This window comes from Camelus bactrianus, unplaced genomic scaffold (genome assembly GCF_048773025.1).
Source record: "Camelus bactrianus isolate YW-2024 breed Bactrian camel unplaced genomic scaffold, ASM4877302v1 HiC_scaffold_152, whole genome shotgun sequence".
Taxonomy (NCBI): Eukaryota; Metazoa; Chordata; class Mammalia; order Artiodactyla; family Camelidae; genus Camelus; species Camelus bactrianus.
Genome location: NW_027413922.1, coordinates 42,216 through 186,394, shown reverse-complemented (window position 1 = coordinate 186,394; position 144,179 = coordinate 42,216).

The following is a 144,179-nucleotide window of genomic DNA, read 5'->3' as shown; positions in this document are numbered from 1 at the left end:
GAAAAACCAAAGAAACAAAAAAAAAAAAAAAAGAAAAAAAAAATTAACAGGGAAGGTAGACAGGCCGTGCAAACGAGAGCTCAATCACAGAAGAGCTGTCTCCAGGAGACCAAAGTCATGCTCTTTCACATTCTAAGTGATTGGTTTGTGCAGTGAACCAAATCTGAGCAGTTCCAATGTTTGAAAATGTAATGACTTAAGAAGAAATACTAATATACCCTTCAAGGTCATGAAACAGTTCCTTGGCCTTAGGAAACGTGTAACTTCTGTGAGCTCATGTAGGTCAATTTGATGGGCCTCTTATAACCTTAAGATTCATCTTGCTCCTTATCTTTCCTCTGCATTAAAATACGTTAATACCAGCTTTGGAATCAAATCAATTCTTTTCTTTTTAAATCTACCTTTTTAAAACTTCCTTTTTATTTGCAGAATTACCAAGGAGTTGTTAAAAATTACCATGTTTTCTAGCTCTGAATGAAATTAAGCAAAGACCGAAGTACGAAAAGGTCATGAAAACAAGAGACTATAAAAGAAATGTGAGAATAGCGGTACATTGCTAATGATAGCCTAAAATTTAATTTAAAGTCAGTCCTGAAAATGTGTAATGGTTAAGGATTGAGTTTCTATCCTCATCCACATGTTTAAAGAATCGTCTGTATTGGCTATCTCTAAGCAAATTAGTGGGAATGGGAGAGGGCGGGGAACAACTCACTAAGAATCTACCCATCTATAGTCCTTTTATCTTTTCATTTACAAGGGTAAGCTACTGAATATCATATGTATAATGCGGTACATAAAATGTGATAAATGCTGCACCTAACACACAAAGTCTACAATAGAACATAGATCTACAAAGGACTGTGATCTATGGATCAGAACTAGCAGAGTTAACATCAACCCAGTTCCTAGCAAACGTTGCTAACTTATGGCCATAGCTATCATTTCAGACCCAATACCCCCTTTATAAAAGCAAATATTGTGTAGACCCCCTTCCCTTCCAAACGAGGCACTCTATCTTCAACTATAATTTTTAAGTACATTTAAATCAATTTAGAATAATGGAATATATGTTATTGTACATTCATAACTATACTATATTCCTATTCCTACACCCCGCTTAATTATAATAAGTAAGTTAGGATCAGGGAAAGCAATATGAGAAATTATCCCACACGGGAAGTTCAGGAAAAATGAAAGAGCAAAGGCAGAGATGGACTCTAAGCTAATAGCAGACCAGTGTTATCTGTAGACGATCACAGACAAAGGGGGAAAAATACTTAACTGGAGTATGTATAACATGCTAAGATAAATGACAATCTGTCAATGTTGACCAAGAATGAGGAAGTTTGATATTCTTGTGAATAAGCTATTTCTAAACGTACTTATAAAACAATTCAGTGTGTTATGGCACGAGTTAAGAGTGCCAATGAAGTGCCCTGGAAACATTTCATCCCAGAGCCAGCCACATGTCCAAAGATGCATTCGGTCTGTGGTGGGAAAGATAAGCGGGCCGGGGGCTCCAGATGAGGGGAGCCGTGTAGCAAGTTGGGGCAAGGACGCAGATGCCAAAGCTGGGCCTGTCCCACAGGGAGCTCAGGAGGGACTCAGCTGCTGCTTTGGGAGGTGGCAGGAGGTGGGGGGAGGGGATAGCCCGACCCTGGCTCCTGAAGCACCCCTCCCCTCCCTTCCTACTTGGGTCCCACACAGCGCCCCTCACTCCATCCTGCCTTGGCCTACCTGTGCCCCACATACACCCCGGTGCTTCCCTCCCCGTTGCCTGACCCCGAGCCTCCCTGCCTGCCTTCGACCATCCCCAGTACCCCCATCCTGCCGTGACCTACCTGCACCTGGGGCTCCATCCTGCTTCCCTGCTGGGGACTGGCCTTCTTGGACATGTGCGTCTCCTGGCAAGCTCTGGAGCCCTGAAGTACCTGAAATAACCGTAAGTTCAGGAAAAGAATAAAGCTCAATGATAAAGAAAATCTCTATCATTTTATTCATTGAATCATGTTTTTTATGTTTACATATAAAATATGCATATCTGTGTGCATATGCATGACTAAATTTTGGGTTTTTATGTAATAAAATTACATATTAACATTTTATTTCTTCAAAACATTGAAGCATTGTGGCAAAATGTTAGCATTTAAAAATCTTTCTTTTAAGAAATCAAATCATATACAAATGCTTGAAGTTTCTTTTTCTCCTTTCCTTTATCCCATTCCCTTCTTTCCATCCAAAGACGTAACCGTTATCCTGAAGTCAGTGTTGTTTTAATTTCCCAGCTGGGTTTGTTTTTTTTTTTTTTTTTTGGCAGTCCCGCGGCCTGGGGAGGGTGGGGCTCCGGCGAAAGGATGAGAGGCGGGTTCCCCTCCCGATCTCAGAGAAGCTCCCAAAAGGGCAGCGGCGTGCCCACCTGCCGCCACCTCAGGCGGCCGCGAACCATTCAAATCGCCCGCGCCAAGAGGTACCCGGCGCTCGCGATTGGCTGAGCCGGACCAGTGCCCCTGGGCGGGGCCGGCCCCCACGAAGCGGCCGCGGGTCCCGCCCCCACGCAGCGGCCGCGGGTCCCGCCCCGCTGGTGCGCATGCGCGCAGTCCCCAGAGGACAGAGTCTGCGCACACCCCCGCCCGGCCTCCGACTCGCGCCGTGGCTCTCTCCCCTGTCCGCGGAGGCTTGTCGGCTCGGCGAGACAGCAAGAGCTGCGGCCGGCAGGGGGCTGTGCGGACCCAAGGCGGCTGCGGTGGCGCCGGCCTTTGGAAAATGCCACCAGGCGGCGCTTCGGTTCGTTGCTCGTGTGACGGCCGTTCCCCGCCCCCCCACCCCTGAACCCCCTGCGGCCGCCGGGGAAGAACCGGCCCGCGCAGGGAGTACCGCTCCGAGACGCTTCGGCGGGAACGAGGCCGACGGCCGGCTGTGCCGGTTGCGCCCCTGAGGTGAGTGGGGGCGGCGGCGGCGGCGGCGGCGGCGGCAGGGCGCGGGGCGCGGGAAGGACGGGGGTTGTGGCGGCTGCCACCCCGGGTCCCCTCGGCGGAGGAAGGCGGCGCGGGCGTCTGCGGGGCTGGGAGGGCCGGCGCCGTCAGTGTTTAGTCTCAGCTATTCTGATGTCTAGTTTTGTGCCCTTTGCTATGTCAAATCCTATATGAATTTCTGTTTTTATCTGATCGAATGGGACTAGCCCAGTGGTTCTCCAATTGGCTGGACATTCAAATTGCTTGGAAAACGTTTTAAAAACATAGGGGCCTGCAGCCTTCCCCAGACAAGTTAATTCAGAATTTCTGAAGGTGGGGCTGAGGCATTAGTATTTTCTTAAGCTCCCTGTGTGATTTTAATGAGTCCAACAATCACTCCCAACTCTAAAACGTTCTGACATTTTATAAAACTTGCCGATTGAGAACCTCAGCATGTGTTTCAAATGAGTCCAGAGGAGAGAATTTCCAGTGTTAGGTGTTGGTGTTTGTTCTATCAGTTGCATTCACAATGTAGGCTGACAAGGGGAAAAACCAAAGAAACAAAAAAAAAAAAAAAAAGAAAAAAAAAATTAACAGGGAAGGTAGACAGGCCGTGCAAACGAGAGCTCAATCACAGAAGAGCTGTCTCCAGGAGACCAAAGTCATGCTCTTTCACATTCTAAGTGATTGGTTTGTGCAGTGAACCAAATCTGAGCAGTTCCAATGTTTGAAAATGTAATGACTTAAGAAGAAATACTAATATACCCTTCAAGGTCATGAAACAGTTCCTTGGCCTTAGGAAACGTGTAACTTCTGTGAGCTCATGTAGGTCAATTTGATGGGCCTCTTATAACCTTAAGATTCATCTTGCTCCTTATCTTTCCTCTGCATTAAAATACGTTAATACCAGCTTTGGAATCAAATCAATTCTTTTCTTTTTAAATCTACCTTTTTAAAACTTCCTTTTTATTTGCAGAATTACCAAGGAGTTGTTAAAAATTACCATGTTTTCTAGCTCTGAATGAAATTAAGCAAAGACCGAAGTACGAAAAGGTCATGAAAACAAGAGACTATAAAAGAAATGTGAGAATAGCGGTACATTGCTAATGATAGCCTAAAATTTAATTTAAAGTCAGTCCTGAAAATGTGTAATGGTTAAGGATTGAGTTTCTATCCTCATCCACATGTTTAAAGAATCGTCTGTATTGGCTATCTCTAAGCAAATTAGTGGGAATGGGAGAGGGCGGGGAACAACTCACTAAGAATCTACCCATCTATAGTCCTTTTATCTTTTCATTTACAAGGGTAAGCTACTGAATATCATATGTATAATGCGGTACATAAAATGTGATAAATGCTGCACCTAACACACAAAGTCTACAATAGAACATAGATCTACAAAGGACTGTGATCTATGGATCAGAACTAGCAGAGTTAACATCAACCCAGTTCCTAGCAAACGTTGCTAACTTATGGCCATAGCTATCATTTCAGACCCAATACCCCCTTTATAAAAGCAAATATTGTGTAGACCCCCTTCCCTTCCAAACGAGGCACTCTATCTTCAACTATAATTTTTAAGTACATTTAAATCAATTTAGAATAATGGAATATATGTTATTGTACATTCATAACTATACTATATTCCTATTCCTACACCCCGCTTAATTATAACAAGTAAGTTAGGATCAGGGAAAGCAATATGAGAAATTATCCCACACGGGAAGTTCAGGAAAAATGAAAGAGCAAAGGCAGAGATGGACTCTAAGCTAATAGCAGACCAGTGTTATCTGTAGACGATCACAGACAAAGGGGGAAAAATACTTAACTGGAGTATGTATAACATGCTAAGATAAATGACAATCTGTCAATGTTGACCAAGAATGAGGAAGTTTGATATTCTTGTGAATAAGCTATTTCTAAACGTACTTATAAAACAATTCAGTGTGTTATGGCACGAGTTAAGAGTGCCAATGAAGTGCCCTGGAAACATTTCATCCCAGAGCCAGCCACATGTCCAAAGATGCATTCGGTCTGTGGTGGGAAAGATAAGCGGGCCGGGGGCTCCAGATGAGGGGAGCCGTGTAGCAAGTTGGGGCAAGGACGCAGATGCCAAAGCTGGGCCTGTCCCACAGGGAGCTCAGGAGGGACTCAGCTGCTGCTTTGGGAGGTGGCAGGAGGTGGGGGGAGGGGATAGCCCGACCCTGGCTCCTGAAGCACCCCTCCCCTCCCTTCCTACTTGGGTCCCACACAGCGCCCCTCACTCCATCCTGCCTTGGCCTACCTGTGCCCCACATACACCCCGGTGCTTCCCTCCCCGTTGCCTGACCCCGAGCCTCCCTGCCTGCCTTCGACCATCCCCAGTACCCCCATCCTGCCGTGACCTACCTGCACCTGGGGCTCCATCCTGCTTCCCTGCTGGGGACTGGCCTTCTTGGACATGTGCGTCTCCTGGCAAGCTCTGGAGCCCTGAAGTACCTGAAATAACCGTAAGTTCAGGAAAAGAATAAAGCTCAATGATAAAGAAAATCTCTATCATTTTATTCATTGAATCATGTTTTTTATGTTTACATATAAAATATGCATATCTGTGTGCATATGCATGACTAAATTTTGGGTTTTTATGTAATAAAATTACATATTAACATTTTATTTCTTCAAAACATTGAAGCATTGTGGCAAAATGTTAGCATTTAAAAATCTTTCTTTTAAGAAATCAAATCATATACAAATGCTTGAAGTTTCTTTTTCTCCTTTCCTTTATCCCATTCCCTTCTTTCCATCCAAAGACGTAACCGTTATCCTGAAGTCAGTGTTGTTTTAATTTCCCAGCTGGGTTTGTTTTTTTTTTTTTTTTTTTGGCAGTCCCGCGGCCTGGGGAGGGTGGGGCTCCGGCGAAAGGATGAGAGGCGGGTTCCCCTCCCGATCTCAGAGAAGCTCCCAAAAGGGCAGCGGCGTGCCCACCTGCCGCCACCTCAGGCGGCCGCGAACCATTCAAATCGCCCGCGCCAAGAGGTACCCGGCGCTCGCGATTGGCTGAGCCGGACCAGTGCCCCTGGGCGGGGCCGGCCCCCACGAAGCGGCCGCGGGTCCCGCCCCCACGCAGCGGCCGCGGGTCCCGCCCCGCTGGTGCGCATGCGCGCAGTCCCCAGAGGACAGAGTCTGCGCACACCCCCGCCCGGCCTCCGACTCGCGCCGTGGCTCTCTCCCCTGTCCGCGGGGGCTTGTCGGCTCGGCGAGACAGCAAGAGCTGCGGCCGGCAGGGGGCTGTGCGGACCCAAGGCGGCTGCGGTGGCGCCGGCCTTTGGAAAATGCCACCAGGCGGCGCTTCGGTTCGTTGCTCGTGTGACGGCCGTTCCCCGCCCCCCCACCCCTGAACCCCCTGCGGCCGCCGGGGAAGAACCGGCCCGCGCAGGGAGTACCGCTCCGAGACGCTTCGGCGGGAACGAGGCCGACGGCCGGCTGTGCCGGTTGCGCCCCTGAGGTGAGTGGGGGCGGCGGCGGCGGCGGCGGCGAGGCGCGGGGCGCAGGAAGGACGGGGGTTGCGGCGGCTGCCACCCCGGGTCCCCGCGGCGGAGGGAGGCCGCGCGGGCGTCTGCGGGGCGGGGAGGGCCGGCGCCGTAAGTGTTTAGTCTCAGCTATTCTGATGTCTAGTTTTGTGCCCTTTGCTATGTCCAATCCTATATGAATTTCTGTTTTTATCTGATCGAATGGGAATAGCCCAGTGGTTCTCCAATTGGCTGGACATTCAAATTGCTTGGAAAACTTTTTAAAAACATAGGGGCCTGCAGTCTTCCCCAGACAAGTTAATTCAGAATTTCTGAAGGTGGGGCTGAGGCATTAGTATTTTCTTAAGCTCCCTGTGTGATTATAATGAGTCCAACAATCACTCCCAACTCTAAAACGTTGTGACATTTTATAAAACTTGCCGAGTGAGAACCTCAGCATGTGTTTCAAATGAGTCCAGAGGAGAGAATTTCCAGTGTCAGGTGTTGGTGTTTGTTCTATCAGTTGCATTCACAATGTAGGCTGACAAGGGAAAAAAAAAAAAAAACAAGAAAAAAATTTAACAAGGAAGGTAGAGAGGCCGTGCAAACGAGAGCTCAATCACAGAAGAGCTGTCTCCAGGAGACCAAAGTCATGCTCTTTCACATTCTAAGTGATTGGTTTGTGCAGTGAACCAAATCTGAGCAGTTCCAATGTTTGAAAATGTAATGACTTGAATAGAAATACTAATATACCCTTCAAGGTCATGAAACAGTTCCTTGGCCCTAGGAAACGTGTAACTTCTGTGAGCTCATGTAGGTCAATTTGATGGGCCTCTTATAACCTTAAGATTCATCTTGCTCCTTATCTTTCCTCTGCATTAAAATATGTTAATACCAGCTTTGGAATCAAATCAATTCTTTTCTTTTTAAATCTGCCTTTTAAAAACTTCCTTTGTATTTGCAGAATTACCAAGGGGTTGTTAAAAATTACCATATTTTCTACCTCTGCATGAAATTAAGCAAAGACCGAAGTACGAAAAGGTCATCGAAACAAGAGACTATAAAAGAAATGTGAGAATAGCGGTACATTGCTAATGATAGCCTAAAATTTAATTTAAAGTCAGTCCTGAAAATGTGTAATGGTTAAGGATTGAGTTTCTATCCTCATCCACATGTTTAAAGAATCGTCTGTATTGGCTATCTCTAAGCAAATTAGTGGGAATGGGAGAGGGCGGGGAACAACTCACTAAGAATCTACCCATCTATAGTCCTTTTATCTTTTCATTTACAAGGGTAAGCTACTGAATATCATATGTATAATGCGGTACATAAAATGTGATAAATGCTGCACCTAACACACAAAGTCTACAATAGAACATAGATCTACAAAGGACTGTGATCTATGGATCAGAACTAGCAGAGTTAACATCAACCCAGTTCCTAGCAAACGTTGCTAACTTATGGCCATAGCTATCATTTCAGACCCAATACCCCCTTTATAAAAGCAAATATTGTGTAGACCCCCTTCCCTTCCAAACGAGGCACTCTATCTTCAACTATAATTTTTAAGTACATTTAAATCAATTTAGAATAATGGAATATATGTTATTGTACATTCATAACTATACTATATTCCTATTCCTACACCCCGCTTAATTATAATAAGTAAGTTAGGATCAGGGAAAGCAATATGAGAAATTATCCCACACGGGAAGTTCAGGAAAAATGAAAGAGCAAAGGCAGAGATGGACTCTAAGCTAATAGCAGACCAGTGTTATCTGTAGACGATCACAGACAAAGGGGGAAAAATACTTAACTGGAGTATGTATAACATGCTAAGATAAATGACAATCTGTCAATGTTGACCAAGAATGAGGAAGTTTGATATTCTTGTGAATAAGCTATTTCTAAACGTACTTATAAAACAATTCAGTGTGTTATGGCACGAGTTAAGAGTGCCAATGAAGTGCCCTGGAAACATTTCATCCCAGAGCCAGCCACATGTCCAAAGATGCATTCGGTCTGTGGTGGGAAAGATAAGCGGGCCGGGGGCTCCAGATGAGGGGAGCCGTGTAGCAAGTTGGGGCAAGGACGCAGATGCCAAAGCTGGGCCTGTCCCACAGGGAGCTCAGGAGGGACTCAGCTGCTGCTTTGGGAGGTGGCAGGAGGTGGGGGGAGGGGATAGCCCGACCCTGGCTCCTGAAGCACCCCTCCCCTCCCTTCCTACTTGGGTCCCACACAGCGCCCCTCACTCCATCCTGCCTTGGCCTACCTGTGCCCCACATACACCCCGGTGCTTCCCTCCCCGTTGCCTGACCCCGAGCCTCCCTGCCTGCCTTCGACCATCCCCAGTACCCCCATCCTGCCGTGACCTACCTGCACCTGGGGCTCCATCCTGCTTCCCTGCTGGGGACTGGCCTTCTTGGACATGTGCGTCTCCTGGCAAGCTCTGGAGCCCTGAAGTACCTGAAATAACCGTAAGTTCAGGAAAAGAATAAAGCTCAATGATAAAGAAAATCTCTATCATTTTATTCATTGAATCATGTTTTTTATGTTTACATATAAAATATGCATATCTGTGTGCATATGCATGACTAAATTTTGGGTTTTTATGTAATAAAATTACATATTAACATTTTATTTCTTCAAAACATTGAAGCATTGTGGCAAAATGTTAGCATTTAAAAATCTTTCTTTTAAGAAATCAAATCATATACAAATGCTTGAAGTTTCTTTTTCTCCTTTCCTTTATCCCATTCCCTTCTTTCCATCCAAAGACGTAACCGTTATCCTGAAGTCAGTGTTGTTTTAATTTCCCAGCTGGGTTTGTTTTTTTTTTTTTTTTTGGCAGTCCCGCGGCCTGGGGAGGGTGGGGCTCCGGCGAAAGGATGAGAGGCGGGTTCCCCTCCCGATCTCAGAGAAGCTCCCAAAAGGGCAGCGGCGTGCCCACCTGCCGCCACCTCAGGCGGCCGCGAACCATTCAAATCGCCCGCGCCAAGAGGTACCCGGCGCTCGCGATTGGCTGAGCCGGACCAGTGCCCCTGGGCGGGGCCGGCCCCCACGAAGCGGCCGCGGGTCCCGCCCCCACGCAGCGGCCGCGGGTCCCGCCCCGCTGGTGCGCATGCGCGCAGTCCCCAGAGGACAGAGTCTGCGCACACCCCCGCCCGGCCTCCGACTCGCGCCGTGGCTCTCTCCCCTGTCCGCGGGGGCTTGTCGGCTCGGCGAGACAGCAAGAGCTGCGGCCGGCAGGGGGCTGTGCGGACCCAAGGCGGCTGCGGTGGCGCCGGCCTTTGGAAAATGCCACCAGGCGGCGCTTCGGTTCGTTGCTCGTGTGACGGCCGTTCCCCGCCCCCCCACCCCTGAACCCCCTGCGGCCGCCGGGGAAGAACCGGCCCGCGCAGGGAGTACCGCTCCGAGACGCTTCGGCGGGAACGAGGCCGACGGCCGGCTGTGCCGGTTGCGCCCCTGAGGTGAGTGGGGGCGGCGGCGGCGGCGGCGGCGGCGGCGGCGGCGGCGGCAGGGCGCGGGGCGCGGGAAGGACGGGGGTTGTGGCGGCTGCCACCCCGGGTCCCCTCGGCGGAGGGAGGCGGCGCGGGCGTCTGCGGGGCTGGGAGGGCCGGCGCCGTCAGTGTTTAGTCTCAGCTATTCTGATGTCTAGTTTTGTGCCCTTTGCTATGTCAAATCCTATATGAATTTCTGTTTTTATCTGATCGAATGGGACTAGCCCAGTGGTTCTCCAATTGGCTGGACATTCAAATTGCTTGGAAAACGTTTTAAAAACATAGGGGCCTGCAGCCTTCCCCAGACAAGTTAATTCAGAATTTCTGAAGGTGGGGCTGAGGCATTAGTATTTTCTTAAGCTCCCTGTGTGATTATAATGAGTCCAACAATCACTCCCAACTCTAAAACGTTCTGACATTTTATAAAACTTGCCGATTGAGAACCTCAGCATGTGTTTCAAATGAGTCCAGAGGAGAGAATTTCCAGTGTTAGGTGTTGGTGTTTGTTCTATCAGTTGCATTCACAATGTAGGCTGACAAGGGTAAAAAACAAACAAACAAAAAAAAAAAAAAGAAAAAAAAAATTCACAGGGAAGGTAGACAGGCCGTGCAAACGAGAGCTCAATCACAGAAGAGCTGTCTCCAGGAGACCAAAGTCATGCTCTTTAACATTCTAAGTGATTGGTTTGTGCAGTGAACCAAATCTGAGCAGTTCCAATGTTTGAAAATGTAATGACTTAAGAAGAAATACTAATATACCCTTCAAGGTCATGAAACAGTTCCTTGGCCTTAGGAAACGTGTAACTTCTGTGAGCTCATGTAGGTCAATTTGATGGGCCTCTTATAACCTTAAAATTCATCTTGCTCCTTATCTTTCCTCTGCATTAAAATACGTTAATACCAGCTTTGGAATCAAATCAATTCTTTTCTTTTTAAATCTACCTTTTTAAAACTTCCTTTTTATTTGCAGAATTACCAAGGAGTTGTTAAAAATTACCATGTTTTCTAGCTCTGAATGAAATTAAGCAAAGACCGAAGTACGAAAAGGTCATCAAAACAAGAGACTATAAAAGAAATGTGAGAATAGCGGTACATTGCTAATGATAGCCTAAAATTTAATTTAAAGTCAGTCCTGAAAATGTGTAATGGTTAAGGATTGAGTTTCTATCCTCATCCACATGTTTAAAGAATCGTCTGTATTGGCTATCTCTAAGCAAATTAGTGGGAATGGGAGAGGGCGGGGAACAACTCACTAAGAATCTACCCATCTATAGTCCTTTTATCTTTTCATTTACAAGGGTAAGCTACTGAATATCATATGTATAATGCGGTACATAAAATGTGATAAATGCTGCACCTAACACACAAAGTCTACAATAGAACATAGATCTACAAAGGACTGTGATCTATGGATCAGAACTAGCAGAGTTAACATCAACCCAGTTCCTAGCAAACGTTGCTAACTTATGGCCATAGCTATCATTTCAGACCCAATACCCCCTTTATAAAAGCAAATATTCTGTAGACCCCCTTCCCTTCTAAATGATGCACTCTATCTTCAAGTATAATTTTTAACCTAATTTAAGTCAATTTAGAATAATGGAATATATGTTATTGTACCTTCATAACTATACTATATTCCTATTCCTACAACCCACTTAATTATAATAAGTAAGTTAGGATCAGGGAAAGCAATATGAGAAATTATCCCACACGGGAAGTTCAGGAAAAATGAAAGAGCAAAGGCAGAGATGGACTCTCAGCTACTAGCAGACCAGTGTTATCTGTAGACGATCACAGACAAAGGGGGAAAAATACTTAACTGGAGTATGTATAACATGCTAAGGTAAATGACAATCTGTCAATGTTGACCAAGAATGAGGAAGTTTGATATTCTTGTGAATAAGCTATTTCTAAACGTACTTATAAAACAATTCAGTGTGTTATGACACGAGTTAAGAGTGCCAATGAAGTGCCCTGGAAACATTTCATCCCAGAGCCAGCCACATGTCCAAAGATGCATTCGGTCTGTGGTGGGAAAGATAAGCGGGCCGGGGGCTCCAGATGAGGGGAGCCGTGTAGCAAGTTGGGGCAAGGACGCAGATGCCAAAGCTGGGCCTGTCCCACAGGGAGCTCAGGAGGGACTCAGCTGCTGCTTTGGGAGGTGGCAGGAGGTGGGGGGAGGGGATAGCCCGACCCTGGCTCCTGAAGCACCCCTCCCCTCCCTTCCTACTTGGGTCCCACACAGCGCCCCTCACTCCATCCTGCCTTGGCCTACCTGTGCCCCACATACACCCCGGTGCTTCCCTCCCCGTTGCCTGACCCCGAGCCTCCCTGCCTGCCTTCGACCATCCCCAGTACCCCCATCCTGCCGTGACCTACCTGCACCTGGGGCTCCATCCTGCTTCCCTGCTGGGGACTGGCCTTCTTGGACATGTGCATCTCCTGGCAAGCTCTGGAGCCCTGAAGTACCTGAAATAACCGTAAGTTCAGGAAAAGAATAAAGCTCAATGATAAAGAAAATCTCTATCATTTTATTCATTGAATCATGTTTTTTATGTTTACATATAAAATATGCATATCTGTGTGCATATGCATGACTAAATTTTGGGTTTTTATGTAATAAAATTACATATTAACATTTTATTTCTTCAAAACATTGAAGCATTGTGGCAAAATGTTAGCATTTAAAAATCTTTCTTTTAAGAAATCAAATCATATACAAATGCTTGAAGTTTCTTTTTCTCCTTTCCTTTATCCCATTCCCTTCTTTCCATCCAAAGACGTAACCGTTATCCTGAAGTCAGTGTTGTTTTAATTTCCCAGCTGGGTTTGTTTTTTTTTTTTTTGGCAGTCCCGCGGCCTGGGGAGGGTGGGGCTCCGGCGAAAGGATGAGAGGCGGGTTCCCCCACCCCCGATCTCAGAGAAGCTCCCAAAAGGGCAGCGGCGTGCCCACCTGCCGCCACCTCAGGCGGCCGCGAACCATTCAAATCGCCCGCGCCAAGAGGTACCCGGCGCTTGCGATTGGCTGAGCCGGACCAGTGCCCCTGGGCGGGGCCGGCCCCCACGAAGCGGCCGCGGGTCCCGCCCCCACGCAGCGGCCGCGGGTCCCGCCCCGCTGGTGCGCATGCGCGCAGTCCCCAGAGGACAGAGTCTGCGCACACCCCCGCCCGGCCTCCGACTCGCGCCGTGGCTTCTTCCCCTGTCCGCGGAGGCTTGTCAGCTCGGCGAGACAGCAAGAGCTGCGGCCGGCAGGGGGCTGTGCGGACCCAAGGCGGCTGCGGTGGCGCCGGCCTTTGGAAAATGCCACCAGGCGGCGCTTCGGTTCGTTGCTCGTGTGACGGCCGTTCCCCGCCCCCCCACCCCTGAACCCCCTGCGACCGCCAGGGAAGAACCCGCCCGCGCAGGGAGTACCGCACCGAGACGCTTCGGCGGGAACGAGGCCGACGGTCGGCTGTGCCGCTTGCGCCCCTGAGGTGAGTGCGGGCTGCGGCGGCGGCGGCGGGGCGCGGGGCGCGGGAAGGACGTGGGTTGCGGCGGCTGCCACCCCGGGTCCCCGCGGCGGATGGAGTCCGCGCGGGCCTCTGCGGGGCTGGGAGGGCCGGCGCCGTCAGTGTTTAGTCTCAGCTATTCTGATGTCTAGTTTTGTGCCCTTTGCTATGTCCAATCCTATATGAATTTCTGTTTTTATCTGATCGCATGGGACTAGCCCAGTGGTTCTCCAATTGGCTGGACATTCAAATTGCTTGGAAAACTTTTTAAAAACATAGGGGCCTGCAGTCTTCCCCAGACAAGTTAATTCAGAATTTCTGAAGGTGGGGCTGAGGCATTAGTATTTTCTTAAGCTCCCTGTGTGATTATTATGAGTCCAACAATCACTCCCAACTCTAATAAAACGTTCTGACATTTTATAAAACTTGCCGATTGAGAACCTCAGCATGTGTTTCAAATGAGTTCAGAGGAGAGAGTTTCCAGTGTTAGGTGTTGGTGTTTGTTCTATCAGTTGCATTCACAATGTAGGCTGACAAGGGAAAAAAAAAAAAACCAACAAACAAAAAAAAAAAAACAAGAAAAAAAAATTCACAGGGAAGGTAGACAGGCCGTGCAAAGGAGAGCTCAGTCACAGAAGAGCTGTCTCCAGGAGACCAAAGTCATGCTCTTTCACATTCTAAGTGATTGGTTTGTGCAGTGAACCAAATCTGAGCAGTTCCAATGTTTGAAAATGTAATGACTTAAGTAGAAATACTAATATACCCTTCAAGGCCATGAAACAGTTCCTTGGCCCTAGGAAACGTGTAACTTCTGTGAGCTCATGTAGGTCAATTTGATGGGCCTCTTATAACCTTAAGATTCATCTTGCTCCTTATCTTTCCTCTGCATTAAAATATGTTAATACCAGCTTTGGAATCAAATCAATTCTTTTCTTTTTAAATCTGCCTATTTAAAACTTCCTTTGTATTTGCAGAATTACCAAGGAGTTGTTAAAAATTACCATGTTTTCTAGCTCTGAATGAAATTAAGCAAAGACCGAAGTACGAAAAGGTCATCAAAACAAGAGACTATAAAAGAAATGTGAGAATAGCGGTACATTGCTAATGATAGCCTAAAATTTAATTTAAAGTCGGTCCTGAAAATGTGTAATGGTTAAGGATTGAGTTTCTATCCTCATCCACATGTTTAAAGAATCGTCTGTATTGGCTATCTCTAAGCAAATTAGTGGGAATGGGAGAGGGCGGGGAACAACTCACTAAGAATCTACCCATCTATAGTCCTTTTATCTTTTCATTTACAAGGGTAAGCTACTGAATATCATATGTATAATGCGGTACATAAAATGTGATAAATGCTGCACCTAACACACAAAGTCTACAATAGAACATAGATCTACAAAGGACTGTGATCTATGGATCAGAACTAGCAGAGTTAACATCAACCCAGTTCCTAGCAAACGTTGCTAACTTATGGCCATAGCTATCATTTCAGACCCAATACCCCCTTTATAAAAGCAAATATTCTGTAGACCCCCTTCCCTTCTAAATGATGCACTCTATCTTCAAGTATAATTTTTAACCTAATTTAAGTCAATTTAGAATAATGGAATATATGTTATTGTACCTTCATAACTATACTATATTCCTATTCCTACAACCCACTTAATTATAATAAGTAAGTTAGGATCAGGGAAAGCAATATGAGAAATTATCCCACACGAGAAGTTCAGGAAAAATGAAAGAGCAAAGGCAGAGATGGACTCTAAGCTAATAGCAGACCACTGTTATCTGTAGACGATCACAGACAAAGGGGGAAAAATACTTAACTGGAGTATGTATAACATGCTAAGGTAAATGACAATCTGTCAATGTTGACCAAGAATGAGGAAGTTTGATATTCTTGTGAATAAGCTATTTCTAAACGTACTTATAAAACAATTCAGTGTGTTATGACACGAGTTAAGAGTGCCAATGAAGTGCCCTGGAAACATTTCATCCCAGAGCCAGCCACATGTCCAAAGATGCATTCGGTCTGTGGTGGGAAAGATAAGCGGGCCGGGGGCTCCAGATGAGGGGAGCCGTGTAGCAAGTTGGGGCAAGGACGCAGATGCCAAAGCTGGGCCTGTCCCACAGGGAGCTCAGGAGGGACTCAGCTGCTGCTTTGGGAGGTGGCAGGAGGTGGGGGGAGGGGATAGCCCGACCCTGGCTCCTGAAGCACCCCTCCCCTCCCTTCCTACTTGGGTCCCACACAGCGCCCCTCACTCCATCCTGCCTTGGCCTACCTGTGCCCCACATACACCCCGGTGCTTCCCTCCCCGTTGCCTGACCCCGAGCCTCCCTGCCTGCCTTCGACCATCCCCAGTACCCCCATCCTGCCGTGACCTACCTGCACCTGGGGCTCCATCCTGCTTCCCTGCTGGGGACTGGCCTTCTTGGACATGTGCATCTCCTGGCAAGCTCTGGAGCCCTGAAGTACCTGAAATAACCGTAAGTTCAGGAAAAGAATAAAGCTCAATGATAAAGAAAATCTCTATCATTTTATTCATTGAATCATGTTTTTTATGTTTACATATAAAATATGCATATCTGTGTGCATATGCATGACTAAATTTTGGGTTTTTATGTAATAAAATTACATATTAACATTTTATTTCTTCAAAACATTGAAGCATTGTGGCAAAATGTTAGCATTTAAAAATCTTTCTTTTAAGAAATCAAATCATATACAAATGCTTGAAGTTTCTTTTTCTCCTTTCCTTTATCCCATTCCCTTCTTTCCATCCAAAGACGTAACCGTTATCCTGAAGTCAGTGTTGTTTTAATTTCCCAGCTGGGTTTGTTTTTTTTTTTTTTTGGCAGTCCCGCGGCCTGGGGAGGGTGGGGCTCCGGCGAAAGGATGAGAGGCGGGTTCCCCCACCCCCGATCTCAGAGAAGCTCCCAAAAGGGCAGCGGCGTGCCCACCTGCCGCCACCTCAGGCGGCCGCGAACCATTCAAATCGCCCGCGCCAAGAGGTACCCGGCGCTTGCGATTGGCTGAGCCGGACCAGTGCCCCTGGGCGGGGCCGGCCCCCACGAAGCGGCCGCGGGTCCCGCCCCCACGCAGCGGCCGCGGGTCCCGCCCCGCTGGTGCGCATGCGCGCAGTCCCCAGAGGACAGAGTCTGCGCACACCCCCGCCCGGCCTCCGACTCGCGCCGTGGCTTCTTCCCCTGTCCGCGGAGGCTTGTCAGCTCGGCGAGACAGCAAGAGCTGCGGCCGGCAGGGGGCTGTGCGGACCCAAGGCGGCTGCGGTGGCGCCGGCCTTTGGAAAATGCCACCAGGCGGCGCTTCGGTTCGTTGCTCGTGTGACGGCCGTTCCCCGCCCCCCCACCCCTGAACCCCCTGCGACCGCCAGGGAAGAACCCGCCCGCGCAGGGAGTACCGCACCGAGACGCTTCGGCGGGAACGAGGCCGACGGTCGGCTGTGCCGCTTGCGCCCCTGAGGTGAGTGCGGGCTGCGGCGGCGGCGGCGGGGCGCGGGGCGCGGGAAGGACGTGGGTTGCGGCGGCTGCCACCCCGGGTCCCCGCGGCGGATGGAGTCCGCGCGGGCCTCTGCGGGGCTGGGAGGGCCGGCGCCGTCAGTGTTTAGTCTCAGCTATTCTGATGTCTAGTTTTGTGCCCTTTGCTATGTCCAATCCTATATGAATTTCTGTTTTTATCTGATCGCATGGGACTAGCCCAGTGGTTCTCCAATTGGCTGGACATTCAAATTGCTTGGAAAACTTTTTAAAAACATAGGGGCCTGCAGTCTTCCCCAGACAAGTTAATTCAGAATTTCTGAAGGTGGGGCTGAGGCATTAGTATTTTCTTAAGCTCCCTGTGTGATTATTATGAGTCCAACAATCACTCCCAACTCTAATAAAACGTTCTGACATTTTATAAAACTTGCCGATTGAGAACCTCAGCATGTGTTTCAAATGAGTTCAGAGGAGAGAGTTTCCAGTGTTAGGTGTTGGTGTTTGTTCTATCAGTTGCATTCACAATGTAGGCTGACAAGGGAAAAAAAAAAAAACCAACAAACAAAAAAAAAAAAACAAGAAAAAAAAATTCACAGGGAAGGTAGACAGGCCGTGCAAAGGAGAGCTCAGTCACAGAAGAGCTGTCTCCAGGAGACCAAAGTCATGCTCTTTCACATTCTAAGTGATTGGTTTGTGCAGTGAACCAAATCTGAGCAGTTCCAATGTTTGAAAATGTAATGACTTAAGTAGAAATACTAATATACCCTTCAAGGCCATGAAACAGTTCCTTGGCCCTAGGAAACGTGTAACTTCTGTGAGCTCATGTAGGTCAATTTGATGGGCCTCTTATAACCTTAAGATTCATCTTGCTCCTTATCTTTCCTCTGCATTAAAATATGTTAATACCAGCTTTGGAATCAAATCAATTCTTTTCTTTTTAAATCTGCCTATTTAAAACTTCCTTTGTATTTGCAGAATTACCAAGGAGTTGTTAAAAATTACCATGTTTTCTAGCTCTGAATGAAATTAAGCAAAGACCGAAGTACGAAAAGGTCATCAAAACAAGAGACTATAAAAGAAATGTGAGAATAGCGGTACATTGCTAATGATAGCCTAAAATTTAATTTAAAGTCGGTCCTGAAAATGTGTAATGGTTAAGGATTGAGTTTCTATCCTCATCCACATGTTTAAAGAATCGTCTGTATTGGCTATCTCTAAGCAAATTAGTGGGAATGGGAGAGGGCGGGGAACAACTCACTAAGAATCTACCCATCTATAGTCCTTTTATCTTTTCATTTACAAGGGTAAGCTACTGAATATCATATGTATAATGCGGTACATAAAATGTGATAAATGCTGCACCTAACACACAAAGTCTACAATAGAACATAGATCTACAAAGGACTGTGATCTATGGATCAGAACTAGCAGAGTTAACATCAACCCAGTTCCTAGCAAACGTTGCTAACTTATGGCCATAGCTATCATTTCAGACCCAATACCCCCTTTATAAAAGCAAATATTCTGTAGACCCCCTTCCCTTCTAAATGATGCACTCTATCTTCAAGTATAATTTTTAACCTAATTTAAGTCAATTTAGAATAATGGAATATATGTTATTGTACCTTCATAACTATACTATATTCCTATTCCTACAACCCACTTAATTATAATAAGTAAGTTAGGATCAGGGAAAGCAATATGAGAAATTATCCCACACGAGAAGTTCAGGAAAAATGAAAGAGCAAAGGCAGAGATGGACTCTAAGCTAATAGCAGACCACTGTTATCTGTAGACGATCACAGACAAAGGGGGAAAAATACTTAACTGGAGTATGTATAACATGCTAAGGTAAATGACAATCTGTCAATGTTGACCAAGAATGAGGAAGTTTGATATTCTTGTGAATAAGCTATTTCTAAACGTACTTATAAAACAATTCAGTGTGTTATGACACGAGTTAAGAGTGCCAATGAAGTGCCCTGGAAACATTTCATCCCAGAGCCAGCCACATGTCCAAAGATGCATTCGGTCTGTGGTGGGAAAGATAAGCGGGCCGGGGGCTCCAGATGAGGGGAGCCGTGTAGCAAGTTGGGGCAAGGACGCAGATGCCAAAGCTGGGCCTGTCCCACAGGGAGCTCAGGAGGGACTCAGCTGCTGCTTTGGGAGGTGGCAGGAGGTGGGGGGAGGGGATAGCCCGACCCTGGCTCCTGAAGCACCCCTCCCCTCCCTTCCTACTTGGGTCCCACACAGCGCCCCTCACTCCATCCTGCCTTGGCCTACCTGTGCCCCACATACACCCCGGTGCTTCCCTCCCCGTTGCCTGACCCCGAGCCTCCCTGCCTGCCTTCGACCATCCCCAGTATCCCCATCCTGCCGTGACCTACCTGCACCTGGGGCTCCATCCTGCTTCCCTGCTGGGGACTGGCCTTCTTGGACATGTGCGTCTCCTGGCAAGCTCTGGAGCCCTGAAGTACCTGAAATAACCGTAGGTTCAGGAAAAGAATAAAGCTCAATGATAAAGAAAATCTCTATCATTTTATTCATTGAATCATGTTTTTTATGTTTACATATAAAATATGCATATCTGTGTGCATATGCATGACTAAATTTTGGGTTTTTATGTAATAAAATTACATATTAACATTTTATTTCTTCAAAACATTGAAGCATTGTGGCAAAATGTTAGCATTTAAAAATCTTTCTTTAAGAAATCAAATCATATACAAATGCTTGAAGTTTCTTTTTCTCCTTTCCTTTATCCCATTCCCTTCTTTCCATCCAAAGACGTAACCGTTATCCTGAAGTCAGTGTTGTTTTAATTTCCCAGCTGGGTTTTTTTTTTTTTTTTTTGCCAGTCCCGCGGCCTGGGGAGGGTGGGGCTCCGGCGAAAGGATGAGAGGCGGGTTCCCCTCCCGATCTCAGAGAAGCTCCCAAAAGGGCAGCGGCGTGCCCACCTGCCGCCACCTCAGGCGGCCGGGAACCATTCAAATCGCCCGCGCCAAGAGGTACCCGGCGCTCGCGATTGGCTGAGCCGGACCAGTGCCCCTGGGCGGGGCCGGCCCCCACGAAGCGGCCGCGGGTCCCGCCCCCACGCAGCGGCCGCGGGTCCCGCCCCGCTGGTGCGCATGCGCGCAGTCCCCAGAGGACAGAGTCTGCGCACACCCCCGCCCGGCCTCCGACTCGCGCCGTGGCTCTCTCCCCTGTCCGCGGGGGCTTGTCGGCTCGGCGAGACAGCAAGAGCTGCGGCCGGCAGGGGGCTGTGCGGACCCAAGGCGGCTGCGGTGGCGCCGGCCTTTGGAAAATGCCACCAGGCGGCGCTTCGGTTCGTTGCTCGTGTGACGGCTGTTCCCCGCCCCCCCACCCCTGAACCCCCTGCGGCCGCCGGGGAAGAACCGGCCCGCGCAGGGAGTACCGCTCCGAGACGCTTCGGCGGGAACGAGGCCGACGGCCGGCTGTGCCGGTTGCGCCCCTGAGGTGAGTGGGGGCGGCGGCGGCGGCGGCGGCGAGGCGCGGGGCGCAGGAAGGACGGGGGTTGCGGCGGCTGCCACCCCGGGTCCCCGCGGCGGAGGGAGGCCGCGCGGGCCTCTGCGGGGCGGGGAGGGCCGGCGCCGTAAGTGTTTAGTCTCAGCTATTCTGATGTCTAGTTTTGTGCCCTTTGCTATGTCCAATCCTATATGAATTTCTGTTTTTATCTGATCGAATGGGAATAGCCCAGTGGTTCTCCAATTGGCTGGACATTCAAATTGCTTGGAAAACTTTTTAAAAACATAGGGGCCTGCAGTCTTCCCCAGACAAGTTAATTCAGAATTTCTGAAGGTGGGGCTGAGGCATTAGTATTTTCTTAAGCTCCCTGTGTGATTATAATGAGTCCAACAATCACTCCCAACTCTAAAACGTTGTGACATTTTATAAAACTTGCCGAGTGAGAACCTCAGCATGTGTTTCAAATGAGTCCAGAGGAGAGAATTTCCAGTGTCAGGTGTTGGTGTTTGTTCTATCAGTTGCATTCACAATGTAGGCTGACAAGGGAAAAAAAAAAAAAAACAAGAAAAAAATTTAACAAGGAAGGTAGAGAGGCCGTGCAAACGAGAGCTCAATCACAGAAGAGCTGTCTCCAGGAGACCAAAGTCATGCTCTTTCACATTCTAAGTGATTGGTTTGTGCAGTGAACCAAATCTGAGCAGTTCCAATGTTTGAAAATGTAATGACTTGAATAGAAATACTAATATACCCTTCAAGGTCATGAAACAGTTCCTTGGCCCTAGGAAACGTGTAACTTCTGTGAGCTCATGTAGGTCAATTTGATGGGCCTCTTATAACCTTAAGATTCATCTTGCTCCTTATCTTTCCTCTGCATTAAAATATGTTAATACCAGCTTTGGAATCAAATCAATTCTTTTCTTTTTAAATCTGCCTTTTAAAAACTTCCTTTGTATTTGCAGAATTACCAAGGGGTTGTTAAAAATTACCATATTTTCTACCTCTGCATGAAATTAAGCAAAGACCGAAGTACGAAAAGGTCATCGAAACAAGAGACTATAAAAGAAATGTGAGAATAGCGGTACATTGCTAATGATAGCCTAAAATTTAATTTAAAGTCAGTCCTGAAAATGTGTAATGGTTAAGGATTGAGTTTCTATCCTCATCCACATGTTTAAAGAATCGTCTGTATTGGCTATCTCTAAGCAAATTAGTGGGAATGGGAGAGGGCGGGGAACAACTCACTAAGAATCTACCCATCTATAGTCCTTTTATCTTTTCATTTACAAGGGTAAGCTACTGAATATCATATGTATAATGCGGTACATAAAATGTGATAAATGCTGCACCTAACACACAAAGTCTACAATAGAACATAGATCTACAAAGGACTGTGATCTATGGATCAGAACTAGCAGAGTTAACATCAACCCAGTTCCTAGCAAACGTTGCTAACTTATGGCCATAGCTATCATTTCAGACCCAATACCCCCTTTATAAAAGCAAATATTGTGTAGACCCCCTTCCCTTCCAAACGAGGCACTCTATCTTCAACTATAATTTTTAAGTACATTTAAATCAATTTAGAATAATGGAATATATGTTATTGTACATTCATAACTATACTATATTCCTATTCCTACACCCCGCTTAATTATAATAAGTAAGTTAGGATCAGGGAAAGCAATATGAGAAATTATCCCACACGGGAAGTTCAGGAAAAATGAAAGAGCAAAGGCAGAGATGGACTCTAAGCTAATAGCAGACCAGTGTTATCTGTAGACGATCACAGACAAAGGGGGAAAAATACTTAACTGGAGTATGTATAACATGCTAAGATAAATGACAATCTGTCAATGTTGACCAAGAATGAGGAAGTTTGATATTCTTGTGAATAAGCTATTTCTAAACGTACTTATAAAACAATTCAGTGTGTTATGGCACGAGTTAAGAGTGCCAATGAAGTGCCCTGGAAACATTTCATCCCAGAGCCAGCCACATGTCCAAAGATGCATTCGGTCTGTGGTGGGAAAGATAAGCGGGCCGGGGGCTCCAGATGAGGGGAGCCGTGTAGCAAGTTGGGGCAAGGACGCAGATGCCAAAGCTGGGCCTGTCCCACAGGGAGCTCAGGAGGGACTCAGCTGCTGCTTTGGGAGGTGGCAGGAGGTGGGGGGAGGGGATAGCCCGACCCTGGCTCCTGAAGCACCCCTCCCCTCCCTTCCTACTTGGGTCCCACACAGCGCCCCTCACTCCATCCTGCCTTGGCCTACCTGTGCCCCACATACACCCCGGTGCTTCCCTCCCCGTTGCCTGACCCCGAGCCTCCCTGCCTGCCTTCGACCATCCCCAGTACCCCCATCCTGCCGTGACCTACCTGCACCTGGGGCTCCATCCTGCTTCCCTGCTGGGGACTGGCCTTCTTGGACATGTGCGTCTCCTGGCAAGCTCTGGAGCCCTGAAGTACCTGAAATAACCGTAAGTTCAGGAAAAGAATAAAGCTCAATGATAAAGAAAATCTCTATCATTTTATTCATTGAATCATGTTTTTTATGTTTACATATAAAATATGCATATCTGTGTGCATATGCATGACTAAATTTTGGGTTTTTATGTAATAAAATTACATATTAACATTTTATTTCTTCAAAACATTGAAGCATTGTGGCAAAATGTTAGCATTTAAAAATCTTTCTTTTAAGAAATCAAATCATATACAAATGCTTGAAGTTTCTTTTTCTCCTTTCCTTTATCCCATTCCCTTCTTTCCATCCAAAGACGTAACCGTTATCCTGAAGTCAGTGTTGTTTTAATTTCCCAGCTGGGTTTGTTTTTTTTTTTTTTTTTGGCAGTCCCGCGGCCTGGGGAGGGTGGGGCTCCGGCGAAAGGATGAGAGGCGGGTTCCCCTCCCGATCTCAGAGAAGCTCCCAAAAGGGCAGCGGCGTGCCCACCTGCCGCCACCTCAGGCGGCCGCGAACCATTCAAATCGCCCGCGCCAAGAGGTACCCGGCGCTCGCGATTGGCTGAGCCGGACCAGTGCCCCTGGGCGGGGCCGGCCCCCACGAAGCGGCCGCGGGTCCCGCCCCCACGCAGCGGCCGCGGGTCCCGCCCCGCTGGTGCGCATGCGCGCAGTCCCCAGAGGACAGAGTCTGCGCACACCCCCGCCCGGCCTCCGACTCGCGCCGTGGCTCTCTCCCCTGTCCGCGGGGGCTTGTCGGCTCGGCGAGACAGCAAGAGCTGCGGCCGGCAGGGGGCTGTGCGGACCCAAGGCGGCTGCGGTGGCGCCGGCCTTTGGAAAATGCCACCAGGCGGCGCTTCGGTTCGTTGCTCGTGTGACGGCCGTTCCCCGCCCCCCCACCCCTGAACCCCCTGCGGCCGCCGGGGAAGAACCGGCCCGCGCAGGGAGTACCGCTCCGAGACGCTTCGGCGGGAACGAGGCCGACGGCCGGCTGTGCCGGTTGCGCCCCTGAGGTGAGTGGGGGCGGCGGCGGCGGCGGCGGCGGCGGCGGCGGCGGCGGCAGGGCGCGGGGCGCGGGAAGGACGGGGGTTGTGGCGGCTGCCACCCCGGGTCCCCTCGGCGGAGGGAGGCGGCGCGGGCGTCTGCGGGGCTGGGAGGGCCGGCGCCGTCAGTGTTTAGTCTCAGCTATTCTGATGTCTAGTTTTGTGCCCTTTGCTATGTCAAATCCTATATGAATTTCTGTTTTTATCTGATCGAATGGGACTAGCCCAGTGGTTCTCCAATTGGCTGGACATTCAAATTGCTTGGAAAACGTTTTAAAAACATAGGGGCCTGCAGCCTTCCCCAGACAAGTTAATTCAGAATTTCTGAAGGTGGGGCTGAGGCATTAGTATTTTCTTAAGCTCCCTGTGTGATTATAATGAGTCCAACAATCACTCCCAACTCTAAAACGTTCTGACATTTTATAAAACTTGCCGATTGAGAACCTCAGCATGTGTTTCAAATGAGTCCAGAGGAGAGAATTTCCAGTGTTAGGTGTTGGTGTTTGTTCTATCAGTTGCATTCACAATGTAGGCTGACAAGGGTAAAAAACAAACAAACAAAAAAAAAAAAAAGAAAAAAAAATTAACAGGGAAGGTAGACAGGCCGTGCAAACGAGAGCTCAATCACAGAAGAGCTGTCTCCAGGAGACCAAAGTCATGCTCTTTAACATTCTAAGTGATTGGTTTGTGCAGTGAACCAAATCTGAGCAGTTCCAATGTTTGAAAATGTAATGACTTAAGAAGAAATACTAATATACCCTTCAAGGTCATGAAACAGTTCCTTGGCCTTAGGAAACGTGTAACTTCTGTGAGCTCATGTAGGTCAATTTGATGGGCCTCTTATAACCTTAAAATTCATCTTGCTCCTTATCTTTCCTCTGCATTAAAATACGTTAATACCAGCTTTGGAATCAAATCAATTCTTTTCTTTTTAAATCTACCTTTTTAAAACTTCCTTTTTATTTGCAGAATTACCAAGGAGTTGTTAAAAATTACCATGTTTTCTAGCTCTGAATGAAATTAAGCAAAGACCGAAGTACGAAAAGGTCATCAAAACAAGAGACTATAAAAGAAATGTGAGAATAGCGGTACATTGCTAATGATAGCCTAAAATTTAATTTAAAGTCAGTCCTGAAAATGTGTAATGGTTAAGGATTGAGTTTCTATCCTCATCCACATGTTTAAAGAATCGTCTGTATTGGCTATCTCTAAGCAAATTAGTGGGAATGGGAGAGGGCGGGGAACAACTCACTAAGAATCTACCCATCTATAGTCCTTTTATCTTTTCATTTACAAGGGTAAGCTACTGAATATCATATGTATAATGCGGTACATAAAATGTGATAAATGCTGCACCTAACACACAAAGTCTACAATAGAACATAGATCTACAAAGGACTGTGATCTATGGATCAGAACTAGCAGAGTTAACATCAACCCAGTTCCTAGCAAACGTTGCTAACTTATGGCCATAGCTATCATTTCAGACCCAATACCCCCTTTATAAAAGCAAATATTCTGTAGACCCCCTTCCCTTCTAAATGATGCACTCTATCTTCAAGTATAATTTTTAACCTAATTTAAGTCAATTTAGAATAATGGAATATATGTTATTGTACCTTCATAACTATACTATATTCCTATTCCTACAACCCACTTAATTATAATAAGTAAGTTAGGATCAGGGAAAGCAATATGAGAAATTATCCCACACGGGAAGTTCAGGAAAAATGAAAGAGCAAAGGCAGAGATGGACTCTCAGCTACTAGCAGACCAGTGTTATCTGTAGACGATCACAGACAAAGGGGGAAAAATACTTAACTGGAGTATGTATAACATGCTAAGGTAAATGACAATCTGTCAATGTTGACCAAGAATGAGGAAGTTTGATATTCTTGTGAATAAGCTATTTCTAAACGTACTTATAAAACAATTCAGTGTGTTATGACACGAGTTAAGAGTGCCAATGAAGTGCCCTGGAAACATTTCATCCCAGAGCCAGCCACATGTCCAAAGATGCATTCGGTCTGTGGTGGGAAAGATAAGCGGGCCGGGGGCTCCAGATGAGGGGAGCCGTGTAGCAAGTTGGGGCAAGGACGCAGATGCCAAAGCTGGGCCTGTCCCACAGGGAGCTCAGGAGGGACTCAGCTGCTGCTTTGGGAGGTGGCAGGAGGTGGGGGGAGGGGATAGCCCGACCCTGGCTCCTGAAGCACCCCTCCCCTCCCTTCCTACTTGGGTCCCACACAGCGCCCCTCACTCCATCCTGCCTTGGCCTACCTGTGCCCCACATACACCCCGGTGCTTCCCTCCCCGTTGCCTGACCCCGAGCCTCCCTGCCTGCCTTCGACCATCCCCAGTACCCCCATCCTGCCGTGACCTACCTGCACCTGGGGCTCCATCCTGCTTCCCTGCTGGGGACTGGCCTTCTTGGACATGTGCATCTCCTGGCAAGCTCTGGAGCCCTGAAGTACCTGAAATAACCGTAAGTTCAGGAAAAGAATAAAGCTCAATGATAAAGAAAATCTCTATCATTTTATTCATTGAATCATGTTTTTTATGTTTACATATAAAATATGCATATCTGTGTGCATATGCATGACTAAATTTTGGGTTTTTATGTAATAAAATTACATATTAACATTTTATTTCTTCAAAACATTGAAGCATTGTGGCAAAATGTTAGCATTTAAAAATCTTTCTTTTAAGAAATCAAATCATATACAAATGCTTGAAGTTTCTTTTTCTCCTTTCCTTTATCCCATTCCCTTCTTTCCATCCAAAGACGTAACCGTTATCCTGAAGTCAGTGTTGTTTTAATTTCCCAGCTGGGTTTGTTTTTTTTTTTTTTTTGGCAGTCCCGCGGCCTGGGGAGGGTGGGGCTCCGGCGAAAGGATGAGAGGCGGGTTCCCCCACCCCCGATCTCAGAGAAGCTCCCAAAAGGGCAGCGGCGTGCCCACCTGCCGCCACCTCAGGCGGCCGCGAACCATTCAAATCGCCCGCGCCAAGAGGTACCCGGCGCTTGCGATTGGCTGAGCCGGACCAGTGCCCCTGGGCGGGGCCGGCCCCCACGAAGCGGCCGCGGGTCCCGCCCCCACGCAGCGGCCGCGGGTCCCGCCCCGCTGGTGCGCATGCGCGCAGTCCCCAGAGGACAGAGTCTGCGCACACCCCCGCCCGGCCTCCGACTCGCGCCGTGGCTTCTTCCCCTGTCCGCGGAGGCTTGTCAGCTCGGCGAGACAGCAAGAGCTGCGGCCGGCAGGGGGCTGTGCGGACCCAAGGCGGCTGCGGTGGCGCCGGCCTTTGGAAAATGCCACCAGGCGGCGCTTCGGTTCGTTGCTCGTGTGACGGCCGTTCCCCGCCCCCCCACCCCTGAACCCCCTGCGACCGCCAGGGAAGAACCCGCCCGCGCAGGGAGTACCGCACCGAGACGCTTCGGCGGGAACGAGGCCGACGGTCGGCTGTGCCGCTTGCGCCCCTGAGGTGAGTGCGGGCTGCGGCGGCGGCGGCGGGGCGCGGGGCGCGGGAAGGACGTGGGTTGCGGCGGCTGCCACCCCGGGTCCCCGCGGCGGATGGAGTCCGCGCGGGCCTCTGCGGGGCTGGGAGGGCCGGCGCCGTCAGTGTTTAGTCTCAGCTATTCTGATGTCTAGTTTTGTGCCCTTTGCTATGTCCAATCCTATATGAATTTCTGTTTTTATCTGATCGCATGGGACTAGCCCAGTGGTTCTCCAATTGGCTGGACATTCAAATTGCTTGGAAAACTTTTTAAAAACATAGGGGCCTGCAGTCTTCCCCAGACAAGTTAATTCAGAATTTCTGAAGGTGGGGCTGAGGCATTAGTATTTTCTTAAGCTCCCTGTGTGATTATTATGAGTCCAACAATCACTCCCAACTCTAATAAAACGTTCTGACATTTTATAAAACTTGCCGATTGAGAACCTCAGCATGTGTTTCAAATGAGTTCAGAGGAGAGAGTTTCCAGTGTTAGGTGTTGGTGTTTGTTCTATCAGTTGCATTCACAATGTAGGCTGACAAGGGAAAAAAAAAAAAACCAACAAACAAAAAAAAAAAACAAGAAAAAAAAATTCACAGGGAAGGTAGACAGGCCGTGCAAAGGAGAGCTCAGTCACAGAAGAGCTGTCTCCAGGAGACCAAAGTCATGCTCTTTCACATTCTAAGTGATTGGTTTGTGCAGTGAACCAAATCTGAGCAGTTCCAATGTTTGAAAATGTAATGACTTAAGTAGAAATACTAATATACCCTTCAAGGCCATGAAACAGTTCCTTGGCCCTAGGAAACGTGTAACTTCTGTGAGCTCATGTAGGTCAATTTGATGGGCCTCTTATAACCTTAAGATTCATCTTGCTCCTTATCTTTCCTCTGCATTAAAATATGTTAATACCAGCTTTGGAATCAAATCAATTCTTTTCTTTTTAAATCTGCCTATTTAAAACTTCCTTTGTATTTGCAGAATTACCAAGGAGTTGTTAAAAATTACCATATTTTCTACCTCTGCATGAAATTAAGCAAAGACCGAAGTACGAAAAGGTCATCAAAACAAGAGACTATGAAAGAAATCTGAGAATAGCGGTACATTGCTATTGATAGCCTAAAATTTAATTTAAAGTCAGTCCTGAAAATGTGTAATGGTTAAGGATTGAGTTTCTATCCTCATCCACATGTTTAAAAAATCGTCTGTATTGGCTATCTCTAAGCAAATTAGTGGGAATGGGAGAGGGCGGGGAACAACACACTAAGAATCTACTCATCTGTAGTCCTTTTATCTTTTCATTTAGAAGGGTAAGCTACTGAATATCATATATATAATGCGGTACCTAAAATGTGATAAATGCTGCACCTAACACACAAAGTCTACAATAGACCATAGATCTGCAAAGGATTATGATCTATGGATCAGAACTAGCAGAGTTAACATCAACCCAGTTCCTAGCAAACGTTGCTAACTTATGGCCATAGCTATCATTTCAGACGCAATACCCCCTTTATAAAAGCAAATATTCTGTAGACCCCCTTCCCTTCTAAATGAGGCACTCTATCTTCAAGTATAATTTTTAACCTAATTTAAGTCAATTTAGAATAATGGAATATATGTTATTGTACCTTCATAACTATACTATATTCCTATTCCTACACCCCGCTTAATTATAGTAAGTAAGTTAGGATCAGGGAAAGCAATATGAGAAATTATCCCACACGGGAAGTTCAGGAAAAATGAAAGAGCAAAGGCAGAGATGGACTCTAAGCTAATAGCAGACCAGTGTTATCTGTAGACGATCACAGACAAAGGGGGAAAAATACTTAACTGGAGTATGTATAACATGCTAAGATAAATGACAATCTGTCAATGTTGACCAAGAATGAGGAAGTTTGATATTCTTGTGAATAAGCTATTTCTAAACGTACTTATAAAACAATTCAGTGTGTTATGACACGAGTTAAGAGTGCCAATGAAGTGCCCTGGAAACATTTCATCCCAGAGCCAGCCACATGTCCAAAGATGCATTCGGTCTGTGGTGGGAAAGATAAGCGGGCCGGGGGCTCCAGATGAGGGGAGCCGTGTAGCAAGTTGGGGCAAGGACGCAGATGCCAAAGCTGGGCCTGTCCCACAGGGAGCTCAGGAGGGACTCAGCTGCTGCTTTGGGAGGTGGCAGGAGGTGGGGGGAGGGGATAGCCCGACCCTGGCTCCTGAAGCACCCCTCCCCTCCCTTCCTACTTGGGTCCCACACAGCGCCCCTCACTCCATCCTGCCTTGGCCTACCTGTGCCCCACATACACCCCGGTGCTTCCCTCCCCGTTGCCTGACCCCGAGCCTCCCTGCCTGCCTTCGACCATCCCCAGTACCCCCATCCTGCCGTGACCTACCTGCACCTGGGGCTCCATCCTGCTTCCCTGCTGGGGACTGGCCTTCTTGGACATGTGCGTCTCCTGGCAAGCTCTGGAGCCCTGAAGTACCTGAAATAACCGTAAGTTCAGGAAAAGAATAAAGCTCAATGATAAAGAAAATCTCTATCATTTTATTCATTGAATCATGTTTTTTATGTTTACATATAAAATATGCATATCTGTGTGCATATGCATGACTAAATTTTGGGTTTTTATGTAATAAAATTACATATTAACATTTTATTTCTTCAAAACATTGAAGCATTGTGGCAAAATGTTAGCATTTAAAAATCTTTCTTTTAAGAAATCAAATCATATACAAATGCTTGAAGTTTCTTTTTCTCCTTTCCTTTATCCCATTCCCTTCTTTCCATCCAAAGACGTAACCGTTATCCTGAAGTCAGTGTTGTTTTAATTTCCCAGCTGGGTTTGTTTTTTTTTTTTTTGCCAGTCCCGCGGCCTGGGGAGGGTGGGGCTCCGGCGAAAGGATGAGAGGCGGGTTCCCCCACCCCCGATCTCAGAGAAGCTCCCAAAAGGGCAGCGGCGTGCCCACCTGCCGCCACCTCAGGCGGCCGCGAACCATTCAAATCGCCCGCGCCAAGAGGTACCCGGCGCTCGCGATTGGCTGAGCCGGACCAGTGCCCCTGGGCGGGGCCGGCCCCCACGAAGCGGCCGCGGGTCCCGCCCCCACGCAGCGGCCGCGGGTCCCGCCCCGCTGGTGCGCATGCGCGCAGTCCCCAGAGGACAGAGTCTGCGCACACCCCCGCCCGGCCTCCGACTCGCGCCGCGGCCCCCTCCCCTGTCCGCGGAGGCTTGTAGGCTCGGCGAGACAGCAAGAGCTGCGGCCGGCACGGGGCTGTGCGGACCCAATGCGGCTGCGGTGGCGCCGGCCTGTGGAAAATGCCACCAGGCGGCGCTTCGGTTCGTTGCTCGTGTGACGGCCGTTCCCCGCCCCCCCACCCCTGAACCCCCTGCGACCGCCAGGGAAGAACCCGCCCGCGCAGGGAGTACCGCACCGAGACGCTTCGGCGGGAACGAGGCCGACGGCCGGCTGTGCCGGTTGTGCCCCTGAGGTGAGTGGGGCCGACGGCGGCAGCGGCGGCGGCGGCGGCAGCGGCGGCAGGGCGCGGGGCGCGGGAAGGACGGGGGTTGTGGCGGCTGCCACCCCGGGTCCCCTCGGCGGAGGGAGGCGGCGCGGGCGTCTGCGGGGCTGGGAGGGCCGGCGCCGTCAGTGTTTAGTCTCAGCTATTCTGATGTCTAGTTTTGTGCCCTTTGCTATGTCCAATCCTATATGAATTTCTGTTTTTATCTGATCGAATGGGACTAGCCCAGTGGTTCTCCAATTGGCTGGACATTCAAATTGCTTGGAAAACGTTTTAAAAACATAGGGGCCTGCAGCCTTCCCCAGACAAGTTAATTCAGAATTTCTGAAGGTGGGGCTGAGGCATTAGTATTTTCTTAAGCTCCCTGTGTGATTTTAATGAGTCCAACAATCACTCCCAACTCTAAAACGTTCTGACATTTTATAAAACTTGCCGATTGAGAACCTCAGCATGTGTTTCAAATGAGTCCAGAGGAGAGAATTTCCAGTGTTAGGTGTTGGTGTTTGTTCTATCAGTTGCATTCACAATGTAGGCTGACAAGGGTAAAAAACAAACAAACAAAAAAAAAAAAAAAAGAAAAAAAAAATTAACAGGGAAGGTAGACAGGCCGTGCAAACGAGAGCTCAATCACAGAAGAGCTGTCTCCAGGAGACCAAAGTCATGCTCTTTCACATTCTAAGTGATTGGTTTGTGCAGTGAACCAAATCTGAGCAGTTCCAATGTTTGAAAATGTAATGACTTAAGAAGAAATACTAATATACCCTTCAAGGTCATGAAACAGTTCCTTGGCCTTAGGAAACGTGTAACTTCTGTGAGCTCATGTAGGTCAATTTGATGGGCCTCTTATAACCTTAAGATTCATCTTGCTCCTTATCTTTCCTCTGCATTAAAATACGTTAATACCAGCTTTGGAATCAAATCAATTCTTTTCTTTTTAAATCTGCCTTTTTAAAACTTCCTTTTTATTTGCAGAATTACCAAGGAGTTGTTAAAAATTACCATGTTTTCTAGCTCTGAATGAAATTAAGCAAAGACCGAAGTACGAAAAGGTCATCAAAACAAGAGACTATAAAAGAAATGTGAGAATAGCGGTACATTGCTAATGATAGCCTAAAATTTAATTTAAAGTCAGTCCTGAAAATGTGTAATGGTTAAGGATTGAGTTTCTATCCTCATCCACATGTTTAAAGAATCGTCTGTATTGGCTATCTCTAAGCAAATTAGTGGGAATGGGAGAGGGCGGGGAACAACTCACTAAGAATCTACCCATCTATAGTCCTTTTATCTTTTCATTTACAAGGGTAAGCTACTGAATATCATATGTATAATGCGGTACATAAAATGTGATAAATGCTGCACCTAACACACAAAGTCTACAATAGAACATAGATCTACAAAGGACTGTGATCTATGGATCAGAACTAGCAGAGTTAACATCAACCCAGTTCCTAGCAAACGTTGCTAACTTATGGCCATAGCTATCATTTCAGACCCAATACCCCCTTTATAAAAGCAAATATTCTGTAGACCCCCTTCCCTTCTAAATGATGCACTCTATCTTCAAGTATAATTTTTAACCTAATTTAAGTCAATTTAGAATAATGGAATATATGTTATTGTACCTTCATAACTATACTATATTCCTATTCCTACAACCCACTTAATTATAATAAGTAAGTTAGGATCAGGGAAAGCAATATGAGAAATTATCCCACACGAGAAGTTCAGGAAAAATGAAAGAGCAAAGGCAGAGATGGACTCTAAGCTAATAGCAGACCAGTGTTATCTGTAGACGATCACAGACAAAGGGGGAAAAATACTTAACTGGAGTATGTATAACATGCTAAGGTAAATGACAATCTGTCAATGTTGACCAAGAATGAGGAAGTTTGATATTCTTGTGAATAAGCTATTTCTAAACGTACTTATAAAACAATTCAGTGTGTTATGACACGAGTTAAGAGTGCCAATGAAGTGCCCTGGAAACATTTCATCCCAGAGCCAGCCACATGTCCAAAGATGCATTCGGTCTGTGGTGGGAAAGATAAGCGGGCCGGGGGCTCCAGATGAGGGGAGCCGTGTAGCAAGTTGGGGCAAGGACGCAGATGCCAAAGCTGGGCCTGTCCCACAGGGAGCTCAGGAGGGACTCAGCTGCTGCTTTGGGAGGTGGCAGGAGGTGGGGGGAGGGGATAGCCCGACCCTGGCTCCTGAAGCACCCCTCCCCTCCCTTCCTACTTGGGTCCCACACAGCGCCCCTCACTCCATCCTGCCTTGGCCTACCTGTGCCCCACATACACCCCGGTGCTTCCCTCCCCGTTGCCTGACCCCGAGCCTCCCTGCCTGCCTTCGACCATCCCCAGTATCCCCATCCTGCCGTGACCTACCTGCACCTGGGGCTCCATCCTGCTTCCCTGCTGGGGACTGGCCTTCTTGGACATGTGCGTCTCCTGGCAAGCTCTGGAGCCCTGAAGTACCTGAAATAACCGTAGGTTCAGGAAAAGAATAAAGCTCAATGATAAAGAAAATCTCTATCATTTTATTCATTGAATCATGTTTTTTATGTTTACATATAAAATATGCATATCTGTGTGCATATGCATGACTAAATTTTGGGTTTTTATGTAATAAAATTACATATTAACATTTTATTTCTTCAAAACATTGAAGCATTGTGGCAAAATGTTAGCATTTAAAAATCTTTCTTTAAGAAATCAAATCATATACAAATGCTTGAAGTTTCTTTTTCTCCTTTCCTTTATCCCATTCCCTTCTTTCCATCCAAAGACGTAACCGTTATCCTGAAGTCAGTGTTGTTTTAATTTCCCAGCTGGGTTTTTTTTTTTTTTTTTTTGCCAGTCCCGCGGCCTGGGGAGGGTGGGGCTCCGGCGAAAGGATGAGAGGCGGGTTCCCCTCCCGATCTCAGAGAAGCTCCCAAAAGGGCAGCGGCGTGCCCACCTGCCGCCACCTCAGGCGGCCGGGAACCATTCAAATCGCCCGCGCCAAGAGGTACCCGGCGCTCGCGATTGGCTGAGCCGGACCAGTGCCCCTGGGCGGGGCCGGCCCCCACGAAGCGGCCGCGGGTCCCGCCCCCACGCAGCGGCCGCGGGTCCCGCCCCGCTGGTGCGCATGCGCGCAGTCCCCAGAGGACACAGTCTGCGCACACCCCCGCCCGGCCCCCGACTCGCTCCGTGGCTCCCTCCCCTGTCCACAGAGGCTTGTCGGCTCCGCGAGACAGCAAGAGCTGCGGCCGGCAGGGGGCTGTGCGGACCCAAGGCGGCTGCGGTGGCGCCGGCCTTTGGAAAATGCCACCAGGCGGCGCTTCGGTTCGTTGCTCAAGTGACGGCCGTTCCCCGCCCCCCCACCCCTGAACCCCCTGCGGCCGCCGGGGAAGAACCGGCCCGCGCAGGGAGTACCGCTCCGAGACGCTTCGGCGGGAACGAGGCCGACGGCCGGCTGTGCCGGTTGCGCCCCTGAGGTGAGTGGGGGCGGAGGCGACAGCGGCGGCGGCGGCGGGGGCGGCGGCAGGGCGCGGGGCGCGGGAAGGACGGGGGTTGTGGCGGCTGCCACCCCGGGTCCCCTCGGCGGAGGGAGGCGGCGCGGGCGTCTGCGGGGTTGGGAGGGCCGGCGCCGTCAGTGTTTAGTCTCAGCTATTCTGATGTCTAGTTTTGTGCCCTTTGCTATGTCAAATCCTATATGAATTTCTGTTTTTATCTGATCGAATGGGACTAGCCCAGTGGTTCTCCAATTGGCTGGACATTCAAATTGCTTGGAAAAAGTTTTAAAAACATAGGGGCCTGCAGCCTTCCCCAGACAAGTTAATTCAGAATTTCTGAAGGTGGGGCTGAGGCATTAGTATTTTCTTAAGCTCCCTGTGTGATTTTAATGAGTCCAACAATCACTCCCAACTCTAAAACGTTCTGACATTTTATAAAACTTGCCGATTGAGAACCTCAGCATGTGTTTCAAATGAGTCCAGAGGAGAGAATTTCCAGTGTTAGGTGTTGGTGTTTGTTCTATCAGTTGCATTCACAATGTAGGCTGACAAGGGTAAAAAACAAACAAACAAAAAAAAAAAAAAGAAAAAAAAATTAACAGGGAAGGTAGACAGGCCGTGCAAACGAGAGCTCAATCACAGAAGAGCTGTCTCCAGGAGACCAAAGTCATGCTCTTTAACATTCTAAGTGATTGGTTTGTGCAGTGAACCAAATCTGAGCAGTTCCAATGTTTGAAAATGTAATGACTTAAGAAGAAATACTAATATACCCTTCAAGGTCATGAAACAGTTCCTTGGCCTTAGGAAACGTGTAACTTCTGTGAGCTCATGTAGGTCAATTTGATGGGCCTCTTATAACCTTAAGATTCATCTTGCTCCTTATCTTTCCTCTGCATTAAAATACATTAATACCAGCTTTGGAATCAAATCAATTCTTTTCTTTTTAAATCTACCTTTTTAAAACTTCCTTTTTATTTGCAGAATTACCAAGGAGTTGTTAAAAATTACCATGTTTTCTAGCTCTGAATGAAATTAAGCAAAGACCGAAGTACGAAAAGGTCATCAAAACAAGAGACTATAAAAGAAATGTGAGAATAGCGGTACATTGCTATTGATAGCCTAAAATTTAATTTAAAGTCAGTCCTGAAAATGTGTAATGGTTAAGGATTGAGTTTCTATCCTCATCCACATGTTTAAAGAATCGTCTGTATTGGCAATCTCTAAGCAAATTAGTGGGAATGGGAGAGGGCGGGGAACAACTCACTAAGAATCTACCCATCTATAGTCCTTTTATCTTTTCATTTACAAGGGTAAGCTACTGAATATCATATGTATAATGCGGTACATAAAATGTGATAAATGCTGCACCTAACACACAAAGTCTACAATAGAACATAGATCTACAAAGGACTGTGATCTATGGATCAGAACTAGCAGAGTTAACATCAACCCAGTTCCTAGCAAACGTTGCTAACTTATGGCCATAGCTATCATTTCAGACCCAATACCCCCTTTATAAAAGCAAATATTGTGTAGACCCCCTTCCCTTCTAAATGATGCACTCTATCTTCAAGTATAATTTTTAACCTAATTTAAGTCAATTTAGAATAATGGAATATATGTTATTGTACCTTCATAACTATACTATATTCCTATTCCTACAACCCACTTAATTATAATAAGTAAGTTAGGATCAGGGAAAGCAATATGAGAAATTATCCCACACGAGAAGTTCAGGAAAAATGAAAGAGCAAAGGCAGAGATGGACTCTAAGCTAATAGCAGACCAGTGTTATCTGTAGACGATCACAGACAAAGGGGGAAAAATACTTAACTGGAGTATGTATAACATGCTAAGGTAAATGACAATCTGTCAATGTTGACCAAGAATGAGGAAGTTTGATATTCTTGTGAATAAGCTATTTCTAAACGTACTTATAAAACAATTCAGTGTGTTATGACACGAGTTAAGAGTGCCAATGAAGTGCCCTGGAAACATTTCATCCCAGAGCCAGCCACATGTCCAAAGATGCATTCGGTCTGTGGTGGGAAAGATAAGCGGGCCGGGGGCTCCAGATGAGGGGAGCCGTGTAGCAAGTTGGGGCAAGGACGCAGATGCCAAAGCTGGGCCTGTCCCACAGGGAGCTCAGGAGGGACTCAGCTGCTGCTTTGGGAGGTGGCAGGAGGTGGGGGGAGGGGATAGCCCGACCCTGGCTCCTGAAGCACCCCTCCCCTCCCTTCCTACTTGGGTCCCACACAGCGCCCCTCACTCCATCCTGCCTTGGCCTACCTGTGCCCCACATACACCCCGGTGCTTCCCTCCCCGTTGCCTGACCCCGAGCCTCCCTGCCTGCCTTCGACCATCCCCAGTACCCCCATCCTGCCGTGACCTACCTGCACCTGGGGCTCCATCCTGCTTCCCTGCTGGGGACTGGCCTTCTTGGACATGTGCGTCTCCTGGCAAGCTCTGGAGCCCTGAAGTACCTGAAATAACCGTAAGTTCAGGAAAAGAATAAAGCTCAATGATAAAGAAAATCTCTATCATTTTATTCATTGAATCATGTTTTTTATGTTTACATATAAAATATGCATATCTGTGTGCATATGCATGACTAAATTTTGGGTTTTTATGTAATAAAATTACATATTAACATTTTATTTCTTCAAAACATTGAAGCATTGTGGCAAAATGTTAGCATTTAAAAATCTTTCTTTTAAGAAATCAAATCATATACAAATGCTTGAAGTTTCTTTTTCTCCTTTCCTTTATCCCATTCCCTTCTTTCCATCCAAAGACGTAACCGTTATCCTGAAGTCAGTGTTGTTTTAATTTCCCAGCTGGGTTTGTTTTTTTTTTTTTTTGCCAGTCCCGCGGCCTGGGGAGGGTGGGGCTCCGGCGAAAGGATGAGAGGCGGGTTCCCCCACCCCCGATCTCAGAGAAGCTCCCAAAAGGGCAGCGGCGTGCCCACCTGCCGCCACCTCAGGCGGCAGCGAACCATTCAAATCGCCCGCGCCAAGAGGTACCAGGCGCTCGCGATTGGCTGAGCCGGACCAGTGCCCCTGGGCGGGGCCGGCCCCCACGAAGCGGCCGCGGGTCCCGCCCCCACGCAGCGGCCGCGGGTCCCGCCCCGCTGGTGCGCATGCGCGCAGTCCCCAGAGGACAGAGTCTGCGCACACCCCCGCCCGGCCTCCGACTCGCGCCGTGGCTTCCTCCCCTGTCCGCGGAGGCTTGTCGGCTCGGCGAGACAGCAAGAGCTGCGGCCGGCAGGGGGCTGTGCGGACCCAAGGCGGCTGCGGTGGCGCCGGCCTGTGGAAAATGCCACCAGGCGGCGCTTCGGTTCGTTGCTCGTGTGACGGCCGTTCCCCGCCCCCCCACCCCTGAACCCCCTGCGACCGCCAGGGAAGAACCCGCCCGCGCAGGGAGTACCGCACCGAGACGCTTCGGCGGGAACGAGGCCGACGGTCGGCTGTGCCGCTTGCGCCCCTGAGGTGAGTGCGGGCTGCGGCGGCGGCGGCGGGGCGCGGGGCGCGGGAAGGACGTGGGTTGCGGCGGCTGCCACCCCGGGTCCCCGCGGCGGATGGAGTCCGCGCGGGCCTCTGCGGGGCGGGGAGGGCCGGCGCCGTCAGTGTTTAGTCTCAGCTATTCTGATGTCTAGTTTTGTGCCCTTTGCTATGTCCAATCCTATATGAATTTCTGTTTTTATCTGATCGCATGGGACTAGCCCAGTGGTTCTCCAATTGGCTGGACATTCAAATTGCTTGGAAAACGTTTTAAAAACATAGGGGCCTGCAGTCTTCCCCAGACAAGTTAATTCAGAATTTCTGAAGGTGGGGCTGAGGCATTAGTATTTTCTTAAGCTCCCTGTGTGATTATTATGAGTCCAACAATCACTCCCAACTCTAATAAAACGTTCTGACATTTTATAAAACTTGCCGATTGAGAACCTAAGCATGTTTTTCAAATGAGTTCAGAGGAGAGAGTTTCCAGTGTTAGGTGTTGGTGTTTGTTCTATCAGTTGCATTCACAATGTAGGCTGACAAGGGAAAAAAAAAAACCAACAAACAAACAAAAAAAAACAAGAAAAAAAATTCACAGGGAAGGTAGACAGGCCGTGCAAACGAGAGCTCAGTCACAGAAGAGCTGTCTCCAGGAGACCAAAGTCATGCTCTTTCACATTCTAAGTGATTGGTTTGTGCAGTGAACCAAATCTGAGCAGTTCCAATGTTTGAAAATGTAATGACTTAAGTAGAAATACTAATATACCCTTCAAGGCCATGAAACAGTTCCTTGGCCCTAGGAAACGTGTAACTTCTGTGAGCTCATGTAGGTCAATTTGATGGGCCTCTTATAACCTTAAGATTCATCTTGCTCCTTATCTTTCCTCTGCATTAAAATACGTTAATACCAGCTTTGGAATCAAATCAATTCTTTTCTTTTTAAATCTACCTTTTTAAAACTTCCTTTTTATTTGCAGAATTACCAAGGAGTTGTTGAAAATTACCATGTTTTCTAGCTCTGAATGAAATTAAGCAAAGACCGAAGTACGAAAAGGTCATCAAAACAAGAGACTATAAAAGAAATGTGAGAATAGCGGTACATTGCTATTGATAGCCTAAAATTTAATTTAAAGTCAGTCCTGAAAATGTGTAATGGTTAAGGATTGAGTTTCTATCCTCATCCACATGTTTAAAGAATCGTCTGTATTGGCTATCTCTAAGCAAATTAGTGGGAATGGGAGAGGGCGGGGAACAACTCACTAAGAATCTACCCATCTATAGTCCTTTTATCTTTTCATTTACAAGGGTAAGCTACTGAATATCATATGTATAATGCGGTACATAAAATGTGATAAATGCTGCACCTAACACACAAAGTCTACAATAGAACATAGATCTACAAAGGACTGTGATCTATGGATCAGAACTAGCAGAGTTAACATCAACCCAGTTCCTAGCAAACGTTGCTAACTTATGGCCATAGCTATCATTTCAGACCCAATACCCCCTTTATAAAAGCAAATATTCTGTAGACCCCCTTCCCTTCTAAATGATGCACTCTATCTTCAAGTATAATTTTTAACCTAATTTTAGTCAATTTAGAATAATGGAATATATGTTATTGTACCTTCATAACTATACTATATTCCTATTCCTACAACCCACTTAATTATAATAAGTAAGTTAGGATCAGGGAAAGCAATATGAGAAATTATCCCACACGAGAAGTTCAGGAAAAATGAAAGAGCAAAGGCAGAGATGGACTCTAAGCTAATAGCAGACCAGTGTTATCTGTAGACGATCACAGACAAAGGGGGAAAAATACTTAACTGGAGTATGTATAACATGCTAAGGTAAATGACAATCTGTCAATGTTGACCAAGAATGAGGAAGTTTGATATTCTTGTGAATAAGCTATTTCTAAACGTACTTATAAAACAATTCAGTGTGTTATGACACGAGTTAAGAGTGCCAATGAAGTGCCCTGGAAACATTTCATCCCAGAGCCAGCCACATGTCCAAAGATGCATTCGGTCTGTGGTGGGAAAGATAAGCGGGCCGGGGGCTCCAGATGAGGGGAGCCGTGTAGCAAGTTGGGGCAAGGACGCAGATGCCAAAGCTGGGCCTGTCCGACAGGGAGCTCAGGAGGGACTCAGCTGCTGCTTTGGGAGGTGGCAGGAGGTGGGGGGAGGGGATAGCCTGACCCTGGCTCCTGAAGCACCCCTCCCCTCCCTTCCTACTTGGGTCCCACACAGCGCCCCTCACTCCATCCTGCCTTGGCCTACCTGTGCCCCACATACACCCCGGTGCTTCCCTCCCCGTTGCCTGACCCCGAGCCTCCCTGCCTGCCTTCGACCATCCCCAGTACCCCCATCCTGCCGTGACCTACCTGCACCTGGGGCTCCATCCTGCTTCCCTGCTGGGGACTGGCCTTCTTGGACATGTGCGTCTCCTGGCAAGCTCTGGAGCCCTGAAGTACCTGAAATAACCGTAAGTTCAGGAAAAGAATAAAGCTCAATGATAAAGAAAATCTCTATCATTTTATTCATTGAATCATGTTTTTTATGTTTACATATAAAATATGCATATCTGTGTGCATATGCATGACTAAATTTTGGGTTTTTATGTAATAAAATTACATATTAACATTTTATTTCTTCAAAACATTGAAGCATTGTGGCAAAATGTTAGCATTTAAAAATCTTTCTTTTAAGAAATCAAATCATATACAAATGCTTGAAGTTTCTTTTTCTCCTTTCCTTTATCCCATTCCCTTCTTTCCATCCAAAGACGTAACCGTTATCCTGAAGTCAGTGTTGTTTTAATTTCCCAGCTGGGTTTGTTTTTTTTTTTTTGCCAGTCCCGCGGCCTGGGTAGGGTGGGGCTCCGGCGAAAGGATGAGAGGCGGGTTCCCCCACCCCCGATCTCAGAGAAGCTCCCAAAAGGGCAGCGGCGTGCCCACCTGCCGCCACCTCAGGCGGCAGCGAACCATTCAAATCGCCCGCGCCAAGAGGTACCAGGCGCTCGTGATTGGCTGAGCCGGACCAGTGCCCCTGGGCGGGGCCGGCCCCCACGAAGCGGCCGCGGGTCCCGCCCCCACGCAGCGGCCGCGGGTCCCGCCCCGCTGGTGCGCATGCGCGCAGTCCCCAGAGGACAGAGTCTGCGCACACCCCCGCCCGGCCTCCGACTCGCGCCGTGGCTTCCTCCCCTGTCCGCGGAGGCTTGTCGGCTCGGCGAGACAGCAAGAGCTGCGGCCGGCAGGGGGCTGTGCGGACCCAAGGCGGCTGCGGTGGCGCCGGCCTGTGGAAAATGCCACCAGGCGGCGCTTCGGTTCGTTGCTCGTGTGACGGCCGTTCCCCGCCCCCCCACCCCTGAACCCCCTGCGACCGCCAGGGAAGAACCCGCCCGCGCAGGGAGTACCGCACCGAGACGCTTCGGCGGGAACGAGGCCGACGGTCGGCTGTGCCGCTTGCGCCCCTGAGGTGAGTGCGGGCTGCGGCGGCGGCGGCGGGGCGCGGGGCGCGGGAAGGACGTGGGTTGCGGCGGCTGCCACCCCGGGTCCCCGCGGCGGATGGAGTCCGCGCGGGCCTCTGCGGGGCGGGGAGGGCCGGCGCCGTCAGTGTTTAGTCTCAGCTATTCTGATGTCTAGTTTTGTGCCCTTTGCTATGTCCAATCCTATATGAATTTCTGTTTTTATCTGATCGCATGGGACTAGCCCAGTGGTTCTCCAATTGGCTGGACATTCAAATTGCTTGGAAAACGTTTTAAAAACATAGGGGCCTGCAGTCTTCCCCAGACAAGTTAATTCAGAATTTCTGAAGGTGGGGCTGAGGCATTAGTATTTTCTTAAGCTCCCTGTGTGATTATTATGAGTCCAACAATCACTCCCAACTCTAATAAAACGTTCTGACATTTTATAAAACTTGCCGATTGAGAACCTCAGCATGTGTTTCAAATGAGTTCAGAGGAGAGAGTTTCCAGTGTTAGGTGTTGGTGTTTGTTCTATCAGTTGCATTCACAATGTAGGCTGACAAGGGAAAAAAAAAAAAAAAACAAACAAACAAAAAAAAACAAGAAAAAAAAATTCACAGGGAAGGTAGACAGGCCGTGCAAACGAGAGCTCAGTCACAGAAGAGCTGTCTCCAGGAGACCAAAGTCATGCTCTTTCACATTCTAAGTGATTGGTTTGTGCAGTGAACCAAATCTGAGCAGTTCCAATGTTTGAAAATGTAATGACTTAAGTAGAAATACTAATATACCCTTCAAGGCCATGAAACAGTTCCTTGGCCCTAGGAAACGTGTAACTTCTGTGAGCTCATGTAGGTCAATTTGATGGGCCTCTTATAACCTTAAGATTCATCTTGCTCCTTATCCTTCCTCTGCATTAAAATATGTTAATACCAGCTTTGGAATCAAATCAATTCTTTTCTTTTTAAATCTGCCTTTTTAAAACTTCCTTTGTATTTGCAGAATTACCAAGGAGTTGTTAAAAATTACCATATTTTCTACCTCTGCATGAAATTAAGCAAAGACCGAAGTACGAAAAGGTCATCAAAACAAGAGACTATGAAAGAAATCTGAGAATAGCGGTACATTGCTATTGATAGCCTAAAATTTAATTTAAAGTCAGTCCTGAAAATGTGTAATGGTTAAGGATTGAGTTTCTATCCTCATCCACATGTTTAAAAAATCGTCTGTATTGGCTATCTCTAAGCAAATTAGTGGGAATGGGAGAGGGCGGGGAACAACACACTAAGAATCTACTCATCTGTAGTCCTTTTATCTTTTCATTTAGAAGGGTAAGCTACTGAATATCATATATATAATGCGGTACCTAAAATGTGATAAATGCTGCACCTAACACACAAAGTCTACAATAGACCATAGATCTGCAAAGGATTATGATCTATGGATCAGAACTAGCAGAGTTAACATCAACCCAGTTCCTAGCAAACGTTGCTAACTTATGGCCATAGCTATCATTTCAGACGCAATACCCCCTTTATAAAAGCAAATATTCTGTAGACCCCCTTCCCTTCTAAATGAGGCACTCTATCTTCAAGTATAATTTTTAACCTAATTTAAGTCAATTTAGAATAATGGAATATATGTTATTGTACCTTCATAACTATACTATATTCCTATTCCTACACCCCGCTTAATTATAGTAAGTAAGTTAGGATCAGGGAAAGCAATATGAGAAATTATCCCACACGGGAAGTTCAGGAAAAATGAAAGAGCAAAGGCAGAGATGGACTCTAAGCTAATAGCAGACCAGTGTTATCTGTAGACGATCACAGACAAAGGGGGAAAAATACTTAACTGGAGTATGTATAACATGCTAAGATAAATGACAATCTGTCAATGTTGACCAAGAATGAGGAAGTTTGATATTCTTGTGAATAAGCTATTTCTAAACGTACTTATAAAACAATTCAGTGTGTTATGACACGAGTTAAGAGTGCCAATGAAGTGCCCTGGAAACATTTCATCCCAGAGCCAGCCACATGTCCAAAGATGCATTCGGTCTGTGGTGGGAAAGATAAGCGGGCCGGGGGCTCCAGATGAGGGGAGCCGTGTAGCAAGTTGGGGCAAGGACGCAGATGCCAAAGCTGGGCCTGTCCCACAGGGAGCTCAGGAGGGACTCAGCTGCTGCTTTGGGAGGTGGCAGGAGGTGGGGGGAGGGGATAGCCCGACCCTGGCTCCTGAAGCACCCCTCCCCTCCCTTCCTACTTGGGTCCCACACAGCGCCCCTCACTCCATCCTGCCTTGGCCTACCTGTGCCCCACATACACCCCGGTGCTTCCCTCCCCGTTGCCTGACCCCGAGCCTCCCTGCCTGCCTTCGACCATCCCCAGTACCCCCATCCTGCCGTGACCTACCTGCACCTGGGGCTCCATCCTGCTTCCCTGCTGGGGACTGGCCTTCTTGGACATGTGCGTCTCCTGGCAAGCTCTGGAGCCCTGAAGTACCTGAAATAACCGTAAGTTCAGGAAAAGAATAAAGCTCAATGATAAAGAAAATCTCTATCATTTTATTCATTGAATCATGTTTTTTATGTTTACATATAAAATATGCATATCTGTGTGCATATGCATGACTAAATTTTGGGTTTTTATGTAATAAAATTACATATTAACATTTTATTTCTTCAAAACATTGAAGCATTGTGGCAAAATGTTAGCATTTAAAAATCTTTCTTTTAAGAAATCAAATCATATACAAATGCTTGAAGTTTCTTTTTCTCCTTTCCTTTATCCCATTCCCTTCTTTCCATCCAAAGACGTAACCGTTATCCTGAAGTCAGTGTTGTTTTAATTTCCCAGCTGGGTTTGTTTTTTTTTTTTTTGCCAGTCCCGCGGCCTGGGGAGGGTGGGGCTCCGGCGAAAGGATGAGAGGCGGGTTCCCCCACCCCCGATCTCAGAGAAGCTCCCAAAAGGGCAGCGGCGTGCCCACCTGCCGCCACCTCAGGCGGCCGCGAACCATTCAAATCGCCCGCGCCAAGAGGTACCCGGCGCTCGCGATTGGCTGAGCCGGACCAGTGCCCCTGGGCGGGGCCGGCCCCCACGAAGCGGCCGCGGGTCCCGCCCCCACGCAGCGGCCGCGGGTCCCGCCCCGCTGGTGCGCATGCGCGCAGTCCCCAGAGGACAGAGTCTGCGCACACCCCCGCCCGGCCTCCGACTCGCGCCGCGGCCCCCTCCCCTGTCCGCGGAGGCTTGTAGGCTCGGCGAGACAGCAAGAGCTGCGGCCGGCACGGGGCTGTGCGGACCCAATGCGGCTGCGGTGGCGCCGGCCTGTGGAAAATGCCACCAGGCGGCGCTTCGGTTCGTTGCTCGTGTGACGGCCGTTCCCCGCCCCCCCACCCCTGAACCCCCTGCGACCGCCAGGGAAGAACCCGCCCGCGCAGGGAGTACCGCACCGAGACGCTTCGGCGGGAACGAGGCCGACGGCCGGCTGTGCCGGTTGTGCCCCTGAGGTGAGTGGGGCCGACGGCGGCAGCGGCGGCGGCGGCGGCAGCGGCGGCAGGGCGCGGGGCGCGGGAAGGACGGGGGTTGTGGCGGCTGCCACCCCGGGTCCCCTCGGCGGAGGGAGGCGGCGCGGGCGTCTGCGGGGCTGGGAGGGCCGGCGCCGTCAGTGTTTAGTCTCAGCTATTCTGATGTCTAGTTTTGTGCCCTTTGCTATGTCCAATCCTATATGAATTTCTGTTTTTATCTGATCGAATGGGACTAGCCCAGTGGTTCTCCAATTGGCTGGACATTCAAATTGCTTGGAAAACGTTTTAAAAACATAGGGGCCTGCAGCCTTCCCCAGACAAGTTAATTCAGAATTTCTGAAGGTGGGGCTGAGGCATTAGTATTTTCTTAAGCTCCCTGTGTGATTTTAATGAGTCCAACAATCACTCCCAACTCTAAAACGTTCTGACATTTTATAAAACTTGCCGATTGAGAACCTCAGCATGTGTTTCAAATGAGTCCAGAGGAGAGAATTTCCAGTGTTAGGTGTTGGTGTTTGTTCTATCAGTTGCATTCACAATGTAGGCTGACAAGGGTAAAAAACAAACAAACAAAAAAAAAAAAAAAAGAAAAAAAAAATTAACAGGGAAGGTAGACAGGCCGTGCAAACGAGAGCTCAATCACAGAAGAGCTGTCTCCAGGAGACCAAAGTCATGCTCTTTCACATTCTAAGTGATTGGTTTGTGCAGTGAACCAAATCTGAGCAGTTCCAATGTTTGAAAATGTAATGACTTAAGAAGAAATACTAATATACCCTTCAAGGTCATGAAACAGTTCCTTGGCCTTAGGAAACGTGTAACTTCTGTGAGCTCATGTAGGTCAATTTGATGGGCCTCTTATAACCTTAAGATTCATCTTGCTCCTTATCTTTCCTCTGCATTAAAATACGTTAATACCAGCTTTGGAATCAAATCAATTCTTTTCTTTTTAAATCTGCCTTTTTAAAACTTCCTTTTTATTTGCAGAATTACCAAGGAGTTGTTAAAAATTACCATGTTTTCTAGCTCTGAATGAAATTAAGCAAAGACCGAAGTACGAAAATGTCATCAAAACAAGAGACTATAAAAGAAATGTGAGAATAGCGGTACATTGCTAATGATAGCCTAAAATTTAATTTAAAGTCAGTCCTGAAAATGTGTAATGGTTAAGGATTGAGTTTCTATCCTCATCCACATGTTTAAAGAATCGTCTGTATTGGCTATCTCTAAGCAAATTAGTGGGAATGGGAGAGGGCGGGGAACAACTCACTAAGAATCTACCCATCTATAGTCCTTTTATCTTTTCATTTACAAGGGTAAGCTACTGAATATCATATGTATAATGCGGTACATAAAATGTGATAAATGCTGCACCTAACACACAAAGTCTACAATAGAACATAGATCTACAAAGGACTGTGATCTATGGATCAGAACTAGCAGAGTTAACATCAACCCAGTTCCTAGCAAACGTTGCTAACTTATGGCCATAGCTATCATTTCAGACCCAATACCCCCTTTATAAAAGCAAATATTGTGTAGACCCCCTTCCCTTCCAAACGAGGCACTCTATCTTCAACTATAATTTTTAAGTACATTTAAATCAATTTAGAATAATGGAATATATGTTATTGTACATTCATAACTATACTATATTCCTATTCCTACACCCCGCTTAATTATAACAAGTAAGTTAGGATCAGGGAAAGCAATATGAGAAATTATCCCACACGGGAAGTTCAGGAAAAATGAAAGAGCAAAGGCAGAGATGGACTCTAAGCTAATAGCAGACCAGTGTTATCTGTAGACGATCACAGACAAAGGGGGAAAAATACTTAACTGGAGTATGTATAACATGCTAAGATAAATGACAATCTGTCAATGTTGACCAAGAATGAGGAAGTTTGATATTCTTGTGAATAAGCTATTTCTAAACGTACTTATAAAACAATTCAGTGTGTTATGGCACGAGTTAAGAGTGCCAATGAAGTGCCCTGGAAACATTTCATCCCAGAGCCAGCCACATGTCCAAAGATGCATTCGGTCTGTGGTGGGAAAGATAAGCGGGCCGGGGGCTCCAGATGAGGGGAGCCGTGTAGCAAGTTGGGGCAAGGACGCAGATGCCAAAGCTGGGCCTGTCCCACAGGGAGCTCAGGAGGGACTCAGCTGCTGCTTTGGGAGGTGGCAGGAGGTGGGGGGAGGGGATAGCCCGACCCTGGCTCCTGAAGCACCCCTCCCCTCCCTTCCTACTTGGGTCCCACACAGCGCCCCTCACTCCATCCTGCCTTGGCCTACCTGTGCCCCACATACACCCCGGTGCTTCCCTCCCCGTTGCCTGACCCCGAGCCTCCCTGCCTGCCTTCGACCATCCCCAGTACCCCCATCCTGCCGTGACCTACCTGCACCTGGGGCTCCATCCTGCTTCCCTGCTGGGGACTGGCCTTCTTGGACATGTGCGTCTCCTGGCAAGCTCTGGAGCCCTGAAGTACCTGAAATAACCGTAAGTTCAGGAAAAGAATAAAGCTCAATGATAAAGAAAATCTCTATCATTTTATTCATTGAATCATGTTTTTTATGTTTACATATAAAATATGCATATCTGTGTGCATATGCATGACTAAATTTTGGGTTTTTATGTAATAAAATTACATATTAACATTTTATTTCTTCAAAACATTGAAGCATTGTGGCAAAATGTTAGCATTTAAAAATCTTTCTTTTAAGAAATCAAATCATATACAAATGCTTGAAGTTTCTTTTTCTCCTTTCCTTTATCCCATTCCCTTCTTTCCATCCAAAGACGTAACCGTTATCCTGAAGTCAGTGTTGTTTTAATTTCCCAGCTGGGTTTGTTTTTTTTTTTTTGCCAGTCCCGCGGCCTGGGTAGGGTGGGGCTCCGGCGAAAGGATGAGAGGCGGGTTCCCCCACCCCCGATCTCAGAGAAGCTCCCAAAAGGGCAGCGGCGTGCCCACCTGCCGCCACCTCAGGCGGCAGCGAACCATTCAAATCGCCCGCGCCAAGAGGTACCAGGCGCTCGTGATTGGCTGAGCCGGACCAGTGCCCCTGGGCGGGGCCGGCCCCCACGAAGCGGCCGCGGGTCCCGCCCCCACGCAGCGGCCGCGGGTCCCGCCCCGCTGGTGCGCATGCGCGCAGTCCCCAGAGGACAGAGTCTGCGCACACCCCCGCCCGGCCTCCGACTCGCGCCGTGGCTTCCTCCCCTGTCCGCGGAGGCTTGTCGGCTCGGCGAGACAGCAAGAGCTGCGGCCGGCAGGGGGCTGTGCGGACCCAAGGCGGCTGCGGTGGCGCCGGCCTGTGGAAAATGCCACCAGGCGGCGCTTCGGTTCGTTGCTCGTGTGACGGCCGTTCCCCGCCCCCCCACCCCTGAACCCCCTGCGACCGCCAGGGAAGAACCCGCCCGCGCAGGGAGTACCGCACCGAGACGCTTCGGCGGGAACGAGGCCGACGGTCGGCTGTGCCGCTTGCGCCCCTGAGGTGAGTGCGGGCTGCGGCGGCGGCGGCGGGGCGCGGGGCGCGGGAAGGACGTGGGTTGCGGCGGCTGCCACCCCGGGTCCCCGCGGCGGATGGAGTCCGCGCGGGCCTCTGCGGGGCGGGGAGGGCCGGCGCCGTCAGTGTTTAGTCTCAGCTATTCTGATGTCTAGTTTTGTGCCCTTTGCTATGTCCAATCCTATATGAATTTCTGTTTTTATCTGATCGCATGGGACTAGCCCAGTGGTTCTCCAATTGGCTGGACATTCAAATTGCTTGGAAAACGTTTTAAAAACATAGGGGCCTGCAGTCTTCCCCAGACAAGTTAATTCAGAATTTCTGAAGGTGGGGCTGAGGCATTAGTATTTTCTTAAGCTCCCTGTGTGATTATTATGAGTCCAACAATCACTCCCAACTCTAATAAAACGTTCTGACATTTTATAAAACTTGCCGATTGAGAACCTCAGCATGTGTTTCAAATGAGTTCAGAGGAGAGAGTTTCCAGTGTTAGGTGTTGGTGTTTGTTCTATCAGTTGCATTCACAATGTAGGCTGACAAGGGAAAAAAAAAAAAAAAACAAACAAACAAAAAAAAACAAGAAAAAAAAATTCACAGGGAAGGTAGACAGGCCGTGCAAACGAGAGCTCAGTCACAGAAGAGCTGTCTCCAGGAGACCAAAGTCATGCTCTTTCACATTCTAAGTGATTGGTTTGTGCAGTGAACCAAATCTGAGCAGTTCCAATGTTTGAAAATGTAATGACTTAAGTAGAAATACTAATATACCCTTCAAGGCCATGAAACAGTTCCTTGGCCCTAGGAAACGTGTAACTTCTGTGAGCTCATGTAGGTCAATTTGATGGGCCTCTTATAACCTTAAGATTCATCTTGCTCCTTATCCTTCCTCTGCATTAAAATATGTTAATACCAGCTTTGGAATCAAATCAATTCTTTTCTTTTTAAATCTGCCTTTTTAAAACTTCCTTTGTATTTGCAGAATTACCAAGGAGTTGTTAAAAATTACCATATTTTCTACCTCTGCATGAAATTAAGCAAAGACCGAAGTACGAAAAGGTCATCAAAACAAGAGACTATGAAAGAAATCTGAGAATAGCGGTACATTGCTATTGATAGCCTAAAATTTAATTTAAAGTCAGTCCTGAAAATGTGTAATGGTTAAGGATTGAGTTTCTATCCTCATCCACATGTTTAAAAAATCGTCTGTATTGGCTATCTCTAAGCAAATTAGTGGGAATGGGAGAGGGCGGGGAACAACACACTAAGAATCTACTCATCTGTAGTCCTTTTATCTTTTCATTTAGAAGGGTAAGCTACTGAATATCATATATATAATGCGGTACCTAAAATGTGATAAATGCTGCACCTAACACACAAAGTCTACAATAGACCATAGATCTGCAAAGGATTATGATCTATGGATCAGAACTAGCAGAGTTAACATCAACCCAGTTCCTAGCAAACGTTGCTAACTTATGGCCATAGCTATCATTTCAGACGCAATACCCCCTTTATAAAAGCAAATATTCTGTAGACCCCCTTCCCTTCTAAATGAGGCACTCTATCTTCAAGTATAATTTTTAACCTAATTTAAGTCAATTTAGAATAATGGAATATATGTTATTGTACCTTCATAACTATACTATATTCCTATTCCTACACCCCGCTTAATTATAGTAAGTAAGTTAGGATCAGGGAAAGCAATATGAGAAATTATCCCACACGGGAAGTTCAGGAAAAATGAAAGAGCAAAGGCAGAGATGGACTCTAAGCTAATAGCAGACCAGTGTTATCTGTAGACGATCACAGACAAAGGGGGAAAAATACTTAACTGGAGTATGTATAACATGCTAAGATAAATGACAATCTGTCAATGTTGACCAAGAATGAGGAAGTTTGATATTCTTGTGAATAAGCTATTTCTAAACGTACTTATAAAACAATTCAGTGTGTTATGACACGAGTTAAGAGTGCCAATGAAGTGCCCTGGAAACATTTCATCCCAGAGCCAGCCACATGTCCAAAGATGCATTCGGTCTGTGGTGGGAAAGATAAGCGGGCCGGGGGCTCCAGATGAGGGGAGCCGTGTAGCAAGTTGGGGCAAGGACGCAGATGCCAAAGCTGGGCCTGTCCCACAGGGAGCTCAGGAGGGACTCAGCTGCTGCTTTGGGAGGTGGCAGGAGGTGGGGGGAGGGGATAGCCCGACCCTGGCTCCTGAAGCACCCCTCCCCTCCCTTCCTACTTGGGTCCCACACAGCGCCCCTCACTCCATCCTGCCTTGGCCTACCTGTGCCCCACATACACCCCGGTGCTTCCCTCCCCGTTGCCTGACCCCGAGCCTCCCTGCCTGCCTTCGACCATCCCCAGTACCCCCATCCTGCCGTGACCTACCTGCACCTGGGGCTCCATCCTGCTTCCCTGCTGGGGACTGGCCTTCTTGGACATGTGCGTCTCCTGGCAAGCTCTGGAGCCCTGAAGTACCTGAAATAACCGTAAGTTCAGGAAAAGAATAAAGCTCAATGATAAAGAAAATCTCTATCATTTTATTCATTGAATCATGTTTTTTATGTTTACATATAAAATATGCATATCTGTGTGCATATGCATGACTAAATTTTGGGTTTTTATGTAATAAAATTACATATTAACATTTTATTTCTTCAAAACATTGAAGCATTGTGGCAAAATGTTAGCATTTAAAAATCTTTCTTTTAAGAAATCAAATCATATACAAATGCTTGAAGTTTCTTTTTCTCCTTTCCTTTATCCCATTCCCTTCTTTCCATCCAAAGACGTAACCGTTATCCTGAAGTCAGTGTTGTTTTAATTTCCCAGCTGGGTTTGTTTTTTTTTTTTTTGCCAGTCCCGCGGCCTGGGGAGGGTGGGGCTCCGGCGAAAGGATGAGAGGCGGGTTCCCCCACCCCCGATCTCAGAGAAGCTCCCAAAAGGGCAGCGGCGTGCCCACCTGCCGCCACCTCAGGCGGCCGCGAACCATTCAAATCGCCCGCGCCAAGAGGTACCCGGCGCTCGCGATTGGCTGAGCCGGACCAGTGCCCCTGGGCGGGGCCGGCCCCCACGAAGCGGCCGCGGGTCCCGCCCCCACGCAGCGGCCGCGGGTCCCGCCCCGCTGGTGCGCATGCGCGCAGTCCCCAGAGGACAGAGTCTGCGCACACCCCCGCCCGGCCTCCGACTCGCGCCGCGGCCCCCTCCCCTGTCCGCGGAGGCTTGTAGGCTCGGCGAGACAGCAAGAGCTGCGGCCGGCACGGGGCTGTGCGGACCCAATGCGGCTGCGGTGGCGCCGGCCTGTGGAAAATGCCACCAGGCGGCGCTTCGGTTCGTTGCTCGTGTGACGGCCGTTCCCCGCCCCCCCACCCCTGAACCCCCTGCGACCGCCAGGGAAGAACCCGCCCGCGCAGGGAGTACCGCACCGAGACGCTTCGGCGGGAACGAGGCCGACGGCCGGCTGTGCCGGTTGTGCCCCTGAGGTGAGTGGGGCCGACGGCGGCAGCGGCGGCGGCGGCGGCAGCGGCGGCAGGGCGCGGGGCGCGGGAAGGACGGGGGTTGTGGCGGCTGCCACCCCGGGTCCCCTCGGCGGAGGGAGGCGGCGCGGGCGTCTGCGGGGCTGGGAGGGCCGGCGCCGTCAGTGTTTAGTCTCAGCTATTCTGATGTCTAGTTTTGTGCCCTTTGCTATGTCCAATCCTATATGAATTTCTGTTTTTATCTGATCGAATGGGACTAGCCCAGTGGTTCTCCAATTGGCTGGACATTCAAATTGCTTGGAAAACGTTTTAAAAACATAGGGGCCTGCAGCCTTCCCCAGACAAGTTAATTCAGAATTTCTGAAGGTGGGGCTGAGGCATTAGTATTTTCTTAAGCTCCCTGTGTGATTTTAATGAGTCCAACAATCACTCCCAACTCTAAAACGTTCTGACATTTTATAAAACTTGCCGATTGAGAACCTCAGCATGTGTTTCAAATGAGTCCAGAGGAGAGAATTTCCAGTGTTAGGTGTTGGTGTTTGTTCTATCAGTTGCATTCACAATGTAGGCTGACAAGGGTAAAAAACAAACAAACAAAAAAAAAAAAAAAAGAAAAAAAAAATTAACAGGGAAGGTAGACAGGCCGTGCAAACGAGAGCTCAATCACAGAAGAGCTGTCTCCAGGAGACCAAAGTCATGCTCTTTCACATTCTAAGTGATTGGTTTGTGCAGTGAACCAAATCTGAGCAGTTCCAATGTTTGAAAATGTAATGACTTAAGAAGAAATACTAATATACCCTTCAAGGTCATGAAACAGTTCCTTGGCCTTAGGAAACGTGTAACTTCTGTGAGCTCATGTAGGTCAATTTGATGGGCCTCTTATAACCTTAAGATTCATCTTGCTCCTTATCTTTCCTCTGCATTAAAATACGTTAATACCAGCTTTGGAATCAAATCAATTCTTTTCTTTTTAAATCTGCCTTTTTAAAACTTCCTTTTTATTTGCAGAATTACCAAGGAGTTGTTAAAAATTACCATGTTTTCTAGCTCTGAATGAAATTAAGCAAAGACCGAAGTACGAAAATGTCATCAAAACAAGAGACTATAAAAGAAATGTGAGAATAGCGGTACATTGCTAATGATAGCCTAAAATTTAATTTAAAGTCAGTCCTGAAAATGTGTAATGGTTAAGGATTGAGTTTCTATCCTCATCCACATGTTTAAAGAATCGTCTGTATTGGCTATCTCTAAGCAAATTAGTGGGAATGGGAGAGGGCGGGGAACAACTCACTAAGAATCTACCCATCTATAGTCCTTTTATCTTTTCATTTACAAGGGTAAGCTACTGAATATCATATGTATAATGCGGTACATAAAATGTGATAAATGCTGCACCTAACACACAAAGTCTACAATAGAACATAGATCTACAAAGGACTGTGATCTATGGATCAGAACTAGCAGAGTTAACATCAACCCAGTTCCTAGCAAACGTTGCTAACTTATGGCCATAGCTATCATTTCAGACCCAATACCCCCTTTATAAAAGCAAATATTGTGTAGACCCCCTTCCCTTCCAAACGAGGCACTCTATCTTCAACTATAATTTTTAAGTACATTTAAATCAATTTAGAATAATGGAATATATGTTATTGTACATTCATAACTATACTATATTCCTATTCCTACACCCCGCTTAATTATAACAAGTAAGTTAGGATCAGGGAAAGCAATATGAGAAATTATCCCACACGGGAAGTTCAGGAAAAATGAAAGAGCAAAGGCAGAGATGGACTCTAAGCTAATAGCAGACCAGTGTTATCTGTAGACGATCACAGACAAAGGGGGAAAAATACTTAACTGGAGTATGTATAACATGCTAAGATAAATGACAATCTGTCAATGTTGACCAAGAATGAGGAAGTTTGATATTCTTGTGAATAAGCTATTTCTAAACGTACTTATAAAACAATTCAGTGTGTTATGGCACGAGTTAAGAGTGCCAATGAAGTGCCCTGGAAACATTTCATCCCAGAGCCAGCCACATGTCCAAAGATGCATTCGGTCTGTGGTGGGAAAGATAAGCGGGCCGGGGGCTCCAGATGAGGGGAGCCGTGTAGCAAGTTGGGGCAAGGACGCAGATGCCAAAGCTGGGCCTGTCCCACAGGGAGCTCAGGAGGGACTCAGCTGCTGCTTTGGGAGGTGGCAGGAGGTGGGGGGAGGGGATAGCCCGACCCTGGCTCCTGAAGCACCCCTCCCCTCCCTTCCTACTTGGGTCCCACACAGCGCCCCTCACTCCATCCTGCCTTGGCCTACCTGTGCCCCACATACACCCCGGTGCTTCCCTCCCCGTTGCCTGACCCCGAGCCTCCCTGCCTGCCTTCGACCATCCCCAGTACCCCCATCCTGCCGTGACCTACCTGCACCTGGGGCTCCATCCTGCTTCCCTGCTGGGGACTGGCCTTCTTGGACATGTGCGTCTCCTGGCAAGCTCTGGAGCCCTGAAGTACCTGAAATAACCGTAAGTTCAGGAAAAGAATAAAGCTCAATGATAAAGAAAATCTCTATCATTTTATTCATTGAATCATGTTTTTTATGTTTACATATAAAATATGCATATCTGTGTGCATATGCATGACTAAATTTTGGGTTTTTATGTAATAAAATTACATATTAACATTTTATTTCTTCAAAACATTGAAGCATTGTGGCAAAATGTTAGCATTTAAAAATCTTTCTTTTAAGAAATCAAATCATATACAAATGCTTGAAGTTTCTTTTTCTCCTTTCCTTTATCCCATTCCCTTCTTTCCATCCAAAGACGTAACCGTTATCCTGAAGTCAGTGTTGTTTTAATTTCCCAGCTGGGTTTGTTTTTTTTTTTTTGCCAGTCCCGCGGCCTGGGTAGGGTGGGGCTCCGGCGAAAGGATGAGAGGCGGGTTCCCCCACCCCCGATCTCAGAGAAGCTCCCAAAAGGGCAGCGGCGTGCCCACCTGCCGCCACCTCAGGCGGCAGCGAACCATTCAAATCGCCCGCGCCAAGAGGTACCAGGCGCTCGTGATTGGCTGAGCCGGACCAGTGCCCCTGGGCGGGGCCGGCCCCCACGAAGCGGCCGCGGGTCCCGCCCCCACGCAGCGGCCGCGGGTCCCGCCCCGCTGGTGCGCATGCGCGCAGTCCCCAGAGGACAGAGTCTGCGCACACCCCCGCCCGGCCTCCGACTCGCGCCGTGGCTTCCTCCCCTGTCCGCGGAGGCTTGTCGGCTCGGCGAGACAGCAAGAGCTGCGGCCGGCAGGGGGCTGTGCGGACCCAAGGCGGCTGCGGTGGCGCCGGCCTGTGGAAAATGCCACCAGGCGGCGCTTCGGTTCGTTGCTCGTGTGACGGCCGTTCCCCGCCCCCCCACCCCTGAACCCCCTGCGACCGCCAGGGAAGAACCCGCCCGCGCAGGGAGTACCGCACCGAGACGCTTCGGCGGGAACGAGGCCGACGGTCGGCTGTGCCGCTTGCGCCCCTGAGGTGAGTGCGGGCTGCGGCGGCGGCGGCGGGGCGCGGGGCGCGGGAAGGACGTGGGTTGCGGCGGCTGCCACCCCGGGTCCCCGCGGCGGATGGAGTCCGCGCGGGCCTCTGCGGGGCGGGGAGGGCCGGCGCCGTCAGTGTTTAGTCTCAGCTATTCTGATGTCTAGTTTTGTGCCCTTTGCTATGTCCAATCCTATATGAATTTCTGTTTTTATCTGATCGCATGGGACTAGCCCAGTGGTTCTCCAATTGGCTGGACATTCAAATTGCTTGGAAAACGTTTTAAAAACATAGGGGCCTGCAGTCTTCCCCAGAGAAGTTAATTCAGAATTTCTGAAGGTGGGGCTGAATCATTAGTATTTTCTTAAGCTCCCTGTGTGATTATTATGAGTCCAACAATCACTCCCAACTCTAATAAAACGTTCTGACATTTTATAAAACTTGCCGATTGAGAACCTCAGCATGTGTTTCAAATGAGTTCAGAGGAGAGAGTTTCCAGTGTTAGGTGTTGGTGTTTGTTCTATCAGTTGCATTCACAATGTAGGCTGACAAGGGAAAAAAAAAAAAAAACAAACAAACAAAAAAAAACAAGAAAAAAAAATTCACAGGGAAGGTAGACAGGCCGTGCAAACGAGAGCTCAGTCACAGAAGAGCTGTCTCCAGGAGACCAAAGTCATGCTCTTTCACATTCTAAGTGATTGGTTTGTGCAGTGAACCAAATCTGAGCAGTTCCAATGTTTGAAAATGTAATGACTTAAGTAGAAATACTAATATACCCTTCAAGGCCATGAAACAGTTCCTTGGCCCTAGGAAACGTGTAACTTCTGTGAGCTCATGTAGGTCAATTTGATGGGCCTCTTATAACCTTAAGATTCATCTTGCTCCTTATCCTTCCTCTGCATTAAAATATGTTAATACCAGCTTTGGAATCAAATCAATTCTTTTCTTTTTAAATCTGCCTTTTTAAAACTTCCTTTGTATTTGCAGAATTACCAAGGAGTTGTTAAAAATTACCATATTTTCTACCTCTGCATGAAATTAAGCAAAGACCGAAGTACGAAAAGGTCATCAAAACAAGAGACTATGAAAGAAATCTGAGAATAGCGGTACATTGCTATTGATAGCCTAAAATTTAATTTAAAGTCAGTCCTGAAAATGTGTAATGGTTAAGGATTGAGTTTCTATCCTCATCCACATGTTTAAAAAATCGTCTGTATTGGCTATCTCTAAGCAAATTAGTGGGAATGGGAGAGGGCGGGGAACAACACACTAAGAATCTACTCATCTGTAGTCCTTTTATCTTTTCATTTAGAAGGGTAAGCTACTGAATATCATATATATAATGCGGTACCTAAAATGTGATAAATGCTGCACCTAACACACAAAGTCTACAATAGACCATAGATCTGCAAAGGATTATGATCTATGGATCAGAACTAGCAGAGTTAACATCAACCCAGTTCCTAGCAAACGTTGCTAACTTATGGCCATAGCTATCATTTCAGACCCAATACCCCCTTTATAAAAGCAAATATTGTGTAGACCCCCTTCCCTTCTAAATGATGCACTCTATCTTCAAGTATAATTTTTAACCTAATTTAAGTCAATTTAGAATAATGGAATATATGTTATTGTACCTTCATAACTATACTATATTCCTATTCCTACAACCCACTTAATTATAATAAGTAAGTTAGGATCAGGGAAAGCAATATGAGAAATTATCCCACACGAGAAGTTCAGGAAAAATGAAAGAGCAAAGGCAGAGATGGACTCTAAGCTAATAGCAGACCAGTGTTATCTGTAGACGATCACAGACAAAGGGGGAAAAATACTTAACTGGAGTATGTATAACATGCTAAGGTAAATGACAATCTGTCAATGTTGACCAAGAATGAGGAAGTTTGATATTCTTGTGAATAAGCTATTTCTAAACGTACTTATAAAACAATTCAGTGTGTTATGACACGAGTTAAGAGTGCCAATGAAGTGCCCTGGAAACATTTCATCCCAGAGCCAGCCACATGTCCAAAGATGCATTCGGTCTGTGGTGGGAAAGATAAGCGGGCCGGGGGCTCCAGATGAGGGGAGCCGTGTAGCAAGTTGGGGCAAGGACGCAGATGCCAAAGCTGGGCCTGTCCCACAGGGAGCTCAGGAGGGACTCAGCTGCTGCTTTGGGAGGTGGCAGGAGGTGGGGGGAGGGGATAGCCCGACCCTGGCTCCTGAAGCACCCCTCCCCTCCCTTCCTACTTGGGTCCCACACAGCGCCCCTCACTCCATCCTGCCTTGGCCTACCTGTGCCCCACATACACCCCGGTGCTTCCCTCCCCGTTGCCTGACCCCGAGCCTCCCTGCCTGCCTTCGACCATCCCCAGTACCCCCATCCTGCCGTGACCTACCTGCACCTGGGGCTCCATCCTGCTTCCCTGCTGGGGACTGGCCTTCTTGGACATGTGCGTCTCCTGGCAAGCTCTGGAGCCCTGAAGTACCTGAAATAACCGTAAGTTCAGGAAAAGAATAAAGCTCAATGATAAAGAAAATCTCTATCATTTTATTCATTGAATCATGTTTTTTATGTTTACATATAAAATATGCATATCTGTGTGCATATGCATGACTAAATTTTGGGTTTTTATGTAATAAAATTACATATTAACATTTTATTTCTTCAAAACATTGAAGCATTGTGGCAAAATGTTAGCATTTAAAAATCTTTCTTTTAAGAAATCAAATCATATACAAATGCTTGAAGTTTCTTTTTCTCCTTTCCTTTATCCCATTCCCTTCTTTCCATCCAAAGACGTAACCGTTATCCTGAAGTCAGTGTTGTTTTAATTTCCCAGCTGGGTTTGTTTTTTTTTTTTTTGCCAGTCCCGCGGCCTGGGGAGGGTGGGGCTCCGGCGAAAGGATGAGAGGCGGGTTCCCCCACCCCCGATCTCAGAGAAGCTCCCAAAAGGGCAGCGGCGTGCCCACCTGCCGCCACCTCAGGCGGCCGCGAACCATTCAAATCGCCCGCGCCAAGAGGTACCCGGCGCTCGCGATTGGCTGAGCCGGACCAGTGCCCCTGGGCGGGGCCGGCCCCCACGAAGCGGCCGCGGGTCCCGCCCCCACGCAGCGGCCGCGGGTCCCGCCCCGCTGGTGCGCATGCGCGCAGTCCCCAGAGGACAGAGTCTGCGCACACCCCCGCCCGGCCTCCGACTCGCGCCGCGGCCCCCTCCCCTGTCCGCGGAGGCTTGTAGGCTCGGCGAGACAGCAAGAGCTGCGGCCGGCACGGGGCTGTGCGGACCCAATGCGGCTGCGGTGGCGCCGGCCTGTGGAAAATGCCACCAGGCGGCGCTTCGGTTCGTTGCTCGTGTGACGGCCGTTCCCCGCCCCCCCACCCCTGAACCCCCTGCGACCGCCAGGGAAGAACCCGCCCGCGCAGGGAGTACCGCACCGAGACGCTTCGGCGGGAACGAGGCCGACGGCCGGCTGTGCCGGTTGTGCCCCTGAGGTGAGTGGGGCCGACGGCGGCAGCGGCGGCGGCGGCGGCAGCGGCGGCAGGGCGCGGGGCGCGGGAAGGACGGGGGTTGTGGCGGCTGCCACCCCGGGTCCCCTCGGCGGAGGGAGGCGGCGCGGGCGTCTGCGGGGCTGGGAGGGCCGGCGCCGTCAGTGTTTAGTCTCAGCTATTCTGATGTCTAGTTTTGTGCCCTTTGCTATGTCCAATCCTATATGAATTTCTGTTTTTATCTGATCGAATGGGACTAGCCCAGTGGTTCTCCAATTGGCTGGACATTCAAATTGCTTGGAAAACGTTTTAAAAACATAGGGGCCTGCAGCCTTCCCCAGACAAGTTAATTCAGAATTTCTGAAGGTGGGGCTGAGGCATTAGTATTTTCTTAAGCTCCCTGTGTGATTTTAATGAGTCCAACAATCACTCCCAACTCTAAAACGTTCTGACATTTTATAAAACTTGCCGATTGAGAACCTCAGCATGTGTTTCAAATGAGTCCAGAGGAGAGAATTTCCAGTGTTAGGTGTTGGTGTTTGTTTTATCAGTTGCATTCACAATGTAGGCTGACAAGGGTAAAAAACAAACAAACAAAAAAAAAAAAAAAAGAAAAAAAAAATTAACAGGGAAGGTAGACAGGCCGTGCAAACGAGAGCTCAATCACAGAAGAGCTGTCTCCAGGAGACCAAAGTCATGCTCTTTCACATTCTAAGTGATTGGTTTGTGCAGTGAACCAAATCTGAGCAGTTCCAATGTTTGAAAATGTAATGACTTAAGAAGAAATACTAATATACCCTTCAAGGTCATGAAACAGTTCCTTGGCCTTAGGAAACGTGTAACTTCTGTGAGCTCATGTAGGTCAATTTGATGGGCCTCTTATAACCTTAAGATTCATCTTGCTCCTTATCTTTCCTCTGCATTAAAATACGTTAATACCAGCTTTGGAATCAAATCAATTCTTTTCTTTTTAAATCTGCCTTTTTAAAACTTCCTTTTTATTTGCAGAATTACCAAGGAGTTGTTAAAAATTACCATGTTTTCTAGCTCTGAATGAAATTAAGCAAAGACCGAAGTACGAAAAGGTCATCAAAACAAGAGACTATAAAAGAAATGTGAGAATAGCGGTACATTGCTAATGATAGCCTAAAATTTAATTTAAAGTCAGTCCTGAAAATGTGTAATGGTTAAGGATTGAGTTTCTATCCTCATCCACATGTTTAAAGAATCGTCTGTATTGGCTATCTCTAAGCAAATTAGTGGGAATGGGAGAGGGCGGGGAACAACTCACTAAGAATCTACCCATCTATAGTCCTTTTATCTTTTCATTTACAAGGGTAAGCTACTGAATATCATATGTATAATGCGGTACATAAAATGTGATAAATGCTGCACCTAACACACAAAGTCTACAATAGAACATAGATCTACAAAGGACTGTGATCTATGGATCAGAACTAGCAGAGTTAACATCAACCCAGTTCCTAGCAAACGTTGCTAACTTATGGCCATAGCTATCATTTCAGACCCAATACCCCCTTTATAAAAGCAAATATTCTGTAGACCCCCTTCCCTTCTAAATGATGCACTCTATCTTCAAGTATAATTTTTAACCTAATTTAAGTCAATTTAGAATAATGGAATATATGTTATTGTACCTTCATAACTATACTATATTCCTATTCCTACAACCCACTTAATTATAATAAGTAAGTTAGGATCAGGGAAAGCAATATGAGAAATTATCCCACACGAGAAGTTCAGGAAAAATGAAAGAGCAAAGGCAGAGATGGACTCTAAGCTAATAGCAGACCACTGTTATCTGTAGACGATCACAGACAAAGGGGGAAAAATACTTAACTGGAGTATGTATAACATGCTAAGGTAAATGACAATCTGTCAATGTTGACCAAGAATGAGGAAGTTTGATATTCTTGTGAATAAGCTATTTCTAAACGTACTTATAAAACAATTCAGTGTGTTATGACACGAGTTAAGAGTGCCAATGAAGTGCCCTGGAAACATTTCATCCCAGAGCCAGCCACATGTCCAAAGATGCATTCGGTCTGTGGTGGGAAAGATAAGCGGGCCGGGGGCTCCAGATGAGGGGAGCCGTGTAGCAAGTTGGGGCAAGGACGCAGATGCCAAAGCTGGGCCTGTCCCACAGGGAGCTCAGGAGGGACTCAGCTGCTGCTTTGGGAGGTGGCAGGAGGTGGGGGGAGGGGATAGCCCGACCCTGGCTCCTGAAGCACCCCTCCCCTCCCTTCCTACTTGGGTCCCACACAGCGCCCCTCACTCCATCCTGCCTTGGCCTACCTGTGCCCCACATACACCCCGGTGCTTCCCTCCCCGTTGCCTGACCCCGAGCCTCCCTGCCTGCCTTCGACCATCCCCAGTATCCCCATCCTGCCGTGACCTACCTGCACCTGGGGCTCCATCCTGCTTCCCTGCTGGGGACTGGCCTTCTTGGACATGTGCGTCTCCTGGCAAGCTCTGGAGCCCTGAAGTACCTGAAATAACCGTAGGTTCAGGAAAAGAATAAAGCTCAATGATAAAGAAAATCTCTATCATTTTATTCATTGAATCATGTTTTTTATGTTTACATATAAAATATGCATATCTGTGTGCATATGCATGACTAAATTTTGGGTTTTTATGTAATAAAATTACATATTAACATTTTATTTCTTCAAAACATTGAAGCATTGTGGCAAAATGTTAGCATTTAAAAATCTTTCTTTAAGAAATCAAATCATATACAAATGCTTGAAGTTTCTTTTTCTCCTTTCCTTTATCCCATTCCCTTCTTTCCATCCAAAGACGTAACCGTTATCCTGAAGTCAGTGTTGTTTTAATTTCCCAGCTGGGTTTTTTTTTTTTTTTTTTTGCCAGTCCCGCGGCCTGGGGAGGGTGGGGCTCCGGCGAAAGGATGAGAGGCGGGTTCCCCTCCCGATCTCAGAGAAGCTCCCAAAAGGGCAGCGGCGTGCCCACCTGCCGCCACCTCAGGCGGCCGGGAACCATTCAAATCGCCCGCGCCAAGAGGTACCCGGCGCTCGCGATTGGCTGAGCCGGACCAGTGCCCCTGGGCGGGGCCGGCCCCCACGAAGCGGCCGCGGGTCCCGCCCCCACGCAGCGGCCGCGGGTCCCGCCCCGCTGGTGCGCATGCGCGCAGTCCCCAGAGGACACAGTCTGCGCACACCCCCGCCCGGCCCCCGACTCGCTCCGTGGCTCCCTCCCCTGTCCACAGAGGCTTGTCGGCTCCGCGAGACAGCAAGAGCTGCGGCCGGCAGGGGGCTGTGCGGACCCAAGGCGGCTGCGGTGGCGCCGGCCTTTGGAAAATGCCACCAGGCGGCGCTTCGGTTCGTTGCTCAAGTGACGGCCGTTCCCCGCCCCCCCACCCCTGAACCCCCTGCGGCCGCCGAGGAAGAACCGGCCCGCGCAGGGAGTACCGCTCCGAGACGCTTCGGCGGGAACGAGGCCGACGGCCGGCTGTGCCGGTTGCGCCCCTGAGGTGAGTGGGGGCGGAGGCGACAGCGGCGGCGGCGGCGGGGGCGGCGGCAGGGCGCGGGGCGCGGGAAGGACGGGGGTTGTGGCGGCTGCCACCCCGGGTCCCCTCGGCGGAGGGAGGCGGCGCGGGCGTCTGCGGGGTTGGGAGGGCCGGCGCCGTCAGTGTTTAGTCTCAGCTATTCTGATGTCTAGTTTTGTGCCCTTTGCTATGTCAAATCCTATATGAATTTCTGTTTTTATCTGATCGAATGGGACTAGCCCAGTGGTTCTCCAATTGGCTGGACATTCAAATTGCTTGGAAAACGTTTTAAAAACATAGGGGCCTGCAGCCTTCCCCAGACAAGTTAATTCAGAATTTCTGAAGGTGGGGCTGAGGCATTAGTATTTTCTTAAGCTCCCTGTGTGATTTTAATGAGTCCAACAATCACTCCCAACTCTAAAACGTTCTGACATTTTATAAAACTTGCCGATTGAGAACCTCAGCATGTGTTTTAAATGAGTCCAGAGGAGAGAATTTCCAGTGTTAGGTGTTGGTGTTTGTTCTATCAGTTGCATTCACAATGTAGGCTGACAAGGGTAAAAAACAAACAAACAAAAAAAAAAAAAAGAAAAAAAATTAACAGGGAAGGTAGACAGGCCGTGCAAACGAGAGCTCAATCACAGAAGAGCTGTCTCCAGGAGACCAAAGTCATGCTCTTTAACATTCTAAGTGATTGGTTTGTGCAGTGAACCAAATCTGAGCAGTTCCAATGTTTGAAAATGTAATGACTTAAGAAGAAATACTAATATACCCTTCAAGGTCATGAAACAGTTCCTTGGCCTTAGGAAACGTGTAACTTCTGTGAGCTCATGTAGGTCAATTTGATGGGCCTCTTATAACCTTAAGATTCATCTTGCTCCTTATCTTTCCTCTGCATTAAAATACATTAATACCAGCTTTGGAATCAAATCAATTCTTTTCTTTTTAAATCTACCTTTTTAAAACTTCCTTTTTATTTGCAGAATTACCAAGGAGTTGTTAAAAATTACCATGTTTTCTAGCTCTGAATGAAATTAAGCAAAGACCGAAGTACGAAAAGGTCATCAAAACAAGAGACTATAAAAGAAATGTGAGAATAGCGGTACATTGCTATTGATAGCCTAAAATTTAATTTAAAGTCAGTCCTGAAAATGTGTAATGGTTAAGGATTGAGTTTCTATCCTCATCCACATGTTTAAAGAATCGTCTGTATTGGCAATCTCTAAGCAAATTAGTGGGAATGGGAGAGGGCGGGGAACAACTCACTAAGAATCTACCCATCTATAGTCCTTTTATCTTTTCATTTACAAGGGTAAGCTACTGAATATCATATGTATAATGCGGTACATAAAATGTGATAAATGCTGCACCTAACACACAAAGTCTACAATAGAACATAGATCTACAAAGGACTGTGATCTATGGATCAGAACTAGCAGAGTTAACATCAACCCAGTTCCTAGCAAACGTTGCTAACTTATGGCCATAGCTATCATTTCAGACCCAATACCCCCTTTATAAAAGCAAATATTGTGTAGACCCCCTTCCCTTCTAAATGATGCACTCTATCTTCAAGTATAATTTTTAACCTAATTTAAGTCAATTTAGAATAATGGAATATATGTTATTGTACCTTCATAACTATACTATATTCCTATTCCTACAACCCACTTAATTATAATAAGTAAGTTAGGATCAGGGAAAGCAATATGAGAAATTATCCCACACGAGAAGTTCAGGAAAAATGAAAGAGCAAAGGCAGAGATGGACTCTAAGCTAATAGCAGACCAGTGTTATCTGTAGACGATCACAGACAAAGGGGGAAAAATACTTAACTGGAGTATGTATAACATGCTAAGGTAAATGACAATCTGTCAATGTTGACCAAGAATGAGGAAGTTTGATATTCTTGTGAATAAGCTATTTCTAAACGTACTTATAAAACAATTCAGTGTGTTATGACACGAGTTAAGAGTGCCAATGAAGTGCCCTGGAAACATTTCATCCCAGAGCCAGCCACATGTCCAAAGATGCATTCGGTCTGTGGTGGGAAAGATAAGCGGGCCGGGGGCTCCAGATGAGGGGAGCCGTGTAGCAAGTTGGGGCAAGGACGCAGATGCCAAAGCTGGGCCTGTCCCACAGGGAGCTCAGGAGGGACTCAGCTGCTGCTTTGGGAGGTGGCAGGAGGTGGGGGGAGGGGATAGCCCGACCCTGGCTCCTGAAGCACCCCTCCCCTCCCTTCCTACTTGGGTCCCACACAGCGCCCCTCACTCCATCCTGCCTTGGCCTACCTGTGCCCCACATACACCCCGGTGCTTCCCTCCCCGTTGCCTGACCCCGAGCCTCCCTGCCTGCCTTCGACCATCCCCAGTACCCCCATCCTGCCGTGACCTACCTGCACCTGGGGCTCCATCCTGCTTCCCTGCTGGGGACTGGCCTTCTTGGACATGTGCGTCTCCTGGCAAGCTCTGGAGCCCTGAAGTACCTGAAATAACCGTAGGTTCAGGAAAAGAATAAAGCTCAATGATAAAGAAAATCTCTATCATTTTATTCATTGAATCATGTTTTTTATGTTTACATATAAAATATGCATATCTGTGTGCATATGCATGACTAAATTTTGGGTTTTTATGTAATAAAATTACATATTAACATTTTATTTCTTCAAAACATTGAAGCATTGTGGCAAAATGTTAGCATTTAAAAATCTTTCTTTTAAGAAATCAAATCATATACAAATGCTTGAAGTTTCTTTTTCTCCTTTCCTTTATCCCATTCCCTTCTTTCCATCCAAAGACGTAACCGTTATCCTGAAGTCAGTGTTGTTTTAATTTCCCAGCTGGGTTTGTTTTTTTTTTTTTTGCCAGTCCCGCGGCCTGGGGAGGGTGGGGCTCCGGCGAAAGGATGAGAGGCGGGTTCCCCCACCCCCGATCTCAGAGAAGCTCCCAAAAGGGCAGCGGCGTGCCCACCTGCCGCCACCTCAGGCGGCCGCGAACCATTCAAATCGCCCGCGCCAAGAGGTACCCGGCGCTCGCGATTGGCTGAGCCGGACCAGTGCCCCTGGGCGGGGCCGGCCCCCACGAAGCGGCCGCGGGTCCCGCCCCCACGCAGCGGCCGCGGGTCCCGCCCCGCTGGTGCGCATGCGCGCAGTCCCCAGAGGACAGAGTCTGCGCACACCCCCGCCCGGCCTCCGACTCGCGCCGCGGCCCCCTCCCCTGTCCGCGGAGGCTTGTAGGCTCGGCGAGACAGCAAGAGCTGCGGCCGGCACGGGGCTGTGCGGACCCAATGCGGCTGCGGTGGCGCCGGCCTGTGGAAAATGCCACCAGGCGGCGCTTCGGTTCGTTGCTCGTGTGACGGCCGTTCCCCGCCCCCCCACCCCTGAACCCCCTGCGACCGCCAGGGAAGAACCCGCCCGCGCAGGGAGTACCGCACCGAGACGCTTCGGCGGGAACGAGGCCGACGGCCGGCTGTGCCGGTTGTGCCCCTGAGGTGAGTGGGGCCGACGGCGGCAGCGGCGGCGGCGGCGGCAGCGGCGGCAGGGCGCGGGGCGCGGGAAGGACGGGGGTTGTGGCGGCTGCCACCCCGGGTCCCCTCGGCGGAGGGAGGCGGCGCGGGCGTCTGCGGGGCTGGGAGGGCCGGCGCCGTCAGTGTTTAGTCTCAGCTATTCTGATGTCTAGTTTTGTGCCCTTTGCTATGTCCAATCCTATATGAATTTCTGTTTTTATCTGATCGAATGGGACTAGCCCAGTGGTTCTCCAATTGGCTGGACATTCAAATTGCTTGGAAAACGTTTTAAAAACATAGGGGCCTGCAGCCTTCCCCAGACAAGTTAATTCAGAATTTCTGAAGGTGGGGCTGAGGCATTAGTATTTTCTTAAGCTCCCTGTGTGATTTTAATGAGTCCAACAATCACTCCCAACTCTAAAACGTTCTGACATTTTATAAAACTTGCCGATTGAGAACCTCAGCATGTGTTTCAAATGAGTCCAGAGGAGAGAATTTCCAGTGTTAGGTGTTGGTGTTTGTTCTATCAGTTGCATTCACAATGTAGGCTGACAAGGGTAAAAAACAAACAAACAAAAAAAAAAAAAAAAGAAAAAAAAAATTAACAGGGAAGGTAGACAGGCCGTGCAAACGAGAGCTCAATCACAGAAGAGCTGTCTCCAGGAGACCAAAGTCATGCTCTTTCACATTCTAAGTGATTGGTTTGTGCAGTGAACCAAATCTGAGCAGTTCCAATGTTTGAAAATGTAATGACTTAAGAAGAAATACTAATATACCCTTCAAGGTCATGAAACAGTTCCTTGGCCTTAGGAAACGTGTAACTTCTGTGAGCTCATGTAGGTCAATTTGATGGGCCTCTTATAACCTTAAGATTCATCTTGCTCCTTATCTTTCCTCTGCATTAAAATACGTTAATACCAGCTTTGGAATCAAATCAATTCTTTTCTTTTTAAATCTGCCTTTTTAAAACTTCCTTTTTATTTGCAGAATTACCAAGGAGTTGTTAAAAATTACCATGTTTTCTAGCTCTGAATGAAATTAAGCAAAGACCGAAGTACGAAAAGGTCATCAAAACAAGAGACTATAAAAGAAATGTGAGAATAGCGGTACATTGCTAATGATAGCCTAAAATTTAATTTAAAGTCAGTCCTGAAAATGTGTAATGGTTAAGGATTGAGTTTCTATCCTCATCCACATGTTTAAAGAATCGTCTGTATTGGCTATCTCTAAGCAAATTAGTGGGAATGGGAGAGGGCGGGGAACAACTCACTAAGAATCTACCCATCTATAGTCCTTTTATCTTTTCATTTACAAGGGTAAGCTACTGAATATCATATGTATAATGCGGTACATAAAATGTGATAAATGCTGCACCTAACACACAAAGTCTACAATAGAACATAGATCTACAAAGGACTGTGATCTATGGATCAGAACTAGCAGAGTTAACATCAACCCAGTTCCTAGCAAACGTTGCTAACTTATGGCCATAGCTATCATTTCAGACCCAATACCCCCTTTATAAAAGCAAATATTCTGTAGACCCCCTTCCCTTCTAAATGATGCACTCTATCTTCAAGTATAATTTTTAACCTAATTTAAGTCAATTTAGAATAATGGAATATATGTTATTGTACCTTCATAACTATACTATATTCCTATTCCTACAACCCACTTAATTATAATAAGTAAGTTAGGATCAGGGAAAGCAATATGAGAAATTATCCCACACGAGAAGTTCAGGAAAAATGAAAGAGCAAAGGCAGAGATGGACTCTAAGCTAATAGCAGACCACTGTTATCTGTAGACGATCACAGACAAAGGGGGAAAAATACTTAACTGGAGTATGTATAACATGCTAAGGTAAATGACAATCTGTCAATGTTGACCAAGAATGAGGAAGTTTGATATTCTTGTGAATAAGCTATTTCTAAACGTACTTATAAAACAATTCAGTGTGTTATGACACGAGTTAAGAGTGCCAATGAAGTGCCCTGGAAACATTTCATCCCAGAGCCAGCCACATGTCCAAAGATGCATTCGGTCTGTGGTGGGAAAGATAAGCGGGCCGGGGGCTCCAGATGAGGGGAGCCGTGTAGCAAGTTGGGGCAAGGACGCAGATGCCAAAGCTGGGCCTGTCCCACAGGGAGCTCAGGAGGGACTCAGCTGCTGCTTTGGGAGGTGGCAGGAGGTGGGGGGAGGGGATAGCCCGACCCTGGCTCCTGAAGCACCCCTCCCCTCCCTTCCTACTTGGGTCCCACACAGCGCCCCTCACTCCATCCTGCCTTGGCCTACCTGTGCCCCACATACACCCCGGTGCTTCCCTCCCCGTTGCCTGACCCCGAGCCTCCCTGCCTGCCTTCGACCATCCCCAGTACCCCCATCCTGCCGTGACCTACCTGCACCTGGGGCTCCATCCTGCTTCCCTGCTGGGGACTGGCCTTCTTGGACATGTGCGTCTCCTGGCAAGCTCTGGAGCCCTGAAGTACCTGAAATAACCGTAGGTTCAGGAAAAGAATAAAGCTCAATGATAAAGAAAATCTCTATCATTTTATTCATTGAATCATGTTTTTTATGTTTACATATAAAATATGCATATCTGTGTGCATATGCATGACTAAATTTTGGGTTTTTATGTAATAAAATTACATATTAACATTTTATTTCTTCAAAACATTGAAGCATTGTGGCAAAATGTTAGCATTTAAAAATCTTTCTTTTAAGAAATCAAATCATATACAAATGCTTGAAGTTTCTTTTTCTCCTTTCCTTTATCCCATTCCCTTCTTTCCATCCAAAGACGTAACCGTTATCCTGAAGTCAGTGTTGTTTTAATTTCCCAGCTGGGTTTGTTTTTTTTTTTTTTGCCAGTCCCGCGGCCTGGGGAGGGTGGGGCTCCGGCGAAAGGATGAGAGGCGGGTTCCCCCACCCCCGATCTCAGAGAAGCTCCCAAAAGGGCAGCGGCGTGCCCACCTGCCGCCACCTCAGGCGGCCGCGAACCATTCAAATCGCCCGCGCCAAGAGGTACCCGGCGCTCGCGATTGGCTGAGCCGGACCAGTGCCCCTGGGCGGGGCCGGCCCCCACGAAGCGGCCGCGGGTCCCGCCCCCACGCAGCGGCCGCGGGTCCCGCCCCGCTGGTGCGCATGCGCGCAGTCCCCAGAGGACAGAGTCTGCGCACACCCCCGCCCGGCCTCCGACTCGCGCCGCGGCCCCCTCCCCTGTCCGCGGAGGCTTGTAGGCTCGGCGAGACAGCAAGAGCTGCGGCCGGCACGGGGCTGTGCGGACCCAATGCGGCTGCGGTGGCGCCGGCCTGTGGAAAATGCCACCAGGCGGCGCTTCGGTTCGTTGCTCGTGTGACGGCCGTTCCCCGCCCCCCCACCCCTGAACCCCCTGCGACCGCCAGGGAAGAACCCGCCCGCGCAGGGAGTACCGCACCGAGACGCTTCGGCGGGAACGAGGCCGACGGCCGGCTGTGCCGGTTGTGCCCCTGAGGTGAGTGGGGCCGACGGCGGCAGCGGCGGCGGCGGCGGCAGCGGCGGCAGGGCGCGGGGCGCGGGAAGGACGGGGGTTGTGGCGGCTGCCACCCCGGGTCCCCTCGGCGGAGGGAGGCGGCGCGGGCGTCTGCGGGGCTGGGAGGGCCGGCGCCGTCAGTGTTTAGTCTCAGCTATTCTGATGTCTAGTTTTGTGCCCTTTGCTATGTCCAATCCTATATGAATTTCTGTTTTTATCTGATCGAATGGGACTAGCCCAGTGGTTCTCCAATTGGCTGGACATTCAAATTGCTTGGAAAACGTTTTAAAAACATAGGGGCCTGCAGCCTTCCCCAGACAAGTTAATTCAGAATTTCTGAAGGTGGGGCTGAGGCATTAGTATTTTCTTAAGCTCCCTGTGTGATTTTAATGAGTCCAACAATCACTCCCAACTCTAAAACGTTCTGACATTTTATAAAACTTGCCGATTGAGAACCTCAGCATGTGTTTCAAATGAGTCCAGAGGAGAGAATTTCCAGTGTTAGGTGTTGGTGTTTGTTCTATCAGTTGCATTCACAATGTAGGCTGACAAGGGTAAAAAACAAACAAACAAAAAAAAAAAAAAAAGAAAAAAAAAATTAACAGGGAAGGTAGACAGGCCGTGCAAACGAGAGCTCAATCACAGAAGAGCTGTCTCCAGGAGACCAAAGTCATGCTCTTTCACATTCTAAGTGATTGGTTTGTGCAGTGAACCAAATCTGAGCAGTTCCAATGTTTGAAAATGTAATGACTTAAGAAGAAATACTAATATACCCTTCAAGGTCATGAAACAGTTCCTTGGCCTTAGGAAACGTGTAACTTCTGTGAGCTCATGTAGGTCAATTTGATGGGCCTCTTATAACCTTAAGATTCATCTTGCTCCTTATCTTTCCTCTGCATTAAAATACGTTAATACCAGCTTTGGAATCAAATCAATTCTTTTCTTTTTAAATCTGCCTTTTTAAAACTTCCTTTTTATTTGCAGAATTACCAAGGAGTTGTTAAAAATTACCATGTTTTCTAGCTCTGAATGAAATTAAGCAAAGACCGAAGTACGAAAAGGTCATCAAAACAAGAGACTATAAAAGAAATGTGAGAATAGCGGTACATTGCTAATGATAGCCTAAAATTTAATTTAAAGTCAGTCCTGAAAATGTGTAATGGTTAAGGATTGAGTTTCTATCCTCATCCACATGTTTAAAGAATCGTCTGTATTGGCTATCTCTAAGCAAATTAGTGGGAATGGGAGAGGGCGGGGAACAACTCACTAAGAATCTACCCATCTATAGTCCTTTTATCTTTTCATTTACAAGGGTAAGCTACTGAATATCATATGTATAATGCGGTACATAAAATGTGATAAATGCTGCACCTAACACACAAAGTCTACAATAGAACATAGATCTACAAAGGACTGTGATCTATGGATCAGAACTAGCAGAGTTAACATCAACCCAGTTCCTAGCAAACGTTGCTAACTTATGGCCATAGCTATCATTTCAGACCCAATACCCCCTTTATAAAAGCAAATATTCTGTAGACCCCCTTCCCTTCTAAATGATGCACTCTATCTTCAAGTATAATTTTTAACCTAATTTAAGTCAATTTAGAATAATGGAATATATGTTATTGTACCTTCATAACTATACTATATTCCTATTCCTACAACCCACTTAATTATAATAAGTAAGTTAGGATCAGGGAAAGCAATATGAGAAATTATCCCACACGAGAAGTTCAGGAAAAATGAAAGAGCAAAGGCAGAGATGGACTCTAAGCTAATAGCAGACCACTGTTATCTGTAGACGATCACAGACAAAGGGGGAAAAATACTTAACTGGAGTATGTATAACATGCTAAGGTAAATGACAATCTGTCAATGTTGACCAAGAATGAGGAAGTTTGATATTCTTGTGAATAAGCTATTTCTAAACGTACTTATAAAACAATTCAGTGTGTTATGACACGAGTTAAGAGTGCCAATGAAGTGCCCTGGAAACATTTCATCCCAGAGCCAGCCACATGTCCAAAGATGCATTCGGTCTGTGGTGGGAAAGATAAGCGGGCCGGGGGCTCCAGATGAGGGGAGCCGTGTAGCAAGTTGGGGCAAGGACGCAGATGCCAAAGCTGGGCCTGTCCCACAGGGAGCTCAGGAGGGACTCAGCTGCTGCTTTGGGAGGTGGCAGGAGGTGGGGGGAGGGGATAGCCCGACCCTGGCTCCTGAAGCACCCCTCCCCTCCCTTCCTACTTGGGTCCCACACAGCGCCCCTCACTCCATCCTGCCTTGGCCTACCTGTGCCCCACATACACCCCGGTGCTTCCCTCCCCGTTGCCTGACCCCGAGCCTCCCTGCCTGCCTTCGACCATCCCCAGTATCCCCATCCTGCCGTGACCTACCTGCACCTGGGGCTCCATCCTGCTTCCCTGCTGGGGACTGGCCTTCTTGGACATGTGCGTCTCCTGGCAAGCTCTGGAGCCCTGAAGTACCTGAAATAACCGTAGGTTCAGGAAAAGAATAAAGCTCAATGATAAAGAAAATCTCTATCATTTTATTCATTGAATCATGTTTTTTATGTTTACATATAAAATATGCATATCTGTGTGCATATGCATGACTAAATTTTGGGTTTTTATGTAATAAAATTACATATTAACATTTTATTTCTTCAAAACATTGAAGCATTGTGGCAAAATGTTAGCATTTAAAAATCTTTCTTTAAGAAATCAAATCATATACAAATGCTTGAAGTTTCTTTTTCTCCTTTCCTTTATCCCATTCCCTTCTTTCCATCCAAAGACGTAACCGTTATCCTGAAGTCAGTGTTGTTTTAATTTCCCAGCTGGGTTTTTTTTTTTTTTTTTTTTGCCAGTCCCGCGGCCTGGGGAGGGTGGGGCTCCGGCGAAAGGATGAGAGGCGGGTTCCCCTCCCGATCTCAGAGAAGCTCCCAAAAGGGCAGCGGCGTGCCCACCTGCCGCCACCTCAGGCGGCCGGGAACCATTCAAATCGCCCGCGCCAAGAGGTACCCGGCGCTCGCGATTGGCTGAGCCGGACCAGTGCCCCTGGGCGGGGCCGGCCCCCACGAAGCGGCCGCGGGTCCCGCCCCCACGCAGCGGCCGCGGGTCCCGCCCCGCTGGTGCGCATGCGCGCAGTCCCCAGAGGACACAGTCTGCGCACACCCCCGCCCGGCCCCCGACTCGCTCCGTGGCTCCCTCCCCTGTCCACAGAGGCTTGTCGGCTCCGCGAGACAGCAAGAGCTGCGGCCGGCAGGGGGCTGTGCGGACCCAAGGCGGCTGCGGTGGCGCCGGCCTTTGGAAAATGCCACCAGGCGGCGCTTCGGTTCGTTGCTCAAGTGACGGCCGTTCCCCGCCCCCCCACCCCTGAACCCCCTGCGGCCGCCGAGGAAGAACCGGCCCGCGCAGGGAGTACCGCTCCGAGACGCTTCGGCGGGAACGAGGCCGACGGCCGGCTGTGCCGGTTGCGCCCCTGAGGTGAGTGGGGGCGGAGGCGACAGCGGCGGCGGCGGCGGGGGCGGCGGCAGGGCGCGGGGCGCGGGAAGGACGGGGGTTGTGGCGGCTGCCACCCCGGGTCCCCTCGGCGGAGGGAGGCGGCGCGGGCGTCTGCGGGGTTGGGAGGGCCGGCGCCGTCAGTGTTTAGTCTCAGCTATTCTGATGTCTAGTTTTGTGCCCTTTGCTATGTCAAATCCTATATGAATTTCTGTTTTTATCTGATCGAATGGGACTAGCCCAGTGGTTCTCCAATTGGCTGGACATTCAAATTGCTTGGAAAACGTTTTAAAAACATAGGGGCCTGCAGCCTTCCCCAGACAAGTTAATTCAGAATTTCTGAAGGTGGGGCTGAGGCATTAGTATTTTCTTAAGCTCCCTGTGTGATTTTAATGAGTCCAACAATCACTCCCAACTCTAAAACGTTCTGACATTTTATAAAACTTGCCGATTGAGAACCTCAGCATGTGTTTCAAATGAGTCCAGAGGAGAGAATTTCCAGTGTTAGGTGTTGGTGTTTGTTCTATCAGTTGCATTCACAATGTAGGCTGACAAGGGTAAAAAACAAACAAACAAAAAAAAAAAAAAGAAAAAAAATTAACAGGGAAGGTAGACAGGCCGTGCAAACGAGAGCTCAATCACAGAAGAGCTGTCTCCAGGAGACCAAAGTCATGCTCTTTAACATTCTAAGTGATTGGTTTGTGCAGTGAACCAAATCTGAGCAGTTCCAATGTTTGAAAATGTAATGACTTAAGAAGAAATACTAATATACCCTTCAAGGTCATGAAACAGTTCCTTGGCCTTAGGAAACGTGTAACTTCTGTGAGCTCATGTAGGTCAATTTGATGGGCCTCTTATAACCTTAAGATTCATCTTGCTCCTTATCTTTCCTCTGCATTAAAATACATTAATACCAGCTTTGGAATCAAATCAATTCTTTTCTTTTTAAATCTACCTTTTTAAAACTTCCTTTTTATTTGCAGAATTACCAAGGAGTTGTTAAAAATTACCATGTTTTCTAGCTCTGAATGAAATTAAGCAAAGACCGAAGTACGAAAAGGTCATCAAAACAAGAGACTATAAAAGAAATGTGAGAATAGCGGTACATTGCTATTGATAGCCTAAAATTTAATTTAAAGTCAGTCCTGAAAATGTGTAATGGTTAAGGATTGAGTTTCTATCCTCATCCACATGTTTAAAGAATCGTCTGTATTGGCAATCTCTAAGCAAATTAGTGGGAATGGGAGAGGGCGGGGAACAACTCACTAAGAATCTACCCATCTATAGTCCTTTTATCTTTTCATTTACAAGGGTAAGCTACTGAATATCATATGTATAATGCGGTACATAAAATGTGATAAATGCTGCACCTAACACACAAAGTCTACAATAGAACATAGATCTACAAAGGACTGTGATCTATGGATCAGAACTAGCAGAGTTAACATCAACCCAGTTCCTAGCAAACGTTGCTAACTTATGGCCATAGCTATCATTTCAGACCCAATACCCCCTTTATAAAAGCAAATATTGTGTAGACCCCCTTCCCTTCTAAATGATGCACTCTATCTTCAAGTATAATTTTTAACCTAATTTAAGTCAATTTAGAATAATGGAATATATGTTATTGTACCTTCATAACTATACTATATTCCTATTCCTACAACCCACTTAATTATAATAAGTAAGTTAGGATCAGGGAAAGCAATATGAGAAATTATCCCACACGAGAAGTTCAGGAAAAATGAAAGAGCAAAGGCAGAGATGGACTCTAAGCTAATAGCAGACCAGTGTTATCTGTAGACGATCACAGACAAAGGGGGAAAAATACTTAACTGGAGTATGTATAACATGCTAAGGTAAATGACAATCTGTCAATGTTGACCAAGAATGAGGAAGTTTGATATTCTTGTGAATAAGCTATTTCTAAACGTACTTATAAAACAATTCAGTGTGTTATGACACGAGTTAAGAGTGCCAATGAAGTGCCCTGGAAACATTTCATCCCAGAGCCAGCCACATGTCCAAAGATGCATTCGGTCTGTGGTGGGAAAGATAAGCGGGCCGGGGGCTCCAGATGAGGGGAGCCGTGTAGCAAGTTGGGGCAAGGACGCAGATGCCAAAGCTGGGCCTGTCCCACAGGGAGCTCAGGAGGGACTCAGCTGCTGCTTTGGGAGGTGGCAGGAGGTGGGGGGAGGGGATAGCCCGACCCTGGCTCCTGAAGCACCCCTCCCCTCCCTTCCTACTTGGGTCCCACACAGCGCCCCTCACTCCATCCTGCCTTGGCCTACCTGTGCCCCACATACACCCCGGTGCTTCCCTCCCCGTTGCCTGACCCCGAGCCTCCCTGCCTGCCTTCGACCATCCCCAGTACCCCCATCCTGCCGTGACCTACCTGCACCTGGGGCTCCATCCTGCTTCCCTGCTGGGGACTGGCCTTCTTGGACATGTGCGTCTCCTGGCAAGCTCTGGAGCCCTGAAGTACCTGAAATAACCGTAAGTTCAGGAAAAGAATAAAGCTCAATGATAAAGAAAATCTCTATCATTTTATTCATTGAATCATGTTTTTTATGTTTACATATAAAATATGCATATCTGTGTGCATATGCATGACTAAATTTTGGGTTTTTATGTAATAAAATTACATATTAACATTTTATTTCTTCAAAACATTGAAGCATTGTGGCAAAATGTTAGCATTTAAAAATCTTTCTTTTAAGAAATCAAATCATATACAAATGCTTGAAGTTTCTTTTTCTCCTTTCCTTTATCCCATTCCCTTCTTTCCATCCAAAGACGTAACCGTTATCCTGAAGTCAGTGTTGTTTTAATTTCCCAGCTGGGTTTTTTTTTTTTTTTTTTCCAGTCCCGCGGCCTGGGGAGGGTGGGGATCCGGCGAAAGGATGAGGTGCGGGTTCCCCCCCCCCCCGATCTCAGAGAAGCTCCCAAAAGTGCAGCGGCGTGCCCACCTGCCGCCACCTCAGGCGGCCGCGAACCATTCAAATCGCCCGCGCCAAGAGGTACCAGGCGCTCGCGATTGGCTGAGCCGGACCAGTGCCCCTGGGCGGGGCCGGCCCCCACGAAGCGGCCGCGGGTCCCGCCCCCACGCAGCGGCCGCGGGTCCCGCCCCGCTGGTGCGCATGCGCGCAGTCCCCAGAGGACAGAGTCTGCGCACACCCCCGCCCGGCCTCCGACTCGCGCCGTGGCTTCCTCCCCTGTCCGCGGAGGCTTGTCGGCTCGGCGAGACAGCAAGAGCTGCGGCCGGCAGGGGGCTGTGCGGACCCAAGGCGGCTGCGGTGGCGCCGGCCTGTGGAAAATGCCACCAGGCGGCGCTTCGGTTCGTTGCTCGTGTGACGGCCGTTCCCCGCCCCCCCACCCCTGAACCCCCTGCGACCGCCAGGGAAGAACCCGCCCGCGCAGGGAGTACCGCACCGAGACGCTTCGGCGGGAACGAGGCCGACGGCCGGCTGTGCCGGTTGTGCCCCTGAGGTGAGTGGGGCCGACGGCGGCAGCGTTGGCGGCGGCGGCAGCGGCGGCAGGGCGCGGGGCGCGGGAAGGACGGGGGTTGTGGCGGCTGCCACCCCGGGTCCCCTCGGGGGAGGGAGGCGGCGCGGGCGTCTGCGGGGCTGGGAGGGCCGGCGCCGTCAGTGTTTAGTCTCAGCTATTCTGATGTCTAGTTTTGTGCCCTTTGCTATGTCAAATCCTATATGAATTTCTGTTTTTATCTGATCGAATGGGACTAGCCCAGTGGTTCTCCAATTGGCTGGACATTCAAATTGCTTGGAAAACTTTTTAAAAACATAGGGGCCTGCAGTCTTCCCCAGACAAGTTAATTCAGAATTTCTGAAGGTGGGGCTGAGGCATTAGTATTTTCTTAAGCTCCCTGTGTGATTATTATGAGTCCAACAATCACTCCCAACTCTAATAAAACGTTCTGACATTTTATAAAACTTGCCGATTGAGAACCTCAGCATGTGTTTCAAATGAGTTCAGAGGAGAGAGTTTCCAGTGTTAGGTGTTGGTGTTTGTTCTATCAGTTGCATTCACAATGTAGGCTGACAAGGGAAAAAAAAAAAAACCAACAAACAAAAAAAAAAAAACAAGAAAAAAAAATTCACAGGGAAGGTAGACAGGCCGTGCAAAGGAGAGCTCAGTCACAGAAGAGCTGTCTCCAGGAGACCAAAGTCATGCTCTTTCACATTCTAAGTGATTGGTTTGTGCAGTGAACCAAATCTGAGCAGTTCCAATGTTTGAAAATGTAATGACTTAAGTAGAAATACTAATATACCCTTCAAGGCCATGAAACAGTTCCTTGGCCCTAGGAAACGTGTAACTTCTGTGAGCTCATGTAGGTCAATTTGATGGGCCTCTTATAACCTTAAGATTCATCTTGCTCCTTATCTTTCCTCTGCATTAAAATATGTTAATACCAGCTTTGGAATCAAATCAATTCTTTTCTTTTTAAATCTGCCTATTTAAAACTTCCTTTGTATTTGCAGAATTACCAAAGAGTTGTTAAAAATTACCATATTTTCTACCTCTGCATGAAATTAAGCAAAGACCGAAGTACGAAAAGGTCATCAAAACAAGAGACTATGAAAGAAATCTGAGAATAGCGGTACATTGCTATTGATAGCCTAAAATTTAATTTAAAGTCAGTCCTGAAAATGTGTAATGGTTAAGGATTGAGTTTCTATCCTCATCCACATGTTTAAAAAATCGTCTGTATTGGCTATCTCTAAGCAAATTAGTGGGAATGGGAGAGGGCGGGGAACAACACACTAAGAATCTACTCATCTGTAGTCCTTTTATCTTTTCATTTAGAAGGGTAAGCTACTGAATATCATATATATAATGCGGTACCTAAAATGTGATAAATGCTGCACCTAACACACAAAGTCTACAATAGACCATAGATCTGCAAAGGATTATGATCTATGGATCAGAACTAGCAGAGTTAACATCAACCCAGTTCCTAGCAAACGTTGCTAACTTATGGCCATAGCTATCATTTCAGACCCAATACCCCCTTTATAAAAGCAAATATTCTGTAGACCCCCTTCCCTTCTAAATGAGGCACTCTATCTTCAAGTATAATTTTTAACCTAATTTAAGTCAATTTAGAATAATGGAATATATGTTATTGTACCTTCATAACTATACTATATTCCTATTCCTAAACCCCGCTTAATTATAGTAAGTAAGTTAGGATCAGGGAAAGCAATATGAGAAATTATCCCACACGGGAAGTTCAGGAAAAATGAAAGAGCAAAGGCAGAGATGGACTCTAAGCTAATAGCAGACCAGTGTTATCTGTAGACGATCACAGACAAAGGGGGAAAAATACTTAACTGGAGTATGTATAACATGCTAAGATAAATGACAATCTGTCAATGTTGACCAAGAATGAGGAAGTTTGATATTCTTGTGAATAAGCTATTTCTAAACGTACTTATAAAACAATTCAGTGTGTTATGACACGAGTTAAGAGTGCCAATGAAGTGCCCTGGAAACATTTCATCCCAGAGCCAGCCACATGTCCAAAGATGCATTCGGTCTGTGGTGGGAAAGATAAGCGGGCCGGGGGCTCCAGATGAGGGGAGCCGTGTAGCAAGTTGGGGCAAGGACGCAGATGCCAAAGCTGGGCCTGTCCCACAGGGAGCTCAGGAGGGACTCAGCTGCTGCTTTGGGAGGTGGCAGGAGGTGGGGGGAGGGGATAGCCCGACCCTGGCTCCTGAAGCACCCCTCCCCTCCCTTCCTACTTGGGTCCCACACAGCGCCCCTCACTCCATCCTGCCTTGGCCTACCTGTGCCCCACATACACCCCGGTGCTTCCCTCCCCGTTGCCTGACCCCGAGCCTCCCTGCCTCCCTTCGACCATCCCCAGTACCCCCATCCTGCCGTGACCTACCTGCACCTGGGGCTCCATCCTGCTTCCCTGCTGGGGACTGGCCTTCTTGGACATGTGCGTCTCCTGGCAAGCTCTGGAGCCCTGAAGTACCTGAAATAACCGTAAGTTCAGGAAAAGAATAAAGCTCAATGATAAAGAAAATCTCTATCATTTTATTCATTGAATCATGTTTTTTATGTTTACATATAAAATATGCATATCTGTGTGCATATGCATGACTAAATTTTGGGTTTTTATGTAATAAAATTACATATTAACATTTTATTTCTTCAAAACATTGAAGCATTGTGGCAAAATGTTAGCATTTAAAAATCTTTCTTTTAAGAAATCAAATCATATACAAATGCTTGAAGTTTCTTTTTCTCCTTTCCTTTATCCCATTCCCTTCTTTCCATCCAAAGACGTAACCGTTATCCTGAAGTCAGTGTTGTTTTAATTTCCCAGCTGGGTTTGTTTTTTTTTTTTTTGCCAGTCCCGCGGCCTGGGGAGGGTGGGGCTCCGGCGAAAGGATGAGAGGCGGGTTCCCCCACCCCCGATCTCAGAGAAGCTCCCAAAAGGGCAGCGGCGTGCCCACCTGCCGCCACCTCAGGCGGCCGCGAACCATTCAAATCGCCCGCGCCAAGAGGTACCCGGCGCTCGCGATTGGCTGAGCCGGACCAGTGCCCCTGGGCGGGGCCGGCCCCCACGAAGCGGCCGCGGGTCCCGCCCCCACGCAGCGGCCGCGGGTCCCGCCCCGCTGGTGCGCATGCGCGCAGTCCCCAGAGGACAGAGTCTGCGCACACCCCCGCCCGGCCTCCGACTCGCGCCGCGGCCCCCTCCCCTGTCCGCGGAGGCTTGTAGGCTCGGCGAGACAGCAAGAGCTGCGGCCGGCAGGGGGCTGTGCGGACCCAATGCGGCTGCGGTGGCGCCGGCCTGTGGAAAATGCCACCAGGCGGCGCTTCGGTTCGTTGCTCGTGTGACGGCCGTTCCCCGCCCCCCCACCCCTGAACCCCCTGCGACCGCCAGGGAAGAACCCGCCCGCGCAGGGAGTACCGCACCGAGACGCTTCGGCGGGAACGAGGCCGACGGCCGGCTGTGCCGGTTGTGCCCCTGAGGTGAGTGGGGCCGACGGCGGCAGCGGCGGCGGCGGCGGCAGCGGCGGCAGGGCGCGGGGCGCGGGAAGGACGGGGGTTGTGGCGGCTGCCACCCCGGGTCCCCTCGGCGGAGGGAGGCGGCGCGGGCGTCTGCGGGGCTGGGAGGGCCGGCGCCGTCAGTGTTTAGTCTCAGCTATTCTGATGTCTAGTTTTGTGCCCTTTGCTATGTCCAATCCTATATGAATTTCTGTTTTTATCTGATCGAATGGGACTAGCCCAGTGGTTCTCCAATTGGCTGGACATTCAAATTGCTTGGAAAACGTTTTAAAAACATAGGGGCCTGCAGCCTTCCCCAGACAAGTTAATTCAGAATTTCTGAAGGTGGGGCTGAGGCATTAGTATTTTCTTAAGCTCCCTGTGTGATTTTAATGAGTCCAACAATCACTCCCAACTCTAAAACGTTCTGACATTTTATAAAACTTGCCGATTGAGAACCTCAGCATGTGTTTCAAATGAGTCCAGAGGAGAGAATTTCCAGTGTTAGGTGTTGGTGTTTGTTCTATCAGTTGCATTCACAATGTAGGCTGACAAGGGTAAAAAACAAACAAACAAAAAAAAAAAAAAAAAGAAAAAAAAAATTAACAGGGAAGGTAGACAGGCCGTGCAAACGAGAGCTCAATCACAGAAGAGCTGTCTCCAGGAGACCAAAGTCATGCTCTTTCACATTCTAAGTGATTGGTTTGTGCAGTGAACCAAATCTGAGCAGTTCCAATGTTTGAAAATGTAATGACTTAAGAAGAAATACTAATATACCCTTCAAGGTCATGAAACAGTTCCTTGGCCTTAGGAAACGTGTAACTTCTGTGAGCTCATGTAGGTCAATTTGATGGGCCTCTTATAACCTTAAGATTCATCTTGCTCCTTATCTTTCCTCTGCATTAAAATATGTTAATACCAGCTTTGGAATCAAATCAATTCTTTTCTTTTTAAATCTGCCTTTTTAAAACTTCCTTTTTATTTGCAGAATTACCAAGGAGTTGTTAAAAATTACCATGTTTTCTAGCTCTGAATGAAATTAAGCAAAGACCGAAGTACGAAAAGGTCATCAAAACAAGAGACTATAAAAGAAATGTGAGAATAGCGGTACATTGCTAATGATAGCCTAAAATTTAATTTAAAGTCAGTCCTGAAAATGTGTAATGGTTAAGGATTGAGTTTCTATCCTCATCCACATGTTTAAAGAATCGTCTGTATTGGCTATCTCTAAGCAAATTAGTGGGAATGGGAGAGGGCGGGGAACAACTCACTAAGAATCTACCCATCTATAGTCCTTTTATCTTTTCATTTACAAGGGTAAGCTACTGAATATCATATGTATAATGCGGTACATAAAATGTGATAAATGCTGCACCTAACACACAAAGTCTACAATAGAACATAGATCTACAAAGGACTGTGATCTATGGATCAGAACTAGCAGAGTTAACATCAACCCAGTTCCTAGCAAACGTTGCTAACTTATGGCCATAGCTATCATTTCAGACCCAATACCCCCTTTATAAAAGCAAATATTCTGTAGACCCCCTTCCCTTCTAAATGATGCACTCTATCTTCAAGTATAATTTTTAACCTAATTTAAGTCAATTTAGAATAATGGAATATATGTTATTGTACCTTCATAACTATACTATATTCCTATTCCTACAACCCACTTAATTATAATAAGTAAGTTAGGATCAGGGAAAGCAATATGAGAAATTATCCCACACGAGAAGTTCAGGAAAAATGAAAGAGCAAAGGCAGAGATGGACTCTAAGCTAATAGCAGACCACTGTTATCTGTAGACGATCACAGACAAAGGGGGAAAAATACTTAACTGGAGTATGTATAACATGCTAAGGTAAATGACAATCTGTCAATGTTGACCAAGAATGAGGAAGTTTGATATTCTTGTGAATAAGCTATTTCTAAACGTACTTATAAAACAATTCAGTGTGTTATGACACGAGTTAAGAGTGCCAATGAAGTGCCCTGGAAACATTTCATCCCAGAGCCAGCCACATGTCCAAAGATGCATTCGGTCTGTGGTGGGAAAGATAAGCGGGCCGGGGGCTCCAGATGAGGGGAGCCGTGTAGCAAGTTGGGGCAAGGACGCAGATGCCAAAGCTGGGCCTGTCCCACAGGGAGCTCAGGAGGGACTCAGCTGCTGCTTTGGGAGGTGGCAGGAGGTGGGGGGAGGGGATAGCCCGACCCTGGCTCCTGAAGCACCCCTCCCCTCCCTTCCTACTTGGGTCCCACACAGCGCCCCTCACTCCATCCTGCCTTGGCCTACCTGTGCCCCACATACACCCCGGTGCTTCCCTCCCCGTTGCCTGACCCCGAGCCTCCCTGCCTGCCTTCGACCATCCCCAGTATCCCCATCCTGCCGTGACCTACCTGCACCTGGGGCTCCATCCTGCTTCCCTGCTGGGGACTGGCCTTCTTGGACATGTGCGTCTCCTGGCAAGCTCTGGAGCCCTGAAGTACCTGAAATAACCGTAGGTTCAGGAAAAGAATAAAGCTCAATGATAAAGAAAATCTCTATCATTTTATTCATTGAATCATGTTTTTTATGTTTACATATAAAATATGCATATCTGTGTGCATATGCATGACTAAATTTTGGGTTTTTATGTAATAAAATTACATATTAACATTTTATTTCTTCAAAACATTGAAGCATTGTGGCAAAATGTTAGCATTTAAAAATCTTTCTTTAAGAAATCAAATCATATACAAATGCTTGAAGTTTCTTTTTCTCCTTTCCTTTATCCCATTCCCTTCTTTCCATCCAAAGACGTAACCGTTATCCTGAAGTCAGTGTTGTTTTAATTTCCCAGCTGGGTTTTTTTTTTTTTTTTTTTGCCAGTCCCGCGGCCTGGGGAGGGTGGGGCTCCGGCGAAAGGATGAGAGGCGGGTTCCCCTCCCGATCTCAGAGAAGCTCCCAAAAGGGCAGCGGCGTGCCCACCTGCCGCCACCTCAGGCGGCCGGGAACCATTCAAATCGCCCGCGCCAAGAGGTACCCGGCGCTCGCGATTGGCTGAGCCGGACCAGTGCCCCTGGGCGGGGCCGGCCCCCACGAAGCGGCCGCGGGTCCCGCCCCCACGCAGCGGCCGCGGGTCCCGCCCCGCTGGTGCGCATGCGCGCAGTCCCCAGAGGACAGAGTCTGCGCACACCCCCGCCCGGCCTCCGACTCGCGCCGTGGCTCTCTCCCCTGTCCGCGGGGGCTTGTCGGCTCGGCGAGACAGCAAGAGCTGCGGCCGGCAGGGGGCTGTGCGGACCCAAGGCGGCTGCGGTGGCGCCGGCCTTTGGAAAATGCCACCAGGCGGCGCTTCGGTTCGTTGCTCGTGTGACGGCCGTTCCCCGCCCCCCCACCCCTGAACCCCCTGCGGCCGCCGGGGAAGAACCGGCCCGCGCAGGGAGTACCGCTCCGAGACGCTTCGGCGGGAACGAGGCCGACGGCCGGCTGTGCCGGTTGCGCCCCTGAGGTGAGTGGGGGCGGCGGCGGCGGCGGCGGCGAGGCGCGGGGCGCAGGAAGGACAGGGGTTGCGGCGGCTGCCACCCCGGGTCCCCGCGGCGGAGGGAGGCCGCGCGGGCCTCTGCGGGGCGGGGAGGGCCGGCGCCGTAAGTGTTTAGTCTCAGCTATTCTGATGTCTAGTTTTGTGCCCTTTGCTATGTCCAATCCTATATGAATTTCTGTTTTTATCTGATCGAATGGGAATAGCCCAGTGGTTCTCCAATTGGCTGGACATTCAAATTGCTTGGAAAACTTTTTAAAAACATAGGGGCCTGCAGTCTTCCCCAGACAAGTTAATTCAGAATTTCTGAAGGTGGGGCTGAGGCATTAGTATTTTCTTAAGCTCCCTGTGTGATTATAATGAGTCCAACAATCACTCCCAACTCTAAAACGTTGTGACATTTTATAAAACTTGCCGAGTGAGAACCTCAGCATGTGTTTCAAATGAGTCCAGAGGAGAGAATTTCCAGTGTCAGGTGTTGGTGTTTGTTCTATCAGTTGCATTCACAATGTAGGCTGACAAGGGAAAAAAAAAAAAAACAAGAAAAAAATTTAACAAGGAAGGTAGAGAGGCCGTGCAAACGAGAGCTCAATCACAGAAGAGCTGTCTCCAGGAGACCAAAGTCATGCTCTTTCACATTCTAAGTGATTGGTTTGTGCAGTGAACCAAATCTGAGCAGTTCCAATGTTTGAAAATGTAATGACTTGAATAGAAATACTAATATACCCTTCAAGGTCATGAAACAGTTCCTTGGCCCTAGGAAACGTGTAACTTCTGTGAGCTCATGTAGGTCAATTTGATGGGCCTCTTATAACCTTAAGATTCATCTTGCTCCTTATCTTTCCTCTGCATTAAAATATGTTAATACCAGCTTTGGAATCAAATCAATTCTTTTCTTTTTAAATCTGCCTTTTAAAAACTTCCTTTGTATTTGCAGAATTACCAAGGGGTTGTTAAAAATTACCATATTTTCTACCTCTGCATGAAATTAAGCAAAGACCGAAGTACGAAAAGGTCATCGAAACAAGAGACTATAAAAGAAATGTGAGAATAGCGGTACATTGCTAATGATAGCCTAAAATTTAATTTAAAGTCAGTCCTGAAAATGTGTAATGGTTAAGGATTGAGTTTCTATCCTCATCCACATGTTTAAAGAATCGTCTGTATTGGCTATCTCTAAGCAAATTAGTGGGAATGGGAGAGGGCGGGGAACAACTCACTAAGAATCTACCCATCTATAGTCCTTTTATCTTTTCATTTACAAGGGTAAGCTACTGAATATCATATGTATAATGCGGTACATAAAATGTGATAAATGCTGCACCTAACACACAAAGTCTACAATAGAACATAGATCTACAAAGGACTGTGATCTATGGATCAGAACTAGCAGAGTTAACATCAACCCAGTTCCTAGCAAACGTTGCTAACTTATGGCCATAGCTATCATTTCAGACCCAATACCCCCTTTATAAAAGCAAATATTGTGTAGACCCCCTTCCCTTCCAAACGAGGCACTCTATCTTCAACTATAATTTTTAAGTACATTTAAATCAATTTAGAATAATGGAATATATGTTATTGTACATTCATAACTATACTATATTCCTATTCCTACACCCCGCTTAATTATAACAAGTAAGTTAGGATCAGGGAAAGCAATATGAGAAATTATCCCACACGGGAAGTTCAGGAAAAATGAAAGAGCAAAGGCAGAGATGGACTCTAAGCTAATAGCAGACCAGTGTTATCTGTAGACGATCACAGACAAAGGGGGAAAAATACTTAACTGGAGTATGTATAACATGCTAAGATAAATGACAATCTGTCAATGTTGACCAAGAATGAGGAAGTTTGATATTCTTGTGAATAAGCTATTTCTAAACGTACTTATAAAACAATTCAGTGTGTTATGGCACGAGTTAAGAGTGCCAATGAAGTGCCCTGGAAACATTTCATCCCAGAGCCAGCCACATGTCCAAAGATGCATTCGGTCTGTGGTGGGAAAGATAAGCGGGCCGGGGGCTCCAGATGAGGGGAGCCGTGTAGCAAGTTGGGGCAAGGACGCAGATGCCAAAGCTGGGCCTGTCCCACAGGGAGCTCAGGAGGGACTCAGCTGCTGCTTTGGGAGGTGGCAGGAGGTGGGGGGAGGGGATAGCCCGACCCTGGCTCCTGAAGCACCCCTCCCCTCCCTTCCTACTTGGGTCCCACACAGCGCCCCTCACTCCATCCTGCCTTGGCCTACCTGTGCCCCACATACACCCCGGTGCTTCCCTCCCCGTTGCCTGACCCCGAGCCTCCCTGCCTGCCTTCGACCATCCCCAGTACCCCCATCCTGCCGTGACCTACCTGCACCTGGGGCTCCATCCTGCTTCCCTGCTGGGGACTGGCCTTCTTGGACATGTGCGTCTCCTGGCAAGCTCTGGAGCCCTGAAGTACCTGAAATAACCGTAAGTTCAGGAAAAGAATAAAGCTCAATGATAAAGAAAATCTCTATCATTTTATTCATTGAATCATGTTTTTTATGTTTACATATAAAATATGCATATCTGTGTGCATATGCATGACTAAATTTTGGGTTTTTATGTAATAAAATTACATATTAACATTTTATTTCTTCAAAACATTGAAGCATTGTGGCAAAATGTTAGCATTTAAAAATCTTTCTTTTAAGAAATCAAATCATATACAAATGCTTGAAGTTTCTTTTTCTCCTTTCCTTTATCCCATTCCCTTCTTTCCATCCAAAGACGTAACCGTTATCCTGAAGTCAGTGTTGTTTTAATTTCCCAGCTGGGTTTGTTTTTTTTTTTTTTTTTGGCAGTCCCGCGGCCTGGGGAGGGTGGGGCTCCGGCGAAAGGATGAGAGGCGGGTTCCCCTCCCGATCTCAGAGAAGCTCCCAAAAGGGCAGCGGCGTGCCCACCTGCCGCCACCTCAGGCGGCCGCGAACCATTCAAATCGCCCGCGCCAAGAGGTACCCGGCGCTCGCGATTGGCTGAGCCGGACCAGTGCCCCTGGGCGGGGCCGGCCCCCACGAAGCGGCCGCGGGTCCCGCCCCCACGCAGCGGCCGCGGGTCCCGCCCCGCTGGTGCGCATGCGCGCAGTCCCCAGAGGACAGAGTCTGCGCACACCCCCGCCCGGCCTCCGACTCGCGCCGTGGCTCTCTCCCCTGTCCGCGGGGGCTTGTCGGCTCGGCGAGACAGCAAGAGCTGCGGCCGGCAGGGGGCTGTGCGGACCCAAGGCGGCTGCGGTGGCGCCGGCCTTTGGAAAATGCCACCAGGCGGCGCTTCGGTTCGTTGCTCGTGTGACGGCCGTTCCCCGCCCCCCCACCCCTGAACCCCCTGCGGCCGCCGGGGAAGAACCGGCCCGCGCAGGGAGTACCGCTCCGAGACGCTTCGGCGGGAACGAGGCCGACGGCCGGCTGTGCCGGTTGCGCCCCTGAGGTGAGTGGGGGCGGCGGCGGCGGCGGCGGCGAGGCGCGGGGCGCAGGAAGGACGGGGGTTGCGGCGGCTGCCACCCCGGGTCCCCGCGGCGGAGGGAGGCCGCGCGGGCCTCTGCGGGGCGGGGAGGGCCGGCGCCGTAAGTGTTTAGTCTCAGCTATTCTGATGTCTAGTTTTGTGCCCTTTGCTATGTCCAATCCTATATGAATTTCTGTTTTTATCTGATCGAATGGGAATAGCCCAGTGGTTCTCCAATTGGCTGGACATTCAAATTGCTTGGAAAACTTTTTAAAAACATAGGGGCCTGCAGTCTTCCCCAGACAAGTTAATTCAGAATTTCTGAAGGTGGGGCTGAGGCATTAGTATTTTCTTAAGCTCCCTGTGTGATTATAATGAGTCCAACAATCACTCCCAACTCTAAAACGTTGTGACATTTTATAAAACTTGCCGAGTGAGAACCTCAGCATGTGTTTCAAATGAGTCCAGAGGAGAGAATTTCCAGTGTCAGGTGTTGGTGTTTGTTCTATCAGTTGCATTCACAATGTAGGCTGACAAGGGAAAAAAAAAAAAAACAAGAAAAAAATTTAACAAGGAAGGTAGAGAGGCCGTGCAAACGAGAGCTCAATCACAGAAGAGCTGTCTCCAGGAGACCAAAGTCATGCTCTTTCACATTCTAAGTGATTGGTTTGTGCAGTGAACCAAATCTGAGCAGTTCCAATGTTTGAAAATGTAATGACTTGAATAGAAATACTAATATACCCTTCAAGGTCATGAAACAGTTCCTTGGCCCTAGGAAACGTGTAACTTCTGTGAGCTCATGTAGGTCAATTTGATGGGCCTCTTATAACCTTAAGATTCATCTTGCTCCTTATCTTTCCTCTGCATTAAAATATGTTAATACCAGCTTTGGAATCAAATCAATTCTTTTCTTTTTAAATCTGCCTTTTAAAAACTTCCTTTGTATTTGCAGAATTACCAAGGGGTTGTTAAAAATTACCATATTTTCTACCTCTGCATGAAATTAAGCAAAGACCGAAGTACGAAAAGGTCATCGAAACAAGAGACTATAAAAGAAATGTGAGAATAGCGGTACATTGCTAATGATAGCCTAAAATTTAATTTAAAGTCAGTCCTGAAAATGTGTAATGGTTAAGGATTGAGTTTCTATCCTCATCCACATGTTTAAAGAATCGTCTGTATTGGCTATCTCTAAGCAAATTAGTGGGAATGGGAGAGGGCGGGGAACAACTCACTAAGAATCTACCCATCTATAGTCCTTTTATCTTTTCATTTACAAGGGTAAGCTACTGAATATCATATGTATAATGCGGTACATAAAATGTGATAAATGCTGCACCTAACACACAAAGTCTACAATAGAACATAGATCTACAAAGGACTGTGATCTATGGATCAGAACTAGCAGAGTTAACATCAACCCAGTTCCTAGCAAACGTTGCTAACTTATGGCCATAGCTATCATTTCAGACCCAATACCCCCTTTATAAAAGCAAATATTGTGTAGACCCCCTTCCCTTCCAAACGAGGCACTCTATCTTCAACTATAATTTTTAAGTACATTTAAATCAATTTAGAATAATGGAATATATGTTATTGTACATTCATAACTATACTATATTCCTATTCCTACACCCCGCTTAATTATAATAAGTAAGTTAGGATCAGGGAAAGCAATATGAGAAATTATCCCACACGGGAAGTTCAGGAAAAATGAAAGAGCAAAGGCAGAGATGGACTCTAAGCTAATAGCAGACCAGTGTTATCTGTAGACGATCACAGACAAAGGGGGAAAAATACTTAACTGGAGTATGTATAACATGCTAAGATAAATGACAATCTGTCAATGTTGACCAAGAATGAGGAAGTTTGATATTCTTGTGAATAAGCTATTTCTAAACGTACTTATAAAACAATTCATTGTGTTATGGCACGAGTTAAGAGTGCCAATGAAGTGCCCTGGAAACATTTCATCCCAGAGCCAGCCACATGTCCAAAGATGCATTCGGTCTGTGGTGGGAAAGATAAGCGGGCCGGGGGCTCCAGATGAGGGGAGCCGTGTAGCAAGTTGGGGCAAGGACGCAGATGCCAAAGCTGGGCCTGTCCCACAGGGAGCTCAGGAGGGACTCAGCTGCTGCTTTGGGAGGTGGCAGGAGGTGGGGGGAGGGGATAGCCCGACCCTGGCTCCTGAAGCACCCCTCCCCTCCCTTCCTACTTGGGTCCCACACAGCGCCCCTCACTCCATCCTGCCTTGGCCTACCTGTGCCCCACATACACCCCGGTGCTTCCCTCCCCGTTGCCTGACCCCGAGCCTCCCTGCCTGCCTTCGACCATCCCCAGTACCCCCATCCTGCCGTGACCTACCTGCACCTGGGGCTCCATCCTGCTTCCCTGCTGGGGACTGGCCTTCTTGGACATGTGCGTCTCCTGGCAAGCTCTGGAGCCCTGAAGTACCTGAAATAACCGTAAGTTCAGGAAAAGAATAAAGCTCAATGATAAAGAAAATCTCTATCATTTTATTCATTGAATCATGTTTTTTATGTTTACATATAAAATATGCATATCTGTGTGCATATGCATGACTAAATTTTGGGTTTTTATGTAATAAAATTACATATTAACATTTTATTTCTTCAAAACATTGAAGCATTGTGGCAAAATGTTAGCATTTAAAAATCTTTCTTTTAAGAAATCAAATCATATACAAATGCTTGAAGTTTCTTTTTCTCCTTTCCTTTATCCCATTCCCTTCTTTCCATCCAAAGACGTAACCGTTATCCTGAAGTCAGTGTTGTTTTAATTTCCCAGCTGGGTTTGTTTTTTTTTTTTTTTTTGGCAGTCCCGCGGCCTGGGGAGGGTGGGGCTCCGGCGAAAGGATGAGAGGCGGGTTCCCCTCCCGATCTCAGAGAAGCTCCCAAAAGGGCAGCGGCGTGCCCACCTGCCGCCACCTCAGGCGGCCGCGAACCATTCAAATCGCCCGCGCCAAGAGGTACCCGGCGCTCGCGATTGGCTGAGCCGGACCAGTGCCCCTGGGCGGGGCCGGCCCCCACGAAGCGGCCGCGGGTCCCGCCCCCACGCAGCGGCCGCGGGTCCCGCCCCGCTGGTGCGCATGCGCGCAGTCCCCAGAGGACAGAGTCTGCGCACACCCCCGCCCGGCCTCCGACTCGCGCCGTGGCTCTCTCCCCTGTCCGCGGGGGCTTGTCGGCTCGGCGAGACAGCAAGAGCTGCGGCCGGCAGGGGGCTGTGCGGACCCAAGGCGGCTGCGGTGGCGCCGGCCTTTGGAAAATGCCACCAGGCGGCGCTTCGGTTCGTTGCTCGTGTGACGGCCGTTCCCCGCCCCCCCACCCCTGAACCCCCTGCGGCCGCCGGGGAAGAACCGGCCCGCGCAGGGAGTACCGCTCCGAGACGCTTCGGCGGGAACGAGGCCGACGGCCGGCTGTGCCGGTTGCGCCCCTGAGGTGAGTGGGGGCGGCGGCGGCGGCGGCGGCGGCGGCGGCGGCGGCGGCAGGGCGCGGGGCGCGGGAAGGACGGGGGTTGTGGCGGCTGCCACCCCGGGTCCCCTCGGCGGAGGGAGGCGGCGCGGGCGTCTGCGGGGCTGGGAGGGCCGGCGCCGTCAGTGTTTAGTCTCAGCTATTCTGATGTCTAGTTTTGTGCCCTTTGCTATGTCAAATCCTATATGAATTTCTGTTTTTATCTGATCGAATGGGACTAGCCCAGTGGTTCTCCAATTGGCTGGACATTCAAATTGCTTGGAAAACGTTTTAAAAACATAGGGGCCTGCAGCCTTCCCCAGACAAGTTAATTCAGAATTTCTGAAGGTGGGGCTGAGGCATTAGTATTTTCTTAAGCTCCCTGTGTGATTATAATGAGTCCAACAATCACTCCCAACTCTAAAACGTTCTGACATTTTATAAAACTTGCCGATTGAGAACCTCAGCATGTGTTTCAAATGAGTCCAGAGGAGAGAATTTCCAGTGTTAGGTGTTGGTGTTTGTTCTATCAGTTGCATTCACAATGTAGGCTGACAAGGGTAAAAAACAAACAAACAAAAAAAAAAAAAAGAAAAAAAAAATTAACAGGGAAGGTAGACAGGCCGTGCAAACGAGAGCTCAATCACAGAAGAGCTGTCTCCAGGAGACCAAAGTCATGCTCTTTAACATTCTAAGTGATTGGTTTGTGCAGTGAACCAAATCTGAGCAGTTCCAATGTTTGAAAATGTAATGACTTAAGAAGAAATACTAATATACCCTTCAAGGTCATGAAACAGTTCCTTGGCCTTAGGAAACGTGTAACTTCTGTGAGCTCATGTAGGTCAATTTGATGGGCCTCTTATAACCTTAAAATTCATCTTGCTCCTTATCTTTCCTCTGCATTAAAATACGTTAATACCAGCTTTGGAATCAAATCAATTCTTTTCTTTTTAAATCTACCTTTTTAAAACTTCCTTTTTATTTGCAGAATTACCAAGGAGTTGTTAAAAATTACCATGTTTTCTAGCTCTGAATGAAATTAAGCAAAGACCGAAGTACGAAAAGGTCATCAAAACAAGAGACTATAAAAGAAATGTGAGAATAGCGGTACATTGCTAATGATAGCCTAAAATTTAATTTAAAGTCAGTCCTGAAAATGTGTAATGGTTAAGGATTGAGTTTCTATCCTCATCCACATGTTTAAAGAATCGTCTGTATTGGCTATCTCTAAGCAAATTAGTGGGAATGGGAGAGGGCGGGGAACAACTCACTAAGAATCTACCCATCTATAGTCCTTTTATCTTTTCATTTACAAGGGTAAGCTACTGAATATCATATGTATAATGCGGTACATAAAATGTGATAAATGCTGCACCTAACACACAAAGTCTACAATAGAACATAGATCTACAAAGGACTGTGATCTATGGATCAGAACTAGCAGAGTTAACATCAACCCAGTTCCTAGCAAACGTTGCTAACTTATGGCCATAGCTATCATTTCAGACCCAATACCCCCTTTATAAAAGCAAATATTCTGTAGAACCCCTTCCCTTCTAAATGATGCACTCTATCTTCAAGTATAATTTTTAACCTAATTTAAGTCAATTTAGAATAATGGAATATATGTTATTGTACCTTCATAACTATACTATATTCCTATTCCTACAACCCACTTAATTATAATAAGTAAGTTAGGATCAGGGAAAGCAATATGAGAAATTATCCCACACGGGAAGTTCAGGAAAAATGAAAGAGCAAAGGCAGAGATGGACTCTCAGCTACTAGCAGACCAGTGTTATCTGTAGACGATCACAGACAAAGGGGGAAAAATACTTAACTGGAGTATGTATAACATGCTAAGGTAAATGACAATCTGTCAATGTTGACCAAGAATGAGGAAGTTTGATATTCTTGTGAATAAGCTATTTCTAAACGTACTTATAAAACAATTCAGTGTGTTATGACACGAGTTAAGAGTGCCAATGAAGTGCCCTGGAAACATTTCATCCCAGAGCCAGCCACATGTCCAAAGATGCATTCGGTCTGTGGTGGGAAAGATAAGCGGGCCGGGGGCTCCAGATGAGGGGAGCCGTGTAGCAAGTTGGGGCAAGGACGCAGATGCCAAAGCTGGGCCTGTCCCACAGGGAGCTCAGGAGGGACTCAGCTGCTGCTTTGGGAGGTGGCAGGAGGTGGGGGGAGGGGATAGCCCGACCCTGGCTCCTGAAGCACCCCTCCCCTCCCTTCCTACTTGGGTCCCACACAGCGCCCCTCACTCCATCCTGCCTTGGCCTACCTGTGCCCCACATACACCCCGGTGCTTCCCTCCCCGTTGCCTGACCCCGAGCCTCCCTGCCTGCCTTCGACCATCCCCAGTACCCCCATCCTGCCGTGACCTACCTGCACCTGGGGCTCCATCCTGCTTCCCTGCTGGGGACTGGCCTTCTTGGACATGTGCATCTCCTGGCAAGCTCTGGAGCCCTGAAGTACCTGAAATAACCGTAAGTTCAGGAAAAGAATAAAGCTCAATGATAAAGAAAATCTCTATCATTTTATTCATTGAATCATGTTTTTTATGTTTACATATAAAATATGCATATCTGTGTGCATATGCATGACTAAATTTTGGGTTTTTATGTAATAAAATTACATATTAACATTTTATTTCTTCAAAACATTGAAGCATTGTGGCAAAATGTTAGCATTTAAAAATCTTTCTTTTAAGAAATCAAATCATATACAAATGCTTGAAGTTTCTTTTTCTCCTTTCCTTTATCCCATTCCCTTCTTTCCATCCAAAGACGTAACCGTTATCCTGAAGTCAGTGTTGTTTTAATTTCCCAGCTGGGTTTGTTTTTTTTTTTTTTTGGCAGTCCCGCGGCCTGGGGAGGGTGGGGCTCCGGCGAAAGGATGAGAGGCGGGTTCCCCCACCCCCGATCTCAGAGAAGCTCCCAAAAGGGCAGCGGCGTGCCCACCTGCCGCCACCTCAGGCGGCCGCGAACCATTCAAATCGCCCGCGCCAAGAGGTACCCGGCGCTTGCGATTGGCTGAGCCGGACCAGTGCCCCTGGGCGGGGCCGGCCCCCACGAAGCGGCCGCGGGTCCCGCCCCCACGCAGCGGCCGCGGGTCCCGCCCCGCTGGTGCGCATGCGCGCAGTCCCCAGAGGACAGAGTCTGCGCACACCCCCGCCCGGCCTCCGACTCGCGCCGTGGCTTCTTCCCCTGTCCGCGGAGGCTTGTCAGCTCGGCGAGACAGCAAGAGCTGCGGCCGGCAGGGGGCTGTGCGGACCCAAGGCGGCTGCGGTGGCGCCGGCCTTTGGAAAATGCCACCAGGCGGCGCTTCGGTTCGTTGCTCGTGTGACGGCCGTTCCCCGCCCCCCCACCCCTGAACCCCCTGCGACCGCCAGGGAAGAACCCGCCCGCGCAGGGAGTACCGCACCGAGACGCTTCGGCGGGAACGAGGCCGACGGTCGGCTGTGCCGCTTGCGCCCCTGAGGTGAGTGCGGGCTGCGGCGGCGGCGGCGGGGCGCGGGGCGCGGGAAGGACGTGGGTTGCGGCGGCTGCCACCCCGGGTCCCCGCGGCGGATGGAGTCCGCGCGGGCCTCTGCGGGGCTGGGAGGGCCGGCGCCGTCAGTGTTTAGTCTCAGCTATTCTGATGTCTAGTTTTGTGCCCTTTGCTATGTCCAATCCTATATGAATTTCTGTTTTTATCTGATCGCATGGGACTAGCCCAGTGGTTCTCCAATTGGCTGGACATTCAAATTGCTTGGAAAACTTTTTAAAAACATAGGGGCCTGCAGTCTTCCCCAGACAAGTTAATTCAGAATTTCTGAAGGTGGGGCTGAGGCATTAGTATTTTCTTAAGCTCCCTGTGTGATTATTATGAGTCCAACAATCACTCCCAACTCTAATAAAACGTTCTGACATTTTATAAAACTTGCCGATTGAGAACCTCAGCATGTGTTTCAAATGAGTTCAGAGGAGAGAGTTTCCAGTGTTAGGTGTTGGTGTTTGTTCTATCAGTTGCATTCACAATGTAGGCTGACAAGGGAAAAAAAAAAAAACCAACAAACAAAAAAAAAAAACAAGAAAAAAAAATTCACAGGGAAGGTAGACAGGCCGTGCAAAGGAGAGCTCAGTCACAGAAGAGCTGTCTCCAGGAGACCAAAGTCATGCTCTTTCACATTCTAAGTGATTGGTTTGTGCAGTGAACCAAATCTGAGCAGTTCCAATGTTTGAAAATGTAATGACTTAAGTAGAAATACTAATATACCCTTCAAGGCCATGAAACAGTTCCTTGGCCCTAGGAAACGTGTAACTTCTGTGAGCTCATGTAGGTCAATTTGATGGGCCTCTTATAACCTTAAGATTCATCTTGCTCCTTATCTTTCCTCTGCATTAAAATATGTTAATACCAGCTTTGGAATCAAATCAATTCTTTTCTTTTTAAATCTGCCTATTTAAAACTTCCTTTGTATTTGCAGAATTACCAAGGAGTTGTTAAAAATTACCATATTTTCTACCTCTGCATGAAATTAAGCAAAGACCGAAGTACGAAAAGGTCATCAAAACAAGAGACTATGAAAGAAATCTGAGAATAGCGGTACATTGCTATTGATAGCCTAAAATTTAATTTAAAGTCAGTCCTGAAAATGTGTAATGGTTAAGGATTGAGTTTCTATCCTCATCCACATGTTTAAAAAATCGTCTGTATTGGCTATCTCTAAGCAAATTAGTGGGAATGGGAGAGGGCGGGGAACAACACACTAAGAATCTACTCATCTGTAGTCCTTTTATCTTTTCATTTAGAAGGGTAAGCTACTGAATATCATATATATAATGCGGTACCTAAAATGTGATAAATGCTGCACCTAACACACAAAGTCTACAATAGACCATAGATCTGCAAAGGATTATGATCTATGGATCAGAACTAGCAGAGTTAACATCAACCCAGTTCCTAGCAAACGTTGCTAACTTATGGCCATAGCTATCATTTCAGACCCAATACCCCCTTTATAAAAGCAAATATTCTGTAGACCCCCTTCCCTTCTAAATGAGGCACTCTATCTTCAAGTATAATTTTTAACCTAATTTAAGTCAATTTAGAATAATGGAATATATGTTATTGTACCTTCATAACTATACTATATTCCTATTCCTACACCCCGCTTAATTATAGTAAGTAAGTTAGGATCAGGGAAAGCAATATGAGAAATTATCCCACACGGGAAGTTCAGGAAAAATGAAAGAGCAAAGGCAGAGATGGACTCTAAGCTAATAGCAGACCAGTGTTATCTGTAGACGATCACAGACAAAGGGGGAAAAATACTTAACTGGAGTATGTATAACATGCTAAGATAAATGACAATCTGTCAATGTTGACCAAGAATGAGGAAGTTTGATATTCTTGTGAATAAGCTATTTCTAAACGTACTTATAAAACAATTCAGTGTGTTATGACACGAGTTAAGAGTGCCAATGAAGTGCCCTGGAAACATTTCATCCCAGAGCCAGCCACATGTCCAAAGATGCATTCGGTCTGTGGTGGGAAAGATAAGCGGGCCGGGGGCTCCAGATGAGGGGAGCCGTGTAGCAAGTTGGGGCAAGGACGCAGATGCCAAAGCTGGGCCTGTCCCACAGGGAGCTCAGGAGGGACTCAGCTGCTGCTTTGGGAGGTGGCAGGAGGTGGGGGGAGGGGATAGCCCGACCCTGGCTCCTGAAGCACCCCTCCCCTCCCTTCCTACTTGGGTCCCACACAGCGCCCCTCACTCCATCCTGCCTTGGCCTACCTGTGCCCCACATACACCCCGGTGCTTCCCTCCCCGTTGCCTGACCCCGAGCCTCCCTGCCTGCCTTCGACCATCCCCAGTACCCCCATCCTGCCGTGACCTACCTGCACCTGGGGCTCCATCCTGCTTCCCTGCTGGGGACTGGCCTTCTTGGACATGTGCGTCTCCTGGCAAGCTCTGGAGCCCTGAAGTACCTGAAATAACCGTAAGTTCAGGAAAAGAATAAAGCTCAATGATAAAGAAAATCTCTATCATTTTATTCATTGAATCATGTTTTTTATGTTTACATATAAAATATGCATATCTGTGTGCATATGCATGACTAAATTTTGGGTTTTTATGTAATAAAATTACATATTAACATTTTATTTCTTCAAAACATTGAAGCATTGTGGCAAAATGTTAGCATTTAAAAATCTTTCTTTTAAGAAATCAAATCATATACAAATGCTTGAAGTTTCTTTTTCTCCTTTCCTTTATCCCATTCCCTTCTTTCCATCCAAAGACGTAACCGTTATCCTGAAGTCAGTGTTGTTTTAATTTCCCAGCTGGGTTTGTTTTTTTTTTTTTTGCCAGTCCCGCGGCCTGGGGAGGGTGGGGCTCCGGCGAAAGGATGAGAGGCGGGTTCCCCCACCCCCGATCTCAGAGAAGCTCCCAAAAGGGCAGCGGCGTGCCCACCTGCCGCCACCTCAGGCGGCCGCGAACCATTCAAATCGCCCGCGCCAAGAGGTACCCGGCGCTCGCGATTGGCTGAGCCGGACCAGTGCCCCTGGGCGGGGCCGGCCCCCACGAAGCGGCCGCGGGTCCCGCCCCCACGCAGCGGCCGCGGGTCCCGCCCCGCTGGTGCGCATGCGCGCAGTCCCCAGAGGACAGAGTCTGCGCACACCCCCGCCCGGCCTCCGACTCGCGCCGCGGCCCCCTCCCCTGTCCGCGGAGGCTTGTAGGCTCGGCGAGACAGCAAGAGCTGCGGCCGGCACGGGGCTGTGCGGACCCAATGCGGCTGCGGTGGCGCCGGCCTGTGGAAAATGCCACCAGGCGGCGCTTCGGTTCGTTGCTCGTGTGACGGCCGTTCCCCGCCCCCCCACCCCTGAACCCCCTGCGACCGCCAGGGAAGAACCCGCCCGCGCAGGGAGTACCGCACCGAGACGCTTCGGCGGGAACGAGGCCGACGGCCGGCTGTGCCGGTTGTGCCCCTGAGGTGAGTGGGGCCGACGGCGGCAGCGGCGGCGGCGGCGGCAGCGGCGGCAGGGCGCGGGGCGCGGGAAGGACGGGGGTTGTGGCGGCTGCCACCCCGGGTCCCCTCGGCGGAGGGAGGCGGCGCGGGCGTCTGCGGGGCTGGGAGGGCCGGCGCCGTCAGTGTTTAGTCTCAGCTATTCTGATGTCTAGTTTTGTGCCCTTTGCTATGTCCAATCCTATATGAATTTCTGTTTTTATCTGATCGAATGGGACTAGCCCAGTGGTTCTCCAATTGGCTGGACATTCAAATTGCTTGGAAAACGTTTTAAAAACATAGGGGCCTGCAGCCTTCCCCAGACAAGTTAATTCAGAATTTCTGAAGGTGGGGCTGAGGCATTAGTATTTTCTTAAGCTCCCTGTGTGATTTTAATGAGTCCAACAATCACTCCCAACTCTAAAACGTTCTGACATTTTATAAAACTTGCCGATTGAGAACCTCAGCATGTGTTTCAAATGAGTCCAGAGGAGAGAATTTCCAGTGTTAGGTGTTGGTGTTTGTTCTATCAGTTGCATTCACAATGTAGGCTGACAAGGGTAAAAAACAAACAAACAAAAAAAAAAAAAAAAGAAAAAAAAAATTAACAGGGAAGGTAGACAGGCCGTGCAAACGAGAGCTCAGTCACAGAAGAGCTGTCTCCAGGAGACCAAAGTCATGCTCTTTCACATTCTAAGTGATTGGTTTGTGCAGTGAACCAAATCTGAGCAGTTCCAATGTTTGAAAATGTAATGACTTAAGAAGAAATACTAATATACCCTTCAAGGTCATGAAACAGTTCCTTGGCCTTAGGAAACGTGTAACTTCTGTGAGCTCATGTAGGTCAATTTGATGGGCCTCTTATAACCTTAAGATTCATCTTGCTCCTTATCTTTCCTCTGCATTAAAATACATTAATACCAGCTTTGGAATCAAATCAATTCTTTTCTTTTTAAATCTACCTTTTTAAAACTTCCTTTTTATTTGCAGAATTACCAAGGAGTTGTTAAAAATTACCATGTTTTCTAGCTCTGAATGAAATTAAGCAAAGACCGAAGTACGAAAAGGTCATCAAAACAAGAGACTATAAAAGAAATGTGAGAATAGCGGTACATTGCTATTGATAGCCTAAAATTTAATTTAAAGTCAGTCCTGAAAATGTGTAATGGTTAAGGATTGAGTTTCTATCCTCATCCACATGTTTAAAGAATCGTCTGTATTGGCAATCTCTAAGCAAATTAGTGGGAATGGGAGAGGGCGGGGAACAACTCACTAAGAATCTACCCATCTATAGTCCTTTTATCTTTTCATTTACAAGGGTAAGCTACTGAATATCATATGTATAATGCGGTACATAAAATGTGATAAATGCTGCACCTAACACACAAAGTCTACAATAGAACATAGATCTACAAAGGACTGTGATCTATGGATCAGAACTAGCAGAGTTAACATCAACCCAGTTCCTAGCAAACGTTGCTAACTTATGGCCATAGCTATCATTTCAGACCCAATACCCCCTTTATAAAAGCAAATATTGTGTAGACCCCCTTCCCTTCTAAATGATGCACTCTATCTTCAAGTATAATTTTTAACCTAATTTAAGTCAATTTAGAATAATGGAATATATGTTATTGTACCTTCATAACTATACTATATTCCTATTCCTACAACCCACTTAATTATAATAAGTAAGTTAGGATCAGGGAAAGCAATATGAGAAATTATCCCACACGAGAAGTTCAGGAAAAATGAAAGAGCAAAGGCAGAGATGGACTCTAAGCTAATAGCAGACCACTGTTATCTGTAGACGATCACAGACAAAGGGGGAAAAATACTTAACTGGAGTATGTATAACATGCTAAGGTAAATGACAATCTGTCAATGTTGACCAAGAATGAGGAAGTTTGATATTCTTGTGAATAAGCTATTTCTAAACGTACTTATAAAACAATTCAGTGTGTTATGACACGAGTTAAGAGTGCCAATGAAGTGCCCTGGAAACATTTCATCCCAGAGCCAGCCACATGTCCAAAGATGCATTCGGTCTGTGGTGGGAAAGATAAGCGGGCCGGGGGCTCCAGATGAGGGGAGCCGTGTAGCAAGTTGGGGCAAGGACGCAGATGCCAAAGCTGGGCCTGTCCCACAGGGAGCTCAGGAGGGACTCAGCTGCTGCTTTGGGAGGTGGCAGGAGGTGGGGGGAGGGGATAGCCCGACCCTGGCTCCTGAAGCACCCCTCCCCTCCCTTCCTACTTGGGTCCCACACAGCGCCCCTCACTCCATCCTGCCTTGGCCTACCTGTGCCCCACATACACCCCGGTGCTTCCCTCCCCGTTGCCTGACCCCGAGCCTCCCTGCCTGCCTTCGACCATCCCCAGTACCCCCATCCTGCCGTGACCTACCTGCACCTGGGGCTCCATCCTGCTTCCCTGCTGGGGACTGGCCTTCTTGGACATGTGCGTCTCCTGGCAAGCTCTGGAGCCCTGAAGTACCTGAAATAACCGTAAGTTCAGGAAAAGAATAAAGCTCAATGATAAAGAAAATCTCTATCATTTTATTCATTGAATCATGTTTTTTATGTTTACATATAAAATATGCATATCTGTGTGCATATGCATGACTAAATTTTGGGTTTTTATGTAATAAAATTACATATTAACATTTTATTTCTTCAAAACATTGAAGCATTGTGGCAAAATGTTAGCATTTAAAAATCTTTCTTTTAAGAAATCAAATCATATACAAATGCTTGAAGTTTCTTTTTCTCCTTTCCTTTATCCCATTCCCTTCTTTCCATCCAAAGACGTAACCGTTATCCTGAAGTCAGTGTTGTTTTAATTTCCCAGCTGGGTTTGTTTTTTTTTTTTTTTGCCAGTCCCGCGGCCTGGGGAGGGTGGGGCTCCGGCGAAAGGATGAGAGGCGGGTTCCCCCACCCCCGATCTCAGAGAAGCTCCCAAAAGGGCAGCGGCGTGCCCACCTGCCGCCACCTCAGGCGGCAGCGAACCATTCAAATCGCCCGCGCCAAGAGGTACCAGGCGCTCGCGATTGGCTGAGCCGGACCAGTGCCCCTGGGCGGGGCCGGCCCCCACGAAGCGGCCGCGGGTCCCGCCCCCACGCAGCGGCCGCGGGTCCCGCCCCGCTGGTGCGCATGCGCGCAGTCCCCAGAGGACAGAGTCTGCGCACACCCCCGCCCGGCCTCCGACTCGCGCCGTGGCTTCCTCCCCTGTCCGCGGAGGCTTGTCGGCTCGGCGAGACAGCAAGAGCTGCGGCCGGCAGGGGGCTGTGCGGACCCAAGGCGGCTGCGGTGGCGCCGGCCTGTGGAAAATGCCACCAGGCGGCGCTTCGGTTCGTTGCTCGTGTGACGGCCGTTCCCCGCCCCCCCACCCCTGAACCCCCTGCGACCGCCAGGGAAGAACCCGCCCGCGCAGGGAGTACCGCACCGAGACGCTTCGGCGGGAACGAGGCCGACGGCCGGCTGTGCCGGTTGTGCCCCTGAGGTGAGTGGGGCCGACGGCGGCAGCGGTGGCGGCGGCGGCAGCGGCGGCAGGGCGCGGGGCGCGGGAAGGACGGGGGTTGTGGCGGCTGCCACCCCGGGTCCCCGCGGCGGATGGAGTCCGCGCGGGCCTCTGCGGGGCGGGGAGGGCCGGCGCCGTCAGTGTTTAGTCTCAGCTATTCTGATGTCTAGTTTTGTGCCCTTTGCTATGTCCAATCCTATATGAATTTCTGTTTTTATCTGATCGCATGGGACTAGCCCAGTGGTTCTCCAATTGGCTGGACATTCAAATTGCTTGGAAAACGTTTTAAAAACATAGGGGCCTGCAGTCTTCCCCAGACAAGTTAATTCAGAATTTCTGAAGGTGGGGCTGAGGCATTAGTATTTTCTTAAGCTCCCTGTGTGATTATTATGAGTCCAACAATCACTCCCAACTCTAATAAAACGTTCTGACATTTTATAAAACTTGCCGATTGAGAACCTAAGCATGTTTTTCAAATGAGTTCAGAGGAGAGAGTTTCCAGTGTTAGGTGTTGGTGTTTGTTCTATCAGTTGCATTCACAATGTAGGCTGACAAGGGAAAAAAAAAAACCAACAAACAAACAAAAAAAAACAAGAAAAAAAATTCACAGGGAAGGTAGACAGGCCGTGCAAACGAGAGCTCAGTCACAGAAGAGCTGTCTCCAGGAGACCAAAGTCATGCTCTTTCACATTCTAAGTGATTGGTTTGTGCAGTGAACCAAATCTGAGCAGTTCCAATGTTTGAAAATGTAATGACTTAAGTAGAAATACTAATATACCCTTCAAGGCCATGAAACAGTTCCTTGGCCCTAGGAAACGTGTAACTTCTGTGAGCTCATGTAGGTCAATTTGATGGGCCTCTTATAACCTTAAGATTCATCTTGCTCCTTATCTTTCCTCTGCATTAAAATACGTTAATACCAGCTTTGGAATCAAATCAATTCTTTTCTTTTTAAATCTACCTTTTTAAAACTTCCTTTTTATTTGCAGAATTACCAAGGAGTTGTTGAAAATTACCATGTTTTCTAGCTCTCAATGAAATTAAGCAAAGACCGAAGTACGAAAAGGTCATCAAAACAAGAGACTATAAAAGAAATGTGAGAATAGCGGTACATTGCTATTGATAGCCTAAAATTTAATTTAAAGTCAGTCCTGAAAATGTGTAATGGTTAAGGATTGAGTTTCTATCCTCATCCACATGTTTAAAGAATCGTCTGTATTGGCTATCTCTAAGCAAATTAGTGGGAATGGGAGAGGGCGGGGAACAACTCACTAAGAATCTACCCATCTATAGTCCTTTTATCTTTTCATTTACAAGGGTAAGCTACTGAATATCATATGTATAATGCGGTACATAAAATGTGATAAATGCTGCACCTAACACACAAAGTCTACAATAGAACATAGATCTACAAAGGACTGTGATCTATGGATCAGAACTAGCAGAGTTAACATCAACCCAGTTCCTAGCAAACGTTGCTAACTTATGGCCATAGCTATCATTTCAGACCCAATACCCCCTTTATAAAAGCAAATATTCTGTAGACCCCCTTCCCTTCTAAATGATGCACTCTATCTTCAAGTATAATTTTTAACCTAATTTAAGTCAATTTAGAATAATGGAATATATGTTATTGTACCTTCATAACTATACTATATTCCTATTCCTACAACCCACTTAATTATAATAAGTAAGTTAGGATCAGGGAAAGCAATATGAGAAATTATCCCACACGAGAAGTTCAGGAAAAATGAAAGAGCAAAGGCAGAGATGGACTCTAAGCTAATAGCAGACCAGTGTTATCTGTAGACGATCACAGACAAAGGGGGAAAAATACTTAACTGGAGTATGTATAACATGCTAAGGTAAATGACAATCTGTCAATGTTGACCAAGAATGAGGAAGTTTGATATTCTTGTGAATAAGCTATTTCTAAACGTACTTATAAAACAATTCAGTGTGTTATGACACGAGTTAAGAGTGCCAATGAAGTGCCCTGGAAACATTTCATCCCAGAGCCAGCCACATGTCCAAAGATGCATTCGGTCTGTGGTGGGAAAGATAAGCGGGCCGGGGGCTCCAGATGAGGGGAGCCGTGTAGCAAGTTGGGGCAAGGACGCAGATGCCAAAGCTGGGCCTGTCCGACAGGGAGCTCAGGAGGGACTCAGCTGCTGCTTTGGGAGGTGGCAGGAGGTGGGGGGAGGGGATAGCCTGACCCTGGCTCCTGAAGCACCCCTCCCCTCCCTTCCTACTTGGGTCCCACACAGCGCCCCTCACTCCATCCTGCCTTGGCCTACCTGTGCCCCACATACACCCCGGTGCTTCCCTCCCCGTTGCCTGACCCCGAGCCTCCCTGCCTGCCTTCGACCATCCCCAGTACCCCCATCCTGCCGTGACCTACCTGCACCTGGGGCTCCATCCTGCTTCCCTGCTGGGGACTGGCCTTCTTGGACATGTGCGTCTCCTGGCAAGCTCTGGAGCCCTGAAGTACCTGAAATAACCGTAAGTTCAGGAAAAGAATAAAGCTCAATGATAAAGAAAATCTCTATCATTTTATTCATTGAATCATGTTTTTTATGTTTACATATAAAATATGCATATCTGTGTGCATATGCATGACTAAATTTTGGGTTTTTATGTAATAAAATTACATATTAACATTTTATTTCTTCAAAACATTGAAGCATTGTGGCAAAATGTTAGCATTTAAAAATCTTTCTTTTAAGAAATCAAATCATATACAAATGCTTGAAGTTTCTTTTTCTCCTTTCCTTTATCCCATTCCCTTCTTTCCATCCAAAGACGTAACCGTTATCCTGAAGTCAGTGTTGTTTTAATTTCCCAGCTGGGTTTGTTTTTTTTTTTTTTGCCAGTCCCGCGGCCTGGGTAGGGTGGGGCTCCGGCGAAAGGATGAGAGGCGGGTTCCCCCACCCCCGATCTCAGAGAAGCTCCCAAAAGGGCAGCGGCGTGCCCACCTGCCGCCACCTCAGGCGGCAGCGAACCATTCAAATCGCCCGCGCCAAGAGGTACCAGGCGCTCGCGATTGGCTGAGCCGGACCAGTGCCCCTGGGCGGGGCCGGCCCCCACGAAGCGGCCGCGGGTCCCGCCCCCACGCAGCGGCCGCGGGTCCCGCCCCGCTGGTGCGCATGCGCGCAGTCCCCAGAGGACAGAGTCTGCGCACACCCCCGCCCGGCCTCCGACTCGCGCCGTGGCTTCCTCCCCTGTCCGCGGAGGCTTGTCGGCTCGGCGAGACAGCAAGAGCTGCGGCCGGCAGGGGGCTGTGCGGACCCAAGGCGGCTGCGGTGGCGCCGGCCTGTGGAAAATGCCACCAGGCGGCGCTTCGGTTCGTTGCTCGTGTGACGGCCGTTCCCCGCCCCCCCACCCCTGAACCCCCTGCGACCGCCAGGGAAGAACCCGCCCGCGCAGGGAGTACCGCACCGAGACGCTTCGGCGGGAACGAGGCCGACGGTCGGCTGTGCCGCTTGCGCCCCTGAGGTGAGTGCGGGCTGCGGCGGCGGCGGCGGGGCGCGGGGCGCGGGAAGGACGTGGGTTGCGGCGGCTGCCACCCCGGGTCCCCGCGGCGGATGGAGTCCGCGCGGGCCTCTGCGGGGCGGGGAGGGCCGGCGCCGTCAGTGTTTAGTCTCAGCTATTCTGATGTCTAGTTTTGTGCCCTTTGCTATGTCCAATCCTATATGAATTTCTGTTTTTATCTGATCGCATGGGACTAGCCCAGTGGTTCTCCAATTGGCTGGACATTCAAATTGCTTGGAAAACGTTTTAAAAACATAGGGGCCTGCAGTCTTCCCCAGACAAGTTAATTCAGAATTTCTGAAGGTGGGGCTGAGGCATTAGTATTTTCTTAAGCTCCCTGTGTGATTATTATGAGTCCAACAATCACTCCCAACTCTAATAAAACGTTCTGACATTTTATAAAACTTGCCGATTGAGAACCTCAGCATGTGTTTCAAATGAGTTCAGAGGAGAGAGTTTCCAGTGTTAGGTGTTGGTGTTTGTTCTATCAGTTGCATTCACAATGTAGGCTGACAAGGGAAAAAAAAAAAAAAACAAACAAACAAAAAAAAACAAGAAAAAAAAATTCACAGGGAAGGTAGACAGGCCGTGCAAACGAGAGCTCAGTCACAGAAGAGCTGTCTCCAGGAGACCAAAGTCATGCTCTTTCACATTCTAAGTGATTGGTTTGTGCAGTGAACCAAATCTGAGCAGTTCCAATGTTTGAAAATGTAATGACTTAAGTAGAAATACTAATATACCCTTCAAGGCCATGAAACAGTTCCTTGGCCCTAGGAAACGTGTAACTTCTGTGAGCTCATGTAGGTCAATTTGATGGGCCTCTTATAACCTTAAGATTCATCTTGCTCCTTATCCTTCCTCTGCATTAAAATATGTTAATACCAGCTTTGGAATCAAATCAATTCTTTTCTTTTTAAATCTGCCTTTTTAAAACTTCCTTTGTATTTGCAGAATTACCAAGGAGTTGTTAAAAATTACCATATTTTCTACCTCTGCATGAAATTAAGCAAAGACCGAAGTACGAAAAGGTCATCAAAACAAGAGACTATGAAAGAAATCTGAGAATAGCGGTACATTGCTATTGATAGCCTAAAATTTAATTTAAAGTCAGTCCTGAAAATGTGTAATGGTTAAGGATTGAGTTTCTATCCTCATCCACATGTTTAAAAAATCGTCTGTATTGGCTATCTCTAAGCAAATTAGTGGGAATGGGAGAGGGCGGGGAACAACACACTAAGAATCTACTCATCTGTAGTCCTTTTATCTTTTCATTTAGAAGGGTAAGCTACTGAATATCATATATATAATGCGGTACCTAAAATGTGATAAATGCTGCACCTAACACACAAAGTCTACAATAGACCATAGATCTGCAAAGGATTATGATCTATGGATCAGAACTAGCAGAGTTAACATCAACCCAGTTCCTAGCAAACGTTGCTAACTTATGGCCATAGCTATCATTTCAGACCCAATACCCCCTTTATAAAAGCAAATATTGTGTAGACCCCCTTCCCTTCTAAATGATGCACTCTATCTTCAAGTATAATTTTTAACCTAATTTAAGTCAATTTAGAATAATGGAATATATGTTATTGTACCTTCATAACTATACTATATTCCTATTCCTACAACCCACTTAATTATAATAAGTAAGTTAGGATCAGGGAAAGCAATATGAGAAATTATCCCACACGAGAAGTTCAGGAAAAATGAAAGAGCAAAGGCAGAGATGGACTCTAAGCTAATAGCAGACCAGTGTTATCTGTAGACGATCACAGACAAAGGGGGAAAAATACTTAACTGGAGTATGTATAACATGCTAAGGTAAATGACAATCTGTCAATGTTGACCAAGAATGAGGAAGTTTGATATTCTTGTGAATAAGCTATTTCTAAACGTACTTATAAAACAATTCAGTGTGTTATGACACGAGTTAAGAGTGCCAATGAAGTGCCCTGGAAACATTTCATCCCAGAGCCAGCCACATGTCCAAAGATGCATTCGGTCTGTGGTGGGAAAGATAAGCGGGCCGGGGGCTCCAGATGAGGGGAGCCGTGTAGCAAGTTGGGGCAAGGACGCAGATGCCAAAGCTGGGCCTGTCCCACAGGGAGCTCAGGAGGGACTCAGCTGCTGCTTTGGGAGGTGGCAGGAGGTGGGGGGAGGGGATAGCCCGACCCTGGCTCCTGAAGCACCCCTCCCCTCCCTTCCTACTTGGGTCCCACACAGCGCCCCTCACTCCATCCTGCCTTGGCCTACCTGTGCCCCACATACACCCCGGTGCTTCCCTCCCCGTTGCCTGACCCCGAGCCTCCCTGCCTGCCTTCGACCATCCCCAGTACCCCCATCCTGCCGTGACCTACCTGCACCTGGGGCTCCATCCTGCTTCCCTGCTGGGGACTGGCCTTCTTGGACATGTGCGTCTCCTGGCAAGCTCTGGAGCCCTGAAGTACCTGAAATAACCGTAAGTTCAGGAAAAGAATAAAGCTCAATGATAAAGAAAATCTCTATCATTTTATTCATTGAATCATGTTTTTTATGTTTACATATAAAATATGCATATCTGTGTGCATATGCATGACTAAATTTTGGGTTTTTATGTAATAAAATTACATATTAACATTTTATTTCTTCAAAACATTGAAGCATTGTGGCAAAATGTTAGCATTTAAAAATCTTTCTTTTAAGAAATCAAATCATATACAAATGCTTGAAGTTTCTTTTTCTCCTTTCCTTTATCCCATTCCCTTCTTTCCATCCAAAGACGTAACCGTTATCCTGAAGTCAGTGTTGTTTTAATTTCCCAGCTGGGTTTTTTTTTTTTTTTTTCCAGTCCCGCGGCCTGGGGAGGGTGGGGATCCGGCGAAAGGATGAGGTGCGGGTTCCCCCCCCCCCCGATCTCAGAGAAGCTCCCAAAAGTGCAGCGGCGTGCCCACCTGCCGCCACCTCAGGCGGCCGCGAACCATTCAAATCGCCCGCGCCAAGAGGTACCAGGCGCTCGCGATTGGCTGAGCCGGACCAGTGCCCCTGGGCGGGGCCGGCCCCCACGAAGCGGCCGCGGGTCCCGCCCCCACGCAGCGGCCGCGGGTCCCGCCCCGCTGGTGCGCATGCGCGCAGTCCCCAGAGGACAGAGTCTGCGCACACCCCCGCCCGGCCTCCGACTCGCGCCGTGGCTTCCTCCCCTGTCCGCGGAGGCTTGTCGGCTCGGCGAGACAGCAAGAGCTGCGGCCGGCAGGGGGCTGTGCGGACCCAAGGCGGCTGCGGTGGCGCCGGCCTGTGGAAAATGCCACCAGGCGGCGCTTCGGTTCGTTGCTCGTGTGACGGCCGTTCCCCGCCCCCCCACCCCTGAACCCCCTGCGACCGCCAGGGAAGAACCCGCCCGCGCAGGGAGTACCGCACCGAGACGCTTCGGCGGGAACGAGGCCGACGGCCGGCTGTGCCGGTTGTGCCCCTGAGGTGAGTGGGGCCGACGGCGGCAGCGGTGGCGGCGGCGGCAGCGGCGGCAGGGCGCGGGGCGCGGGAAGGACGGGGGTTGTGGCGGCTGCCACCCCGGGTCCCCTCGGGGGAGGGAGGCGGCGCGGGCGTCTGCGGGGCTGGGAGGGCCGGCGCCGTCAGTGTTTAGTCTCAGCTATTCTGATGTCTAGTTTTGTGCCCTTTGCTATGTCAAATCCTATATGAATTTCTGTTTTTATCTGATCGAATGGGACTAGCCCAGTGGTTCTCCAATTGGCTGGACATTCAAATTGCTTGGAAAACGTTTTAAAAACATAGGGGCCTGCAGCCTTCCCCAGACAAGTTAATTCAGAATTTCTGAAGGTGGGGCTGAGGCATTAGTATTTTCTTAAGCTCCCTGTGTGATTTTAATGAGTCCAACAATCACTCCCAACTCTAAAACGTTCTGACATTTTATAAAACTTGCCGATTGAGAACCTCAGCATGTGTTTCAAATGAGTCCAGAGGAGAGAATTTCCAGTGTTAGGTGTTGGTGTTTGTTCTATCAGTTGCATTCACAATGTAGGCTGACAAGGGTAAAAAACAAACAAACAAAAAAAAAAAAAGAAAAAAAAAATTAACAGGGAAGGTAGACAGGCCGTGCAAACGAGAGCTCAATCACAGAAGAGCTGTCTCCAGGAGACCAAAGTCATGCTCTTTAACATTCTAAGTGATTGGTTTGTGCAGTGAACCAAATCTGAGCAGTTCCAATGTTTGAAAATGTAATGACTTAAGAAGAAATACTAATATACCCTTCAAGGTCATGAAACAGTTCCTTGGCCTTAGGAAACGTGTAACTTCTGTGAGCTCATGTAGGTCAATTTGATGGGCCTCTTATAAACTTAAGATTCATCTTGCTCCTTATCTTTCCTCTGCATTAAAATACGTTAATACCAGCTTTGGAATCAAATCAATTCTTTTCTTTTTAAATCTACCTTTTTAAAACTTCCTTTTTATTTGCAGAATTACCAAGGAGTTGTTAAAAATTACCATGTTTTCTAGCTCTGAATGAAATTAAGCAAAGACCGAAGTACGAAAAGGTCATCAAAACAAGAGACTATAAAAGAAATGTGAGAATAGCGGTACATTGCTATTGATAGCCTAAAATTTAATTTAAAGTCAGTCCTGAAAATGTGTAATGGTTAAGGATTGAGTTTCTATCCTCATCCACATGTTTAAAGAATCGTCTGTATTGGCTATCTCTAAGCAAATTAGTGGGAATGGGAGAGGGCGGGGAACAACTCACTAAGAATCTACCCATCTATAGTCCTTTTATCTTTTCATTTACAAGGGTAAGCTACTGAATATCATATGTATAATGCGGTACATAAAATGTGATAAATGCTGCACCTAACACACAAAGTCTACAATAGAACATAGATCTACAAAGGACTGTGATCTATGGATCAGAACTAGCAGAGTTAACATCAACCCAGTTCCTAGCAAACGTTGCTAACTTATGGCCATAGCTATCATTTCAGACCCAATACCCCCTTTATAAAAGCAAATATTCTATAGACCCCCTTCCCTTCTAAATGATGCACTCTATCTTCAAGTATAATTTTAACCTAATTTAAGTCAATTTAGAATAATGGAATATATGTTATTGTACCTTCATAACTATACTATATTCCTATTCCTACAACCCACTTAATTATAATAAGTAAGTTAGGATCAGGGAAAGCAATATGAGAAATTATCCCACACGAGAAGTTCAGGAAAAATGAAAGAGCAAAGGCAGAGATGGACTCTAAGCTAATAGCAGACCAGTGTTATCTGTAGACGATCACAGACAAAGGGGGAAAAATACTTAACTGGAGTATGTATAACATGCTAAGGTAAATGACAATCTGTCAATGTTGACCAAGAATGAGGAAGTTTGATATTCTTGTGAATAAGCTATTTCTAAACGTACTTATAAAACAATTCAGTGTGTTATGACACGAGTTAAGAGTGCCAATGAAGTGCCCTGGAAACATTTCATCCCAGAGCCAGCCACATGTCCAAAGATGCATTCGGTCTGTGGTGGGAAAGATAAGCGGGCCGGGGGCTCCAGATGAGGGGAGCCGTGTAGCAAGTTGGGGCAAGGACGCAGATGCCAAAGCTGGGCCTGTCCCACAGGGAGCTCAGGAGGGACTCAGCTGCTGCTTTGGGAGGTGGCAGGAGGTGGGGGGAGGGGATAGCCCGACCCTGGCTCCTGAAGCACCCCTCCCCTCCCTTCCTACTTGGGTCCCACACAGCGCCCCTCACTCCATCCTGCCTTGGCCTACCTGTGCCCCACATACACCCCGGTGCTTCCCTCCCCGTTGCCTGACCCCGAGCCTCCCTGCCTGCCTTCGACCATCCCCAGTATCCCCATCCTGCCGTGACCTACCTGCACCTGGGGCTCCATCCTGCTTCCCTGCTGGGGACTGGCCTTCTTGGACATGTGCGTCTCCTGGCAAGCTCTGGAGCCCTGAAGTACCTGAAATAACCGTAAGTTCAGGAAAAGAATAAAGCTCAATGATAAAGAAAATCTCTATCATTTTATTCATTGAATCATGTTTTTTATGTTTACATATAAAATATGCATATCTGTGTGCATATGCATGACTAAATTTTGGGTTTTTATGTAATAAAATTACATATTAACATTTTATTTCTTCAAAACATTGAAGCATTGTGGCAAAATGTTAGCATTTAAAAATCTTTCTTTAAGAAATCAAATCATATACAAATGCTTGAAGTTTCTTTTTCTCCTTTCCTTTATCCCATTCCCTTCTTTCCATCCAAAGACGTAACCGTTATCCTGAAGTCAGTGTTGTTTTAATTTCCCAGCTGGGTTTTTTTTTTTTTTTTTTTTTGCCAGTCCCGCGGCCTGGGGAGGGTGGGGCTCCGGCGAAAGGATGAGAGGCGGGTTCCCCTCCCGATCTCAGAGAAGCTCCCAAAAGGGCAGCGGCGTGCCCACCTGCCGCCACCTCAGGCGGCCCGGAACCATTCAAATCGCCCGCGCCAAGAGGTACCCGGCGCTCGCGATTGGCTGAGCCGGACCAGTGCCCCTGGGCGGGGCCGGCCCCCACGAAGCGGCCGCGGGTCCCGCCCCCACGCAGCGGCCGCGGGTCCCGCCCCGCTGGTGCGCATGCGCGCAGTCCCCAGAGGACAGAGTCTGCGCACACCCCCGCCCGGCCTCCGACTCGCGCCGTGGCTCCCTCCCCTGTCCGCGGAGGCTTGTCGGCTCGGCGAGACAGTAAGAGCTGCGGCCGGCAGGGGGCTGTGCGGACCCAAGGCGGCTGCGGTGGCGCCGGCCTTTGGAAAATGCCACCAGGCGGCGCTTCGGTTCGTTGCTCAAGTGACGGCCGTTCCCCGCCCCCCCACCCCTGAACCCCCTGCGGCCGCCGGGGAAGAACCGGCCCGCGCAGGGAGTACCGCTCCGAGACGCTTCGGCGGGAACGAGGCCGACGGCCGGCTGTGCCGGTTGCGCCCCTGAGGTGAGTGGGGCCGACGGCGGCAGCGGCGGCGGCGGCGGCGGCGGCGGCAGGGCGCGGGGCGCGGGAAGGACGGGGGTTGTGGCGGCTGCCACCCCGGGTCCCCTCGGCGGAGGGAGGCGGCGCGGGCGTCTGCGGGGCTGGGAGGGCCGGCGCCGTCAGTGTTTAGTCTCAGCTATTCTGATGTCTAATTTTGTGCCCTTTGCTATGTCCAATCCTATATGAATTTCTGTTTTTATCTGATCGAATGGGACTAGCCCAGTGGTTCTCCAATTGGCTGGACATTCAAATTGCTTGGAAAACGTTTTAAAAACATAGGGGCCTGCAGCCTTCCCCAGACAAGTTAATTCAGAATTTCTGAAGGTGGGGCTGAGGCATTAGTATTTTCTTAAGCTCCCTGTGTGATTTTAATGAGTCCAACAATCACTCCCAACTCTAAAACGTTCTGACATTTTATAAAACTTGCCGATTGAGAACCTCAGCATGTGTTTCAAATGAGTCCAGAGGAGAGAATTTCCAGTGTTAGGTGTTGGTGTTTGTTCTATCAGTTGCATTCACAATGTAGGCTGACAAGGGTAAAAAACAAACAAACAAAAAAAAAAAAAAGAAAAAAAAAATTAACAGGGAAGGTAGACAGGCCGTGCAAACGAGAGCTCAATCACAGAAGAGCTGTCTCCAGGAGACCAAAGTCATGCTCTTTAACATTCTAAGTGATTGGTTTGTGCAGTGAACCAAATCTGAGCAGTTCCAATGTTTGAAAATGTAATGACTTAAGAAGAAATACTAATATACCCTTCAAGGTCATGAAACAGTTCCTTGGCCTTAGGAAACGTGTAACTTCTGTGAGCTCATGTAGGTCAATTTGATGGGCCTCTTATAACCTTAAGATTCATCTCGCTCCTTATCTTTCCTCTGCATTAAAATACGTTAATACCAGCTTTGGAATCAAATCAATTCTTTTCTTTTTAAATCTACCTTTTTAAAACTTCCTTTTTATTTGCAGAATTACCAAGGAGTTGTTAAAAATTACCATGTTTTCTAGCTCTGAATGAAATTAAGCAAAGACCGAAGTACGAAAAGGTCATCAAAACAAGAGACTATAAAAGAAATGTGAGAATAGCGATACATTGCTATTGATAGCCTAAAATTTAATTTAAAGTCAGTCCTGAAAATGTGTAATGGTTAAGGATTGAGTTTCTATCCTCATCCACATGTTTAAAGAATCGTCTGTATTGGCTATCTCTAAGCAAATTAGTGGGAATGGGAGAGGGCGGGGAACAACTCACTAAGAATCTACCCATCTATAGTCCTTTTATCTTTTCATTTACAAGGGTAAGCTACTGAATATCATATGTATAATGCGGTACATAAAATGTGATAAATGCTGCACCTAACACACAAAGTCTACAATAGAACATAGATCTACAAAGGACTGTGATCTATGGATCAGAACTAGCAGAGTTAACATCAACCCAGTTCCTAGCAAACGTTGCTAACTTATGGCCATAGCTATCATTTCAGACCCAATACCCCCTTTATAAAAGCAAATATTCTATAGACCCCCTTCCCTTCTAAATGATGCACTCTATCTTCAAGTATAATTTTTAACCTAATTTAAGTCAATTTAGAATAATGGAATATATGTTATTGTACCTTCATAACTATACTATATTCCTATTCCTACAACCCACTTAATTATAATAAGTAAGTTAGGATCAGGGAAAGCAATATGAGAAATTATCCCACACGAGAAGTTCAGGAAAAATGAAAGAGCAAAGGCAGAGATGGACTCTAAGCTAATAGCAGACCAGTGTTATCTGTAGACGATCACAGACAAAGGGGGAAAAATACTTAACTGGAGTATGTATAACATGCTAAGGTAAATGACAATCTGTCAATGTTGACCAAGAATGAGGAAGTTTGATATTCTTGTGAATAAGCTATTTCTAAACGTACGTATAAAACAATTCAGTGTGTTATGACACGAGTTAAGAGTGCCAATGAAGTGCCCTGGAAACATTTCATCCCAGAGCCAGCCACATGTCCAAAGATGCATTCGGTCTGTGGTGGGAAAGATAAGCGGGCCGGGGGCTCCAGATGAGGGGAGCCGTGTAGCAAGTTGGGGCAAGGACGCAGATGCCAAAGCTGGGCCTGTCCCACAGGGAGCTCAGGAGGGACTCAGCTGCTGCTTTGGGAGGTGGCAGGAGGTGGGGGGAGGGGATAGCCCGACCCTGGCTCCTGAAGCACCCCTCCCCTCCCTTCCTACTTGGGTCCCACACAGCGCCCCTCACTCCATCCTGCCTTGGCCTACCTGTGCCCCACATACACCCCGGTGCTTCCCTCCCCGTTGCCTGACCCCGAGCCTCCCTGCCTGCCTTCGACCATCCCCAGTATCCCCATCCTGCCGTGACCTACCTGCACCTGGGGCTCCATCCTGCTTCCCTGCTGGGGACTGGCCTTCTTGGACATGTGCGTCTCCTGGCAAGCTCTGGAGCCCTGAAGTACCTGAAATAACCGTAAGTTCAGGAAAAGAATAAAGCTCAATGATAAAGAAAATCTCTATCATTTTATTCATTGAATCATGTTTTTTATGTTTACATATAAAATATGCATATCTGTGTGCATATGCATGACTAAATTTTGGGTTTTTATGTAATAAAATTACATATTAACATTTTATTTCTTCAAAACATTGAAGCATTGTGGCAAAATGTTAGCATTTAAAAATCTTTCTTTAAGAAATCAAATCATATACAAATGCTTGAAGTTTCTTTTTCTCCTTTCCTTTATCCCATTCCCTTCTTTCCATCCAAAGACGTAACCGTTATCCTGAAGTCAGTGTTGTTTTAATTTCCCAGCTGGGTTTTTTTTTTTTTTTTTTTTGCCAGTCCCGCGGCCTGGGGAGGGTGGGGCTCCGGCGAAAGGATGAGAGGCGGGTTCCCCTCCCGATCTCAGAGAAGCTCCCAAAAGGGCAGCGGCGTGCCCACCTGCCGCCACCTCAGGCGGCCGGGAACCATTCAAATCGCCCGCGCCAAGAGGTACCCGGCGCTCGCGATTGGCTGAGCCGGACCAGTGCCCCTGGGCGGGGCCGGCCCCCACGAAGCGGCCGCGGGTCCCGCCCCCACGCAGCGGCCGCGGGTCCCGCCCCGCTGGTGCGCATGCGCGCAGTCCCCAGAGGACAGAGTCTGCGCACACCCCCGCCCGGCCTCCGACTCGCGCCGTGGCTCCCTCCCCTGTCCGCGGAGGCTTGTCGGCTCGGCGAGACAGCAAGAGCTGCGGCCGGCAGGGGGCTGTGCGGACCCAAGGCGGCTGCGGTGGCGCCGGCCTTTGGAAAATGCCACCAGGCGGCGCTTCGGTTCGTTGCTCAAGTGACGGCCGTTCCCCGCCCCCCCACCCCTGAACCCCCTGCGGCCGCCGGGGAAGAACCGGCCCGCGCAGGGAGTACCGCTCCGAGACGCTTCGGCGGGAACGAGGCCGACGGCCGGCTGTGCCGGTTGCGCCCCTGAGGTGAGTGGGGCCGACGGCGGCAGCGGCGGCGGCGGCGGCGGCGGCGGCAGGGCGCGGGGCGCGGGAAGGACGGGGGTTGTGGCGGCTGCCACCCCGGGTCCCCTCGGCGGAGGGAGGCAGCGCGGGCGTCTGCGGGGCTGGGAGGGCCGGCGCCGTCAGTGTTTAGTCTCAGCTATTCTGATGTCTAGTTTTGTGCCCTTTGCTATGTCAAATCCTATATGAATTTCTGTTTTTATCTGATCGAATGGGACTAGCCCAGTGGTTCTCCAATTGGCTGGACATTCAAATTGCTTGGAAAACGTTTTAAAAACATAGGGGCCTGCAGCCTTCCCCAGACAAGTTAATTCAGAATTTCTGAAGGTGGGGCTGAGGCATTAGTATTTTCTTAAGCTCCCTGTGTGATTTTAATGAGTCCAACAATCACTCCCAACTCTAAAACGTTCTGACATTTTATAAAACTTGCCGATTGAGAACCTCAGCATGTGTTTCAAATGAGTCCAGAGGAGAGAATTTCCAGTGTTAGGTGTTGGTGTTTGTTCTATCAGTTGCATTCACAATGTAGGCTGACAAGGGTAAAAAACAAACAAACAAAAAAAAAAAAAAAGAAAAAAAAAATTAACAGGGAAGGTAGACAGGCCGTGCAAACGAGAGCTCAATCACAGAAGAGCTGTCTCCAGGAGACCAAAGTCATGCTCTTTAACATTCTAAGTGATTGGTTTGTGCAGTGAACCAAATCTGAGCAGTTCCAATGTTTGAAAATGTAATGACTTAAGAAGAAATACTAATATACCCTTCAAGGTCATGAAACAGTTCCTTGGCCTTAGGAAACGTGTAACTTCTGTGAGCTCATGTAGGTCAATTTGATGGGCCTCTTATAACCTTAAGATTCATCTTGCTCCTTATCTTTCCTCTGCATTAAAATACGTTAATACCAGCTTTGGAATCAAATCAATTCTTTTCTTTTTAAATCTACCTTTTTAAAACTTCCTTTTTATTTGCAGAATTACCAAGGAGTTGTTAAAAATTACCATGTTTTCTAGCTCTGAATGAAATTAAGCAAAGACCGAAGTACGAAAAGGTCATCAAAACAAGAGACTATAAAAGAAATGTGAGAATAGCGGTAAATTGCTATTGATAGCCTAAAATTTAATTTAAAGTCAGTCCTGAAAATGTGTAATGGTTAAGGATTGAGTTTCTATCCTCATCCACATGTTTAAAGAATCGTCTGTATTGGCTATCTCTAAGCAAATTAGTGGGAATGGGAGAGGGCGGGGAACAACTCACTAAGAATCTACCCATCTATAGTCCTTTTATCTTTTCATTTACAAGGGTAAGCTACTGAATATCATATGTATAATGCGGTACATAAAATGTGATAAATGCTGCACCTAACACACAAAGTCTACAATAGACCATAGATCTGCAAAGGATTATGATCTATGGATCAGAACTAGCAGAGTTAACATCAACCCAGTTCCTAGCAAACGTTGCTAACTTATGGCCATAGCTATCATTTCAGACCCAATACCCCCTTTATAAAAGCAAATATTCTGTAGACCCCCTTCCCTTCTAAATGATGCACTCTATCTTCAAGTATAATTTTTAACCTAATTTAAGTCAATTTAGAATAATGGAATATATGTTATTGTACCTTCATAACTATACTATATTCCTATTCCTACAACCCACTTAATTATAATAAGTAAGTTAGGATCAGGGAAAGCAATATGAGAAATTATCCCACACGAGAAGTTCAGGAAAAATGAAAGAGCAAAGGCAGAGATGGACTCTAAGCTAATAGCAGACCAGTGTTATCTGTAGACGATCACAGACAAAGGGTGAAAAATACTTAACTGGAGTATGTATAACATGCTAAGGTAAATGACAATCTGTCAATGTTGACCAAGAATGAGGAAGTTTGATATTCTTGTGAATAAGCTATTTCTAAACGTACTTATAAAACAATTCAGTGTGTTATGACACGAGTTAAGAGTGCCAATGAAGTGCCCTGGAAACATTTCATCCCAGAGCCAGCCACATGTCCAAAGATGCATTCGGTCTGTGGTGGGAAAGATAAGCGGGCCGGGGGCTCCAGATGAGGGGAGCCGTGTAGCAAGTTGGGGCAAGGACGCAGATGCCAAAGCTGGGCCTGTCCCACAGGGAGCTCAGGAGGGACTCAGCTGCTGCTTTGGGAGGTGGCAGGAGGTGGGGGGAGGGGATAGCCCGACCCTGGCTCCTGAAGCACCCCTCCCCTCCCTTCCTACTTGGGTCCCACACAGCGCCCCTCACTCCATCCTGCCTTGGCCTACCTGTGCCCCACATACACCCCGGTGCTTCCCTCCCCCGTTGCCTGACCCCGAGCCTCCCTGCCTGCCTTCGACCATCCCCAGTACCCCCATCCTGCCGTGACCTACCTGCACCTGGGGCTCCATCCTGCTTCCCTGCTGGGGACTGGCCTTCTTGGACATGTGCGTCTCCTGGCAAGCTCTGGAGCCCTGAAGTACCTGAAATAACCGTAAGTTCAGGAAAAGAATAAAGCTCAATGATAAAGAAAATCTCTATCATTTTATTCATTGAATCATGTTTTTTATGTTTACATATAAAATATGCATATCTGTGTGCATATGCATGACTAAATTTTGGGTTTTTATGTAATAAAATTACATATTAACATTTTATTTCTTCAAAACATTGAAGCATTGTGGCAAAATGTTAGCATTTAAAAATCTTTCTTTTAAGAAATCAAATCATATACAAATGCTTGAAGTTTCTTTTTCTCCTTTCCTTTATCCCATTCCCTTCTTTCCATCCAAAGACGTAACCGTTATCCTGAAGTCAGTGTTGTTTTAATTTCCCAGCTGGGTTTTTTTTTTTTTTTTTTTGCCAGTCCCGCGGCCTGGGGAGGGTGGGGCTCCGGCGAAAGGATGAGAGGCGGGTTCCCCCACCCCCGATCTCAGAGAAGCTCCCAAAAGGGCAGCGGCGTGCCCACCTGCCGCCACCTCAGGCGGCCGCGAACCATTCAAATCGCCCGCGCCAAGAGGTACCCGGCGCTCGCGATTGGCTGAGCCGGACCAGTGCCCCTGGGCGGGGCCGGCCCCCACGAAGCGGCCGCGGGTCCCGCCCCCACGCAGCGGCCGCGGGTCCCGCCCCGCTGGTGCGCATGCGCGCAGTCCCCAGAGGACAGAGTCTGCGCACACCCCCGCCCGGCCTCCGACTCGCGCCGTGGCTCCCTCCCCTGTCCGCGGAGGCTTGTCGGCTCGGCGAGACAGCAAGAGCTGCGGCCGGCAGGGGGCTGTGCGGAACCAAGGCGGCTGCGGTGGCGCCGGCCTTTGGAAAATGCCACCAGGCGGCGCTTCGGTTCGTTGCTCGTGTGACGGCCGTTCCCCGCCCCCCCACCCCTGAACCCCCTGCGACCGCCAGGGAAGAACCCGCCCGCGCAGGGAGTACCGCACCGAGACGCTTAGGCGGGAACGAGGCCGACGGTCGGCTGTGCTGCTTGCGCCCCTGAGGTGAGTGCGGGCTGCGGCGGCGGCGGCGGGGCGCGGGGCGCGGGAAGGACGTGGGTTGCGGCGGCTGCCACCCCGGGTCCCCGCGGCGGATGGAGTCCGCGCGGGCCTCTGCGGGGCGGGGGGGCCGGCGCCGTCAGTGTTTAGTCTCAGCTATTCTGATGTCTAGTTTTGTGCCCTTTGCTATGTCCAATCCTATATGAATTTCTGTTTTTATCTGATCGCATGGGACTAGCCCAGTGGTTCTCCAATTGGCTGGACATTCAAATTGCTTGGAAAACTTTTTAAAAACATAGGGGCCTGCAGTCTTCCCCAGACAAGTTAATTCAGAATTTCGGAAGGTGGGGCTGAGGCATTAGTATTTTCTTAAGCTCCCTGTGTGATTATTATGAGTCCAACAATCACTCCCAACTCTAATAAAACGTTCTGACATTTTATAAAACTTGCCGATTGAGAACCTCAGCATGTGTTTCAAATGAGTTCAGAGGAGAGAGTTTCCAGTGTTAGGTGTTGGTGTTTGTTCTATCAGTTGCATTCACAATGTAGGCTGACAAGGGAAAAAAAAAACCCAACAAACAAAAAAAAAAAAACAAGAAAAAAAAATTCACAGGGAAGGTAGACAGGCCGTGCAAACGAGAGCTCAGTCACAGAAGAGCTTTCTCCAGGAGACCAAAGTCATGCTCTTTCACATTCTAAGTGATTGGTTTGTGCAGTGAACCAAATCTGAGCAGTTCCAATGTTTGAAAATGTAATGACTTAAGTAGAAATACTAATATACCCTTCAAGGCCATGAAACATTTCCTTGGCCCTAGGAAACGTGTAACTTCTGTGAGCTCATGTAGGTCAATTTGATGGGCCTCTTATAACCTTAAGATTCATCTTGCTCCTTATCTTTCCTCTGCATTAAAATATGTTAATACCAGCTTTGGAATCAAATCAATTCTTTTCTTTTTAAATCTGCCTTTTTAAAACTTCCTTTGTATTTGCAGAATTACCATGGAGTTCTTAAAAATTACCATATTTTCTACCTCTGCATGAAATTAAGCAAAGACCGAAGTACGAAAAGGTCATCAAAACAAGAGACTATGAAAGAAATCTGAGAATAGCGGTACATTGCTATTGATAGCCTAAAATTTAATTTAAAGTCAGTCCTGAAAATGTGTAATGGTTAAGGATTGAGTTTCTATCCTCATCCACATGTTTAAAAAATCGTCTGTATTGGCTATCTCTAAGCAAATTAGTGGGAATGGGAGAGGGCGGGGAACAACACACTAAGAATCTACTCATCTGTAGTCCTTTTATCTTTTCATTTAGAAGGGTAAGCTACTGAATATCATATATATAATGCGGTACCTAAAATGTGATAAATGCTGCACCTAACACACAAAGTCTACAATAGACCATAGATCTGCAAAGGATTATGATCTATGGATCAGAACTAGCAGAGTTAACATCAACCCAGTTCCTAGCAAACGTTGCTAACTTATGGCCATAGCTATCATTTCAGACCCAATACCCCCTTTATAAAAGCAAATATTCTGTAGACCCCCTTCCCTTCTAAATGATGCACTCTATCTTCAAGTATAATTTTTAACCTAATTTAAGTCAATTTAGAATAATGGAATATATGTTATTGTACCTTCATAACTATACTATATTCCTATTCCTACAACCCACTTAATTATAATAAGTAAGTTAGGATCAGGGAAAGCAATATGAGAAATTATCCCACACGAGAAGTTCAGGAAAAATGAAAGAGCAAAGGCAGAGATGGACTCTAAGCTAATAGCAGACCAGTGTTATCTGTAGACGATCACAGACAAAGGGGGAAAAATACTTAACTGGAGTATGTATAACATGCTAAGATAAATGACAATCTGTCAATGTTGACCAAGAATGAGGAAGTTTGATATTCTTGTGAATAAGCTATTTCTAAACGTACTTATAAAACAATTCAGTGTGTTATGACACGAGTTAAGAGTGCCAATGAAGTGCCCTGGAAACATTTCATCCCAGAGCCAGCCACATGTCCAAAGATGCATTCGGTCTGTGGTGGGAAAGATAAGCGGGCCGGGGGCTCCAGATGAGGGGAGCCGTGTAGCAAGTTGGGGCAAGGACGCAGATGCCAAAGCTGGGCCTGTCCCACAGGGAGCTCAGGAGGGACTCAGCTGCTGCTTTGGGAGGTGGCAGGAGGTGGGGGGAGGGGATAGCCCGACCCTGGCTCCTGAAGCACCCCTCCCCTCCCTTCCTACTTGGGTCCCACACAGCGCCCCTCACTCCATCCTGCCTTGGCCTACCTGTGCCCCACATACACCCCGGTGCTTCCCTCCCCCGTTGCCTGACCCCGAGCCTCCCTGCCTGCCTTCGACCATCCCCAGTACCCCCATCCTGCCGTGACCTACCTGCACCTGGGGCTCCATCCTGCTTCCCTGCTGGGGACTGGCCTTCTTGGACATGTGCGTCTCCTGGCAAGCTCTGGAGCCCTGAAGTACCTGAAATAACCGTAAGTTCAGGAAAAGAATAAAGCTCAATGATAAAGAAAATCTCTATCATTTTATTCATTGAATCATGTTTTTTATGTTTACATATAAAATATGCATATCTGTGTGCATATGCATGACTAAATTTTGGGTTTTTATGTAATAAAATTACATATTAACATTTTATTTCTTCAAAACATTGAAGCATTGTGGCAAAATGTTAGCATTTAAAAATCTTTCTTTTAAGAAATCAAATCATATACAAATGCTTGAAGTTTCTTTTTCTCCTTTCCTTTATCCCATTCCCTTCTTTCCATCCAAAGACGTAACCGTTATCCTGAAGTCAGTGTTGTTTTAATTTCCCAGCTGGGTTTTTTTTTTTTTTTTTTTTGCCAGTCCCGCGGCCTGGGGAGGGTGGGGCTCCGGCGAAAGGATGAGAGGCGGGTTCCCCCACCCCCGATCTCAGAGAAGCTCCCAAAAGGGCAGCGGCGTGCCCACCTGCCGCCACCTCAGGCGGCCGCGAACCATTCAAATCGCCCGCGCCAAGAGGTACCCGGCGCTCGCGATTGGCTGAGCCGGACCAGTGCCCCTGGGCGGGGCCGGCCCCCACGAAGCGGCCGCGGGTCCCGCCCCCACGCAGCGGCCGCGGGTCCCGCCCCGCTGGTGCGCATGCGCGCAGTCCCCAGAGGACAGAGTCTGCGCACACCCCCGCCCGGCCTCCGACTCGCGCCGTGGCTCCCTCCCCTGTCCGCGGAGGCTTGTCGGCTCGGCGAGACAGCAAGAGCTGCGGCCGGCAGGGGGCTGTGCGGAACCAAGGCGGCTGCGGTGGCGCCGGCCTTTGGAAAATGCCACCAGGCGGCGCTTCGGTTCGTTGCTCGTGTGACGGCCGTTCCCCGCCCCCCCACCCCTGAACCCCCTGCGACCGCCAGGGAAGAACCCGCCCGCGCAGGGAGTACCGCACCGAGACGCTTCGGCGGGAACGAGGCCGACGGTCGGCTGTGCTGCTTGCGCCCCTGAGGTGAGTGCGGGCTGCGGCGGCGGCGGCGGGGCGCGGGGCGCGGGAAGGACGTGGGTTGCGGCGGCTGCCACCCCGGGTCCCCGCGGCGGATGGAGTCCGCGCGGGCCTCTGCGGGGCGGGGGGGCCGGCGCCGTCAGTGTTTAGTCTCAGCTATTCTGATGTCTAGTTTTGTGCCCTTTGCTATGTCCAATCCTATATGAATTTCTGTTTTTATCTGATCGCATGGGACTAGCCCAGTGGTTCTCCAATTGGCTGGACATTCAAATTGCTTGGAAAACTTTTTAAAAACATAGGGGCCTGCAGTCTTCCCCAGACAAGTTAATTCAGAATTTCGGAAGGTGGGGCTGAGGCATTAGTATTTTCTTAAGCTCCCTGTGTGATTATTATGAGTCCAACAATCACTCCCAACTCTAATAAAACGTTCTGACATTTTATAAAACTTGCCGATTGAGAACCTCAGCATGTGTTTCAAATGAGTTCAGAGGAGAGAGTTTCCAGTGTTAGGTGTTGGTGTTTGTTCTATCAGTTGCATTCACAATGTAGGCTGACAAGGGAAAAAAAAAACCCAACAAACAAAAAAAAAAACAAGAAAAAAAAATTCACAGGGAAGGTAGACAGGCCGTGCAAACGAGAGCTCAGTCACAGAAGAGCTGTCTCCAGGAGACCAAAGTCATGCTCTTTCACATTCTAAGTGATTGGTTTGTGCAGTGAACCAAATCTGAGCAGTTCCAATGTTTGAAAATGTAATGACTTAAGTAGAAATACTAATATACCCTTCAAGGCCATGAAACATTTCCTTGGCCCTAGGAAACGTGTAACTTCTGTGAGCTCATGTAGGTCAATTTGATGGGCCTCTTATAACCTTAAGATTCATCTTGCTCCTTATCTTTCCTCTGCATTAAAATATGTTAATACCAGCTTTGGAATCAAATCAATTCTTTTCTTTTTAAATCTGCCTTTTTAAAACTTCCTTTGTATTTGCAGAATTACCATGGAGTTCTTAAAAATTACCATATTTTCTACCTCTGCATGAAATTAAGCAAAGACCGAAGTACGAAAAGGTCATCAAAACAAGAGACTATGAAAGAAATCTGAGAATAGCGGTACATTGCTATTGATAGCCTAAAATTTAATTTAAAGTCAGTCCTGAAAATGTGTAATGGTTAAGGATTGAGTTTCTATCCTCATCCACATGTTTAAAAAATCGTCTGTATTGGCTATCTCTAAGCAAATTAGTGGGAATGGGAGAGGGCGGGGAACAACACACTAAGAATCTACTCATCTGTAGTCCTTTTATCTTTTCATTTAGAAGGGTAAGCTACTGAATATCATATATATAATGCGGTACCTAAAATGTGATAAATGCTGCACCTAACACACAAAGTCTACAATAGACCATAGATCTGCAAAGGATTATGATCTATGGATCAGAACTAGCAGAGTTAACATCAACCCAGTTCCTAGCAAACGTTGCTAACTTATGGCCATAGCTATCATTTCAGACCCAATACCCCCTTTATAAAAGCAAATATTCTGTAGACCCCCTTCCCTTCTAAATGATGCACTCTATCTTCAAGTATAATTTTTAACCTAATTTAAGTCAATTTAGAATAATGGAATATATGTTATTGTACCTTCATAACTATACTATATTCCTATTCCTACAACCCACTTAATTATAATAAGTAAGTTAGGATCAGGGAAAGCAATATGAGAAATTATCCCACACGAGAAGTTCAGGAAAAATGAAAGAGCAAAGGCAGAGATGGACTCTAAGCTAATAGCAGACCAGTGTTATCTGTAGACGATCACAGACAAAGGGGGAAAAATACTTAACTGGAGTATGTATAACATGCTAAGATAAATGACAATCTGTCAATGTTGACCAAGAATGAGGAAGTTTGATATTCTTGTGAATAAGCTATTTCTAAACGTACTTATAAAACAATTCAGTGTGTTATGACACGAGTTAAGAGTGCCAATGAAGTGCCCTGGAAACATTTCATCCCAGAGCCAGCCACATGTCCAAAGATGCATTCGGTCTGTGGTGGGAAAGATAAGCGGGCCGGGGGCTCCAGATGAGGGGAGCCGTGTAGCAAGTTGGGGCAAGGACGCAGATGCCAAAGCTGGGCCTGTCCCACAGGGAGCTCAGGAGGGACTCAGCTGCTGCTTTGGGAGGTGGCAGGAGGTGGGGGGAGGGGATAGCCCGACCCTGGCTCCTGAAGCACCCCTCCCCTCCCTTCCTACTTGGGTCCCACACAGCGCCCCTCACTCCATCCTGCCTTGGCCTACCTGTGCCCCACATACACCCCGGTGCTTCCCTCCCCCGTTGCCTGACCCCGAGCCTCCCTGCCTGCCTTCGACCATCCCCAGTACCCCCATCCTGCCGTGACCTACCTGCACCTGGGGCTCCATCCTGCTTCCCTGCTGGGGACTGGCCTTCTTGGACATGTGCGTCTCCTGGCAAGCTCTGGAGCCCTGAAGTACCTGAAATAACCGTAAGTTCAGGAAAAGAATAAAGCTCAATGATAAAGAAAATCTCTATCATTTTATTCATTGAATCATGTTTTTTATGTTTACATATAAAATATGCATATCTGTGTGCATATGCATGACTAAATTTTGGGTTTTTATGTAATAAAATTACATATTAACATTTTATTTCTTCAAAACATTGAAGCATTGTGGCAAAATGTTAGCATTTAAAAATCTTTCTTTTAAGAAATCAAATCATATACAAATGCTTGAAGTTTCTTTTTCTCCTTTCCTTTATCCCATTCCCTTCTTTCCATCCAAAGACGTAACCGTTATCCTGAAGTCAGTGTTGTTTTAATTTCCCAGCTGGGTTTGTTTTTTTTTTTTTTCCCAGTCCCGCGGCCTGGGGAGGGTGGGGCTCCGGCGAAAGGATGAGAGGCGGGTTCCCCCACCCCCGATCTCAGAGAAGCTCCCAAAAGGGCAGCGGCGTGCCCACCTGCCGCCACCTCAGGCGGCCGCGAACCATTCAAATCGCCCGCGCCAAGAGGTACCAGGCGCTCGCGATTGGCTGAGCCGGACCAGTGCCCCTGGGCGGGGCCGGCCCCCACGAAGCGGCCGCGGGTCCCGCCCCCACGCAGCGGCCGCGGGTCCCGCCCCGCTGGTGCGCATGCGCGCAGTCCCCAGAGGACAGAGTCTGCGCACACCCCCGCCCGGCCTCCGACTCGCGCCGTGGCTTCCTCCCCTGTCCGCGGAGGCTTGTCGGCTCGGCGAGACAGCAAGAGCTGCGGCCGGCAGGGGGCTGTGCGGACCCAAGGCGGCTGCGGTGGCGCCGGCCTGTGGAAAATGCCACCAGGCGGCGCTTCGGTTCGTTGCTCGTGTGACGGCCGTTCCCCGCCCCCCCACCCCTGAACCCCCTGCGACCGCCAGGGAAGAACCCGCCCGCGCAGGGAGTACCGCACCGAGACGCTTCGGCGGGAACGAGGCCGACGGTCGGCTGTGCCGCTTGCGCCCCTGAGGTGAGTGCGGGCTGCGGCGGCGGCGGCGGGGCGCGGGGCGCGGGAAGGACGTGGGTTGCGGCGGCTGCCACCCCGGGTCCCCGCGGCGGATGGAGTCCGCGCGGGCCTCTGCGGGGCGGGGAGGGCCGGCGCCGTCAGTGTTTAGTCTCAGCTATTCTGATGTCTAGTTTTGTGCCCTTTGCTATGTCCAATCCTATATGAATTTCTGTTTTTATCTGATCGCATGGGACTAGCCCAGTGATTCTCCAATTGGCTGGACATTCAAATTGCTTGGAAAACTTTTTAAAAACATAGGGGCCTGCAGTCTTCCCCAGACAAGTTAATTCAGAATTTCTGAAGGTGGGGCTGAGGCATTAGTATTTTCTTAAGCTCCCTGTGTGATTATTATGAGTCCAACAATCACTCCCAACTCTAATAAAACGTTCTGACATTTTATAAAACTTGCCGATTGAGAACCTCAGCATGTGTTTCAAATGAGTTCAGAGGAGAGAGTTTCCAGTGTTAGGTGTTGGTGTTTGTTCTATCAGTTGCATTCACAATGTAGGCTGACAAGGGAAAAAAAAAAAACCAACAAACAAAAAAAAAAAAACAAGAAAAAAAAATTCACAGGGAAGGTAGACAGGCCGTGCAAACGAGAGCTCAGTCACAGAAGAGCTGTCTCCAGGAGACCAAAGTCATGCTCTTTCACATTCTAAGTGATTGGTTTGTGCAGTGAACCAAATCTGAGCAGTTCCAATGTTTGAAAATGTAATGACTTAAGTAGAAATACTAATATACCCTTCAAGGCCATGAAACATTTCCTTGGCCCTAGGAAACGTGTAACTTCTGTGAGCTCATGTAGGTCAATTTGATGGGCCTCTTATAACCTTAAGATTCATCTTGCTCCTTATCTTTCCTCTGCATTAAAATATGTTAATACCAGCTTTGGAATCAAATCAATTCTTTTCTTTTTAAATCTGCCTTTTTAAAACTTCCTTTGTATTTGCAGAATTACCAAGGAGTTGTTAAAAATTACCATATTTTCTACCTCTGCATGAAATTAAGCAAAGACCGAAGTACGAAAAGGTCATCAAAACAAGAGACTATGAAAGAAATCTGAGAATAGCGGTACATTGTTATTGATAGCCTAAAATTTAATTTAAAGTCAGTCCTGAAAATGTGTAATGGTTAAGGATTGAGTTTCTATCCTCATCCACATGTTTAAAAAATCGTCTGTATTGGCTATCTCTAAGCAAATTAGTGGGAATGGGAGAGGGCGGGGAACAACACACTAAGAATCTACTCATCTGTAGTCCTTTTATCTTTTCATTTAGAAGGGTAAGCTACTGAATATCATATATATAATGCGGTACCTAAAATGTGATAAATGCTGCACCTAACACACAAAGTCTACAATAGACCATAGATCTGCAAAGGATTATGATCTATGGATCAGAACTAGCAGAGTTAACATCAACCCAGTTCCTAGCAAACGTTGCTAACTTATTGCCATAGCTATCATTTCAGACCCAATACCCCCTTTATAAAAGCAAATATTCTGTAGACCCCCTTCCCTTCTAAATGAGGCACTCTATCTTCAAGTATAATTTTTAACCTAATTTAAGTCAATTTAGAATAATGGAATATATGTTATTGTACCTTCATAACTATACTATATTCCTATTCCTACAACCCACTTAATTATAATAAGTAAGTTAGGATCAGGGAAAGCAATATGAGAAATTATCCCACACGGGAAGTTCAGGAAAAATGAAAGAGCAAAGGCAGAGATGGACTCTAAGCTAATAGCAGACCAGTTTTATCTGTAGACGATCACAGACAAAGGGGGAAAAATACTCAACTGGAGTATGTATAACATGCTAAGATAAATGACAATCTGTCAATGTTGACCAAGAATGAGGAAGTTTGATATTCTTGTGAATAAGCTATTTCTAAACGTACTTATAAAAGAATTCATTGTGTTATGACAAGAGTTAAGAGTGCCAATGAAGTGCCCTGGAAACATTTCATCCCAGAGCCAGCCACATGTCCAAAGATGCATTCAGTCTGTGGTGGGAAAGAAAAGTGGGCCGGGGGCTCCAGATGAGGGGAGCCGTGTAGCAACGTGGGGCAAGGTCGCAGATGCCAAAGCTGGGCCTGTCCTACAGGGAGCTCAGGAGGGACTCAGATGCTGCTTTGGGAGGTGGCAGGAGGTGGGGGGAGGGGATAGCCCGACCCTGGCTCCTGAAGCACCCCTCCCCTCCCTTCCTATTTGGGTCCCACACAGCGCCCCTCACTCCATCCTGCCTTGGCCTACCTGTGCCCCACATACACCCCGATGCGTCCCTCCCCGTTGCCTGACCCCGAGCCTACCTGCCTGCCTTCGACCATCCCCAGTACCCCCATCCTGCCGTGACCTACCTGCACCTGGGGCTCCATCCTGCTTCCCTGCTGGGGACTGGCCTTCTTGGACATGTGCGTCTCCTGGCAAGCTCAGGAGCCCTGAAGTAGCTGAAATAACCGTAAGTTCAGGAAAAGAATAAAGCTCAATGATAAAGAAAATCTCTATCATTTTATTCATTGAATCATGTTTTTTATGTTTACATATAAAATATGCATATCTGTATGCATATGCATGACTGTATTTTGGGTTTTTATGTAATATAATTACATATTAACATTTTATTCCTTTAAAACATTGAAACATTGTGGCAAAATGTTAGCATTTAAAAATCTTTCTTCTAAGAAATCAAATCATATACAAATGCTTGAAGTTTCTTTTTCAACTTTCCTTTATCCCATTCCCTTCTTTCCATCCAAAGACATAACTGCTATCCTGAAGTCAGTGTTGTTTTACTTTCCCAGCTTTTTTTTTTTTTTTTTTTTTTTTGCCAGTCCCGCGGCCTGGGGAGGGTGGGGCTCCGGCGAAAGGATGAGGGGCGGGTTCCCCTCCTGATGTCAGAGAAGCTCCCAAAAGGGCAGCGGCCTGCCCAACTGCCCTCACCACAGGCGGCCGCGAATCATTCAAATGGCCCGCGCCAAGAGGTACCCGGCGCTCGCGATTGGCGGAGCTGGACCAGCGCCCCTGGGCGGGTCCGGCCCCCACGCAGCGGACGCGTGTCCCGCCCCCACGCAGCGGCCGCGGTTTCCGACCCGCTGGTGCGCATGCGCGCAGTCCCCACAGGAAAGAGTCTCGCACACCCCCGCCCGGCCTCCGACTCGCGCCGCGGCTCCCTCCCCTGTCCGCGGAGGCTTGTCGGCTGGGCGAGACACCAAGAGCTGCGGCCGGCAGGGCGCCGTGCGGACCCAAGGCGACTGCGGTGGCGCCGGCGTGTGGAAAATGCCACCAGGCGGCGCTTCGGTTCGTTGCTCGTGTGACGGCCGTTCCCCGCCCCCCCACCCCTGAACCCCCTGCGACCGCCGGGGAAGAACCGGCCCGCGCAGGGAGTACCGCACCGAGACGCCTCAGCGGGAACGAGGCCGACGGCCGGCTGTGCCGGTTGCGCCCCTGAGGTGAGTGGGGGCGGCGGCGGCGGCGGCGGCGGCGGGGCGCGGGGCGCGGGAAGGACGTGGGTTGCGGCGGCTGCCACCCCGGTCCCCGCGGCGGAGGGAGGCCGCGCGGGCCTCTGCGGGGCGGGGAGGGCCGGCGCCGTTAAGTGTTTAGTCTCAGCTATTCTTATGTCTAGTATTGTGCCCTTTGCTATGTCCAATCCTATATGAATTTCTGTTTTTATCTGATCGAATGGGACTAGCCCAGTGGTTCTCCAATTGGCTGGACATTCAAATTGCTTGCAAAACGTTTTAAAAACATAGGGGCCTGCAGCCTTCCCCAGACAAGTTAATTCAGAATTTCTGAAGGTGGGGCTGAGGCATTAGTATTTTCTTAAGCTCCCTGTGTGATTTTAATGAGTCCAACAATCACTCCCAACTCTAAAACGTTCTGACATTTTATAAAACTTGCCGATTGAGAACCTCAGCATGTGTTTCAAATGAGTCCAGAGGAGAGAATTTCCAGTGTTAGGTGTTGGTGTTTGTTCTATCAGTTGCATTCACAATGTAGGCTGAGAAGGGGAAAAAAAAAAGAAACAAAAAAAAAAAAAAAGAAAAAAAAATTAACAGGGAAGGTAGACAGGCCGTGCAAACGAGAGCTCAATCACAGAAGAGCTGTCTCCAGGAGACCAAAGTCATGCTCTTTAACATTCTAAGTGATTGGTTTGTGCAGTGAACCAAATCTGAGCAGTTCCAATGTTTGAAAATGTAATGACTTAAGAAGAAATACTAATATACCCTTCAAGGTCATGAAACAGTTCCTTGGCCTTAGGAAACGTGTAACTTCTGTGAGCTCATGTAGGTCAATTTGATGGGCCTCTTATAACCTTAAGATTCATCTTGCTCCTTATCTTTCCTCTGCATTAAAATACGTTAATACCAGCTTTGGAATCAAATCAATTCTTTTCTTTTTAAATCTACCTTTTTAAAACTTCCTTTTTATTTGCAGAATTACCAAGGAGTTGTTAAAAATTACCATGTTTTCTAGCTCTGAATGAAATTAAGCAAAGACCGAAGTACGAAAAGGTCATCAAAACAAGAGACTATAAAAGAAATGTGAGAATAGCGGTAAATTGCTATTGATAGCCTAAAATTTAATTTAAAGTCAGTCCTGAAAATGTGTAATGGTTAAGGATTGAGTTTCTATCCTCATCCACATGTTTAAAGAATCGTCTGTATTGGCTATCTCTAAGCAAATTAGTGGGAATGGGAGAGGGCGGGGAACAACTCACTAAGAATCTACCCATCTATAGTCCTTTTATCTTTTCATTTACAAGGGTAAGCTACTGAATATCATATGTATAATGCGGTACATAAAATGTGATAAATGCTGCACCTAACACACAAAGTCTACAATAGACCATAGATCTGCAAAGGATTATGATCTATGGATCAGAACTAGCAGAGTTAACATCAACCCAGTTCCTAGCAAACGTTGCTAACTTATGGCCATAGCTATCATTTCAGACCCAATACCCCCTTTATAAAAGCAAATATTCTGTAGACCCCCTTCCCTTCTAAATGATGCACTCTATCTTCAAGTATAATTTTTAACCTAATTTAAGTCAATTTAGAATAATGGAATATATGTTATTGTACCTTCATAACTATACTATATTCCTATTCCTACAACCCACTTAATTATAATAAGTAAGTTAGGATCAGGGAAAGCAATATGAGAAATTATCCCACACGAGAAGTTCAGGAAAAATGAAAGAGCAAAGGCAGAGATGGACTCTAAGCTAATAGCAGACCAGTGTTATCTGTAGACGATCACAGACAAAGGGTGAAAAATACTTAACTGGAGTATGTATAACATGCTAAGGTAAATGACAATCTGTCAATGTTGACCAAGAATGAGGAAGTTTGATATTCTTGTGAATAAGCTATTTCTAAACGTACTTATAAAACAATTCAGTGTGTTATGACACGAGTTAAGAGTGCCAATGAAGTGCCCTGGAAACATTTCATCCCAGAGCCAGCCACATGTCCAAAGATGCATTCGGTCTGTGGTGGGAAAGATAAGCGGGCCGGGGGCTCCAGATGAGGGGAGCCGTGTAGCAAGTTGGGGCAAGGACGCAGATGCCAAAGCTGGGCCTGTCCCACAGGGAGCTCAGGAGGGACTCAGCTGCTGCTTTGGGAGGTGGCAGGAGGTGGGGGGAGGGGATAGCCCGACCCTGGCTCCTGAAGCACCCCTCCCCTCCCTTCCTACTTGGGTCCCACACAGCGCCCCTCACTCCATCCTGCCTTGGCCTACCTGTGCCCCACATACACCCCGGTGCTTCCCTCCCCCGTTGCCTGACCCCGAGCCTCCCTGCCTGCCTTCGACCATCCCCAGTACCCCCATCCTGCCGTGACCTACCTGCACCTGGGGCTCCATCCTGCTTCCCTGCTGGGGACTGGCCTTCTTGGACATGTGCGTCTCCTGGCAAGCTCTGGAGCCCTGAAGTACCTGAAATAACCGTAAGTTCAGGAAAAGAATAAAGCTCAATGATAAAGAAAATCTCTATCATTTTATTCATTGAATCATGTTTTTTATGTTTACATATAAAATATGCATATCTGTGTGCATATGCATGACTAAATTTTGGGTTTTTATGTAATAAAATTACATATTAACATTTTATTTCTTCAAAACATTGAAGCATTGTGGCAAAATGTTAGCATTTAAAAATCTTTCTTTTAAGAAATCAAATCATATACAAATGCTTGAAGTTTCTTTTTCTCCTTTCCTTTATCCCATTCCCTTCTTTCCATCCAAAGACGTAACCGTTATCCTGAAGTCAGTGTTGTTTTAATTTCCCAGCTGGGTTTGTTTTTTTTTTTTTTTTTGCCAGTCCCGCGGCATGGGGAGGGTGGGGCTCCGGCGAAAGGATGAGAGGCGGGTTCCCCCACCCCCGATCTCAGAGAAGCTCCCAAAAGGGCAGCGGCGTGCCCACCTGCCGCCACCTCAGGCGGCCGCGAACCATTCAAATCGCCCGCGCCAAGAGGTACCCGGCGCTCGCGATTGGCTGAGCCGGACCAGTGCCCCTGGGCGGGGCCGGCCCCCACGAAGCGGCCGCGGGTCCCGCCCCCACGCAGCGGCCGCGGGTCCCGCCCCGCTGGTGCGCATGCGCGCAGTCCCCAGAGGACAGAGTCTGCGCACACCCCCGCCCGGCCTCCGACTCGCGCCGCGGCTCCCTCCCCTGTCCGCGGAGGCTTGTCGGCTCGGCGAGACAGCAAGAGCTGCGGCCGGCAGGGGGCTGTGCGGAACCAAGGCGGCTGCGGTGGCGCCGGCCTTTGGAAAATGCCACCAGGCGGCGCTTCGGTTCGTTGCTCGTGTGACGGCCGTTCCCCGCCCCCCCACCCCTGAACCCCCTGCGACCGCCAGGGAAGAACCCGCCCGCGCAGGGAGTACCGCACCGAGACGCTTAGGCGGGAACGAGGCCGACGGTCGGCTGTGCTGCTTGCGCCCCTGAGGTGAGTGCGGGCTGCGGCGGCGGCGGCGGGGCGCGGGGCGCGGGAAGGACGTGGGTTGCGGCGGCTGCCACCCCGGGTCCCCGCGGCGGATGGAGTCCGCGCGGGCCTCTGCGGGGCGGGGGGGCCGGCGCCGTCAGTGTTTAGTCTCAGCTATTCTGATGTCTAGTTTTGTGCCCTTTGCTATGTCCAATCCTATATGAATTTCTGTTTTTATCTGATCGCATGGGACTAGCCCAGTGGTTCTCCAATTGGCTGGACATTCAAATTGCTTGGAAAACTTTTTAAAAACATAGGGGCCTGCAGTCTTCCCCAGACAAGTTAATTCAGAATTTCGGAAGGTGGGGCTGAGGCATTAGTATTTTCTTAAGCTCCCTGTGTGATTATTATGAGTCCAACAATCACTCCCAACTCTAATAAAACGTTCTGACATTTTATAAAACTTGCCGATTGAGAACCTCAGCATGTGTTTCAAATGAGTTCAGAGGAGAGAGTTTCCAGTGTTAGGTGTTGGTGTTTGTTCTATCAGTTGCATTCACAATGTAGGCTGACAAGGGAAAAAAAAAACCCAACAAACAAAAAAAAAAAAACAAGAAAAAAAAATTCACAGGGAAGGTAGACAGGCCGTGCAAACGAGAGCTCAGTCACAGAAGAGCTGTCTCCAGGAGACCAAAGTCATGCTCTTTCACATTCTAAGTGATTGGTTTGTGCAGTGAACCAAATCTGAGCAGTTCCAATGTTTGAAAATGTAATGACTTAAGTAGAAATACTAATATACCCTTCAAGGCCATGAAACATTTCCTTGGCCCTAGGAAACGTGTAACTTCTGTGAGCTCATGTAGGTCAATTTGATGGGCCTCTTATAACCTTAAGATTCATCTTGCTCCTTATCTTTCCTCTGCATTAAAATATGTTAATACCAGCTTTGGAATCAAATCAATTCTTTTCTTTTTAAATCTGCCTTTTTAAAACTTCCTTTGTATTTGCAGAATTACCATGGAGTTCTTAAAAATTACCATATTTTCTACCTCTGCATGAAATTAAGCAAAGACCGAAGTACGAAAAGGTCATCAAAACAAGAGACTATGAAAGAAATCTGAGAATAGCGGTACATTGCTATTGATAGCCTAAAATTTAATTTAAAGTCAGTCCTGAAAATGTGTAATGGTTAAGGATTGAGTTTCTATCCTCATCCACATGTTTAAAAAATCGTCTGTATTGGCTATCTCTAAGCAAATTAGTGGGAATGGGAGAGGGCGGGGAACAACACACTAAGAATCTACTCATCTGTAGTCCTTTTATCTTTTCATTTAGAAGGGTAAGCTACTGAATATCATATATATAATGCGGTACCTAAAATGTGATAAATGCTGCACCTAACACACAAAGTCTACAATAGACCATAGATCTGCAAAGGATTATGATCTATGGATCAGAACTAGCAGAGTTAACATCAACCCAGTTCCTAGCAAACGTTGCTAACTTATGGCCATAGCTATCATTTCAGACCCAATACCCCCTTTATAAAAGCAAATATTCTGTAGACCCCCTTCCCTTCTAAATGATGCACTCTATCTTCAAGTATAATTTTTAACCTAATTTAAGTCAATTTAGAATAATGGAATATATGTTATTGTACCTTCATAACTATACTATATTCCTATTCCTACAACCCACTTAATTATAATAAGTAAGTTAGGATCAGGGAAAGCAATATGAGAAATTATCCCACACGAGAAGTTCAGGAAAAATGAAAGAGCAAAGGCAGAGATGGACTCTAAGCTAATAGCAGACCAGTGTTATCTGTAGACGATCACAGACAAAGGGTGAAAAATACTTAACTGGAGTATGTATAACATGCTAAGGTAAATGACAATCTGTCAATGTTGACCAAGAATGAGGAAGTTTGATATTCTTGTGAATAAGCTATTTCTAAATGTACTTATAAAACAATTCAGTGTGTTATGACACGAGTTAAGAGTGCCAATGAAGTGCCCTGGAAACATTTCATCCCAGAGCCAGCCACATGTCCAAAGATGCATTCGGTCTGTGGTGGGAAAGATAAGCGGGCCGGGGGCTCCAGATGAGGGGAGCCGTGTAGCAAGTTGGGGCAAGGACGCAGATGCCAAAGCTGGGCCTGTCCCACAGGGAGCTCAGGAGGGACTCAGCTGCTGCTTTGGGAGGTGGCAGGAGGTGGGGGGAGGGGATAGCCCGACCCTGGCTCCTGAAGCACCCCTCCCCTCCCTTCCTACTTGGGTCCCACACAGCGCCCCTCACTCCATCCTGCCTTGGCCTACCTGTGCCCCACATACACCCCGGTGCTTCCCTCCCCCGTTGCCTGACCCCGAGCCTCCCTGCCTGCCTTCGACCATCCCCAGTACCCCCATCCTGCCGTGACCTACCTGCACCTGGGGCTCCATCCTGCTTCCCTGCTGGGGACTGGCCTTCTTGGACATGTGCGTCTCCTGGCAAGCTCTGGAGCCCTGAAGTACCTGAAATAACCGTAAGTTCAGGAAAAGAATAAAGCTCAATGATAAAGAAAATCTCTATCATTTTATTCATTGAATCATGTTTTTTATGTTTACATATAAAATATGCATATCTGTGTGCATATGCATGACTAAATTTTGGGTTTTTATGTAATAAAATTACATATTAACATTTTATTTCTTCAAAACATTGAAGCATTGTGGCAAAATGTTAGCATTTAAAAATCTTTCTTTTAAGAAATCAAATCATATACAAATGCTTGAAGTTTCTTTTTCTCCTTTCCTTTATCCCATTCCCTTCTTTCCATCCAAAGACGTAACCGTTATCCTGAAGTCAGTGTTGTTTTAATTTCCCAGCTGGGTTTGTTTTTTTTTTTTTTTTTGCCAGTCCCGCGGCATGGGGAGGGTGGGGCTCCGGCGAAAGGATGAGAGGCGGGTTCCCCCACCCCCGATCTCAGAGAAGCTCCCAAAAGGGCAGCGGCGTGCCCACCTGCCGCCACCTCAGGCGGCCGCGAACCATTCAAATCGCCCGCGCCAAGAGGTACCCGGCGCTCGCGATTGGCTGAGCCGGACCAGTGCCCCTGGGCGGGGCCGGCCCCCACGAAGCGGCCGCGGGTCCCGCCCCCACGCAGCGGCCGCGGGTCCCGCCCCGCTGGTGCGCATGCGCGCAGTCCCCAGAGGACAGAGTCTGCGCACACCCCCGCCCGGCCTCCGACTCGCGCCGCGGCTCCCTCCCCTGTCCGCGGAGGCTTGTCGGCTCGGCGAGACAGCAAGAGCTGCGGCCGGCAGGGGGCTGTGCGGAACCAAGGCGGCTGCGGTGGCGCCGGCCTTTGGAAAATGCCACCAGGCGGCGCTTCGGTTCGTTGCTCGTGTGACGGCCGTTCCCCGCCCCCCCACCCCTGAACCCCCTGCGACCGCCAGGGAAGAACCCGCCCGCGCAGGGAGTACCGCACCGAGACGCTTAGGCGGGAACGAGGCCGACGGTCGGCTGTGCTGCTTGCGCCCCTGAGGTGAGTGCGGGCTGCGGCGGCGGCGGCGGGGCGCGGGGCGCGGGAAGGACGTGGGTTGCGGCGGCTGCCACCCCGGGTCCCCGCGGCGGATGGAGTCCGCGCGGGCCTCTGCGGGGCGGGGGGGCCGGCGCCGTCAGTGTTTAGTCTCAGCTATTCTGATGTCTAGTTTTGTGCCCTTTGCTATGTCCAATCCTATATGAATTTCTGTTTTTATCTGATCACATGGGACTAGCCCAGTGGTTCTCCAATTGGCTGGACATTCAAATTGCTTGGAAAACTTTTTAAAAACATAGGGGCCTGCAGTCTTCCCCAGACAAGTTAATTCAGAATTTCGGAAGGTGGGGCTGAGGCATTAGTATTTTCTTAAGCTCCCTGTGTGATTATTATGAGTCCAACAATCACTCCCAACTCTAATAAAACGTTCTGACATTTTATAAAACTTGCCGATTGAGAACCTCAGCATGTGTTTCAAATGAGTTCAGAGGAGAGAGTTTCCAGTGTTAGGTGTTGGTGTTTGTTCTATCAGTTGCATTCACAATGTAGGCTGACAAGGGAAAAAAAAAACCCAACAAACAAAAAAAAAAAAAACAAGAAAAAAAAATTCACAGGGAAGGTAGACAGGCCGTGCAAACGAGAGCTCAGTCACAGAAGAGCTGTCTCCAGGAGACCAAAGTCATGCTCTTTCACATTCTAAGTGATTGGTTTGTGCAGTGAACCAAATCTGAGCAGTTCCAATGTTTGAAAATGTAATGACTTAAGTAGAAATACTAATATACCCTTCAAGGCCATGAAACATTTCCTTGGCCCTAGGAAACGTGTAACTTCTGTGAGCTCATGTAGGTCAATTTGATGGGCCTCTTATAACCTTAAGATTCATCTTGCTCCTTATCTTTCCTCTGCATTAAAATATGTTAATACCAGCTTTGGAATCAAATCAATTCTTTTCTTTTTAAATCTGCCTTTTTAAAACTTCCTTTGTATTTGCAGAATTACCATGGAGTTCTTAAAAATTACCATATTTTCTACCTCTGCATGAAATTAAGCAAAGACCGAAGTACGAAAAGGTCATCAAAACAAGAGACTATGAAAGAAATCTGAGAATAGCGGTACATTGCTATTGATAGCCTAAAATTTAATTTAAAGTCAGTCCTGAAAATGTGTAATGGTTAAGGATTGAGTTTCTATCCTCATCCACATGTTTAAAAAATCGTCTGTATTGGCTATCTCTAAGCAAATTAGTGGGAATGGGAGAGGGCGGGGAACAACACACTAAGAATCTACTCATCTGTAGTCCTTTTATCTTTTCATTTAGAAGGGTAAGCTACTGAATATCATATATATAATGCGGTACCTAAAATGTGATAAATGCTGCACCTAACACACAAAGTCTACAATAGACCATAGATCTGCAAAGGATTATGATCTATGGATCAGAACTAGCAGAGTTAACATCAACCCAGTTCCTAGCAAACGTTGCTAACTTATGGCCATAGCTATCATTTCAGACCCAATACCCCCTTTATAAAAGCAAATATTCTGTAGACCCCCTTCCCTTCTAAATGATGCACTCTATCTTCAAGTATAATTTTTAACCTAATTTAAGTCAATTTAGAATAATGGAATATATGTTATTGTACCTTCATAACTATACTATATTCCTATTCCTACAACCCACTTAATTATAATAAGTAAGTTAGGATCAGGGAAAGCAATATGAGAAATTATCCCACACGAGAAGTTCAGGAAAAATGAAAGAGCAAAGGCAGAGATGGACTCTAAGCTAATAGCAGACCAGTGTTATCTGTAGACGATCACAGACAAAGGGGGAAAAATACTTAACTGGAGTATGTATAACATGCTAAGATAAATGACAATCTGTCAATGTTGACCAAGAATGAGGAAGTTTGATATTCTTGTGAATAAGCTATTTCTAAACGTACTTATAAAACAATTCAGTGTGTTATGACACGAGTTAAGAGTGCCAATGAAGTGCCCTGGAAACATTTCATCCCAGAGCCAGCCACATGTCCAAAGATGCATTCGGTCTGTGGTGGGAAAGATAAGCGGGCCGGGGGCTCCAGATGAGGGGAGCCGTGTAGCAAGTTGGGGCAAGGACGCAGATGCCAAAGCTGGGCCTGTCCCACAGGGAGCTCAGGAGGGACTCAGCTGCTGCTTTGGGAGGTGGCAGGAGGTGGGGGGAGGGGATAGCCCGACCCTGGCTCCTGAAGCACCCCTCCCCTCCCTTCCTACTTGGGTCCCACACAGCGCCCCTCACTCCATCCTGCCTTGGCCTACCTGTGCCCCACATACACCCCGGTGCTTCCCTCCCCCGTTGCCTGACCCCGAGCCTCCCTGCCTGCCTTCGACCATCCCCAGTATCCCCATCCTGCCGTGACCTACCTGCACCTGGGGCTCCATCCTGCTTCCCTGCTGGGGACTGGCCTTCTTGGACATGTGCGTCTCCTGGCAAGCTCTGGAGCCCTGAAGTACCTGAAATAACCGTAAGTTCAGGAAAAGAATAAAGCTCAATGATAAAGAAAATCTCTATCATTTTATTCATTGAATCATGTTTTTTATGTTTACATATAAAATATGCATATCTGTGTGCATATGCATGACTAAATTTTGGGTTTTTATGTAATAAAATTACATATTAACATTTTATTTCTTCAAAACATTGAAGCATTGTGGCAAAATGTTAGCATTTAAAAATCTTTCTTTTAAGAAATCAAATCATATACAAATGCTTGAAGTTTCTTTTTCTCCTTTCCTTTATCCCATTCCCTTCTTTCCATCCAAAGACGTAACCGTTATCCTGAAGTCAGTGTTGTTTTAATTTCCCAGCTGGGTTTGTTTTTTTTTTTTTTTTGCCAGTCCCGCGGCATGGGGAGGGTGGGGCTCCGGCGAAAGGATGAGAGGCGGGTTCCCCCACCCCCGATCTCAGAGAAGCTCCCAAAAGGGCAGCGGCGTGCCCACCTGCCGCCACCTCAGGCGGCCGCGAACCATTCAAATCGCCCGCGCCAAGAGGTACCCGGCGCTCGCGATTGGCTGAGCCGGACCAGTGCCCCTGGGCGGGGCCGGCCCCCACGAAGCGGCCGCGGGTCCCGCCCCCACGCAGCGGCCGCGGGTCCCGCCCCGCTGGTGCGCATGCGCGCAGTCCCCAGAGGACAGAGTCTGCGCACACCCCCGCCCGGCCTCCGACTCGCGCCGCGGCTCCCTCCCCTGTCCGCGGAGGCTTGTCGGCTCGGCGAGACAGCAAGAGCTGCGGCCGGCAGGGGGCTGTGCGGAACCAAGGCGGCTGCGGTGGCGCCGGCCTTTGGAAAATGCCACCAGGCGGCGCTTCGGTTCGTTGCTCGTGTGACGGCCGTTCCCCGCCCCCCCACCCCTGAACCCCCTGCGACCGCCAGGGAAGAACCCGCCCGCGCAGGGAGTACCGCACCGAGACGCTTAGGCGGGAACGAGGCCGACGGTCGGCTGTGCTGCTTGCGCCCCTGAGGTGAGTGCGGGCTGCGGCGGCGGCGGCGGGGCGCGGGGCGCGGGAAGGACGTGGGTTGCGGCGGCTGCCACCCCGGGTCCCCGCGGCGGATGGAGTCCGCGCGGGCCTCTGCGGGGCGGGGGGGCCGGCGCCGTCAGTGTTTAGTCTCAGCTATTCTGATGTCTAGTTTTGTGCCCTTTGCTATGTCCAATCCTATATGAATTTCTGTTTTTATCTGATCACATGGGACTAGCCCAGTGGTTCTCCAATTGGCTGGACATTCAAATTGCTTGGAAAACTTTTTAAAAACATAGGGGCCTGCAGTCTTCCCCAGACAAGTTAATTCAGAATTTCGGAAGGTGGGGCTGAGGCATTAGTATTTTCTTAAGCTCCCTGTGTGATTATTATGAGTCCAACAATCACTCCCAACTCTAATAAAACGTTCTGACATTTTATAAAACTTGCCGATTGAGAACCTCAGCATGTGTTTCAAATGAGTTCAGAGGAGAGAGTTTCCAGTGTTAGGTGTTGGTGTTTGTTCTATCAGTTGCATTCACAATGTAGGCTGACAAGGGAAAAAAAAAACCCAACAAACAAAAAAAAAAAAAACAAGAAAAAAAAATTCACAGGGAAGGTAGACAGGCCGTGCAAACGAGAGCTCAGTCACAGAAGAGCTGTCTCCAGGAGACCAAAGTCATGCTCTTTCACATTCTAAGTGATTGGTTTGTGCAGTGAACCAAATCTGAGCAGTTCCAATGTTTGAAAATGTAATGACTTAAGTAGAAATACTAATATACCCTTCAAGGCCATGAAACATTTCCTTGGCCCTAGGAAACGTGTAACTTCTGTGAGCTCATGTAGGTCAATTTGATGGGCCTCTTATAACCTTAAGATTCATCTTGCTCCTTATCTTTCCTCTGCATTAAAATATGTTAATACCAGCTTTGGAATCAAATCAATTCTTTTCTTTTTAAATCTGCCTTTTTAAAACTTCCTTTGTATTTGCAGAATTACCATGGAGTTCTTAAAAATTACCATATTTTCTACCTCTGCATGAAATTAAGCAAAGACCGAAGTACGAAAAGGTCATCAAAACAAGAGACTATGAAAGAAATCTGAGAATAGCGGTACATTGCTATTGATAGCCTAAAATTTAATTTAAAGTCAGTCCTGAAAATGTGTAATGGTTAAGGATTGAGTTTCTATCCTCATCCACATGTTTAAAAAATCGTCTGTATTGGCTATCTCTAAGCAAATTAGTGGGAATGGGAGAGGGCGGGGAACAACACACTAAGAATCTACTCATCTGTAGTCCTTTTATCTTTTCATTTAGAAGGGTAAGCTACTGAATATCATATATATAATGCGGTACCTAAAATGTGATAAATGCTGCACCTAACACACAAAGTCTACAATAGACCATAGATCTGCAAAGGATTATGATCTATGGATCAGAACTAGCAGAGTTAACATCAACCCAGTTCCTAGCAAACGTTGCTAACTTATGGCCATAGCTATCATTTCAGACCCAATACCCCCTTTATAAAAGCAAATATTCTGTAGACCCCCTTCCCTTCTAAATGATGCACTCTATCTTCAAGTATAATTTTTAACCTAATTTAAGTCAATTTAGAATAATGGAATATATGTTATTGTACCTTCATAACTATACTATATTCCTATTCCTACAACCCACTTAATTATAATAAGTAAGTTAGGATCAGGGAAAGCAATATGAGAAATTATCCCACATGAGAAGTTCAGGAAAAATGAAAGAGCAAAGGCAGAGATGGACTCTAAGCTAATAGCAGACCAGTGTTATCTGTAGACGATCACAGACAAAGGGGGAAAAATACTTAACTGGAGTATGTATAACATGCTAAGATAAATGACAATCTGTCAATGTTGACCAAGAATGAGGAAGTTTGATATTCTTGTGAATAAGCTATTTCTAAACGTACTTATAAAACAATTCAGTGTGTTATGACACGAGTTAAGAGTGCCAATGAAGTGCCCTGGAAACATTTCATCCCAGAGCCAGCCACATGTCCAAAGATGCATTCGGTCTGTGGTGGGAAAGATAAGCGGGCCGGGGGCTCCAGATGAGGGGAGCCGTGTAGCAAGTTGGGGCAAGGACGCAGATGCCAAAGCTGGGCCTGTCCCACAGGGAGCTCAGGAGGGACTCAGCTGCTGCTTTGGGAGGTGGCAGGAGGTGGGGGGAGGGGATAGCCCGACCCTGGCTCCTGAAGCACCCCTCCCCTCCCTTCCTACTTGGGTCCCACACAGCGCCCCTCACTCCATCCTGCCTTGGCCTACCTGTGCCCCACATACACCCCGGTGCTTCCCTCCCCCGTTGCCTGACCCCGAGCCTCCCTGCCTGCCTTCGACCATCCCCAGTACCCCCATCCTGCCGTGACCTACCTGCACCTGGGGCTCCATCCTGCTTCCCTGCTGGGGACTGGCCTTCTTGGACATGTGCGTCTCCTGGCAAGCTCTGGAGCCCTGAAGTACCTGAAATAACCGTAAGTTCAGGAAAAGAATAAAGCTCAATGATAAAGAAAATCTCTATCATTTTATTCATTGAATCATGTTTTTTATGTTTACATATAAAATATGCATATCTGTGTGCATATGCATGACTAAATTTTGGGTTTTTATGTAATAAAATTACATATTAACATTTTATTTCTTCAAAACATTGAAGCATTGTGGCAAAATGTTAGCATTTAAAAATCTTTCTTTTAAGAAATCAAATCATATACAAATGCTTGAAGTTTCTTTTTCTCCTTTCCTTTATCCCATTCCCTTCTTTCCATCCAAAGACGTAACCGTTATCCTGAAGTCAGTGTTGTTTTAATTTCCCAGCTGGGTTTGTTTTTTTTTTTTTTTTTGCCAGTCCCGCGGCATGGGGAGGGTGGGGCTCCGGCGAAAGGATGAGAGGCGGGTTCCCCCACCCCCGATCTCAGAGAAGCTCCCAAAAGGGCAGCGGCGTGCCCACCTGCCGCCACCTCAGGCGGCCGCGAACCATTCAAATCGCCCGCGCCAAGAGGTACCCGGCGCTCGCGATTGGCTGAGCCGGACCAGTGCCCCTGGGCGGGGCCGGCCCCCACGAAGCGGCCGCGGGTCCCGCCCCCACGCAGCGGCCGCGGGTCCCGCCCCGCTGGTGCGCATGCGCGCAGTCCCCAGAGGACAGAGTCTGCGCACACCCCCGCCCGGCCTCCGACTCGCGCCGCGGCTCCCTCCCCTGTCCGCGGAGGCTTGTCGGCTCGGCGAGACAGCAAGAGCTGCGGCCGGCAGGGGGCTGTGCGGAACCAAGGCGGCTGCGGTGGCGCCGGCCTTTGGAAAATGCCACCAGGCGGCGCTTCGGTTCGTTGCTCGTGTGACGGCCGTTCCCCGCCCCCCCACCCCTGAACCCCCTGCGACCGCCAGGGAAGAACCCGCCCGCGCAGGGAGTACCGCACCGAGACGCTTAGGCGGGAACGAGGCCGACGGTCGGCTGTGCTGCTTGCGCCCCTGAGGTGAGTGCGGGCTGCGGCGGCGGCGGCGGGGCGCGGGGCGCGGGAAGGACGTGGGTTGCGGCGGCTGCCACCCCGGGTCCCCGCGGCGGATGGAGTCCGCGCGGGCCTCTGCGGGGCGGGGGGGCCGGCGCCGTCAGTGTTTAGTCTCAGCTATTCTGATGTCTAGTTTTGTGCCCTTTGCTATGTCCAATCCTATATGAATTTCTGTTTTTATCTGATCACATGGGACTAGCCCAGTGGTTCTCCAATTGGCTGGACATTCAAATTGCTTGGAAAACTTTTTAAAAACATAGGGGCCTGCAGTCTTCCCCAGACAAGTTAATTCAGAATTTCGGAAGGTGGGGCTGAGGCATTAGTATTTTCTTAAGCTCCCTGTGTGATTATTATGAGTCCAACAATCACTCCCAACTCTAATAAAACGTTCTGACATTTTATAAAACTTGCCGATTGAGAACCTCAGCATGTGTTTCAAATGAGTTCAGAGGAGAGAGTTTCCAGTGTTAGGTGTTGGTGTTTGTTCTATCAGTTGCATTCACAATGTAGGCTGACAAGGGAAAAAAAAAACCCAACAAACAAAAAAAAAAAAAACAAGAAAAAAAAATTCACAGGGAAGGTAGACAGGCCGTGCAAACGAGAGCTCAGTCACAGAAGAGCTGTCTCCAGGAGACCAAAGTCATGCTCTTTCACATTCTAAGTGATTGGTTTGTGCAGTGAACCAAATCTGAGCAGTTCCAATGTTTGAAAATGTAATGACTTAAGTAGAAATACTAATATACCCTTCAAGGCCATGAAACATTTCCTTGGCCCTAGGAAACGTGTAACTTCTGTGAGCTCATGTAGGTCAATTTGATGGGCCTCTTATAACCTTAAGATTCATCTTGCTCCTTATCTTTCCTCTGCATTAAAATATGTTAATACCAGCTTTGGAATCAAATCAATTCTTTTCTTTTTAAATCTGCCTTTTTAAAACTTCCTTTGTATTTGCAGAATTACCATGGAGTTCTTAAAAATTACCATATTTTCTACCTCTGCATGAAATTAAGCAAAGACCGAAGTACGAAAAGGTCATCAAAACAAGAGACTATGAAAGAAATCTGAGAATAGCGGTACATTGCTATTGATAGCCTAAAATTTAATTTAAAGTCAGTCCTGAAAATGTGTAATGGTTAAGGATTGAGTTTCTATCCTCATCCACATGTTTAAAAAATCGTCTGTATTGGCTATCTCTAAGCAAATTAGTGGGAATGGGAGAGGGCGGGGAACAACACACTAAGAATCTACTCATCTGTAGTCCTTTTATCTTTTCATTTAGAAGGG